The sequence below is a fragment of the Mobula birostris genome, chromosome 7 (genome assembly GCF_030028105.1).
Source record: "Mobula birostris isolate sMobBir1 chromosome 7, sMobBir1.hap1, whole genome shotgun sequence".
Classification (NCBI taxonomy): Eukaryota; Metazoa; Chordata; class Chondrichthyes; order Myliobatiformes; family Myliobatidae; genus Mobula; species Mobula birostris.
The window spans coordinates 8,610,014-8,754,192 of record NC_092376.1 but is presented as its reverse complement, the minus strand read 5'-3'; the positions used below and the strand labels follow the sequence as shown (position 1 = coordinate 8,754,192).

At 42.1% G+C, this 144,179-nt stretch overlaps 1 protein-coding gene across 4 annotated transcripts; it reads right to left on the bottom strand.

Moving 5' to 3' along the window:
• Positions 1 to 54,212: 54,212 nt before the first annotated feature.
• emsy (EMSY transcriptional repressor, BRCA2 interacting) lies at positions 54,213 to 143,284 on the bottom strand. 4 transcript variants are annotated; one of them, XM_072262590.1, is made up of 21 exons: positions 143,072 to 143,284; positions 135,208 to 135,318; positions 133,571 to 133,670; positions 130,017 to 130,091; positions 127,826 to 128,001; positions 122,164 to 122,316; positions 116,030 to 116,289; positions 111,986 to 112,232; positions 110,554 to 110,742; positions 106,767 to 106,910; positions 105,798 to 105,974; positions 104,327 to 104,472; positions 102,326 to 102,499; positions 98,929 to 99,142; positions 96,976 to 97,026; positions 87,002 to 87,163; positions 81,885 to 82,040; positions 74,438 to 74,604; positions 69,613 to 70,029; positions 64,309 to 64,782; positions 54,217 to 55,527 (listed from the first exon to the last, which is right to left on the bottom strand). In XM_072262590.1, exons 2-21 carry the CDS (start codon positions 135,275 to 135,277, stop codon positions 55,318 to 55,320), a joined length of 3,762 nt encoding a protein of 1,253 aa, XP_072118691.1. In that variant the 5' UTR covers positions 135,278 to 135,318; positions 143,072 to 143,284; the 3' UTR covers positions 54,217 to 55,317. The 4 variants fall into 4 exon arrangements, with proteins under 4 accessions (XP_072118693.1, XP_072118691.1, XP_072118692.1 ...); XM_072262592.1 differs by lacking the exon at positions 64,309 to 64,782 and having other exon boundaries at positions 54,213 to 55,527; XM_072262591.1 differs by lacking the exon at positions 96,976 to 97,026 and having other exon boundaries at positions 54,219 to 55,527.
• Positions 143,285 to 144,179: the final 895 nt, after the last annotated feature.

The following is a 144,179-nucleotide window of genomic DNA, read 5'->3' as shown; positions in this document are numbered from 1 at the left end:
GTGAGGCTTGTTGGGCCGGAAGGGCTTGTTCTGTTCTGCATCTCTAAGTAAATAAATCTCAAATCACTGCAATTTGCCTGCCACCAAAACACGTGCCTGGCCTTTCAAAGACTCCCTGTGGTCTTTTAAGAGGGAACAGGGACAGAGATTGCATTATGCATAACACGTTAAATCATCTGACTGTCTCAGAGAGAAAGCCATAAGATCAAAACGTTCTGGAGTATTTTATCGATAACTGATCTGGATTTCTACACCTTCAGGGGATCACATTAGCAGTAGGGAAGACGGGGTTGGTGGTGGGGGTTGCAGATAAGTGGGTGGGAGGGGGATGGTGGACAGAGGTGGCGGGGGCGGTGGGGGGAAGAATTGTTCAGCGATGATCGTCTGACCAAATGGTTCAGACAGCTCAATGATGCAGCTGTTTTCTCAGCTTGCCTGGCTGCGTGGTTGTCCGTGCACAGGGTGACTTGGTATCCCTCACACAAAGGCAGGAGCAGCTTCACAGTTTGGAAGCAGCTCCAAATTAGGGCAAAAACAGATACAGCAGGAGTAAGAAGGTGGGGGTGAAGGGAGGGGAAAGTGTACAAGCTAGACGTCGATAGGTGAAGCCAGGTAGGTAAGTGAGGGAGATTTAGTAAGAAGCTGAGAGGTGATAGGTGGAAAAGACAAAGGGCCAAAGAAGAAGTAATCTGATAGGAGAGGAGAGTGGACAATGACTGTTTATTCATTTCCATAGATGCTGCCTGACCTGCTGAGTTCCCCCAGCTTTTTGTGTCTGTTTCTCTGGATTTCCAGCATCTGCTGAATCTCTTGTGCTTATGACAGCAGGAATTGATGATTTAATGCTTTATCCTCATCACCCACTCTGATGGATTGGGGCTTCATTTCGGAATGCTGATGTGAAGGCGTTCAAATGAAGCTAGCAGCTTGGCCAGCCTCTGCATCAGTTCCAAGAACTGCGAGGCTTCTTTCTTTCCATAATTAATCATTTTGCAAACCCCCGCAGAGAGACACAGTCCAAGTTTAAGCTGAATTTCTTCTGGAGACTCAAATAACGTTTGGCCATCTCATTTGTTTCGAATATTTTGAATAAGAAATAAATTGGGAAAATGGACCATGATCTTGGCAAGCAGGATGAGAGAGAATCTAAAAATGTTTAACACAATCAGAGGCTACTTTATCAGGAAGTTCCTGCACCTAATAAAGTGGCCACTGAGTGAATATTTGTGATCATCTACTGCTGTAGCCCACCCAAGTCAACGTTTAACGTGTTGTGCTCTTCTGCAAACCACTATTGTAACGTATGGTTGTCACCTTTCTATCAGCTTAAACCAGTCTGATCATTCTCCTCTGACCTCTCTCATTAACAAGGCATTTTTGCCCACAGAAATGCTGCTCACTGGATGTTTCTTGTTTATTGCACCAGTCTCTGAAAACTCTGATGTGTGTGAAAATGCCAGGAGATCATCAGTTCCTGAGATACTCAAACCACCCCATCTGGCACCAACAATCATTCTACAGTTAACGTCACTTAGATCATATCTCTTCCCCCTTACAATGTTTGATCTGAAGAACAAATGAGCCCCTTGACAATGTCTGCATGCTTTTATGCATTGACTTCCTGTCACATGATTGGCTGTTCAGATATTTGCATTAACAAGCAGGTGTACTAGGTGTACCTAATAAAGCGGACACTGGATTTTAACTTGATAGGGACTGATTGGGAAGAGTCAGTCTGGTTTTATGCAGAGGAGAGGACGTCATAGAGTCATAGAGAACTCCAGCACAGAAACAAGCCCCTCAGCCCATCTAGTCCATTTTGAAGCTATTGTGCTGAATAATCCCAAGAACGTGCACTCAGACCACAGCCCCTCGTACCCCTCCCATCCGTGTACTTGACCAAATTTCTCTTAAATGTTGAAGTCGAACCCTCATCCACTACTTCCACTGGCAGCTTGTTCCACACACCCACCACCCTCTGAGTGAACTTCCCCTTCATGTTCCCCTTAAACATTCCACCTTTCACCCTAACCTACAACCTCGAGTCTCATGCAACCTCAGTGGAAAAAAGCTGCTTGCATTTATCCTACCTATGCCACTCATAATTTCGTATAGCTCTGTCAAATCTCCCTCATTCTCCTACATTCAATGGAATGAGGTCCTAACCTATTCAACCTTTCCCCATAGCTCAGGCCCTCAAGTCCCGGCAAAATGCTATTAAGTTTTCTCTACACTCTTTCAATCTTATTGATATCTTTCCTGTAGGTAGGTGACCAAAATGCACACAATACTCCAAATTAGGCCTCAACATCATCTTATACAACTTCAACATAACATCCCAACTTCAGTACTCAATACTTTGATTTATGAAGGCCAATGTGCCAAAAGCTTTCTTTATGAGGTGAAGTAATGTTACAGCTATGTAAGACCTTAGCTAGACCCCACTTGGAGTACTATGTTCAATTATGGTCACCTCACTACAGGAGGATGTGGATACTATAGAGAGAGTGCGGAGGAGATTTACAAGGATGTTGCCTGGATTAGAGAATGTGCCTTGTGAGAATAGGTTGAGTGAACTTGGCCTTTTCGCCTTGGGGTGACAGAGGATGAGAGGTGACCTGATAGAGGTTTACGAGATGATGAGAAGGATCAATCGTGTGGATAGCTAGGGGCCTTTTTCCCTGGGCTGAAATGGCTAACACGAGGGGGCATAGTTTTAAGGTGCTTGGAAGTAAGTACAGGGGGGATGTGAGAGTTAAGTTTTTCATACAGAGTGGCGGGTGCGTGGAATGCACTCCCAGTGACGATGGTAGAGACAGATACAATAGGGTCTTTTAAAAGACTCTTGGATAGGGACATGGAGCTTAGAAAAATAGAGGGCTATGTGGTAGGGAAATTCTAGGCTGTTTCTAGAGTAGGTTACATGGTCTGCACAACGGAAGGGCCTGTAACGTGCTGCAGATATCTACATTCTATGTTCCATGACCTTATTTCCCTATGACATCACTTTCAAGGAATTATGGATCTGTATTCCCAGATCCCTCCGTTCTACTGCACTGCTCAATGCCCTACCATTACCATGTGAGTCCCACCCTGGTTGGTCCTCCCAAAATCTCTCTTTACAACCCTATCTACCTTTCTCAGAAATCAACTGAGCTTTTTTTGAGAAGGTAGCTGAGGTCTCTCATGCTCCACCGTAGAGGAAGATTCAGAATAAATGTGCAAGGAGTAAGAGGGGGGACCATCTCTCTAAAGTTCGGCCAGGTTTGCCTAGTGATTTAGTCACTGAGTCTGAGATCGCTGCCCGCTGACCACTCACCTGGGCCAAGTGTAGTGAGGGGGTCATAATTCCACATTCTACAATACGGGAGACATTTGCCCCCACAAAACTACCTCAATTTAGACCGGCCATTCACCCTGCCAATCAGCACATCCAAGGACGTGCGAATTGACAGGTTAGATCGACCAATGTGTAATTGCTCCGAGTGTGTGGGTGAGGATTATAAGTAGCAGGGGGAAATAGGATTAATAAAGTCAAAGCGACATACAGCATAGAAATAGGCCCTTCAGTCCATCTAGTCCATGCTAACCAAAAACACAAGCGATTCTGCCAATGCTGGAAATTCAGAGTAAGACATATAAAACGTTGGAGAAACTCAGCAGGTCAGGCGGCATCTATGGAAATAAATAACCAGTCAACATTTTGGGCCGAGAACCTTCATCAGGACTTGTGGCTCAGTCCACCCGGTGGACTGAGAACACGTTGGGCCAGAGCGTGGTGCCTGTGTGTCAGGAGTGACCCGTGTCTCAGAGAACTAGAAATTCCTCATTTCCCTCTGATACAGCAATCTTGCCCTGATGAAGCACCTTTGGAGTATGGGGTTCTGTTCAGATTCAACTTGGCTGTGAAGGCCAAGGACAATCACCTCATTGTGGGAATGGGAAGGAAGATTAAAAAGGCTGTCCACCAGGATATCCAGATGGCCGGGACGGATAGAGCAGAGGGAAAGGGTATCACGTCAGACATATGGCGTGAAGGTACAGGTCTTCAGAATAGTGAAAGACATAATTGCAAAGGTCTGAAAGAATGTTAATTCCTCTCAAGATCCGAACACTTTTCAATTCTTCAAGGGAATATTAGTTTCCTACTTCTTAAATCTGGAATGTTCCACTCCTCAGCACCTGGAGACATCAGCTAAATATTTCCAGGACTCTGCCGGAAAATACAGAATGATATCATCGACACCTGGAGTGTGGTTGTTGGAATGGGAGTTGTTGTCTCCTTGACGTTGGTGGTCATGTGAAGCTTTGTGACCTTTCCAAGTTCTATGGCAACTGCAACCCTGGAGAAACTGTCAGTTGGACAACAGGGACAACTTTATTCACCATATGCATTTACATGTACTAGGCATTTGCTGTGGTGTGTTAGTCAGGTTGAGACATGCAACAAAAAAACATTCAACATTTATAAAGAAGAAAGGATTATATAAAAATAAAGTTAGAAGTTAAAGTATGGATATGCAATAAAATGTGCATAAAAACATGAATACCAGCATGTTTTACAATGTAAATAGCACGATAAAATGCTGCTTTATAAATGGAGGGCGTCAGCCCGAAACGTCAACTGTTTATTCAATTCCATGGATGTTGCCTGACCTGCTGAGTTCCTCCAGCATTTTGTGTGTGTTGCTCTGGATTTCTAGTATCTGTAGAGTCCCTTGTGCTTAGCATTATAAAAAATGGTTTAAAGTGTTTTCAGCGCAGTGCAGTGACGGGGATAATAGACAGAGAGGGTGGGGAGGCTAACTCGAATGGTTGATCAGATTAACTGTCTTAGGGAAAAATCTTTTAAGTTGGCATGGTTTTTGTTTAGTAGTCCTAGCGCTTTCCAGAGGAGAGCTTTTGGAAAAGGCAGTTTGCAAAGTGGATAGTGTCCACAATGATATTTTTTTTTAATCCGGTCTTTTTTCCTGGACGCATACAAGTCCAGCAGTATTGGTAGACTGTGGCCAATAACTATTTCTGATTACCTGACAGTTCACTGTAGTTGTCGTATATTGAAAGAGGATGTTGCACCAAACTGGACAGTAATGGCTGTTGTGAGGATACTCTCTATGATGGCAGCGTAGAATTGCACCAGGCTGTAAGGTTAACTACAAGGGGTGATTGATAAGTTCAAAGCCTAAGGTAGAAGGGGTCAATTTTAGAAGACCTAGCACATTTATTTTTCAACATAGTCCCCTCCTAAGGTAAAAGGAGATGAGTTATACAGCTCTCGTTACATGCACGTGCAATTCAACTCTTTGAGTGATTATGTAGAAAGTTTGAAGTTAATAACTCATCTACTTCTACCTTAGGCCACGAACTTATCAATCACCCCTGCTGTGGACCACTTCCTGGAGGTCCAAGACGCCGACTTCTACAAAGAAGGGATCCGTATGCTGCACGACTGCTGGACTAAGTGTGTAAATGTAGGAGGGGACTATGTTGAAAAATAAACGTGCTGGGTTTTCTAAAATTGACTCCTTCAAACTTATCAATCCCCCCCCACCCCCGTAAATAGCTGGCATTTTGAGTTGGTGTTTAAAAGTGTAAACTGAGTCTGTATCCCTTATAGTTTTAGGTTTTGACTTCCACAGTTTAGGAGCGTAGTTCAAAAAAGCTGACTTGCCAGTTATCGCGATTTTGTGATGTACTCTGGTCCCAGACCATCAGGAGCTTTAAAAGCAAGTTATGAGTTGAAGTTTATCAATAGATTGCTTTGGAAGGACTAACATCTTTTTGTCTTTTATTTTCATGTTTATTTTCTTATTTCATTTTCATGTTTGCACTTTATCCCATTGTAAAATACTTTGGACTACATTGCCTGTATAAAAAGTGTTCTATAAATAAGTTCATACTATGTTTTTATCTTTCCTCAACTCATGGTAGTAAAACCTGAGGTACAGGCATAGCCAAGCACATTCATTTCTCAATTGCTGGGAACTTTCCGACTATTCTAGTGGTGTTTGCTATTGCGGCTTTCTAAAGATTTACATAAATATTGCTGTGCAGCCCTGATTGTTTAATGATTTTATGTAGTGACTTTGAGATTACACCAATTGTAGGTATTACTATTGGGATGATGTTTACCCTGTTCGTGTTCCAAAGTCTTTCAATTTCCTCTTTCAATTCAGCATATTCCTGGTGTTTAACTCTTATTGATTTCTGTAAGTTATGTGTGTTTGGAATGGTTATATCTATTAAGTAACACATACAAAATGCTGGAGGAACTCGGCAGGCCGAATATCATCTATGGAAAAAAGAAGAATCGACGTTTCGGGCTGAAACCCTTCAGCAGGACCACAGATCTGCAGATTTTCTCTTGTTTGTGATATCTATTAAGTAAGTTGTTCTTGCTTGTTTATCCTGTATTAGTATACCTGGATGGATCGGCCTATCTGTAATGATAGATCAGTTGTAATATAATTTGTGGAATTCTGATTCTAAAACTGAATCAGGCTTGCATTTATCGTAAGGTACGGTTTCTTTTATGAGTTTGTATTTTAAAGCAAGATTTTGGTGAATGATATTTGCACTTGATTGTGCCTGTGTAAGTAATCAGATTGAGTTAAACTGCTGCAGGATCCTGTAAGGTGTTGGCTTGTTTCTGGTTTCTCTTGGCGTTTTCTGCATTTATCATCTTGAATTTGTTGGTCCTTTATTATGTATTTTTGGTAATTTTTTGTCTTAACCACTTGGTCCTATATTGCCTGAAGGAACCCCTCTGTTTCTGGGAAGAGGTCTTCAACTCTGAACCAGACGTTCAACGCTTCCTTGTCAACATCTAGTTTGTTCAGATCGTGGGGATGTCTTCCATGAGGGGTCATGTTCGTCCATTGGTTAACTTTTTCTTCTGTAGTGATAATTTCTCTATTTCTCTGGGTTCTGCTTTCGTTTCAGTTTAGTGGTGTGTGCTTCTTATCAGAATTGCATATTATTATTATGTTAGGCCACAAGACATAGGAGCAGAATTGGACCATTCAGCCCATCAAGTCTGTTCCGCCATTCCATCGTGGCTGATTTATTATCCCTCTCGACCCCATTCTTCTGTTTTCTCCCCATAACTTTTGACACCATGATTAATCAAAAGCCTATCAATCCCCACTTTAACTATGCCCAATGACTTGGCCTGCACAGCTGACCGTGGTAAAGACTTTTCGGGAAGATGGAACAACAATTGCCATTGGTTGGGATACCAGTCATTGCTTGGGCATGTAATAAACCTGAATGGCTCTATGTGTGTGGTAGGAAAACAAGCGTAATTCATTCATACCAATGGTCAACCTCAGCTCAAGCTGACCCCTGCTAGTCACACTGACTTAACATTTCCAAGTTTATGTTTCCAGTTTACTGGCATAGTCCTACAATTAGTCACCTCCTGCAAACAAATGTAACGAACTCCTTCGTATCCCAGAAAACAGGACCGGACAGGGCAGAAGAGAAGGTTTGAACACAAGGAATTCTGCAGATGCTGGAAACGTGGAGCAACGCGCGCAGGGGTACCCAATGCCCAAGAACGGAAAAACCTACAAAGGTAGTGGATGCGACCCAGTCCATCACTAGTAAAGCCCTCCCCACCATTGAGCACATCTACAAGGAGCACCACTACAAGAAAACAGCAACCATCATCAACGACCGCCCCCATCAACCCGGCCATGCTATCTTCCCGCTGCTGCCATGAAGGAGGAAGGTACAGGAGCCTCAAGTCCCATAGCACCAGGTTCAGGAGCAGTTATTAACCCTCAGCCATCAGGCTCGTGAACCAGCGTGGACAACTTCACTCATCTCAACTCTGAACTGAATCCACAACCTCACTTTCAAGGACTCGACAACTCACGTTCTGTTTTTTTTTTATTGTTTATTTGTTTGTTTGTTCGTTTCTATTTGCACAGTTTGGCTGCATCACAGCCTGGTTTGGAATCACCAATGCCCCTGAACGGGAAGTCCTACAAAGTAATGATGGATACGGCCCAGTCCATCACGGGTAAAGCCATCCCCACCGTTGAGCACATCGACATGGAGTGTTGTCGCAGGAAAGCAGCATCCATCATCAGGGACCCCCCACCACCCAGGACATGCCCTCTTCCCACTGCTGCCATCAGGAAGAAGGTACAGGAGCCTCAGGACTCACACCACCAGGTTCAGGAACAGTTATTACCCCTCAGCCATCAGGCTGTGCACCAGATTGTGGTAAGCTGCAGTGCATTTTAAAATTTAATCAGCTCCGTCATGGGCACTAGCCTCCATAGCATCGAGGACCAGTGCCTCAAAAAAAGCAGCATCCATCATTAAGGACCCCATCACCCAGGGCATGCCCTCTTCTCATTGCTACCATCAGGGAGGTACAGGAGCCTGAAAGCACCCAGTCAACAATTCAAGAACAGCTTCTTCCCCTCTGTCATCTGATCCGAATGGACATTGAACCCATGAGCACTACCTCACTACTTTTTTATTTCTATCTTTTTGCACTACTTAGTTAATTTAACTATTTTCTGCATTGCATTGTACTGCTGCCACAAAGTTAACAAATTTCACAATATATGCCGGTGATATTAAAACCGATTCTGATTCTGATTTTGTGCACCTTTCCTGCAACAGTGTGACCAAAACTGAACACAGCGTTCTAATGCTGAGACACCAACAGCTTGCACAATTGCTACATAACATCCCAAATTCTATAGTCGGTGCCCTGACTGACACAGGTCAGTGCGCCAGTTGGTGGAAAGAATAACCCATTAAGTCCCCCTTCCCTGTCCAATATCATATAATAATTCTCCTCTTGGCTTGGTATGGCAATTGATCTGCCCATGACCACAAGCAATTGCAGGGGGATGGGAACACGGCTCAGCCTGTCATGGAAACCAGCCTCTTCTCCGCACGCTCAGTCTACACATCCCACTGCTGCAGTACAGCAGCCAGAATAGTGCTCAGTCACAGACTCCATCCAACCAGAGCATTCTGTCTTTACCCCCATCCCGTCAGCCAGGAAATACAGAAGACCAAAAGCATGTCCCACCAGGCTCAAGGACAGCTTCTATGCCAATGTTACAAGGATTGAATGGACATCTTATCCAATAGGGTGGAAGCTTGACCTCAATCTACCCATTATGACCTTACACCAGAAGACAGAAGCAGATTTATGCCATTCGGCCCATTGAGTCTGCTACATCATTCCATCATGGCTGATTTATTATCCCTCTCAAACCCATTCTCCTGCCTTATCCCCATAACCTTTGACACCCTTACAAATCAAGAATGTATCAACCTCCACTGAAATATACCCAATGACTGGCCTCCACACCCATCTGTGGCAATGAAGTTCATAGTTTCACCACCCTCTACATAAAGGAATTCCTCCTCATTTCTGTTCTAAAGGGACACCCTTGTATTCTGAGGATGTGCCATCTGGTTCTAGACTCACCCACAATAAGAAACATCCTCTCCCATCCACTCTATCTAGGCCTTTCAGTACTCTGCTGTTTACTTTTCAATATTTGATAGGTTCCAATGAGATCACCCTCCATTCTTCTAAACTCCTGAGAACACAGGACCAGAGCCATCAAACACTTGTCATACGTTAATGCTTTCATTCCCGGAATCATTCTCATGAACCTTCTCTGAACCTTCTCCAATGCCAGCACATGTTTTCTTCGATAAGGGGCCCAAAACTGCTCACAATACTCCAAGTGCGGTCAGACCAATGCCTCATGAAGCCTACCTGTACTGCACTTTCTCTGTAACTGTGACGCTTTATTCTGTACCTTGTTACCTTTTCCCTTGTGCTTCCTCACGGCTCTGTTGGAATGAATTGATCTGTACGAGCGCTATACAAGACTAAGAGTTAGCCTTATTTGTCCCGTGTTCAGCGAAACATCAAAATATACCACGAAGTGCGTCATTTGCGTCAAATCAAATCAGTGAGGATTGTGGTGGGCAGCCCACAAGGGTTGCAATGACTTCCGCATCAGTACAACATTCCCACAGCTTGCTAGCTCACTAACCATAACTGTATGTCTTTGGAATGATTCCAGGAATGAGAGGGTTACCATATGAGGAACATCTGACAGCTCTTGGGCTGTATTCCCTGGAGTTCAGGAGAATGAGAGGGGATCTCGTAGAAACATTCTGAATGTTAAAAGGCCTGAACAGATTAGATATGGCAAGGTTATTTCCCATGTTAGGGGAATCTAGAACAAGAGGGCACGACTTCAGGATTGAAGGACATCCATTTAGAACAGAGAAATTACTTTAGTCAAAGGGTGGTAAATCTGTGGAATTTGTTAACACGAGCGGCTGTGGAGGCCAAGTCATTGGGTGCATTTAAGGCAGAGATAGATAGGTTTGATTAGCCAGGGAATCAAAGGGTGTGGGGAGAAGGCAGGAGAGTGGAGATGATTGGAAGAATTGGATCAGCCCATGATTGAATGCCGGGCAGACTCGATGGGCTGAATGGCCTACTTCTGCTCCTATATTTTATGGTCTTATAGAATGTGGGAATAAGTTGATATGGTCACTGGAAGAATCTACAAAGTCCTTACAAGCAGCGGTGGGAATTGAATCCCGATCGGTTATCAGGAGACCGTGAAGCACTGCACTAATTGCTACACTACTGTGCTGCCTCACCTCATCTAATTCTTCATCTTTTGAAGCTTGGTTTATTGTCCAAGTTTCCATTTTGTACAATAAAATGGACTCTTGACCTCACAATCTATCTCATTATGATCCCGCTCATTATTGTCTACCTGCTCTGCACTGTCTCCCTAACTGTGACACTATTCTGTATTCTGTAATTGGTTTACCTTGTTCTACCTCAATACACCGTATGCAAGATCTGATCTGTATGCAAGACAAGGATTTCACCATATCTCAGTACATGTGGCAATCACTGTCCCCGTGGGTGCACAGCCGCACAATAACTGAAATGCTCCCACACACATAGCCTTTGTTGCCACACAGCTGGAATAAAGACAGATGAGAATAAAATTTACAAAATATGAAAGATTTTCTTTGTTGTACTGTATTCCATTATACCTTCAATTAATAAATAAAACCAAAAGTAGGTGATTTTTCAATTTTCATTCTAAATGGGACGACACAGAGCATGGTGGTTATTTATTGCAATTTATTTATATTTGCATTTGCATAGTTTTGTGTCTTCTGCACTCTGATTGATCTTTCATTGATTATAGTTGCTATTCTATATTTTTGCCGAGTATGCCTGCTGGAAAATGAGTCTCAGGTTTGTATATGGTGGCTTATATACACTTCGAAAATAAAATTTGAACTTTGAACTTTAATTAGGCTAGGGTTAAATCGAGGCTTGAAGGGCCAGAAGGGCATATTCCGCACTGTGTCTCAATCAAACAATCAATAAATAATATTCATAGCATGCATATTACAAAAAAAAAATTTTAAGTGCCACGCAGTTTTCAGACCATGTAAAAATTTCCTGCTCAGTGCAATGGATGGTTGATGCAGCTGTATAAAGAATTAGAGGGAACATTGGCACTTCACCAATTTATTTGCTCACGATTACTTTACTCCCATCACTGAATCTTGTCGCAGTGCATTTCAGGATACAGAAACCCACTGCAGTCTTCTCACTAATACTGGAACGTGTTGAAGTTTGGCTTGTAGCCCAAATGTCCTGCAAAGAACTATAAATGGGGCTCTTTTGTGTGTCTCTCTCCTCACCTCCTTGGCAGTTCCAGAGTCACATCATGTCACCATGATAGATTTTGGTCAACTCTCGGCCAAATTTCCCTACACTTACTTTCCCAAGACAGAAAAAAAAACCCTCCCAGGCTTCCTTTTGGCTTTGTGTTAGAAATCAAATAAAACTTTGGACAAACTATACCATCCTCAGGGAAATGCCAGGAGATTAAATTCAAAGCAGTCCGCTTTTTAACTCTTTCTGCATTCTTAAAGAACGGGAGAAGGTAAAAGTCTAGTTGGCCACTTCTGTCCCACCCCCAAGCTCTTACAGAGCAGTTCAACTCTATTAAGCATTCATACCCATGGATGAATGAATGAATTTGCATTTATACTGAGCTTCTCGGGAGTTCATGATGTCCTGAATCCCCAATAAAGTGTCTTTTGAAACACAGGTCATGCTAGAAGCAAACTTAGGATCAATGGGCACAGAAAGTCGACTAAATCACAGCATGATAATGACCAAACTGTCAATTATTTTGTCATTTACTCATCGATTCAAAAATATTTTTTTCTTCGAGTTATTCAGCGTAGAAATAGGCCCTTTGGCTGTACTCATCTGTGCCAGCCTAGCTGTATAAGTTGTAAACTCAGTCAGCTCCATCATGGGCACTAGTCTCCCTGGCATCCAAGACATTTTGAAAAGGTGGCATCCAGCATTAAGGACCCCTACAACCCAGGACGTGCCCTCTTCTCATTGCTACCATCAGGGAGGAGGTACAGGAGCCTCAAGACACACACTCAACGATTCAGGAACAGCTTCTTCCCCTCCACCATCAGATTTCTGAATGGACATTGAACCTGTGAACACTACCTCACTACTTTTTTCATCTTTTTATTTTTGCACGACTTATTTAATTTAACTATTTTATATTCATGCTTACCGCAATTTACATTTTTCTCTATAATTATGTATTGCATTGTGCTGCTGCTGCAAAGACAACAAATTTCACGACATGTGCCTCCGATTGTGAAGCTGCAGAGAGCTGTAAACTCAGTCAGCTCCATCATGGGCAATAACCTCCAGAGTAACCAGGATATCTTCAAGGAATGGTGCCTCAAAAAGGCAGCATCCATCCTAAAGGACCCCCCCACCACCCAGGATGTGCCCCCCTCTCTGTCCTGGGCAGTCAATCCACGGGCTCCTCCCAAGGCAAACATGGAGATACGCTAGTAGACCAGTCGAAAACACGTAGTGCAAGGAGATGTCTGTGAATGAACACTGACAGCCAACACATTCTAAGCTGCAGGCGTAAGAGATTAAAGATTAGCTTTATGTCCACACGTATACCGAAATATACAGCGAATTGTATCACTGTTTGTGATGGGCTGGGGGTAGCCCACAAGTGTCAGTATGCTTCGGGTGCCTATGTAGCATATCCACAGCTTACTAACATTAACCTGTATGCCTTTTTTGGAATGTAGGAGGAAATCGTGCAGTCACGGGGAGAACGTATAAACTCCTTACAGACAGCAGAGGAGTAAGAGTAAGCCGACTGGGGACTCTTCGCTGCTGCTGTGACGTGTCATCATCTTCCACCAGCTGCATTGCCGAGGTCTTGGTTGGATCAGTCTTTGTCCGGAATCTCCCCCTTGACCTTTCCACCATGGGTGACCTTACCAGGCGCTAAGCGCCTCACATCATCACGCTCAGGGTCTCAGAAGTTCACAAGCTTCTCCACCACAACAAGTTGGAACGTAAATAAAGCCATAGACTGTTTGGTATTGTTGTACATATTTTATTTTAATCTGCAGAAGCCTGAAGTCCCACACCACCAGGTTCAAGAACAGCTACTTCCCTTCAACCCACAAACACAAGAAATTCCACAGATGCTGGAAATCCAGAGCAACACACACAAAATGCTGGAGGAATTCAGCATGTCAGGCAGCATCTATGGAAGAGAACGAACAGCCAAAGCACTTTGTGTGCGTTACTTCCCTTCAACCATTCAGTTCTTGAACCAACTGTGCAATAAAGGAACAGCAGTTATAATGGGTGACTTCAATCTACATGTAGATTGGGTGAACCAAATTGGTAAAAGTGCTGAGGAAGAGGATTTCTTGGAATGTATGCGGGATGGTTTTTTGAACCAACATGTCGAGGAACCGACTAGAGAGCAGGCTATTCTGGACTGGGTTTTGAGCAATGAGGAAGGGTTAATTAGCAATCTTGTCGTGAGAGGCCCCTTGGGTAAGAGTGACCATAATATGGTGGAATTCTTCATTAAGATGGAGAGTGACATAGTTAATTCAGAAACAAAGGTTCTGAACTTAAAGAGGGGTAACTTTGAAGGTATGAGACGTGAATTAGCTAAGATAGACTGGCAAATGACACTTAAAGGATTGACGGTGGATATGCAATGGCAAGCATTTAAAGGTTGCATGGATGAACTACAACAATTGTTCATCCCAGTTTGGCAAAAGAATAAATCAAGGAAGGTAGTGCACCCGTGGCTGACAAGAGAAATTAGGGATAGTATCAATTCCAAAGAAGCAGCATACAAATTAGCCAGAGAAAGTGGCTCACCTGAGGACTGGGAGAAATTCAGAGTTCAGCAGAGGAGGACAAAGGGCTTAATTAGGAAGGGAAAAAAAGATTATGAGAGAAAACTGGCAGGGAACATAAAAACTAACTGTAAAAGCTTTTATAGGTATGTAAAAAGGAAAAGACTGGTAAAGACAAATGTAGGTCCCCTACAGACAGAAACAGGTGAATTGATTATGGGGAGCAAGGACATGGCAGACCAATTGAATAATTACTATGGTTCTGTCTTCACTAAGGAGGACATAAATAATCTTCCAGAAATAGTAGGGGACAGAGGGTCCAGTGAGATGGAGGAACTGAGCGAAATACTTGTTAGTAGGGAAGTGGTGTTAGGTAAATTGAAGGGATTGAAGGCAGATAAATCCCCAGGGCCAGATGGTCTGCATCCTAGAGTGCTTAAGGAAGTAGCCCAAGAAATAGTGGATGCATTAGTGATAATTTTTCAAAACTCGTTAGATTCTGGACTAGTTCCTGAGGATTGGAGGGTGGCTAATATAACCCCACTTTTTAAAAAAGGAGGGAGAGAGAAACCGGGGAATTATAGACCGGTTAGCCTAACGTCGGTGGTGGGGAGACTGCTGGAGTCAGTTATCAAGGATGTGATAACAGCACATTTGGAAAGCGGTGAAATCATCGGACAAAGTCAGCATGGATTTGTGAAGGGAAAATCATGTCTGACGAATCTCATAGAATTTTTTGAGGATGTAACTAGTAGAGTGGATAGGGGAGAACCAGTGGATGTGGTATATTTGGATTTTCAAAAGGCTTTTGACAAGGTCCCACACAGGAGATTAGTGTGCAAACTTAAAGCACATGGTATTGGGGGTAAGGTATTGATGTGGATGGAGAATTGGTTAGCAGACAGGAAGCAAAGAGTGGGAATAAACGGGACCTTTTCAGAATGGCAGGCGGTGACTAGTGGGGTACCGCAAGGCTCAGTGCTGGGACTCCAGTTGTTTACAATATATATTAATGACTTGGATGAGGGAATTAAATGCAGCATCTCCAAGTTTGCGGATGACACGAAGCTGGGTGGCAGTGTTAGCTGTGAGGAGGATGCTAAGAGGATGCAGAGTGACTTGGATAGGTTGGGTGAGTGGGCAAATTCATGGCAGATGCAATTTAATGTGGATAAATGTGAAGTTATCCACTTTGGTAGCAAAAATAGAAAAACAGATTATTATCTGAATGGTGGCCGATTAGGAAAAGGGGAGGTGCAACGAGACCTGGGTGTCATTATACACCAGTCATTGAAAGTAGGCATGCAGGTACAGCAGGCAGTGAAAAAGGTGAATGGTATGCTGGCATTTATAGCGAGAGGATTTGAGTGCAGGAGCAGGGAGGTACTACTGCAGTTGTACAAGGCCTTGGTGAGACCACACCTGGAGTATTGTGTGCAGTTTTGGTCCCCTAATCTGAGGAAAGACATCCTTGCCATAGAAGGAGTACAAAGAAGGTTCACCAGATTGATTCCTGGGATGGCAGGACTTTCATATGAAGAGAGACTGGATGAACTGGGCTTGTACTCGTTGGAATTTAGAAGATTGAGGGGGGATCTGATTGAAACGTATAAAATCCTAAAGGGATTGGACAGGCTAGATGCAGGAAGATTGTTCCCGATGTTGGGGAAGTCCAGAACAAGGGGTCACAGTTTGAGGATAAAGGGGAAGCCTTTTAGGACCGAGATTAGGAAAAACTTCTTCACACAGAGAGTGGTGAATCTGTGGAATTCTCTGCCACAGGAAACAGTTGAGGCCAGTACATTGGCTATATTTAAGAGGGAGTTAGATATGGCCCTTGTGGCTACGGGGATCAGGGGGTATGGAGGGAAGGCTGGGGCGGTGTTCTGAGTTGGATGATCAGCCATGATCATAATAAATGTTGGTGCAGGCTCGAAGGGCCGAATGGCCTACTCCTGCACCTATTTTCTATGTTTCTATGTTTAACCCTAATCACAACCTCAGTATAACAATGTTGGCCATTTTGATAGTGTTTGCACTAAAACGGACTTCGTTCTTTTTTGTTTTCATTGTGTTCTTTCTTGTAAAAAAATGTGTATAATTTATATTTAGTTTTCAATTTGACTTCCCATTCCCATCCCAACATGTCGGTTCGCGGTCTCCTATACTGCCACAAAGAGGCCACACTCAGGTTGGAGGAGCAACATCTCACATTCTGCCTGAGAAGTATGAACACTAATTCCTCTGACCTCTGGTAATTTATCCCTTCTCCCTTTTCTCCCATTTACCATTCCCCCTTCTAGATCCCCTCTCACCCTTCCTCTATTCCTCATCTGCCCATCACCTCCTCCTCCCCTTTCTCCTTTGGTCCACTCTCCTGTCCTATCATGTTGCTTCTTCTTCAGCCCTTTACCTCTTCCACCTATCACCTGCCAGCTTCTTACTTCATCACCATCTCTCAGCCACGCGCCTTCCCCGCCACCTGGAGTTACTTCTCACGTCCTACCTGCCAGCTGGTGATCTTTCCCCACCTCCCACCATCTTATTCTGGCTCCTTCCCGCATCCTGATGAAGGGTTACAGCCTGAAGCATTGACTGCTTATTCTGCTCCGTAGACACTGCCTGACCTGCTGATTCTCCAGTATTTTATGTCTGTTGATCTGCAGAACCTCTTACCTTTATGCGTTGCGTTGAACTAAGATGGACTTTGTTCACTTTTTGTTAGAGCTGTGTCCTTTTTTGTAAAAATTGTGTAGGATGTATGTTCAGTTTATGTTTTACTTGTGAATTCTGCTTGCTTGGTAAGATGGCGGCTCACACAGACACAGCGGCTAAGCGGGGACCAATCAAAGGTGCATTTGTTTGTCATGTATATCTTTTTTATGATCATAAGTCACTGCTAGATACAAAGAACATCAGGTTCTGCAGATCTATCCCAGTAGCAAGTTGCTAGATAGCAATGGAACTGGACCTATTGTGTACCGCTGTTGTGTTGTCACCTGAACTTGCTGCGTATTGTTGTAGTGCTAGGAAGGTGCACACTGCAAGTGATCATCTTGCACGTTTTACTCACAAACACAAGACCCTGTTGGACGTTGGTAATGTAGAATATTGCAAGCTCGGTTCACTGGTTCATAGGCGAGACCAGCGGTAGGGGAACTGTGTTACCTCAGTTGTGGTCAGGACTAGGCCCTCACTGCTGGGGTGGCCTGTTGCAGTCACACGGGGGTGGAGATGCCGGAGACAGTGTGGACAGGGAGCAGGAGCCTCTGTGAGCACGCCAGAATCCGTACTGGATTGTGGGCTGTCTCCTCCCACTGGTGCTACCCTCTGGTGTTCACTCGGTGCTGCCCTTGGTGAAAGAAGAAGTTGGACCAAGACAATGTTCCATCAATCAACAGACAAGCCACTCAGGGACTTGGGCTATTTTACCTTTTTTTTTAATTTGTGACCATATGTTTTTCTGAAATTGTAATCGTATGTGCTATTTGTGCGATGCACTATGTGCAGTGTGCTATGGTAATGTGTTTTGCACCCTGGCCTCAGAGGAAAGCTGTTTTGCCTGGCTATACTCATGTATGGTTGAATGATAATTGAATTTGAACTCCATGATGCTGCTGCAAGTAAACTTTTCATTGCACCTGTGCTCATGTACCTCTACTGCCTTGCGTGTATAATACCTCTCATGGGGAAGGCTTTGGGAGTAAACCCTGAGGAAAATTCCAAAGCTGGAGTCCCTACATTGTGTGCAACGCTGACTGGCAAATCCTGTGACGCCAATGGTGCCAAACTGTGTCGGTTTCTGCCATTCTTTTGGATCCAGCTGTGTGGAGAGAAGGAGCCTGTTGCATGGGCAACGGCCTTTTCCCCATGTCGTACTGCCCTGACTTGCATACTGGCTCGCATATACGTAGACAGATAGGATGGATTATCCATGGCTGACCACAACCAACGGAGGGTCTCAGATGTGCGTATAACAATAAATTCTACTTTGACTTTATTTTTAAAGCTAAAAGAGTATTCTTGTGAATCATGAGGTTCAATATTACTCTGTAAGTGACATATTGCATAATAATCTCCATGGGCTATTGGTGAAGTAAGTTACCAACTGACGTCATCAGAATTGGAATAGAATTACCCGTCATTACCACATGCCTCAGAGTATCAGTGCAGTTTGGGTTTTGATTTAATACCTTGTGCGTTAAGAGGGTGAGGTCATTTTCAGCTCTGGAAAGGCTTAACGTTCCATGAGTCTTCAGGTTATGAAGATAAAGATCAGCTTTATTTGTCACATCGAAACACACAGTGAAATGTGTCACTGCATCAAATCAAATCAGTGAGGATTGTGCTGGGCAGCCCACAAGTATAACAGGCAAAAACGCTGCCCGATGCGCCACAAGGCGCGAAAAGAACCAATACGCTACTCTAAGAAATACTTCTTAAAATAAATAAATATTGCAAAAAAGAGAACGAAACATTCAGAGATCTGCTGGCAGTGGTGAAGAAGCAGTTCCTAAACACTGTCTTCAGGCTCCAATACCTCCTCCCTCACAGTAGTAATGAGAAGTTGGAGGTTCTAATGACTAAATACAAGAGATTCTGCATCTGCTAAAAATCCAGAAAAAAAACACACACACACACAAAATGCTGGAGGATCTCAGCAGATCAGGCAAAATCCATGGAGGGGAATAAAGAGTCGTTGTTCAAGGATGAGAGCCTTCTTCAGGACGAAAGGAAGGGCGAAGAAGCTAGAATAAAAAGGTGGGGAGAGCGGAAGGAGGACAGGCTGGAAAATGATAGTAGAGAGGGGAAGGAGGACAGGTTGGAAGGTTGGAAGGTGATAGTTGAAGCCAGGTGAGGGGGAAGGGTGGATGGGGTAGGGGGATGAAGTGAGAAGCTGGGAGGTGATAGGTAGAAAAGGTAAAGGGCTGGAGTAGAAGGAATTTGATAGCAGAGGAGAGTGGACCATGGGAGAAGGGGGAAGGAGGAGAGGAACCAAGGGGAGGTGACGGGCAGGTGAGGAGAAGAGAGAGTGTAAGAGGGAGGCCAGAATGGAGAATGAAAAAAGGAAGAAGTGAGGGGAGGTGAAAGAAATTATTGGAAGTTAAAGAGAAATTGGTATTCATGTCGTTGGGCTGGAGGCTACCCAGACAGAATATGAGGTGTATCTCCTTCGACCTGAGCGTGGCCTCATCTTGGAGGTATGAAGGCTGAAATGTCGGAACGGGAATGGTTAAAATGCACGCCCACCAGGAAATCCTCTCTGTTGTGGATGAAGGGAAGGTGTTCGACAAAGGTTATAGTGACGATTAAAGAAGGACAAAGAAGTTAAAAGCAGTGATTTGGGAAGAAATGCCAGAATTATTTCCTTGGCAACTGTAGACACAACAGTGGTTAACACAATACTTTACACTACGGTACCATCAACACAGGTTCAATTCTGCTGCTGTTTGTAAGGGAGTTTGCATTTTCTCCCCATGACTGTGTGAATTTCCTCCAGGTGCTCCAGTTTCCTCCCACAGTCCAAAGACGTTGGAAGGTTATTTGGTCATTGTAAATTGTCCCGTGATTAGGCCGTGATTGGGGCATGAAGGGCCAGAAAGGCCTATTCCACACAGTATCTCAATAGAAAAATAGTCAGACAGGCAGACAGATAGATAGGTAGATACATAGATACATACATAGATATGGGCACGTGGCCAAGTGGTTAAGGCATTCAACTAGCGATCTGAAGGTTGTGAGTTCGAGCCCCAGCCAAGGCAGCATGTTGTGTCCTTGTCCACACATTGCTCTGCAACGACACTGGTGCCAAGCTGTATTGGCCCTAGTGCCCTTCCCTTGGACAACATCGGTGTCGTGGAGAGGGGAGACTTGCAGCATGGGCAACTGCCGGTCTTCCATACAACCTTGCCCAGGCCTGCGCCCTGGAGAGTGAAGACTTTCCAGGCATGGATCCATGCTCTCACAAGACTAATGGATGCCTTAACATAGATAGGTAGGTAGATACAGTGATGCTAGAAAGTTTGTGAACGCTGTAGAATTTTCTCAATTTCTGCATAAATACGATCAGATCTTCACTTAAGTCCTAAAACTAAATAAAGAGAACCCAATTAAATAAATAACACAAAACAACATTATGCTTGTTCATTTATTTTTGGGAAAAATGATCCAGCATCACATGTAATTTCTGGAAAATGTATGTGAACCTCTGGGATAATGCCTTCAACAAAAGCTATTTGGAGTCAGGTTTTTCAATCAATGAGATGATATTGGAGGTGTGGATTGCAGAGGTGCCCTGCTTTACAAAAGAGCACGAAGTCAGGTTACTGACAGAGCCTGTTCTTCTCAAGAAATATCTATTTATGTGCACCATGCCTTCATCAAAACAACTTTCAGAGGATGTTAGAAGAAGAATTGTAGAGATGCCTGAAGCTGGAAAGGGCTACAAAAGCACTTCTAGAGATCTGAGTGTTCATCAGTCCATAGTAAGAGAAATTGTCTACAAACAGAGGAAACTCAGTACTGTTTCTACTCTCCCGAGGAGTGGGCATCCTGCAGAGATCACACCGAGAGCACAACATGCGATGCTGAAGCAGGTGAAAAAGAACCCAATGGTAACAGCAGAGGACCTGCAGAAATCTCTAGAACTTGCTAAAGTCTCTGCTCATGTGTCCACTATAAGAAAAACACTGAACAAGAATCATGTTCATGGAAGGACACCATAGAGGAAACCACAGCTCTCCAAAAAAAGTATTGCTACGCGTCTCAAGTTTGCAAAAGACCACCTGGATGTTCTACAGTGCTTCTGGGACAATGCTCTGTGGACTGGTGAAAGAAAAGTTGAACTTTTTGGTAGAAATGCACATTGCTACGTTGGAGGGAAAAGGGCACCACACACCAACACCAAAACTTCATCCCAACTGTGAAGCGTGGTGGAAGGATGGTTTGAAGCTGCTTTGCTGCCTCAGGGTCTGCAAGCATTGAGGAAACAATGAATTCAAAATTGCATCAAGACATTTTACAGGAGAATGTCAAGGTAACAGTCCATCACCTGAAGCTTAATAGAAGTTAGATAATGCAACAAGATAATGATCCAAATCAACAACAGAATGGTTTAAAAAGAAAAAAATTCATGTTTTGGAATGGCCGAGTCAAAGACCTGACCATAATTCTATAGAAATGTTGTGGAAGGACCTGAAGCAAGCAGTTCATAAGAGCATAAGAATTAGGGGCAAGAGTCAGCCATATAGCCCATCGAGCCTGCTCCATCATTCAACAAGATCCTGGCTGATCTGGCCATGGACTCATCTCCACCTACCTGCCTTTTCCCCATAACCCTTAATTCCCCCACTATGCAAAAATCTATCCAACTTTGTCTTAAATATACTTACTGCTCCATTCCACAGATTCACAACCCTCTGGGAAAAGCAGTTCCTCCTCATCTCCGTCCTAAATCTACACCCTGGAATCTTGAGGTTATGTCCCCTAGTTCTAGTCTGACCTACCAGTGGACACAACTTTCCTGCCTCTATCTTATCTATCCCTTTCATAATTTTATATTTTTATATGTCCTCCTCTCATTATATCTCCTCTCATTCTTCTGAATTCCAATGAGTACAGTTCCAGGCGACTCAATCCCTCCTCATAGACTAACCCCTTCAACTCCGGAATCAACCTGGTGAACCTCCTCTTGTATCTTACTTTTAGCTCTTGTCATCAAAATTCTTAGAAGTATCTTAGTGATATTACTCATTAAACTTATGTTCCTATATAATTCACATTCTATTGCTCCAGGTTTCTTAGGAAGAGTGATTAATACTGATTTTTTCATCTCTTCAGTTATTATTCCAGTCTCATAAATGTCATTGATTAAATCAGTAAGGTACAAGAAACATGATATTGATGTTAAGGATACTACCAGAACGAGCTATTCAAGTACAAAAAGGTTTGTTTGTTTTATCGACTACACAAAAGCATCTGATAAAGTGAAGCACAATAAGTTATTTGAAATATTACAGGAAACTCTAGATTCGAAAGACCGCCACCTAATCAGAAATCTGTACTGGGAACAAACTGCCGCTGTAAGAATAGATGGAGAAGTGAGTCAGTTTATGAAAATCAAGAGAGGCGTTAGACAAGGGTATGGTTTCTCCCCTGATTTATTTAATGTGTACAGTGAAACAATATCACAAAAATTAAGAGACATTTTGGGAATCAAAGTTGGCAGTGAAAACGTCAATAGTTTCAGATATGCAGATGACACTGTGTTAATTGCAAGTACGGAGGAAGAACTACAAAACTTAATTGATACAATTGTTGAAGAAAGTGCAAAAATGGGTCTATCTATCAATTGCAAAAAAACAGAATGTATCCAAAAAGGAGAGTCCTATCTGCAGGCTGAGAATAAATGGGGAAGACATAAAACAAATACAGGACCTTTGCTGTTTAGGAAGCTGGGTGACATCAGATGGCAGGTGCGACATGGACATCAAAAGAAGAATAGGGATGGCAAAGGACACCTTTACGAGAATGAAGAGTATACTGACCAACACTAAACTAGGCATGACAACCCGCCTCAGAGTACTGAAATGTTACGTTTATCCAGTTATGTTATATGGATCAGAATGTTGGAAAATACTTAGTAACATGAGGAAATGAATTGAAGCAGCAGAGATGTGGTTTTTGAGGAGGATGCAAAGAATATCATGGACAAAACGAATATCTAACGAAGATGTCTTGAACAGAGCAAGCACAGAAAGAGAAATAATGTATGAGATCATGAAGAGGCAACCTAACTTCATTGGACATGTGATTAGAAAATAGGAGTTAGAATGCATGGTGATTATGGGAAAGATTGAAAGGAAGAAAGCAAGAGGAAGACAAAGGCAAATGATGATGGAGACAGCAGCCAGAGAACTGGAAATGAATACCAATGAATTGATCCACTTGACCTGAAACAGGAGTGTGTGGGCCATGGCAGTCAAAGCTCAAACTGGGCGCGGCACCTGATGATGATGATGATGATGATGGTGAACTTCCTCTGTACCGCCTCCAAAGCCAGTATATCCTTCCTCGAGTAAGGAGACCAGAGCTGCATGCCTCACCAGTACCCTGTATAGCTGCAGCATAACCTTCCAGCTCTTAAGTTCAATCCCTCTAGCAATGAAGGCCAACATTACATTTGCCTTCTTGATAGCCTGCTGCACCTGCAAACCAACCTTTTGTGATTCATGCACAAGCACTCCTAAATCTCTCTGCCCAGCAGCATGCTGCAATTTTTTACCATTTAAATAACAATCTGTTTTAAATTTTTCCTTCCAAAGTGGATGTCTTCGCATTTACCAACATTGTGCTCCATCTGCCAGACCCTTGCCCATTCACATAACCTATCTATATCTCTCTGCAGACTCTCTGTATCTTGTGCACAACTTGCTTTTCCACTCAATTTAGTGTCATCGGCAAACTTAGATACACTACAGTCAGTCCCCTCTTCCAGATCGTCAATGTATATCGTGAACAGTTGTGGGCCCAGCATCGACCCCTGCGACACACTGCCCACCACTGATTGCCAACCAGAGCAACACCCACGTATCCCAACTCTCTGCTTTCTATTAGTTAACCAATCCTCAATCCATGCTAATACATCACCCCCAGCTCTATGCATCCTTACCTTATGGATAAGTCTTTTATGTTGCACTTTATCAAACACCTCCTGGAAATCCAAGTAAATAACATCCATCTGTTCCCCTCTATCCACAAAGAACTCCAGTAAGTTCATGTAAGAAAGCCCACCATCATCCCAGAGATGAAGCCATTTTGTAAGGTGGAATAGCCTAAAATTCCTCTAAGCCACTGTGCAGGACTAAATTGGAAATGTTTGGTTGAAGTTATGGCTGTACAGGGGCTGTGCAACTACTGTACACCAGTTACTGAAAGCAAAGGTTCACATACTTTTTCCCAACAAGTACATGTAATATTGGATCATTTTTCTCAATAAATAAATAAATGAACAAGTATAATGTTTTTGTTAACACGGAATAATCTGCAGATGCTGGGGTCAAAGCAACACTCACAACACACTGGAGGAACTCAGCAGGTCGGGCAGCATCCATGAAAACGATCAGTCGACGTTTCGGGCCGGAACCCTTTGTCAGGACTGTAGGGGTAAGGGGCAGAGGCCCTATAAAGAAGATGGGGGGAGGGTGGGAAGGAAGGTTCCAGGTGAAAAACCAATAAGGGGAAAGATAAAGGGGTAGGGGAGGGGAAGCAGGGAGGTGATAGGCAGGAAAGGTGAAGGAGGAATAGGGGAAAACACAATGGGTAGTAGAAGGAAGCGGAACCATGAGGGAGGTGATAGGCAGCTGGGGGAGGGGGCAGAGTGCCATAGGGATAGAGGAAGGGAGGGGGAGGGAATTACCGGAAGTTGGAGAATTCTATGTTCATACCAAGGGGCTGGAGACTACCTAGTCGGTATATGAGGTGTTGCTCCTCCAACCTGAGTTTAGCCTCATCGTGGCAGTAGAGGAGGCCGTATATGGACATATCTGAATGGGAGTGGGAAGCAGAGTTGAAGTGGGTGGCTACTGGGAGATCCTGCCTGTTGTGGCGGATGGAGCAGAGGTGCTAATGTTTTTGTGTTATTTATTTGATTGTACTCTCTTTATCTAGTTTTAGGACTTATGTGAAAATCAGATCACATTTTAGGTCATATTTGTGCAGAAACAGAGAAAATTCTATAGGGTTCACAAGCTCTCCAGCACTACTGTAGATAGGTAGATAGCATGTTATCCAATAACATAGTAATTACTTGTGTAAGCATAGGTTATTTTCCAAAATTACTGTTGATCAAAAATATATGTGGCAACGTATTTCCTTTGAATCAGTTTTGTAACTGTGACTGGCTCAGGCTAAGAGCCTCACTCACAAATTAGTCATCAGTTTCAGGGAATCTTGCTGCAATCAATCCTGCCTGACAAAGCTGGTTTTAATGAGTTTGGGATTGTCAACAGGAAATGCTGACGTCATGTGTAATGTGGAATTGTGGAACTGCAGCCCAGAAAGGAACTGAGTTATTAATAGAAAATACTGGCTCATTGATCTAGCGGTATGATTATCACGAAGGATGCAAGAGGTCCAGATTCAATTCCTTACACTCAGTGGACACTTTATCAGGTACATGTGTACACCTGGTCAATAATTATAATATCTAATCAGCCAATCACGTGGCAACAACTCAATGCATAAAAGCATGCAGATGTGGTCAAGAGGTTCAGTTCAAAGATTCAAGATTCAAAAAACTTTATTGTCATTCTAACTGTACATCAGCTCTGCAGGGCAGAATGAGACAGCGTTTCTCAGGGGCAGTGCAATCATAACATAACAAACGCAACACTAAATAATAAACATAACAATAAATAGTAAAACACCACAGCCACATGTCAGTTAAAATCAGTTATAAGTGTCCAGTGCAAGTTAAAAGTGTCCAAAGCAGAGTCAGGTAGAGCAGCTATTTAGCAGTCTGACTGCCTGTGGGAGGAAGCTGTTTAGTAGCCTTGTGGTTTTAGTTTTGATGCTCCTGTAACATTTGCCTGATGGCAGAAGAACAAACAGTTCATGGAGAGGGTGTGAGGGGTTTTTAATGATGTACCGTGTCTTCTGGAGGCATCAACCCTGAAAGAGGTCTTGGACAGAAGGTAGGGAGACCCCAATAACCTTCTCTGCTCCCCTAACCACCCTCTGCAAGGCTTTTTTGTCGACAGCACTGCAGCTGGAGTACCAGGTTGTGATGCTAAAGGTCAGCACACTCTCAACCACGCCTCTGTAGAATGTAGTTAAGATGTTAGTGGGGAGTGATGCTTGTTTAAGCTTCCTCAGAAAGTGCAATCTCTGCTGGGCCCGTTTCACAATCCCAGTGGTGTTCCTGGACCAGGTGAGATTGTCCGAGATCTGCACCCCAAGGAACTTGATGTTTTCCACTCTCTCCACTGTGGAGCCGCTGATGCTGAGAGGTGTGTTCAGACCAAGCATCAGAATGGGAAAGAAATGTGAGATCAGTGACTTTGACCGTGGAACAATTGTTGGTGCTGGACAAGGTGATTTGTGTATCTCAGGAACTGCTGATCTCCTGGGATTTTCACACACATAACAGTCTCTAGAGTTTACTGAGAATGGTGCAAAGAACAAAAGAACACCCAATCAGTGGCAGTTCTGTGGGTGAAAACGTCTTGTCAGAAGAGAATCTCCAGCTGATTCAAGCTGACAGGAAGGTGACAGTAACCCAAATAACCACGTGTTACAACAGTGGTGTGCAGAAGAGCATCTCTGAATTTCTGAAGTGGATGGGCTACAGCAGCAGAAGATCACAAACCTACACTCAGTGGCCACTTGATCAGGTAGAGGGTTGTGTTTAGGATGATACTGTGTGGCCTAATGGATAAGGCGACCTTCGAGTTTGATGTGAACTTATCAGAGGATTGCTGTTTTGAGTCCTGACATGGTCATTTGCAGAGCAGACTCGATGGCCCAAATGGACTAATTCTGCTCTATCTCTATGGTCCATGACAAACTCGGCAGGTCAGAAAGCATCAATGGAGAGATTATTTAATCAGAGTTCATGTTTCAGGCCAATAATTCACCTGTAGTGATCCCTCTCTGGCTTCAAGTCCAAATCTGAATCAGGTTTATTATCACTGACGTAATTACTCCTTCCCACATAGCCCTCCCCTCCAAGAGCACCTCAACCTTGTCGTGGCTTGGAGGCTTGCGTGCCTCAGTGACCTGGAGAGTTGTGTTGGCTGGAATCAGAGCTTTATGCTTTGGCTCTGGGTAGGGTCACCCATGCCAAGCAGGCCAAAGGATAGTCTAAGAGTGGTCCACTGGCCCTCCAGGTCAGGGCTAACAACCCTGACCGGCAAAACAAAATTTGTACATCTTGTACGCCTCTTTCAAGTCACTTCTCATCCTCACAGAAACAGCAATGAAGAATCTTTCTACATCTGAGTACAATGGTATTCCTGAGTTTCCACCCGGGACTTGCATGACTGACAGTAGTGAAAACGGAGAGGAAGCTACTGACACGATGAAGGAAGCCTTGAGGACTGATGAAGGTGGAACACAAGTGGTGTAACATGCAGTAAGTAAGTACATATCCCTCCATTGTTCTTTCATCCGCATGCCTATCTAATAATCTCTTAAGTGTCCCTAATGTATCTGCCTCTCCCACCAGCCCTGGCATGTGTTCCATGCACCCACCACTCTCTAAGTGAAACAAACTTACCTCTGGCATCCCTCCTCTACTTTCCTCCATTCTCCTTAAAATTTGACCCTTTGCACGAGCCATTTCTGCCATGGGGTAAAAGTCTCTGTCTGTCCACTCTATCCATGCCTCTTATTATCTTGTATGCCTCTATCATGTCACTTCTCATCCTCCATTGCTCCAAGAGAAAAAGCCTAGCTCGCTCAACCTCAAGACCGAAGCCTGGCAAACGTTGTCTGCACGTTTCGCTCTGACCTTGATACGGTACAAAGCAGACAAAGGGAAGTTAGACAGGGAACAAAAATAGCTTGGTGCAGAAATGACCTCATTATATAATATGAGTTTTGTTTCAAACAGATATGAAGAAAAAGGGCCAAGACTCACAGCCAGTTCTGTAAACTAGTCCAGCTGTGGTCTTAAGCCTTATAACATCATTGAAACTAGTTCAATTGAATTCACAACCCCTTTCAAAATTTCAATAGGCATTATCCCAGGGGACTGAACAGTAAATTCCATCTTTTAGCATCAAGTCCAACTTTAATATTGAAGGATTTGTTTTTTTTTTCACACATTTTCTTCAAGCCAGTCGAGATGAAGAAAGAGCCAAGTTGACTCCGTATCAGGGTCCTAGAAACAACTAGAAGAATGAAAAATAGTTCCAGGTACCATGATGGCCTCCATCAGTCAGGGTGAACCATGGATGGGTCATTTTAGCTACCTACGTACACTAGCCAGGGCAGTACGATATGGAGAGCGAGCTACTCCCCCTCTCCACGTATCTGATGAATCCAGAAGAATGGCAATGACCGATACAGTTTGGCACCAGCAGTGTCGCAGGAGTTGCCAGTCAGCATTGAATTCAACGTAGGACTGCCTCAGGGACTCCAGCTCTGGATTTTTCCCTCGGGATTGACCCCCAAAGCCTTCCCCATGAGTGGGTATAGCCGCAAGGCAGCGGAAGTTTGAGATCAGAGTTTTCCTTCTCCTTGATCAGCTGCCAACCACGGCTGACAAGCCCCGTCTGCCAGAAGCTACTGGTTTTAAGGCACCAGTAACCCAGCTTTGCCCCCCTCTCCTGTCTGTAGAAACAGTTGCACTGGGCTTAGTAGCTAAGCCACACGTGGCCAGGAGCTGGACTTGGTTGTCGGAGGCTACTAGAGGCATATGCCATTGGGTGCATTTAATGGGTATAGAGAGCTATTCCCAGTACCACCTCCCCTGCACCCCTCCATCTATAACAGCCTTAGGGGTCAGGTACCAAAGAAGACACTTTTTTTCATTAATTTAGTGATACAACATAGAACAGACCCTTCTGGCCCACTAAGCTGCACCAGCCTGTAACCCACCTATTTAACACTAGCCTAATCACAGGACAATTTACAGTGACCAATTAACCCATGACCGATGACCTTAACCAAAGACAATTAACTACATCTTTGGACTTCGGGGGGAAACCGGAACACCAGGAGGAAACCCACACAGTCACGAGGAGAACGTATAAGCTCCTTGCAGATGCTGCCAGAATGGAACTCAGACGCCCCGAGCTGTGATAGCATCGCGCTAGCTGCGACACCCTTGCACGTAAACATTTTATAAACACTTTGTGCTTAAACATTTTATTCTGGTTTGATTTATTGGCTGTCTAAAGGAAGTATGCGTTATCTAGAAGCTTGAGGGCAAATTTGAGAATCACACTGTGTAATCCGTTTTACTGCAACATTTTAAAAGCCATTGATCTCTTGTTTGGTACCCGGCAGAAAGAAAAAACAAGAGAACAAAGAAGTGTCCCTGTGATGACTCTCAAAGTTTTGCCTAACTCAAGCTAGGATTAATAATCAATAGATTAAAATTTGAAGACTAACGATTAGCTTTATTTGTCACGTGTACTCCGAAACATGCAGTGAAATGCGGCGTTTGCGTCAATGAGCAACACAGTCCGAGAATGTACTGGGGGCAGCCCACAAGTATCGCTACGCTTCTGGTGCCAACAAAGCATGCCCACAGCTCGCTAATACTGACCCATATATCCTTGGAAAATGGGAGGAAACCAGAACACCCAGAACAGGAAGAATGTGCAAAATCCTGATAGGCAGCAGCAGAACTGAACCCCCATCTGAGATCTCTGGCTCTGTAGTAATGCGCTGACCATGACGCCACCCAAACTTTCATCCATGGGCATTTCACACGCGGGTAGCAGAATCAGAATTAATATCACTGGCACTTGTCGTGAAATTTGTTGAGTGCATTTCTTCAGGCTTCTGTACCTCCTCCTTGATGGTAGTGATGAGAAGAGGGCATGTCCTTGTTGATGGGGGTCCTCAATGCTGGGCGCTGCCTTTCTGAGGCATTGCCTTTTGAAGACGTCCTGGATGCTGAGGAGGCTGGTGACCATATGGAGCTGATTGAGTTTACGACTTTCTGCAGCTTTGGCAAGGTCTAGCACCTTTAGCTCAGTTCTTGGGAGTGGTCATTCTTTATGAATTGCTGAAAGCGTGGTTTGAGAAGTTCATTTAAAACACATTTAGCCACATACGTGGCTAGGAAGGATTCCTAGGGCCAAGTTGCTGACAAATAGGACTATATCAGGAGGCATCTTAGACCATGTAAGGAGCAGAAATGGACCACTCAGACCATCAAGCCTACTCAACTATTTCATCATGGGTGATTTACTATCCCTCTCAACCCCATTCTCCTGCCTTCTCCTCGTGACCTTGGATGCCCTGACTAATCAAGAACCTATCAACCTCTGCTTTAAATAAACCCAATGACTTGGCCTCCATAGCCCTCTGAGGCAATGAATTGCACCGATTCACCATCCTTTGGCTAAAGAAATTCCTCCTCATCTTTGTTCTAAAGGGTCGCCTTGTATTCTGAGGCTGTGCCCTCTGGTCCTTGACTTCCCCACTATAGGAAACATTCCCTCTCTCAAAGCCTTTTAATATTCGATAGATTTAATGAGTTCCCCCACATTCTTCTAAACTCCAGCAAGTACAGCTCCAGAGCCAACGCTTCTTATATGTTAACTCTTTCATTCCCAGGATCTTTCTTGTGAACTTCCTCTGGACCCTCCCAATGTCATTCTACTCTTCGAGAAGGGAGGGGTGCTGAAGAAGGAAATTTATAGGTTAGTTAGCTTGACTTCAGTGCTTGGACAGATGATGGAGTCCATTTTTTAAGGATGAGGTTCCTTGGCTAGTATGGATAAGTTGCAGTGAATGGCCTGTATCCATGCTCCATCACTCTATGACTGAGCAAGGTCCATTGATAAAGGAACCATAATGACGTGGGACTGGTTAATGACAGTACATTTCATTTACTTTAAACCATTAGCCAACAACACGGAAATAAATGACAACTGATTCCTTTACTGGAATGGGCGTGGCACAGTAACCTGTGTGTTCGTCCATTGTCAACGTCGATGAGGGCCTCGACACCATAATGATGGTGTCGAGACTAGCGCGTGATTTGGATTTAAGTGAGGGAGAGTTGCGCAGCGTCAGCCTCGCTCTCTCTTCCCAATTCCCATCTGGATCCAACGGCAAGACAGAGTCTAGACGGCTGGAGATGGGACTAGGCGCAGTGGATGACCAGGACGTCTTCTGTGTCTTGTCCTGCTCTACACGTTCCACGACGCTTGCAGAGACCGCCTTCTTGACCGTTGGACCTTCCATAGGTCTCGTCTGCTCAATCCGCCGGAGTCTGTCTTCACATGCTGGGATAGACAACTCCCTATCTCACCGAGGGTTTGAGACCCGTCGGCTACTCTCACCTGGTTTAGCCGGCTTGTCGAAGCCGTTGTCCACTGGATCAGAGGTGGAGAGGGTGTGGCTGCTGTCGCATGCAAACAGCTACGGGGAGCCACAGGTGAGAGCTGAGTGCCAGGTGGGGACCAAAAGTGGACTAACTGCCTTGAAAAGGACACGACATGGTCCCCCACCAGAGATGCTACCCCTCCCTGACACCCCATACACAGTACCCTAACAGTTAGGGTAACACTGTTACAGTGCCAACCATCAGTGTCCAGGGTTCAGTTTCTGCTGCTGTCTGTAAGGGGTCTGTACGTTCTCCCTGTGACTGCGTGGGTTTCCTCCGGTTGTACTGGTTTCTTCCACAGTCCAAAGACCTACCAGTTGATTGGTTAATTGGTCATTGTAAACTGTCCCGTGACTAAGCTGGGGTTAAATCGGTGGATTGCTGGGAGGCTCAATTGGAAGGGCTGGTAGGGCCTATTCCATGCTGTATCCCAATAAATAAATATATAAACAAACAAACCGTAACCGGGGTTCAATTCCTGTTGCTGTCTGTGAGGAATTTGTACATCCTTCCCTTGACTGCATAGGATTCCTCTGGGAGCTCCTGTTTCCTCCCACACTCTAAAGACGTATGGGCTAGGGTTCGTAGGTTGTGGGCACAAATGCAAGAGATTCTGCAGGTCCTGGATGTCCACAGAAAAACACACAAAATGCTGGAGGAACTCAGCAGGTCAGGCAGCATCCATGGAAATGAATAAACAGTCAATGTTTTGGGCCAAGACCCTTTATCAGGACTGGAAACGAAAGGGGAAGAAGCCAAAAGTTGTGGGCATGCTGTGCTGGCACTAAGAGCATGGCAAGACCTTAGGCTGCCCCCAGCACAATGCACGGACTGCGATGGTTGCTGACGTAAATGATGTCATGATGTTCGAATGTCTTGATGTACTTGTAACAAATAAAGTGAATGTTTAAATCCTTAAATGTTACTAAACCTTTTGTCATATTTCCACATCAAAGCAGTACAAAGAGAAAAGCAATCAGAAAAAGTAGAATATAGTAACACTGAGAAGAAACAGTGCAGGTAGACAATAAAGTGCAAGGACCATGATGAGGTATTGTATAGAGAGATCAAGTGTCCACCTTTATCATACCAGGGTAAAACCTTCCCAACCGCTCAGCACATCGGCATGGAACGTTGTTACAAGAAAGCAGAACCTGAACACCCAGGACATACTCTCTTCTTGCTGCTACCATCAGGAAGAAGGCATAACAACCTCTTACTCAATGTCAACAAGACCAAGGAGCTGATTATTGACTTCAGAAGAAGGAAGTCAGAGGCCCATGTGCCAGTTCTCATTGGAGGATCAGAGATGCAGAGGATCAGCAACTTTAAATTCCTCAGTGCTATTATTTCAGGGGACCTGTGCTGGGCGCAGCGCACATGTGCAATTATAAAGAAAGCATGGCAGCACCTCTACTTTCTTAGGAGTTTGTGAGCGTTCAGCATGACACCTAAAACTTTTATAGATGTCGAGTGAATATATTGACTGGCTGCATCACAGCCTGATGTGGAAACACCAATGCCCTTTGTGGTAAAACATATATATATATATATATATATGTTGTAACTGGGCTACCTGCCTGGACACGCCCCTCTGCTGACTGCTCCTGTGGCTCCACCCACAGACCCCTGAATAAAGGCGATTGTGCCATTGCTCCTCCTCCTCAGACCAGGGGCAGATACTCAGCATGGTGGAGGTCACATTTTACTGCTAGTAAAAGCCTTTCAGTATTTACTCTACTTCCAGTCTTTTGGAGTTATTGATGGTGCATCACCCTTGAATGGAAAATTCTACAAAAAGTAGTGGATACAGCCCAGCCCATCACGGATAAAGCCCTCCAACTACTGAGCACATCTACATGAAACTCTGTCGCAGGAAAGCAGCATCCATCATCAGGGACCCCCACCACCAAGGTCATGCTCTCTCCTCACTTCTGCCATGAGGAGGAAGGTACTGAGACCTTGGGATTCACAGCATCAGGTTCAGGAACATTAGGCTCTCAAACCAAAGAGGACTAACTTCACTTAACTTCACTTGTGCCATCATTAAAATGTTCCCAAAACCAATAGACTCACTTTCAAGGACCCTTTATCTCATGTTCTTGATGTTTATTGATTATTACTATTTCTTCTCTTTTGTATTTTCCCAATGTGTTGTCTTCGACACTTTAGTTTAATGCCCTCGTTGGGGGTCTTTCATTAATTCTATTATGGTTATTATTCTATAGATTTATTGAGTATGCCCACAGGAAAATGAATCTCAGAGTTGTATATGGAAACATATATGTACTTTGAACTTTTAAGAGGTCTGACACCTATAATTCAATAAAAATATGATCAACAAACCAGCCCTATAAAATTCTAAAGATTCCACAGCATCCTCAGAATACTTGTGACGAGTACAGTACTTCCACTTTCCACTGTGAACGTTCCCGGAAGTTCTCCAAGCAAATTTAGCAACCATAGTTCTAGGTACACTCAGTGGTCACTTCATCACGTACACCTGTTCACCTGCTCGTTGATGCAAACATCTAATCAGTCAATCGCGTGGCTACTCAATGCAGACGTGGTCAAGAGGTTCAGTTGTTGTTCAGACCAAAGATCAGAACGGGGAAGGAATGTGACCTAATTGACTTTGACCATGGACTGATTGTTGGTGCCAGAGTATCTCAGAAACTGCTGATCTCCATAGTCATAGTCATACTTTATTGATCCTGGGGGAAATTGTTTTTTTGTTACAGTTGCACCATAAATAATTAAACAGTAATATGCAAATTATGCCAGGAAATAAGTCCAGGACCAGCCTATTGGCTCAGGGTGTCTGACTCTCCAAGGGAGGAGTTGTAAAGTTTGATGGCCACAGGCAGGAATGACTTCCTATGACGCTCTGTGTTGCATCTCGGTGGAATGAGTCTCTGGCTGAATGTACTCCTGTGCCCAACCAGTACATTATGTAGTGGATGGGAGACATTGTCCAAGATGGCATGCAACTTGGACAGCATCCTCTTTTCAGACACCACCGTCAGAGAGTCCAGTTCCATCCCCACAACATCACTGGCCTTACGAATGAGTTTGTTGATTCTGTTGGTGTCTGCTACCCTCAGCCTGCTGCCCCAGCACACAACAGCAAACATGATAGCACTGGCCACCACAGACTCGTAGGACATCCTCAGCATCGTCCGACTGATGTTAAAGGACCTCAGTCTCCTCAGGAAATAGAGACAGCTCTGACCCTTCTTGTAGACAGCCTCAGTGTTCTTTGACCAGGGACTGATTGTTGGTGCCAGAGTATCTCAGAAACTGCTGAACTCCTGGGATTTTGACACTCAACTGTGTCTAGAGTTTTACAGAGAATAGCGCAAGAAACAAAAAGCAACCAGTGAGCGGAAGTTCTATGGGTGAATAAGCCTTGTTAATGAGAGAGACCAGAGGAGAATGGCCAGACTGGTCCAAGCTGACAGGGAGGCAACAGTAACTCAAATAACCACGTGTTACAACAGCATCTCTGAATGCACAATATATCTAACCTTTAAGTGGAAGGTTACAACAGCAGCAGACCATGAACATATATTCAGTGGCCACTTTATTGGGCACATAATGAAGTGGCCACTGAATGTAGGTTTCTCCTGGTGACAGAGGCTCTGTGCAGTCTGGATCTGTTCAGATCATCAAACAATACCTCAGAACCAACTTTCACTGCACTTAAACAGTAACAGATGCACAATAATCAAGCCTTCACGAGTCGCAAAGGGAATATAAGATTCACTTATTCAAGATGACGACTGATTGTGAGTTACTGGTTTGATTTGTGACTGATTATTTGGACAGCATGGCAGTGTAACAGTTAGCGCAATGCTTTACAGCGCTGGCAATCCTAGAACGGGGTCCAGCTCCCGCTGTTTGTACGTTCTCTCATAACCACATGGGTTTCCTATGGGTGCAGCAGCTTCCTCCCATATTCCTTCCCCTCTCCTCACCTTACTTTGGCTTCAGATGCACTTCTTTTCCAGTCCTGTAGAAGGGTCTCGGCCTGAAATCTCGACGGTTTATTCTCCTCCCTAGATGCTGCCTGACCTGCAGAATTCCACCAGCATTTTTGCATGTGTTGCTCTGGATTTCCAGCATCTGCAGAATCTCATGTGTTTATGATAATCAAAGCCCCTACAAGGGATGGCTAACCTGAAGAAGTTGAAATATTCCGTTCAATGGGGGGGGGGGGGGGTTTAGTGCTCCTCTGTTGTGATCTCTGTTGCCCTCCAACTCTTCAATCATGTGCTCACCCAGACTCGCTACCACAGCCACATGTCCTTTAAATTCCAGGTAATTTCTCCCCTTTCCCCATTCCCTCTTCTTACATCATCCATTCTGGCTCTCCTTTTTCCCCTTCCCTTCTCATCATCTATCTATCACCTCCCTCTGGTACTCCTCCTCCTTCCCTTTCTCCTATGATCCACTCTCCTCTCCTATCAGATTCTTTTCCCTTCATCCCTTTACCTTTTCCACCTATCACCTCCCAGCTTCTCACCTCATCTTCCCTCCCTCACTCACCCGACTTCCTCCTCCCCCAGCTTCACCTATCACACGGTGGCTCGTACTCCTTTCCCTCCTCCCACCTTCCTTTAGCCCCTTACATCAACCGTTTATTCCCCTCCATAGATGCCGCCTGACCTGTTGAGTTCTTGTATTCATTAAATGTTCCAGCATTTTAGAGCATAGAACATAGAACAGTACAGCACAGTACAGGCCCTTCAGCCCACAATGTTGTGCCGACCCTCAAACCCTGCCTCCCATATAAGCCCCCACCTTAGATTCCTCCATATACCTGTCTAGTAGTCGCTTAAATTTCACTAGTGTATCTGCCTCCATCACTCTCAGGCAGTGCATTCCACGCACCAACCACTCTCTGAGTAAAAAAACCTTCCTCTAATATCCCCCTTGAACTTCCTACTCCTTACCTTAAAGCCATGTCCTCTTGTATTGAGCAGTGGTGCCCTGGGGAAGAGGCACTGGGTATCCACTCTATCTATTCCTCTTATTATCTTGTACACCTCTATCATGTCTCCTCTCATCCTCCTTCTCTCCAAAGAGTAAAGCCCTAGCTCCCTTAATCTCTGATCATAATGCATACTTTCTAAACCAGGCAGCATCCTGGTAAATCTCCTCTGTACCCTTTCTAATGCTTCCACATCCTTCCTATAGTGAGGTGACCAGAACTGGACACAGTACTCCAGGTGTGGCCTGACCAGAGTTTTATAGAGCTGCATCATTACATCGTGACTCTTAAACTCTATCCCTCGACTTGTGAAGGCTAACACCCCATAAGTTTTTTTAACTACCCTATCTACCTGTGAGGCAACTTTCAGGGATCTGTGGACATGTACCCCCAGATCCCTCTGCTCCTCCACACTACCAAGTATCCTGCCATTTACTTTGTACTCTGCCTTGGAGTTTGTCCTTCCAAAGTGTACCACCTCACACTTCTCCGGGTTGAACTCCATCTGCCACTTCTCAGCCCACTTCTGCATCCTATCAATGTCTCTCTGCAATCTTTGACAATCCTCTACACTATCTACAACACCACCAACCTTTGTGTCGTCTGCAAACTTGCCAACCCACCCTTCTACCCCCACATCCAGGTCGTTAATAAAAATCACGAAAAGTAGAGGTCCCAGAACAGATCCTTGTGGGACACCACTAGTCACAATCCTCCAATCTGAATGTACTCCCTCCACCACCACCCTCTGCCTTCTGCAGGCAAGCCAATTCTGGATCCACCTGGCCAAACTTCCCTGTATCCCATGCCTTCTGACTTTCTGAATAAGCCTACTATGTAGCTAGTTTTGTGTGTTGCTTAGGACTAGTCAGTTGTGGGCATGCTATGCTGGTGTTGGGAGTGTGGCACAACGTGTAGGCTGCCCCCTCGGACATCCTCGGACTGCGAACAGAGGAGAAGATGGTGGCGCAACGCAGCTCGGCGGCCACTCCGCTGGTGATGTCTGTTATTTGTCAAGTAGGGTGCCGTGCACAATCCTGATTTGATGGAGACAGACATGAGAGCACGGAGGAACATCTGGTGAAACTTCTGAAATGCCCACTTTGCTGCTGCTGCTACTGTGTGATCCAGAATCTCCAGAGGAGAAGGCCCCAAGTCCTCGGCTTTGCTTGTTGCTCGGCGGCCGGGGCGGAGTCAAAGCGCTCGGCAGAGGATGGTGCTCAGAGAGGCTGTGTCGGAGGGCTGGTCGGAGGCTCGAAGTTTTCAGACGGACTCAGAGTCCGCTGTGGTCGGGTGCTTCCAATGGTGCTGCATCGGCGAGTTGGCGACCCTTGGAGGTTCATGGCAGGGAGAGTTTCTCCCTTCTACCGTCTGCGTGAGATGATGGGGCTATCGGGACTTTGAGACTTTTTTTACCGGGCCCATGGTCTGCTCTTTATCAAATTATGGTATTGCTTTGCACTGCTGTAACTATATGTTATAATGATGTGGTTTTGTCAGTTTTAGTCTTGGCTTGTCCTGTGTTTTCTTGTGATATCATTCTGGAGGAACGTTGTATCATTTTTTAATACATGCATTTCTAAATGACAATAAACGAGGACTGAGTGTCCTCATAATCTAATCTAATCTAATATATGAACAGTCTTTGAAACAAGTTTTTCCACTGTAACTTGCTACATGTGACAATAATGAACCAACACGTTATTCACTGAATGCGGTGTGTGTTGGATCTTTGTTTATTTTCTGATCCTTAGGGTTCGTCCGGGAGTCAGGAATGGTGAGCAGTCTTAATTCTAATGACGGTATATTTTAAAGTCCAAACTAACGTACAAATACTAAGCAAACCAAATAAAGAGCTGAGAAACAAAGCAGAGAGCTGAATGAGCAACAAAGAACACAAGGATGAAAGAAAGATGGTGCCTCTGAAAAATCCAACACTTTTATAGTTAAGATGAGGAAAATTCCTTAGATAAACTACAGCAATCAATAGTTGTACAACTACATCACATGGGTAATGTGCTAATACTTAGCCAACGAAAACAAGAAAGGTGATAAACCGTTAGTTTAACTGCTAACCCACTTTCTGTCAGTCAGCGGGGATGAACAACCACACACTGTGAAAAATACATGAGTTTGTTAAAGTACAAATGATTAAACCGCAACTTTAGTATTACATTAATTCATCTTGCAAAAAGTATTAAAATAAACAGTGGTTTCCAACATGTGACAGGTGGACAGAGGGCAGAAGGCAGCTTTTGACATGGTGGCCTCTGTCAGTCAGGGCATGGGGTTAAGAGATGGGACATTATTAGACAAGACAGTGGTGAGGCCATATCTGAAATTTTGTGTACAATTTTTGATCCCCCCCCCCCTTATAGGAAAGACGTCATTAAGCTGAAAAGAGTGCATAGAAGATGTACGGGGGTGCTAGCGGAAGTTGAGTTATAGGCAGAGCTTGAGCAGGCTAGGACTTTATTCCTTGGAGTGCACGAAATTGAGTGGTAACCTTAGGTGTATAAAATCATGAGGGGCACAAGTAGGGTAAATACACACAGACTTTTCTCAGGAGCTCTGTCCTCTCTTGCTACTACTATTAGGAAGGAGGTTCAGGAGCCTTAGGACCCACACCACCAGGACCAGGAACAATTATTACTCTTCAAATATCAGGCTCCTGAACCGCCATGGATAACATCACTCAGCTCAATGTGGAACTGACTCCATAACCTATGGACTTACTTCCAAGGACTCATGTTCTCAGTATTAGTATCAGTATTCTTTCCACCGATGCTACCTGTGGTTATTCCAGATTTTTGAATTGTTATTTCAGATTTATAGCATGTAGTGGGTGGCCTTCTCCAACACATAGAGCAGTATGGCAGAGGGACAGACCCCTTAGCCCATGATGTTATGACAAGTCAATTAAATTAGTAATCAAATGGCCAATTAAACTTATCTCTGCTGCCTACACAATGCCCATATCATTCCATTTCTCTCAATTCCATGTGCCTATCTAAATGTCTCTTAAAAATCCCTAATGGGTCTGCCTCTACCACCACCCAGGCAGTGCATTCCAGGCACCCACCACTCTCTATGAAATTTTAAAAAACCTGCCACTCACATCTCCTTTGAAATTACCCCCTCTCACCATCAATGTACGCCCTCCAGTATTAAACATTTCAACCCTGGGAAAAAGATACTGTCTGTCTACTCTATCTCTGCCTCTCATAATCTTCTAAACCTCAATCAGGTCTTCCCCCAGCCTCCGACTCTCCAGAGAAAACAAGCCAAGTTTGTGCAACCTCTCATTATAGTACACGCCCTCTAATCCAGGCAGCATCCTGGTAGACCTCTTCTGCACCTTCTCAAAAACCTCAGCATCTTTTCTATAATGGGATGACCAGAACTGTATGCAATTGTACCCAGATGTGGCCTAACCAGAGTTTTATAAAGCTGCAACATAACTTCCTGACTTTTGAATTCAAGCATGGATATGTCTTCTTAATCACCTCAACCCGTGTAAGGGAGCTATGTACTTGGACCCCCAGATCCCTCTGCTCTTAAGAATTTTGTCCTTAACAATGAAGAATTTGCCCAACCACATGCCTACAGATTTATGCTTTAAATATTTCCACACAAGGTAATTTTTTTTTTAAAGGTACTGTATATTGCCAGGTTTACAAAGGGAATCTTGGCTAGTGTGGTGAAAGGAGACAGTGTAAATTAGCTGGAAGGATTATTTCACCCTGGCATTTCCTTCAGTGTGGAGTAGTTGTACTTTGCTAAGTGTTTCATTGACTGCCTATGCAGAACGTGAACCTGAAGGCACATTTTCCTTGTGGTATTTGGCTGCTGATTAGCCAAGACCTCAAATCTTTCCCCATCAACCTGTCTGCTTCGATTATGTTGCCATCTGCAAACCCACGGAGGCTGTCATAACTATTAATGCCTCAGTCTGGATGCCCCCCACCCCCTCACTGTTTATGATGAGTTGATCTCTGTGAATTGGCAGGATTTAAATTGTAGTAACTTGGCTCAGACACAAACATCTCACCACTGAAACTGAGTGGTGCTCTCAAGCTGCACTCTGAGAGGCGTAGGGTTTCCCCAGGCCGTTCAGCCCAATTGGACCATACTGACCAAGGCTGCCACACGAGCTAGTCCCATTTGCCTGCTCTTAGCCTATACCCCCTTAATCCTTTCCTATCCATGTACTTATCCAATGTTTTTTTAACGTTATTGTACCTACCTCTACCATTTCCTCTGGCAGCTCGTTCTACATACCCACCTCCCTCTATGTGAAGCAGTTGCCTACCCCACCCCCAATCCCAGGACCCAGGACCTTCTTAAATCTTTTCCCTCACACCTTAAACCTGTATCTCTATTTACTGGTTCCCTTTCAAAGTTCAAAATAAATTTACCACCAAAATATTTATATATCACCATATACCACCTTGAGATCCATTTCCTTGCAGGCATATACAGGAAAATAAAGAAATACTATAGAATTAATGAAAAGCTATACATAAAAAGACTGACGAACAATCAAAGTGAAAAAGAAGACAACGTGCAAATAAAATAAATAACACTGGGGATCAGAGACTGAGACTCCAGCCTGACCTCCAAATCCCCCCACATCCCTGTCCCTAAACCTAATTTGACCTCTAACTCCCCCACACCCTGCCCCTAAACCTAATTTGACCTTTAACCCCCCACATCCCTGTCCCTAAACCCTAATCTGACCTCTAACTCCTCCACATCCCTGTCCCTAAACCCTAATCTGACCTCCACCTCCCCACATCCCTATCCCTGAACCCTAATCTGACTTCTAACTTCCTATATTCCGACATCACTCCTAACTCTCCTCTCTGTCCCCAAAACCATCCCTAGGAATTTAGAAAACAACTAAGTCTGATACACAGTCTCGATGGAGGCCACAGCTCAGTACCATCTTGACCGGAAGTATCACTGAATGTCACTTTAGTTCACCTTTCTTTCATTCTGTGCTCCTTTGGAAGCCTGTCTTCTGGCAGAAGTTGGCAACAGGTCCTTCAGTGATCACCCAAAATCCAATGGAGAGTCAAAGCAAAGATCCTACAAGTGTCGGTCCAGTCCATGTCCTGGGTCAGATCCACGACCTTCTCACTCAGACACAATTGCACTGCCTACCAAGACAACAGATGCTTCTCACAGTTTGGAATGCAAGAAGTTGAAGATGCTGGAAAACCAAAATAAAAAATCAGAAAACAGTAGAAATACTCTTAGTTCAGACAGAGTCCCTCTTTAGAACAGAGATGAGGAGAATTTCTTCAGCTAGAAGGTGGTGAATCTGTAGAATTTATTGTCACAGATGGTTGTGAAGGCCATTATTGGATATATTTAAAGAGATTGATGGATTCTAGATTACATCAAAGTTGCTGGTGAACGCAGCAGGCCAGGCAGCATCTCTAGGAAGAGGTACAGTCGACGCTTCGGGCCGAGACCCTTCGTCAGGACTAGAGATGCTGCCTGGCCTGCTGTGCTCACCAGCAACTTTGATGTGTGTTCCTTGAATTTCCAGCATCTACAGAATTCCTCGTGTTTGGATTCTAGATTAGTCAGGGTGTCAAAGGCTATGGGGAGAAGGCAGGAGAATGGAGTAGAGAGGGAAAATAAAGCAACCATGATGGAATGGCGGAGCAGATTCAATGGGCTGAATGGCCTAATTCTGCTCTGTGTCTTAAGGTCATCGATGGAGAGAGAGAAAGAGTAATTGCTTCATCTGGTGACGGAAAAGGTAGCAAGCAAACAGGTGGAAAGAATAAAGGGTGCACTAAGGAGGTGATTGAGAGAGACTGAAGTGACACGAGTAAGGGTGGTGCTGTCTGAGAGGGGGTGAGAAGGGTTGTTAGTTGAAGCTGGTTTGTCTGAAGGAGATGCAAGAATAAGATGAATGGGAGCAGAGGAGAGAGGGAAACACAAACAAAGCTGAAGTGAGAGAGGGATTCATAGTCAGACCAGGCAAAGGTGGAGGGTCCATGTTTACTGCCCAACCCTGAACATAGTTGATTATGAGACGAGAGTAGTGAATTAACTCCCCCAACCATTGTTCAAAGTTCAAACTAAACTTATTGTCAAAGTATGTATATGCCTTGGGTAGTGGGGTGGCGATACGTCTCTATCAAAGGAGGAGTAAGGCACTCCTTCCTTCCACTAGCCTGCAGGTCACCCTTGGGCAAGGTGTGGCACCTGTTTAGCTCTGCGATCAGGGTCATGTGAAGCCATGGGAGCAGGAGGTGGTGGATGGTCGTACGAGCAGCTGGTGCAGATCACAAGTCCTGGTTATGCATCAGGCAGACAATCTCTGAAGAGTACTGATAATGGCTGGGATCACCCAACTTCTACAGACACTGTCCAGAAGAAGGAAAAGGCAAACCACTTCTGTAGAAAAATTTGCCAAGAACAGTCATGGTCATGGAAAGACCATGATCGCCCATGTCATACTACACGGCATATAACAAACAAACAATGAATATGTCATCATATACTACCCTGAGATTCATTTCTTGCAGATACTCACAGTACAACAAATAAATGCAATAGATTCAATGAAAAACAACACACAAAGGCCCACAAATAACTAATGTGCAAAAGACAAACTGTGCAAATACAATATATATATATATATATATATATAAATGATAGATAATTCAACAGATAGATTGATAGTACCGAGATGTGGAGTCCTTGAAAGTGAGTCCATTGGTAATGGAATGAGTTCAGAGTTGAGGTGACTGAAGTTATCCACCCTGGTTCAGGAGGCTGATGGTTGTAGGTCATCAATGTTCCTGAACCTGGTGGTGGTGTCTCTACCTCCTGCCTGATAGAAGCAGTGAGAAGAGAGCATGTCCTGGACAGTGGAAAGCCTTGATGATGGATGCTGCTTTCTTGTGGCAGTGCTTGCTGTGTGGGTCCTCCAGGGTGTTGTCCCCACAGTGCTGTTGGTTCCTTTTCTCCTTTACTGTCGCCAATGTGTTACAATGGAGTGGCCATTTTGGAGAGTGTGCAAGGATCACCACATTCCTGCTGCTCTGGCCCATGTTACCTTCTCTGCCCATTGTTGTTTCAAAGTGGAATTCGATTATTACCGTCACACGTATCGAACTGAGATATGGTGAAAAGCTTGTTTTGCATGCTGCTCATACAGGTCAATGCACAGTGCATTTTAGATTAGATTATGAGGACACTCAGTCCTCGTTTATTGTCATTTAGTAATGCAATTAAAAAATGATACAATGTTCCTCCAGTATGATATCACAGAAACACAGGACAAACCAAGACTAAAACTGACAAAAACCACATAATTATAACATATAGTTTCAACAGTGCAAAGCAATACCATAATTTGATAAAGAGCAGACCATGGGCATGGTGAAAAAAAAGTCTCAAAGTCCCGATAGCCCATCATCTCACACAGACGGTAAAAGGAAGAAAACTCTCCCTGCCATGAGCTTCCAGCACCACAAACTTGCCAGTGCAGCATTCTGGAAGCACCCGACCACAGTCCGACTCTGAGTCCGTCCGAAAAACTTCGAGCCTCCAACCAGCCCTCCGACACCGAGCACCGAGCACCATCTCTGCCCAGCGCTTCTACCCCGGTCCCGGCTGCCAAGCAACAGGCAAAGCCGGGGATTCGGGGCCTTCCGCTCCAGAGATTTTGGATCACACAGTAGCAACGGCAGCAAAACAGGCATTTCAGAAGTTTCACCAGATGCTCCTCCGTGCTTCTCACATCTGCCTCCATCAAATCAGAATTGTGCATGGCATCCTACTTGACAGTTAACAGATATTCATCACCGGAGAGGCCACGCGCGCTGCATCGCTCCGCCATCTTCTCCTCCTCCCATTGAGGTAGAATAAGGTAAAATAATAACAAAGCTGAATAAAGAGTAACAGCTACAGAGACAAAAGATATCTGCAGATGCTGGAAATCCAGGAGCAGGAGTAGGTCATCTGGTCCATCGAGCCTGCTCTTCCATTCAATAAGATCATGGCTGATCTGGCCATAGACTCATCTCCATCTACCTACCTATTCCCCATAACCTTTAGTTCCCCAACTATGCAAATATCTATCCAACCTTGTCTTAAATATATTTATTGAGGTAGCCGCCACTGTTTCATTGGGCAGAGAATTCCACAGATTCACCACTCTCTGAGAAAAGCAGTTCCTCTTCAACATCCTAAATCTACTCCCCCGAATCTTGAGGCTATGTCCCCTATGTCCCCTAGTTCTAGTCTCACATACCGGTGGAAACAACTTTCCTGCCTCTATCTTATCTATTCCTTTTCATAATTTTATATATTTCTATAAGATCTCCTCTCATTCTTCTGAATTCCAGCGAGTACAGTCCCAGGCGACTCAATCTCTCCTCATAGTCTAACCCCCTCACCTCTGGAATCAACCTGGTGAACCTCCTCTGCATCACCTCTAAAGCTTGTATACCTTTCCTCAAGTAAGGAGACCAGAACTGCACGCAGTACTCCAGGTGCAGCCTCACCAGTACCTCGTACAATTGCAGCCTTTCCTCCCTGCTCTTAAATTCAATTCCCGTAGCAATGAAGGCCAACATCCCATTTATCCTCTTGGTATCCTGCTGCACCTGCAAACCAACCTTTTGTGATTCATGTACACGCACTCCCAAGTCCCTCTGCACAGCAGCATGCTGCAGTTTTTATCATTTATTAATAATCTGCTCTTTCATTTTTCCTTCCAAGGTGGATGACCTCACATTTACCAACATTGTACTCCATCTGCCAGACCCTTGCCCACTTGCTTAACCTATCTATATCTCTCTGCAGACTCTCCGTATCTTCTGCAATATTTGCTTTTCCACTCAATTTAGTATCATCAGCAAACTTAGATACATTACGTTCGGTCCCCTCTTCCAGATCATTAATGTACATCATGAGCAGTTGCAGGCCCAGTACCAACCCCTGTGGCACACCACTCACCCCTGATTGCCAACCAGAGTAGTGCCCATGTACCCCAACTCTCTGCTTTCTATTCGTTAACCAACCCTCTATCCATGCTAATACATCACACCCAACTCTATACATCCTTATCTTATGGATAAGTCTTTTATGAGACACCTTATCGAACGCCTTCTGGAAGCCCAGCAGATTCATTTCTACTGGCAGCAGAAGGGGCAAAGGTGGGTTACCGGCACCTTAAAATCAGTCGCTTTGGGCAGATGGGGCTTGTCAGCCATGGCTGGCAGCACATTGAGGAGAAGGAAGACTCTTATCTCAAACCTCTGCTGCCTTGTGTCTGCACCCACTCATGGGGGAGGCTTCAGGAGTAAACCCGGAGGGAAAAACCTGGAGCTGGAGTCCCTAAGGCAGTCCTACATTGAGTTCAACGCTGCCTGGTAAGTCCTGTGACACTGCTGGTGCCAAACTGTAACGGTCTCTGCCGTTCCTTTGGATTCATCAGCTGTGTGGGCAGGGGGAGTCTGCTGCATGGGTAACAGCTTGCTCTCCATATCGTACTGCCCTGGCTTGTTTATCACGTACACAGCTGGGGCACAACATCCATGGTCAATCCCAACCAATGGAAGGCCTGCTTTTGCATTCAGTTATTTCACAGATAATGAAATAAACCAAATATTGTAAACACAGGAGATTCTGCAGATGCAGGAAATCCAGAGTAATACATATAAGATGCTGGAGGAACTCAGCAGGTGAGGCAGCATCTACAGAGGGGAATAAAGAGTCGACCCTTCTTCAGGACTGACTATCAAATCCTGAGCAAAAGAGCATTATCCTCCCATACTTCATGTCAAGTATCCCAAATGAACCCCACATCCATCAATCTTAAGTATAATATTAACTGGCCCAACATCAACTACTATTTCTGGAGAAGTTCCAAACTTCAATCACTTCCAATACACAAGTGTAAAGGCAAATGAAATAATTGTTACTCTGGATCTGATGCAACACAAAAATACACAATAAGATAAGGGAGGGAGGGAACGTCGACCCAGACCATGAGAGGCCTGCGTCGGGCATTTCCATGCCTTACAAGGCGCAGATTGGAAGTCTACGTGGGGCGCCTCTCCTCGCACAGACACCAGAGCAATGTGTGGTTAAGTGCCTGGCTCAAGGGCACAGACATGCTGCCACAGCTGAGGCTCCAACTAGCAACCTTGACGTAACTAGACGAACGCCTTAACCACTTGGCCATGTGCCCAATAAGCTAAAGAACACTATAATAATAAAGAATCACAATAAACATAAATACATCAGACAGCTTATATACATAGATATGTCCATAAAGTGGTTAGGTGATTGACAGGAAATGATAAAGTAGTGGTGATTGGGGGTGTGGAGGGGTGAGTTAGAGGGTGGAGGTATTGATCAGCCTTAATACTTGGGGAAAGTAACTGTTTTTGCTTTTGGTGGTCCTGGCATGGATGCTACATAGCTACAAGCCCTGATGGAAGTTGGACAAAAGCCCATAAGTAGAGTGGGTGGGATCCTTTATGATGTTACTGGCCCTTTGCCTTGCACATTTCTGTATATACGTCCTTGATGGCAGGTAGACTGATGCCAGTGATATGTTGCGGCTTCTACTGCCCTTTGAACGCAGATGTGTTTCTGAACTTCACCCTGAAAGATTTTAATTCTGCACCTTGGTCTCAGACTTACAAACCAGCAGAACTAATTTCTAAACACAAAAGAACCCTCTTCTGATTACTATCATCAGGGTTACAGGAGATTGAAGCCACACACTCAATGTTTTAGGAACAGCTTCTTCCCCTCTACTATCAGATTTCTGAATGGCCCATGAACACGATGTCACCATTCGCTCGCTTTATGCATTACTCACTTATACATGTTTGCACTGTACTGCTGCTGCATACTGTGTGTCATTGATAACAAACCTGACTCAGAGAATACGTAGATGCTGGAAATCTTCAGCAACACAGCCAAAACACTGAAGGAACTCAGCAGGTCAGGCAGCATCTATGGAAATGAATAAACAGTCAACGTTTCAGGCCGAGACTCTTCATCATGACCAGAAAGCAAGGCGTAGGGAGCGCAAGCTGGTGGGTGATAGGTTAAACCAGGTGAAGGGGAAGGTGGGGTGACAGAGGGAGGATGAAGTAAGAAGCTGGGAGGTAATAGGAGGGACAGGTCAAGGACCGAAAAAGAAGGAATCTGATAGGAGAGGACAGTGAACCACAGAAGAAAGGGAAGGAGGATGGTCATCAGATGGAGATGATGCGCAAGTGAGGTGAAGGGATGAGAGGGAAGCCAGTATGGAGGGTGACAAAGAGAAGAGGAGGGGAGAGAAATTATTGGAATTTAAGAGAAATTGATATTCATGCCATTAGGTTGGAGGCTACCCAGATAGAATATGAGGTCTTGCTCCTCCAAATTGAGTGTGGCCTCTTCATGGCTGCAGAGGAGGACATGGACAGACATGCTGGAATGGAAATCAGAAATTGAATTCAAATGGGTGACCACTGAAATTGAAATGGCTTCTATTTGCTCAACCTTTATTCTCATAGGATTGAAAAGGTCAGTTAAATCAGTCCTCTATATTCCGGGGAGTACAAAGCTACTCGTGAAGTATCAGAACATGTTCCAAGCCTTCAATAGCTTTTGCGTTCACAATATAAAAGATACACATAATCTTTTTGATAGTATTTTAAAAATAGTAGTCGTAGTGCAATCACTCGAGTTGAGTATGATGTTCTACTAAGGGGTTGTCTATTGGTGGGTCCTTAGGTGGCTGTAGAGGCTAATCTCGGAAGGAAACCAGGGTTTTAGGGTCGAGGAAAAGGAAAATAGAAATAAGTTAAAGATACTGTGCAACAAAGATGGCAAGAAGGACAGGCAGGTGAATAGACAGGATAATTTCTGTGTGATAGAAACAGCAAAATCGGTAACAGATACTGATCTAAATGTACTGTACTTAAATGCACGCAGCATTAGAAATAAAGTGGATGACCTTGTTGTACAGCTGCAGGTTAAAAGATATGACATTGTGGCCATCATTGAGTCATGGCTAAATGATGGACGTGATTGGGAGCTGATTGTCCAAGGATACACAGTGTATAGGAAAGATAGGAAGGTAGACAAGGGGGGTGGCATGGCCCTGATGGTAAGCAACTATATCAAATCACTAGAAAGAAGGGACATAGGATCAGAAGAGGTAGAATCCTTGTGGGTTGAGTTAAGAAATGGCAAGGGTAAAAAGACACTAATAGCAGTTATATACAGGCCTCCAAACAGCAGCCGGGATGTGGATTATAAGTTACAGCTGGAAATAGAAAAAGCGTGTCAGAAGGAAAATGTCAAGATAATTATGGGGGATTTTAATATGAAAGTGGATTGGGAAAGTCAGGAAGGTACTGGATCTCAGGAGGGGGAGTTTGTAGAATGCCTACGGGATGGCTTTTTGGAGCAGCTTGTCCATAAGCCCACCAGGGGATCGGCTGCTTTGGATTGGGTGCTGTGTTAGTGGGAAAACTGAGGACTGGACGACTTTTAAAAACTCACAGAAGGAAACTAAGAAAGTCACTAGGAAAGAAAAGAAGAATTATGAAAGGAAGTTGGCAATTAACATAAAAAAAGGATACTAAAAGCTTTTTTAAATATATGAAGAGTAAAAGAGTGACATGGGTAGATATAGGACCGATTGAAAATGATGCTGGAGAAATTATAATGGGTAACAAAGAGATGGCAGAGGAACTAAATGAGTATTTTGCATCAGTCTTCACAGTGGAAGACATTAGCAACATACCCGATAGCCAGAGGTCTCAGGGAATAGAATTAGGTACAGTCAAGATTACTAGAGAGAAAGTGCTTGGGAAGCTAAATGGACTAAGAATAGATAAGTCTCCTGGACCCGATGAGGTGCACCCACGGGTTCTGAAGGAGGTGGCTTTGGAGGTTGTGGAGGCATTGGAAATGATCTTCCAGGAATCAATAGACTCTGGCATGGTTCTGGAGGACTGGAAGGTCGCAAATGTAGTTCCGCTGTTTAAGAAAGGAGGGAGGCAGCAAAAAGAAAATTACAGATCTATTAGTCTGACATTGGTAGTTGGGAAGTTATTGGAGTCGATCTTCAAGGACGAGGTTATGAAATACTTCGAGGTGCATGACAAGATAGGCCCAAGCCAGCATGGTTTCATGAAGGGGAGATCCTGCCTCACCAACCTATTGGAATTTTTTGAGGTAACCTCAAATACGATTGACAAGGGAGAGCCTGTGGATGCTATGTATTTGGATTTTCAAAAGGACTTCGATAAGGTGCTGCATAAGAGGCTGCTTAATAAGATGAGAACCCATGGAATTACAGGAAAGATATTGGAATGTGTTGAGCATTAGCTGATAGGCAGAAAGCAAAGGGTGGGAATAAAGGGATCCTATTCTGTTTGGTTGCTGGTGTTCCGCAGGGGTCGGTGTTGGGGCCGTTTCTTTTTACAATGTATATCGATGATTTAGATTATGGATTAAATGGTTTTGTGGCTAAATTTGCTGATGACACCAAGATAGGTGGAGGAGCAGGAAATGTTGAAGAAATGGAAAGGTTGTAAAGAGACTTGGTCAGTTTAGGAGAGTGGGCAAAGAAATGGCAGATGAGATACAATGTTGAAAAATGTACGGTTGTACATTTTGGAAAAAATAAATAATTGGGCAGATTATTATTTAGATGGGAAGAAAATTCAAAAATTGGAAGTGCAAAGGGACTTGGGGGTCCTCGTGCAGGATACCCTAAAGGTTAACCACCAGGTTGGATCAGCAGTAAGGAAAGCGAATGCTATGATGGCATTCATTTCAAGAGGAATAGTGTATAAGAGCAAGGAGGTGTTGATGAGGCTCTATAGGGCACTGGTGAGACCTCATTTGGAATACTGTGTGCAGTTTTGGACCCCCTATCTTAGAAGGGATGTACCGATGTTGAAGAGAGTTCAGAGAAGATTTACCAGGATGATTCCTGGAATGCAGGGGCTAACATATGAGGAGTGTTTGTCGGCTCTTGGACTGTATCATTAGAGTATAGAAGAATGAGAGGGGATCTCATAGAAACATTTCGAATGTTGAAAGGGTTGGACTGCGTAGATGTGGAAAGGCTGTTTCCTTTGGTGGGTGAGTCCAGGACAAGAGGCCACAGTGTTAGAACTAGAGGGTACCCATTTAAAACAGAGATGAGGAGAAATTATTTTAGCCAGAGGATCATGGATTTATAGAATTCGTTGCCACATACAGCTATGGAGGCCCGATCATTGAGGGTGTTTAAGGAGGAGAGTGATAGGTATCTAATTAGTCAGGGTATCAAGAGAAAAGGGGAAAAAGCCGGAAATTGGAACTAGATGGGATAATAGTTTAACTCATGGTGGAGTGGCAGAGCAGACTCAATGGGCCGAATGGCCTACTTCTGCTGTATTGTCTTGTGATCTACATACAGTATTCTGGTGCAGTGTGGGCAAGAGTGGTGGTTAGGTCTATTGGTTGTTCAGTCTCTCCTATCACTGCTGCCATTTGTTCTTTGAGATATAGTGGAAGTTGTTCTCATGTATGACAGCTCCTTTGTAAACAGATTTCCTCCAGGTGTATCTATTGCAAGCACTGTCTTCCCAATTTTTAGATGTAATGTGGAATTTCTTCAAGCTGGTTTTGATGTTAGCGTTAAAATACCTGTAACACCCTGGGAAAGGTTTCACTGCTAACGTAATGGTCTTTCTGTAGAAGCAGTGTTTCGGTTATGGTTAGAGATAACGGGTGCTTTGGAATATCAGCCACCCAATCCAGGGAGCAGGTTTTTTTTATGTGCTTGACGCCAGTGTGAGCTGGGGTCTTTGTTCGGCGGAAAATAAAGAGAGGAGACACTGGAGATAACCGGTCGTAGGATTCCACACAGTGGGGGGGGGGGCATAATTCAATGGAGCAAGGTGCAGAGGTCTACTGAGGATCAGTGAATATGACTTTTGGAAGAGCTGAGCTCCAACTTGTGCACATTTGACTGTTGAATTATACTGGGCTCTTTTTGCTACTCTCTTTCTTTTCTTTACCAACTCCTTAGTTAACATTCACAAACATAATTCATTTAATCATATGCAGATGGCCGTGTTATTTCTTGGCACCGAGTTGTAACAGGGTAGCAGGTTACACAGCATCCACACAAACCGGGGTTTGGGGTAGGAGAGCCGTCTCAATCTCACGGATTTGGTGGGACCAGAGTGTGTCTTCCCTAGATGTACACAACCCAAGGAAACCGGGGGTTCTATACCCGTAAAAGCAATCAGCTAAAATAAAGGTCTAAGCTACTTACAAAGTGATCTGTAAGTCAAACTTAAATAAATGAAGGGATAAAAGAAAGATGGGTCAATATTTGCCATCATTAAAAGACAAAAGATATATCCGGAACTTGGCAATCACCTGTATTTGATAAATCTATTGAAAACTGAGGCTTCAATAAGCATAGGTTGTAGAGCTGCTTCACACCTGCTGCAACCTGGATTCAACCCCAACCTTCAGAACTGGGTGGAGTTTACACATCCTCCCCATGGCCACATACATTTGCCCTGGGTGCTCCAGTTTCCTCCCACATGCCAAAAGACAAATGAGCTGGGCAATGCCATTATTGTGTAGGCTAGGAGGAGAACCTGGGAAGAGCTGATGGGAATGTAGAAAGGAAAAACAGAATTAGTGTAAATGGTGCTCACTGATCAGCACGGATTCAGTGAGCATATTGGCCCATTTTCATACTATGACTTTAGAACAAATCAACTGATTTGAACTTGCAAAAAGACCTTCAGTGATGTACCAGAAGGGAAATCATTAAACAAAATTACAACACTCTGTATGTAATTAAAAGTCATTCAGTACATAAATAGGCTCTACGACCAAGCTTGTCGATGCCAACCAAGGTGCCTATCTCAAGTAGGCCTACTTGGCCCATATCCCACTAAACATTTCCTATCTGTGTGCCTTTTAAGTATTACAAATGCCCCTGCCTCAACCACCTTCTCAGTCACACACACAGAATGCTGGGGGAGCTCAGCAGGCCTGGCAGCATCTATGGAAAAGAGCAAACAGTCAATGCTTCGGGCCTAAACCTTTCATCAGAATGAGAGGTCCTGAAGAAGGGTCGCGGCCCGAAGTGTTGACTGCTTACTCTTTTCCATAGATGCTGTCTGGCCTGCTGAGTTACTCCATCATTTTGTGTGTTAGTCTGGATTTTCAGCATCTACAGATTTTCTCATATTTGTAATACCACTTTCTTAGTCAGCTCATCCAATATCCCCACCACCCTCTGTGTGAAAATCTTACTCCTTGGGATCCCCTTTAAATCTTTCCCCTCTCCTCCTTAAGTCCATGCCCTCCACAGTTAGACTTCCCTACCCTGGGAAAAAGATCATGACTATTCACTGCTGTAAAGTTTCCACAGCCACCTGCTCCCCAATGAGAACAATCCCAGTCTATGCAGTTCCACCTTAAAAATCAAACCCAGCAACCACCCCGTGAATATACTGGCATAGCCTGAAGGTAGAATGGTTGAGCAAAATAGGGAGCAAAATAGTCTTTGGAGCAATAGAGAATGAGAGGAGACTTGATAGGGATATATAAAATCATATTAGGCATGGAGTGAACAGCCAGCAGCCTTTTCCCCAGGGCTGCAACGTCCAACCAGAGGACATCCATTTTAGGGTGAGTGGCCGAAAGTTTAGGGACCATGTCAACAGGTTTTTTTTAAATAAAGTGGTGGTTGCCTGGAACACACTGCTGGAGGTGGTGGCACAGGTTGATACGATAGGGTCATTTACGAGATTCTTAAGATAGGCACATGGATGACAGAAAAATGGAGGGTTATATGCTATGTAGGAGGGAAGGTTAGATTGATCAGGGTTTGAGGGTCAGCACAACAATGTGGGCCGAAGGGCCTGTACTGTGCTGTACTATTCTATTAGTTCTATTAGATCATGGAGAAGGTTTGTATTGTTTGAATAACGCAGTGAGCTGAAGAACTTGTACTGTACCGTACTATATTCTATTAGTCAATAGATAGTAAATAGTATCAATTAACGTTATTGTTTGGGTAGGAAACATGCTAGGACTAAGATAGACACAATCTATTTCAATGATCTACATGAGACAATCAAGTAGAATATATCCATGTTAGCTGGTAATACCCAGCTGAGCTACAGAAAATAACAAATCCTTTACTAAAGGGCCACAGAGGCTTAGTTGCTGAATTGTCAGAGCACAACAGCACAGAAACAGGCCTCTCAGCCCACTCAGTCTGTGCCAACTTGTTTTCTAGTCACACCTACCCACACCCATAGCCCTCCATACCTCCCTCATCCATGGATTTCCCTTATATGTTGCAATTGAACCCCTATCCAGCAACTCCACTGGCAGCTCATTCCACACTCACACCACTCTCTGAGTGAAGAGGCTTCCCCTCGGGTGCCTCTTAAATATTTCACCTTAAACCTATGACCTCTATCTCTAGTCTCATCCATCCTCAGGGGATAAGCCCTACATGTATTTAGCCTATCTATAGCCCTCATAAGAGATAAACAGATTTTTAAGACATTAAGAGACCCAATATAAGCGCCAGGAAATTATACTGAGGTATTGAACTGCAAAAGGATCCAAGAACCTGAACATTTGTAAAAAACAGAAGGAAGCAAGCCAGAAATAATGCATTATGCTCCCCCTCCGGTCCTTCTCTACTCTTCAATAAGAACACCACATCCTATCCCCCATTTATAAATCAATCCTCATTTTAATCTGGTACATTGCAACTCTAAAAAATATTAAGAGAGCTGTTAAATATGGGAACTGAAGAAGGTAGCATGACATTGCATTTAGGTCTTTTCCATGAAGGCAATATTAACCCATTTTGTTTCAATAACCAGAGCTGTAGTTGATGGTTGCATTCCACTTCTTAAAAAAGTCTAGCCAGAAATATTAACCTGACTATATCATTTTAATGCCTAAAAGACCCATACAATCAAACAGCCTTTATTTAGAAAAAAATGCTCCAATTTCCTTTATTTTTCCACACTTGATTGATCAACAACAAGCCTGTGTTTTTGTAGAGCTTTTCATGACTTCAAGATGTCTCAAAGTTTCCTACAGATGAGGCAGTTCTACTACTTAGTTAAGGCTTCCATCTGTGAACTTAATGATTTATCAGTTAGCTGAAAAACCACAACATCTTTAAACATGAGCATCTAATGCTGTTTGTTGTGTATTTTTTTGTTATTTAAGATTTTACTTCAAATCCTTAAAGGATCAGCAGTGAAACCTTGAAAAGAAAAAGCACTTTGTAATGCCTTCCTGCAAGACATTTTTTAATTGACTATGAAGGAATAATGATTGGAGGTAAAGTACTCACCAAATGATATCTCCCATCTTTTCAACTTCCAATAAATCCACATAATTAGCATACAAAATTATCACTACAGACTTAAACAAGGCAACTTAATCTAGAACGTAACATTTTCTTGGCAAAGGCAGCCATGCGGAAACAGGCCAATTGGTCATTAATTTTACATGTTTCAGTATTAGGTGGGTTCTTGCTTCAGTGAGATGAACTATCGATTGTTTTTCCTTTGTTATTAATGATGTACAAAGACATCCATTCCTCTGAGGAATACCCATCTCCAGTCTGCTATCATCATAATGATGCATCATCTCTGACTGCTGTCCACAGGGCTACAGTGATGTACCCAAAAGAACTCTTGGAGCTGTGCTTCATTTTCGGATAAAAATGGAAATGATTGGACCTTCTTTAATTATTTTTTTAAAAAATGGACTTTTCACAAGATTCACTTTAAAAGTCTAAATGTATGTATACAGAATCTTCTTTACATGTTTTAGCTTCCAAAAAAAGTTTCTATGTACATATTCTTTAAAAACTCGAACACTTGTCCTTTCCTGGAAAGATTTCTGAAGACTCAGCAGCACATCTTAGTCAGTTAAAAACTGCCATTCCCTTTCACGGTGGCTGCCCAGCCGTAATGTCTGTTGAACTGAGCTCAGGGCCATCTTCGTTACTACTGTCCATATCTTGTTCCATGGCTGAATAGTGTACAGACTCTTCATCGGCAATCCGTTGGCTGGTAAAGTTTGTGATGTCCAAAAGACCACTGGGTTCGACCACTACATTTGAGCTGGACTGACTGGGTATGGAATACTGTGGTATAGACTAGGACAAAGAAAGAAATGGATCATAGAATCATAGCAATTACAGCACGTGTTCAGCATCTATGCAAGTACTAAATCTTTAAGCGCCTATTTATCTGCATCCAATATATTACCAAGATGTTTCAATGGCCACATTATCTAACTGGTCTTGTGTAGAAACCTATTCTGGTAACATTTTTGTTCATTCCTCCACAGTTGGGTAGTAAATAACCAGTACTCAGGACGTATAGCCATCTCAATGCATTCTACAGCTTAAGCAGTAATTCTGAAGCAGTACAAGAAGCAAAAGTCCTACCATTGAGTCACAGCTGTCTCCTGTAATCTTGCCAACTAGATGAAAGACTGTTTCACTTCAACAACTTAACTCATTTTGAAAGCCCCAATTAGATTACTTGCTTAATTTTCAAGAAGCTTCAAAATTTTCATGCGATTCTCCATTCTCTCTGGGTTGTATAACGTAACATATAGCATGTTTATTTGCTTTGAAGCTTTTCACTTTTGGTATATTTAATGTTTGTAATCTCTCCAATGTTTCATTTATAACAAGTTAAATGTACATGCTTTAAACTCACCACAGTCTAACCAGTGGTGACAAATACTCATCATCACCAGGATTTTTCTATCAATAATCAAATAAATATTTGGAATATTAATTATTAATTGAAGAAATTTCAATTAATCAATAATTCATTAATTGAAGTATTAATTCCCCAACAAGATAGTTGTTAAAATGTTTTTTAAACAGAATCTACACTGAACATTTGTGCGAGAATACACCTCAAAAATACCATGGTTGTAGTGTAGTTATTTACAAAGAACAAATTACTTTAACATAATTAGTGTAAAAACCATAATCTTATTAGCAAAATTCAGTTCTGTGCAACTACTTTTCCCACATTTTGGTAATTACCACATAATACCAGCTGATGAGGAAAATATATTGCATCTTTGCAATCACGGAATGAAATTAAAAGTCATGGCCTAAATTATAAGAAATTAGTTGCACAAGAATAGAACAAAAAAGTGTAAGTTTGTTGAAGAATCAAATGAGAAAGAAAATGGGGAGGAGTCCTCTAAAAGGGTAGTTAAAAGGCAATTTAATTAATCTTTATTTCAATACCATTCTGATGGAATATCAAATTACTTGTTCCCTTCATAGCTCAACCATCATCCTGATGATCATTCATTTGCTTATTAATTTGTTTTCTAAAACACCCAGATGATTATGCTCCATTTTGTGGTAAACATCGTGGGCGGAAAGGGCCTGTACTATGCTGTCACGTTCTACGTTCCATATTAAAATGTATTAACACCAAACCTTAACAGGCCAGTCTTGGTGCTGTTTTTTGTAGAAGGTTAACTTCCAAATACAGCTATTGAAAATAATCCCACTAATATTACAGTATTTTTATTTGATTTTACTTAGAGATATAATACGGAGCAGGCTGTATCAGCCCAACGAGCCATGCCACCCAGCACATACCTACCGCACCTTAGCCTAATCACAGAACAGTTTACAATGACCAATTAACATTTTATACCAATTCATTTTTGGAATGTGTGAAGAAACGCACACAGGGTCTCCCTCTCTCTCTCTCTCTCTCTCTCTCTGCTCCCGACGGAAGGCCCCTACATTTGAATGATCTCTCTCTCTCTCCTTGAAGCTGTCGGAGGATGTTACCAAAGTTCTGGGTCTGTGGTTTATGGATTGGACTGTAGTTCAATTAGGCTCTTACGATTTTGCGTTCTTACATTCTATGTTTTTGCTCACTCTTTCTTGTTGCAATTAGCGCAATTTGTTTTTTGCATGTGAGGGGTTGGTTTGATGCTCTTGTTGCCCTTTGCGCGATTTGTTTTTTTGCGTGTGAGGGGTTTGATGTTTTTTGTTGCTGTTTGCGCAATTTCCTTATTGCAAGTGGAGGGGTTGATGGTTTTCTCTGAATAGGTTCCACGTTTTCTTTGTTTTGTGGATATCTATGGGAAGACAAATCTCAGGGTTGTATATTGCATACGTACCTTGATAATAAATGTACTTTGGTTCGTGAGGTGAACATATGAACTCCTTACAGACGGCACCAGAATTGCACTCTGACACCCTGAGCTGCAATAGCATCGTGCTAATTGCTACGCTACCATGATGCCCCATTATAGATAAGCTCCCCTGATATATTAATTCTCTAACAAGAAGGTTGTTAGAATGCTTTTGGTACAGAATCCCCACTGAGAACTTGTGGGAGAGTTGTAGTGCAGTTATTCACAAAGAGCAAATTACATTCATGTAATCGAAAATATAACCACTCTATTTTAGAAGGGAGGGAGAAAGCAAGAAAACTACACATCAATTAGCTTTACATCAGTAGCAGGGAAAATGCTAGGAATTGTCATTAAGTGGCAAAAGGACACTAGACCAATAGCACTGGGCAGCGTTAGCATGGACTTACACAAGGGATAGCTTGACTGACAAACTTGCTGGAATTTCACTTGGAGGTTGAAACTATCTGAGTATATAAGGAGAAACTGATTGATACAGTGCATTTAGATGTTCAGAGCACTGTCAAATGGAGAAGCAACAAAGGTAATTTTTTAAAAGTGCATGGCATTCAAAATAACTCAAAGACATAGAACAGGAATAAAACAAAATGTCTATTTTCAGGCTCAGAAGTTGGTGTAAGCAGCAGAGATTGGTGTCCAGATTTTCACAACCTATATTAATGATTTGGAAAAGAGGATCATATCCACATTTGAACACTACACAAAGCTAGGTGGCAACATGAAGGACTTCAAGGGAAATACAGTGAATAAGTAAACGGGCAAGCACATGATAGACAGAATACAATGTGGAAAAATGTGAGGCCATTCAAGTTAATAACTGGGTGTCTGCATACATAAATCACTGAAAGGTAATTTCCAGGCATAGCAAGCAATTAGTTGGCCTTTAACATAAAAGAAGTTGAATACAAAAGTCATGATGCCATGCTCCAAATGCACAGGATCCTGGCCAAACTACATCTGGAATAACATGTATAGGTCTGCTTTTGCCGAAGGAATGGTTCAAAGATTCACAGTATATTTATTATCAAAATATGTGCACAGAATATAACTCTGAGATTTGTCCTCCCGCAGGCAGCTACAAATGTGCATACAATTGAAACCGTGCAGCAAAGATGCACCAACTGATTCCTGCAATGAAAAGTTTGGTATACGCCATGAGATTACCAGACCAGGCAGAGATATCTAAGTTCAAGTCAATGGGTGACGTCACTGAAACATAAAATCTTTTACGGGATGAGGGGATATTGCCCCAGCTCGAGGAACATGCTTTATGTTTTACTCACAGTAGCTGGAAGAATACAAAAGCAGAATATCATTTTTATGAAGAGGCTTCAGAATATAAAACACAAAACTCCAGTCGGGTACACCAAATAATTAGGAAGGCACAGCCATTAGCGTAACAGTAACATAAGATGTCAGTGTCAGAGACACCTTGGATCAGGTCCACAACATTCTAAAAGGGGAAGGTGAACAGCTGGAAGTCATGGTGCTTATTGGCACCAATGACATAGGTAGGAAAAGTGAGGAGGTCCTGAAGAGAGGATTTAGTAAGGTTAAGTAGAAAGCTGAAAAGCAGGACCTCCAGGGTAGTGATCTCTAGATTGATGCCTGTGCCACGTGCCAGTGAGTATACGAATAGGATGATTTGGTAGATGAATGCATGGTTGAGAAACTGATGATAGGGGCAGGGTTTGAGATTTCTGGATCATTGGGATCTGTTCTGGGTTAAGGCACAACTGGCATGACCTATACAAAAGGGACATGTTACACCTGAACTAAGATATTGAGATGTAGAATCCTTGTGGGTGAAGCTTAGAAATTGCAAGGATAAAAAGACCCTGATGGGAGTTACATACAGACCTTGGAACAGTAGCCAAGATGTGGGCTACAAATTACAATGGGAATAGAAAAGGCACGTCAATGTTACGATAGTCTTGAGGGGTTTCAATAGGCAGGTAGATTAGGAAAATCAGGTTGGTGCTGGATCCCACCAGAGAGAATTTGTAGAATGCCTACCAGATGTCTTTTTAGAGCAGCTTGTGAATGAACCTACGAGGGGATCAGCTATTCTGGATTGAATGTTGTGTAATGAACTGGATTTGATTAGGGAGCTTAAGGTAGAGGAACCCTTAGAAAGCAGTGATCATCATATGATAGAATTCACCCTACAATTTGAGAGGGAGAAGCTAAAGTCAGCTGTATCAGTGTTACAATGGAGTAAAGGGAATTACAGAGACATGAGAGGATAGCTGGTCAAAGTTGATTGGAAGGGAACACTAGCAGGAATGACAGCAGAGCAGCAATGGCTGGAGTTTCTGGGAACAATTTCGAAGGCCTAGGATAGGTACACCCCAAAGAAGAAGTACTATTCTAAAGACAGGATGACGTAACTGCTGTTGATAAGGGAAGTCAAAGCCAACATAAAAGCAAAAGAGAGGCATGTAACAGAGCAATCATTAGTGGGAAGTAAGAGGATTGGGAAATGTTTAGAAACAGAAAGCAACTAAAAAAGCCATGGGGGGGAAAAAGATGAAATATGAAGGTAAGCTAGCCAACAATATCAAAGAGGGTACCAAATGTTTTTTTCAGATATATACCGTAAAAGACAGGCAAGAGTAGATCTTGGACTGCTAGAAAATGATGCTGGAGAGGTAGTAATGGGGGACAAGGAAACGATGGACAAAATGAATAAGTATTTTGCTATGGAAGACACTAGAAGTATGCCGGAGGTTTGAGAGTGTCAGGGGGCAGAAGTAAGTGCAGTTGCTATTACTACGGAGGAGGTGATTGGGAAACTGAGAGGACTGAAGATAGATAAGTCATGTGAACCAGGTGGTCTACATCCCAGGATTGTCAAAGAGGTAGCTGAAGAGATTGAGGAGGTATTAGAAATGATCTTTCAAGAATCAATAGATTCTGGTATGGCTCCGGAGGACTAGAAAATTGCAAATATCACTCCACTCTTTAAGAAGGATGGAAGGCAAAATAAAGGAAGTTATTGGCAGTTGGCTTGACCTTAGTGGTTGGGAAGATGTTGGAGTCGATTGTTAAGGATGCGGTTTCGGGGTACTTGGAGGTACATGATAAGATAGGACAAAGTCAGCATGGTTTCCTCAAGGGAAAATCTTGCCTGACAAACCTGCTGGAATTAGTTGAGAAAATAACAAGTTGGATAGACAAAGGAGAATTTGTGTATGCTGTGTACTTGGAGTTCAGGCCTTTGACAAGTTACTGCACATGAGGGTGCTTAACAAGATAAGAACCCATGGTATTACAGGAAAGATACTAGCATGGATAGAGCATTGGCTGATTGGCAGGAGGCAAAGAAAGGGAATAAGAGGAGCCTTTTCTGACTGGTTGCCGGTGACAAGTGGTGTTTCACAGGGGCCGGTGTTGGGACTGCTTATTTTTATGTAGTATGTCAATGATTTGGATGACAGAATTGATGGCTTTGTGGCCAAGTTTGAGGACGATGTAAGACAGGTGGAGGGGCAGGTAGTATTGGGGAAGCAGGGAAGCTGCAGAAGGACAGAGACATATTAGGAGAATGGGAAATGAGTGGCAAATAGAATACAGTGTTGGGAAGTGTATGGTCATGCACTTTGGTAGAAGGAATAAAAGGGTAGACTATTTCTAAATGGAGAGAAAATTAAAAAATCAGAGCTGCAAAGGGACTTGGGAGTCCTTGTGCAGGATTCCCTAAAGGTTAATTTGCAGATTGAGTCAGTGGTGAGGAAGGCAAATGCAATGTTAGCAATCATTTCACGAGTAGACTATAAAATCAAGGATGTAATGCTGAGGCTTTATAAGGCATTTGTTAGACCACATTTGGAATACTGCGAGCAGTTTGGGCCCCTTATTTAAAAAAGGAAGTGCTGACATCGGAGAAGGTTCAGAGGAGGTTCACAAGAAAGAACCAGGAATTAAAGGCTTATCATTTGACATTGGAGAGGGTTGAGAGGAGATTCACAAGAATGATTCCAGGAATGAAAGGCTTATCATATGAGGATTGATTGATGGCTCTGGCCTAGATAGAGTGAACGTGAAGAAAATGTTTCCTATGGTGGGGGAATCTGAAGGTACAGCCTCAGAATAGAGGAATGTCACTTTAGAACGGAAATGAGGATGAATTTACTTAGCCAGAGGGTGGTGAATCTGTGGAATTCTTTACCAGTCAGCTGTGGAGGCCAGGTCATTGGGTGCACTTAAGGCAGAGGTTGATAGGTTCTTGATTAGTCAGGGTGTGTAAGGTTACAGGGAGAAGGCGGGAGAATGGGGTTAAAAGGGAACTGGATCAGCCATGACGAAATGGCAGAGCAGACTCAATGGGGCGAATGGCCTAATTCTGCTTCTAATGTTAACACTATTACAGTGCCAGCAACCTACATACAATTGTTCTCCGCATGACTGTGTGTGTAATTGGGCAACGTAGGCTCATTGGGCTGGAAGGGCTTGTTACTGTGCTTGTCTTCTCAATAAAATAAATAAATCTAGAAACAGATGCCAATGTTCAAATTAAGGGGCAACCATTCAAGACTGAGAAATTTCGTCATCCAGGATACAAACCTATTTTTTTTCCATTAAGTAAATCAATGAATGTGTGGCTGGGTGCTGCAGTGTCACCAAGGCAAGAGATTAGATGGCAGAGTGGACACAAGGGGCTACTGCTTACATGTTTAAACCTTATCTTCTTATCTTGAGATTTTTATTTTTAGTTTTTATATTCATCTAAGAATATCAAATATTGTTTGGTGAACAAATATGATTTTGGTTGGATGAACTGATCAATTACCCCTTGCTGGTTTTCTCTCCAGTAATTTGATCATGGCTAGTCGCAGTTGTGTGTCCTCTGACATTAAGTTCATGTAACCCAGCCTCATCAGCAAATATCTGCAGTTTGCATTACACAATCAAGCTCAGATCCGTCACACAGTCCGATCTACACAGCACAGAAATAGGCCTTTTGTTCTAACGCATCAATACCAACAAAATTGACTAACTGAACTAGTCCCATTTGCCTGTGTTAGGCTGGTATCTGTGTCACCAGCTAACATCCATGCATATGCCTTCCCAGTAGCTGTTATTGGATAGTCATCTGCAACAGAAAGACCAAATTTTCCAAAAGCTATATCTATTCCAGGTAAACTAACTCAAACTCATGAACACCAGGCATTGAATGTAGGACCTACTTGAACTGTATGGGTCAGCCACACACTACGTGGGAACGTTTCAACTCAGCTGAACAAATGAGATTAAAGTGAAAGTCATAATCAAAACTCTCTCTCCAATACTTGTCTTCTCCTGGTCTCTTCTGCCCTTCATGAAGACAGGAACAAGTTTTCATATATCCTGACTTAAAACAAAAAAAATTACTGCAACGTTTATTTCTTCGGCCAGATGTTGAAAGACATGGTAGTCCAAATTAGGTCACACTCTAACTGCTAAAACAAGAAGGGGAATGGAAGTCTAGCTGATCAAACAGTAGTCTCCTATAGCTGGATTACATCCAGAAGTAAAAAGTCAAATCTACAGCATTAAGGATTTTTGTTTCCAGCTACTCCTTACCAAGATTATGCTGTTAGATATTTTTGTATGCAGTAATGCATTTTCAGCACAGTCAGCCACTTTAAAGGACTAACTTTATTTGCAATATACATTTACATGTATTAGGGATTTGCTATGATGTGTTGATCAGGGCGCTGCATGCAACAAAAACAACATTCAACAATTATATAGCATAAAGAATTATAAAAATATTAGAAGTACAGATATAGAATAATAGATACCAGCATGTATTTGCAATGTAAACAGCATTATAAAAAGTGGTTTAAAGTTTTTACAGTAGTGACTGAGGTGGGGGGGGGGGGGGGGCGGGGAGAGAAGCTAACCGGAATGGTTAATCAGATTAACTGCCTGGAGGAAGAAACTTTTAAGATAGCGTGAAGTTTTTCTTTTACTAGCCTGATAGCGCCTTCGAGAAGGGATCTTTTGGAAAAGGCAGTGTTCAAAGCATGCAAAACATGAGCTAAAGCTTTTATTTAATATTGAGTGTGTTTGTGTCAGGCACAACAGGGGGAAACACAAGTGGACAAGTAACTGAAGTGCAAAAGCCACCTTGAACCACCTACAACTGCACTCGGAATAGAACTTCAGGAATCATCATCAAGGACCCACGCCATCCAGGCCATGCCCTCTTCTCACTGCTGCCACTAGGAAAGAGGTACAGAAGCCATAGGACCCACACCACCAAGTTCAAATACAGTTATTACCCTTCAACCATTAGTCTCCTGAACCACCATGGATAATCTCACTCACCTCAGCTCTGAACTGATCATTCAGCACAACCTCTGGACTCACTTTCAAGAACTCCACAACTCATGTTCTCAGTTTTATTACTTACTTATTTATTATTACTATTACTTGTTTAGTTTTGTATTTGCGCAATTTGACAGTCTTGGTTTGTATGCAGTTTTTCACTGATTCTATTGTACTTTGTTCTACTGTGAATACCTGCAGGAAACTGAATCTCAGGGTAGTATTTGGTGATAAACATGTACTTTGATAATAAATTTTCTTTGAATTTTGAAAACTTGTCCCTGCAAAGTGCTGTTAACCTGCCTTAGGTTCTTTTCTGTCCTGGTGTCGCTGACATGTGATAGGACACAGCATCTGTGCATTATGTGCACATTAAGACTGTGTCAAGATTTTAAACAGATATACATATGCTTACCTGAATAAGAATATCTGCGGATATTTCATCAAACTTCTCCTGTGTTACATTCTGAATTTGAAGAAAATGGCTTTGAGTAGGTTTTCCAGATCCCTCTGCTGCCCTGGGTGGGAAGGTGTTCTCAGGGTTCTGTTTGCTCTCCTGTTCCTTGGCCGCGGATGCCGCAGCCGCTTTTTGAAACTGACTTGAAGGAGCTGACTGCAGTGTGCTTACTTTCTGCACGGTAGGTTTCTTTTCTTTTCTAGCGTCTACATTGGAGGCTTCCTCATTCATTTCGATCTGGGCCTCCATCATTGACATCTTTAAAATATCTGTGTCCATTGACTTTTTGGAAGACTGCACCGTGTAATGGTTTGTTGCCAATACTGAACCCTCTGAGCTGCCACCGGCCGTTTTCATGATGGTAGTGGCTTGGTAATTTCCAAAACATATTTTGGTGACTGCTGCTCCTTGGGTTATGATGGGCGGATGTGCCTGAAAATGTCAACAGAAGCCCTACAATAATCATTAAATGGCAATGGGAGAACAGAGCACAACAGTCTGGAATTTTTTTTTTTAAATTAGTGTGTCAAACCACTTCCGATGAAGGGTTGCAACCGAAACGCTTATCCATTTTCCCCTTGACTATGCTGCTGCAAATCTGTAGGCAGAAGGGATTAGTTTAGTTGGCCACTGAATTACTAATTTAGTTGGTTCGGTATAACACTGTGGACCGAGGAGCCTGCTCCTATGCTGTACTGTTCTATGCTCTAGCATTTTCTGTTTTCATTTCAGTTTCCAGCATTTGAAGTTTTATTTAGTGCTCTGTATCCCAAAGAGGAACGGAGCTTTATTGACCAGTCAATTGTCACGTTTGACCCTGGTCTGTACTCAAAAGTTTTAAGTAGGACTTTTAAACATGACCAAAATTGGACACAGCTCTTTTCCTTAATGCTATTCAGCAAGAGCTCCTGAAACTTGCTTGTGCACCAGTGTCCAGGATTAGGCTTGGCTATGAAGCTGCCCACATATATTCAGATAGCCTCCCTACACTTTCACCAATTTTACACAGTTGAGCTGTCACTATACAAAGAATACAAGGATCCATGGTATTACATCTCAACAAGGGAGGGGAGAATTTAAAAAAAACTTTAACTGCATAAAGAAATTAAAGTATAGGCTGGTTTTAAAAAATAAATTTCCAATACAACTTAGCTAAGCTAAAAATCCTGAAATATTACTTCAGACATCCCTCTGGAGATTACTTTTTAATATTTCTTAAATCTAATCAGTCTTGGTTTTATTGGCTAAAATACTACAAGTTGATTTCTGTACAAGGCAAATTAAGTGTGAGTGAATACAAATAGAAAATGGAAGTCTTACCAATGTGGTGGTATCAAAGTAATTTCGATTTTAATTCAGAACCAGGTGAGTCTTATCCACTGCACCAAACTGCATCTGTTCTGTCTCTACATTGCTAATTTCAGTCACCAGAATGGCTGATCCAGATAAACAGGAACGTATCACACTGGTGTAGTAAAGGACAATGAGTCTTTTGCTGAGAAAGAATAGAATCCAGAGGCACCTAATCTTCAGATCAACTCCCAAAGCAATTTTCCTAACCAAGGGTCAAAACAACCAATACTACATGAAAGTTAAAGGTCAGGCGCAAATGATGTAGAGCCGCTATTTGCATATTACACACAACCCTCTTCCCAATAAGCTAACATGAGCTGTATAGTCCTTTGTTCTTTCAACCTTGCACACCAACTTTCCCTTCTAAATCCATTTATGCTACTTACTCAGCTACAATTTGAGAGTTCAATATTCAACTCACTTTCAAGAACTCTACAAGAGTGTTTGTTTACTTGTTTGTTGTTTATATTTGCAGTTTGTCTTTTACACATTGTTTGTCAGTCTTTGTGTAGTTTTTTTCATTGATTCTATCGTACTTCTTTGTTCCATGAATGCCCACAAGAAAATGAATCTCAGAGTAGTGTATGGTGACATGTACATTGATAATACATTCACTTTGAACTTTGAAATCACTTAGGTTAGTCGTTCACTAGCTATAAACTGGCTCTATTGGTGGTTATCTTTCTTACAGCTTGAGTTTTGGACCCCTTATACGGAAGCATCTATGTATGTTCTACCTACTACTTCCCTTGTTACCTCTTCAATCTTCCTTGGTAATTACAACCATATAGACATCTTCCTATATTTTTGATGTTAATCCTTTGTATACAGTTGCTGAAAGAATAATTTGAAGAAAGCATGCTTCTAATTCTCCTAATCATACATGTGGACTATTGACTATTTAATGACTTCCTAAGTAGCACACTAAGTCTGGGAATAAACAATGAGGAATAGCAGTACAAAGCCTCTAGCCCATTAAAGATCTGTAGGAGTGTTAAAGCACTTTGCTGCCTTTTTACTTAAACATTATATTTTGGCTTTGAAATCCAAGTACACATCTTGGAAAGATAATACAATTCCAAGTGAGTAGGCTTACTTCATCTACTGTTGACACTATAGTCTTGGCAAAGCGGCTGCTACCATTCTCAGGCTGAACTGAAACTAATAAACAGTCCAGGGAGTTTTAAACTGGAATGAGTAAAGAAACCTTGAGCCAATTAGTAGAACAAGTAGAGAGCTAAAGACAAGATTTTCCGTTCCAGAACAGAAGGAAGAAATCTTAGAATTAAAAATTAATTTGGTTAAAAACAAAGGGTTGTGAATACAGAATAAAATATCCCCAAAGACAGTTACAAATAAGGGCACGTATTAAGTAAATGGGGTAAAAATATAGAGATGGACATGAATAACAAAAGAGCAGTAAAGTGAAACTGGGCCACCTGAAAGTTCCAAGAATGCAGTAATATCATACATTAGTAGATGGCAATGGTTGTAAACTATAGCAACATCTAGTTTAAAGCTTACTTTATTTAGAGACGCAATGCGGAATCCGCCTTACGAACCAGTCTGCCCAGCAAACCCTAACAATCCCAATTTAACCCTAAGCCAATCATGGGACAATTTATAATGAGCAATAAACGTAGCCGGTTAGTCTTTGGACAGTGGAAGGAAACTGGAGCACCCGGGGAAAACCTACACATTTCACAGGAAGGACATATAGACTGCTTTCAGAGGGCACCGGGATTGAACTCTAAACTCTGTTGCCATGAGCTGTAACAGTGTCATTAACCACTAAGCTACCGAGGCACATTGAGGTCCAGAGATCTCGAGTGTAATTCCTTATCATCTGAACTCTTTCTAGTTTTTACATTCACTTCCTCAAGTTCTTACTTAATTACCACTAGATAAACATGATCATTTTAATTGTGCTGAAGTTTAAATAATAATTAAACCTCTTCAAACTCCTTTGTTCAAGAATAAGTGAACTGAATTTAGTCAGAACAACAGCAGGTTTAACCTCATTTCTCATTCGAGTTAAAAATAAGATAAGCAAAGCTTTGGCTATTTATTGTGAAAGGTGGAATTTAGTCAGAGAGTGTTACTTGAATACTTTTAAGATTTTATTTTAAAGTATATCCTGAACTCTTATGGTCTGGTAGCATCAGAGTTCAGAGATCAATTCTGTCATTCTCCATAAGAAAGTCTGTACTGTACTTTTTTTCCATGAGCATGTGCGGATGCTCCGGTTTCCTCTTACAGTCCAAAGACTTATCGGTTAGCAGGTTCATTCATCACTGTAAATAGTCCTGTGATTAGGCTAGGGTTTGATAGGGTTTGCTGGGCAGTATGGCTTGTTGGATCATAAACACCTGCTACCACCTGTATCTCTAAATAAATAATTAACTAGCCCAGTCCCCTTCCTTTGCTGGAGTCACTGAGGCAGTTATCATTAATTTAATTTTTATAGTTTAGAAATATAGCACGGTAACAGGCCCTTCTGGCCCAAACAGCCTACACCGCCCAATAACACCCATGTGACCAATTAACCTATTAACCCGTACAACTTTGGAATGTGGGAGGAAACCGGAGCAACAGGAGGGAACCAGCACCGTCATGGGGAAAATGTACAAACATACAGAAAACGTATGAAAATGAACCCAAGTCGCTGGTGCTATAAAACATTATGCCAACTGCTGCACTACCGAGAGGTCCCTTGTTGACAGAAGTTTTGTTTAGGATTAAGAATGGAATAATGCAATCTTATTGTCTAACTTCTGTCTCCACTGAATAATGCTCCCTAATGGTAATGTAGGGTTTATGGACTGAACCATATACTCAAAACTATATTTGTTTTCTTTATTGAACAGGGTTTAAGACATGGGTCTGCGTATCACATCCAACAGAAATGTTCTCTTTTGTCAATTTTCTGTGATTTTCAGCAAATATTTTATAACTGCTCTGTGATCTAGATCCAAGTTCTCCATGACCAAGTCCTAGCCCTAGTTATTTTCCACAAGAGCTCGAATAATTTTCCTGCCAGGGTGAGTTTGAAATGTATGCAAATACAAACCAAACATTTACAGCAATTTCCACTGATACTGGGCCTTCAAAAAGCTCCCCAACTCATGGTTTACAGCATGATAAAGACTTGAGAGGGTGTACATGATGATAAGGAGTATAGATTGAGTGGATAGGCAGACGCACACTCAAAATGCTAGAAGAACTCAGCTGGTCAAGGTAATAAACAGTTGACATTTTAAGCCAAGACACTTAATCACAACATTCATGAGTCCTGGTGAAGGGTCTTGGCCCAAAATGTTGACCACTTATTCCCCTACATAGATGGCTATCTGACCTGCTGAGTTCCTCCAGCATTTTGGGTGTGTTGTTCTGGATTTGCAACATTTGCAGAAGCTCTTTGTGTTTACGACAGCCAATCTTTTTCAGAAATGCCTAATACAAGGGAGTATAATTTTAAGGTGATTGGAGGACAAATATGAGGGAGGGAATTTCAAAGGTAAATTTTTACAGAGAGTGGTGGGAATGCAGAACGCCCGCCAGGGGTGATGTTAAAGCCAGATACATTGGGAACATTTAAAGGATTCTTAGATGATAGAAAAATGTAGCACTATTTAGGAGAGAAGAGTTAGATTGATCTCAGAGTAGTAGATAAGGTCAGCACAATATCATGGGCTGAAGGCCCTGAACTGTGCTAGGGTGTTTGATGTTCTGAAACATTCATAGCAATTAATGAGGATACATCACCTTCAGCATGAGTGCAAATGAGCAATTTCAAACAAGATGCTATCATTCACTCCGACCCCTGGCTTTCCTTAGACCACAGCAATGAGGAAAAGCTCCTTAAGTGTTAAACACTATATTCACCCCCTTATCATGGTATGGTGTTACCTGGCCAGGAAGATGCTGCTCCGTTGAGACAGACTGTTTTACGGCTAGCTGCGATTTATCCGGCTGATGCTGTGGATGCGGGGACTGCGACCGTGGTTTCTGTTGTGCTTGATGCAGCAGCTTTGGAAGTTGCTGTTGCGCTTTGACTGCTATCACCTGCACCATGGCTTGTGGTGCCTGGGTCATTGCTGTAGATACTTGCTGCAGTGTCGGGGGTTTGGTCTGTGCCATCTCTTGGGGTTGGTGCACTTGCTTCTCTTGAGGCTGTGCCGGTTGTATTGAGGTGTTTGACCTGTAGAAGAGACCCGTTTGTGGGTCCAATGTGTCACCCTCTTCTACTTCACTTTGTTCAGCCTCAGAGTCCTCCTGTTTGGCTGCAGAACTTTGCTCTGTAACTGTTTGTAACTTTATCGGGATCTGCATGGATAAGAATCAGATTTATTATCATTAGTATATGCAATGAAATTTGTTGTCTTTGTTGCAGCAGTACATACATTGCATTAAAATTACTCTAAGTTACAACAATAATAAACTGTATTTAAAAAATAAATAGTGCCAATAAACAGCAAAATAGTGAGGTAGTGTTCGTGGACCACTCAGAAATCTAATAGCAGTGGGGAAGAAGATGTTCCTAAAACAATGAGTGTGTGCCTTCAGAGTCCTGTACCTGCTCAACAGTGGTCATCATCATCATCATCATCACCACTGAGTGTCGTGTTGTATGCTCTGAACGATCATGGTCTTTCCATGACCATGATTGTTCTTGGCAAATATTTCTACAGAAGTGTCTTTCCAAGACGGGTGACCCCAGCCATTATCAATACTCTGCAGAGACTGTCTACCTGGCGCCTGTGTTTGCATAGCCAGGACTTGTGATATGCATCAGCTGCTCATATGACCATCCACCACCTGCTCCCATGGCTTCACATGACCCTGATCGGAGGTGGGAGGGGGTGTAAGCAGGTGCTACACCTTGCCCAAAGATGATCTACAGGCTAACGGAGGGAAGGAGCGCCTTACATCTCCTTTGGTAGAGACGTTTCGCTACAGGTAGTAATGAAAGGGCAGTACCGATGGTGAAGGTACTTCAGAATGGATGTCACCATCTTGAGACATCGCCACATGGTCACTTTGGGAACAATCAACAGAAAAATGATGCGCATTAGTAGTCAAACTAAAAGAGTTAGGTTTTCCATATTTATAATCCATATAAACCACTTTATAATGGAACGAACAGACCTTTGCAGAGAACTGTCAGCACACAACGTAAATGACTGAAGCACCCAGCAGCATCAGTGAGGAGAGAAATAGGTGATGGTTCAGTTCAAGTGTCCTTCATTAGAAATGGGAAAGTGAGAAACAAGGGTGTTTGGCTGGGGCGTGGGGAATATCAGAAAGAAGATAGGAAATTGTTGTAATATGGTGCAGACTGAAGTTGTTAGGGTATAAAGTGTTTTAAAGCCTGTATTTGCTGGAGTTCAGAAAAATGAGGGGGGGGTTCTCATTGAAACCTATCAAATATTGAAAGGCCTTCAAAAAGTGGACGTGGAGAGGATGTTTTCTATAGTGGGGGTGTCTAGGAACACAGGACACAGCCGCAGAATACAAGGATATCCCTTTAGAACAGAGAGGAGGAGAAATTTCTTCAGCCAGAGGGTAGTAAATATGTGAAATTCATTGCCACAGACAGCTGGGGAGGCTAAATCAATAAGTATACTTAAAGCGGGGGCAAGTAGTTTCTTGATTAGTCTGGGCATCAAAGGACACAGGGAGAAGAACGGGATTGAGAGGAGGGATAACAAATCAGCCATGATGGAATATGCCAAATGGCCCAATTTTGCTCCTATGACTTACAGTCTTAAAGGCAGGCGCTAAAAGCCAAACAAAAAGCAGATACCAAAGGCTAGACTGGACTAGTAGATATGGCAGAATTCCTACATCAAATGATATTAGATATTTAACTTCCATGATCCTTTCATCTGGTGCAAATAAACAAATTTAATTTCAGAAATAGCCATGACTATTTGAAATCTGTAAACAGAATGGCCAGAGAAATTGGGCATTCACTTGTAATTTTTGCTTCAATTACTATCTAGTCTGCACCGGGTTGGAAGGTAGACTTTGTTCTGTTGGAGCCACAAAGCTGGAAGATTTGCCACGTGAACAGCCTTTCGTGTCTTTAAGTGGTCACTAAATGATGTTGCTTGAGACCTGGTTATCAAAGTTTACATATAAAAACATGTGAAATGGAGCAAATCAGAGAGCAATTCTGCTAACAGGTTCACTGGTCATTCTTGTCCTCCAGAAGATACTAGTGCCATTCTACACTGCCAACATAGAGAGCATCCTCACATCAGCCATTACTATCTGGTCTGGTATAGTATCCTCTTATAATATACAAAAACTACAGTGTACTATCAAGTCAGCTGAAAAGGTCACTGGCTGCAGGCTACCATCAGTGCAGGACTTCTGTGTGTTCGGGACAAAAGCAAACTGCCTTTTCCAAACGCTACGCACACAAAAATGCTGAAAGAACTCAGCAGGTCAGGCAACACCTATGGAGAGGAATAAACAGTTGACGTTTCCGGCTGAGCCCCTTCATCAGGACTCCACACAGAAAATGCTGAAGGAACTCAGCAGGTCAGACATCTATGGAAATGAATAAACAGGTGACATTACAGGTCGAAACCCTTTAAAAGGATTGAAGGGTCTTGGCCTTCCAAATGCTCCCTTATGTATTTGCGCACATTTTATTCCATATTTGCATTTTAACCTGAAACATTATTTTTTTTAAATAATTCTTTATTCTGATAATTGTTCAATGTTGTTGCATCCTGTGCTAACATACCACAGTAAATTCCTAATACTTGTAAACATATATGGTGAATAAAGTTGATCCTATATCCTTGTTGTTTTGAACACCTTACTATTTTCACAATGGCTGCATTTGGTTTATATCCGAAACCAACATCTGGTACAATATAAATCAAGTTTCTTCTTATTCCAGTCCATTACACTTTGACCGAGAAATGAATGAAGGTACCAGAGGGGTTGGGTTGAGTATCTCAGAAACTGATAAACTTGCGGGATTTTCACACGTTTACAGAGAATGTAGTGAAAAACAAAAAAAGCATCTAGTGTGCTTCAATTTCTTCCCCCATTCTGATGTTTGGTCTTAAGAACAACTGAACCTCTTGACCATGTCTACATGCTTTATGCATTGAATAGCTGCCACATGATTGACTGATCAGATATTTGCATGAACAAGGTGTACAGGTGTATCTAATAAAATGGCCACTGAGTGTGTAATGACCCTACATGTCTGGCAAAATCCCTGCTTTATGCATTGCATAAACATTCAGTGAGTTGGGTATTGAAAATGATACACAGGCATACCTGTCGCCCAGCATACCACAGTGACAATTCAAAGATTCACGAAGTCAACAAGAAACAGGCTCTTCAGCCCAACTGTCCATGTCTATCAAGATATCCACCTAAACTAGTCCCATTTGTTCTAAATCTTTCCCACCCATTGCATATCATTTTCCAGTGGTCTGATATCCACTCTCACCTGTCTTTTACACTTTAGGTATCTGAAGAAACTTTTGGTATCCGCTTTAATATTATTGGCTATTATTGGTATTGCATCTTTACCTTCTTAATGATCGTATTGCTCACATGCCTGACACCAGACTCCCAAAATACACACGTCATTTAAAAACACAAGAGATCCTACAGCTGCTGGAAATCCAGAGGAACAAACACAAAATGCTGGAAAAACTCAGTAGATCAGGCGGCATTTATGGAGAGGAATAAATAGTCAGCATTTCGGGCCAAGATCCTTCATCAGACACACAATTGCAAGTTGTATCATGAGAGATTACAAGGCAGATAGATCAAAACTTCCAAGGAACAGTAAAACATCACTAATGACTCCTGGCAATGTCTATCCCATGACCACTCAAATATGCGTGCAGGATTCAGGGTGGCATTATGAATGATAAGGCTGTGAATTGGGGAGGGCATCTGGATCTAAGTAAACAGCAGTAGGAATAATACTACCCACCCACCTGCTCCCATCACACCCCTTGTGATCTATCAGTGGAAGAATCTGCAGTTCTCATATTAGCCTCACTAGCCATCTCAGAACCAGAGTGGAATAAAAACTCCGCCAATGATCCAGCTGACCAGCAGTTTACTGACAGCTCTGCTCCTCCTGTGAGAGCAATAAGTAATTCCAGTGGTAACTTGATGCAAGGAATGGGAAAAGTGAGCACTTCCAAAATTCACAGCAGCAAGTTCCAGTATATCACAGGAACCCAGGTTATCAGCTTATCAGAAACCATGACATATGGGCAGAATTAGGCCATTCGGCCTATTGATTCAGCTCAGCTCCACCACTCCACTTTCAACCTCATTCTTCTGTCTTCTCCCTGTAGCCTTTGTCAATTAAGAACCTATCATCCTTCACTTTAAATATACCCAATAACTTGGCCTTCACAGCTGTCCGTGGCAATGAATTCCACAGATTCACCACCCTCTGGCTAATGAAATTCTTCCTCATCTGTTCTAAAGGAACATCCCTCTATCCTGAGGCTGTTCCTCTGGTCTTAGCCTCCACCATGATTAGAAATATCCTCTCTATATCCATTCTAACTAGGCCTTTCTATATTTCATAGGTTTCAGTGAGATCCCCCCTCATTCTTCTAAATTCCAGCAAGTATAGGCCCAGGGCCATCAAAACACTGCATAGGTAATTTAAAAAACACCACCAGCAGCACAATTTGCTGACAGGTTGGACACAGCATCTGCGACGAGTAATTACCTGCTGAAGAATGTGTGTGACAGCAATCGCAGAGGATACTGGGACTGATTTCACCCCTGTGGAATGCTGCGCTGTCTGTTGCTGTTGACCACTTGATATTAGTGATGTTAGTCCCACTTCACCAGAACCAGCGCCTGAACTGGAGACTACAGGCTTGATGCATTTACCTATGATGTAAAGAATGGAAAGTCAATAACAGAACCAGTAATAAAAAGAAGCCAACAATATGATTCTGAAAACTGCACCAATGTACAGACAAACAGGAAGTGGGGGAAAAAAGTTCAAGAATTTCAAAGAAAATTTATCTAAGTACGTATGTCACCATATACTACTTAGTGAGTCATTCGTCTTTAGTTTTTCACTGACTCCATTGTATTTTTGTGCTACTATGAATGCAAGAAAATTAATCTTAAGATAGTATATAGTGACATATATGTACTTTGATAATAAATTTATTTTGAACTCTAAACAAAGACTGACAAATAACCAATGTGCAAAAGAAGATGAACTGTGCAAATACAAAAATAAAGTGAAAGTAGTAAAACTGAAATGTCTAGTTATTAATCCAAGTGTAAACTTTTTGCTTCATGCAATCCTCCTCACACTTAGTGCTAGCAGGAACATTCTCCCAGGAAACCACATCTGGTACATTTTCTAACTGGGTGATCTTGCTATTAAAGTTGTGAAGCTGTGACATGGTATTTGTCTCTACAATTTTTGCCAAGTGCTAACGTAGAATATACAAAGGGCTATCAATATGGCTCTCCTTCATTATTCAAAAAAAGCATCACTGCACACTGACATGATTTGAGATGTATAGATCTAGTTTAGCTTTATTTGTCACAAGTATATTGAAAAATCAAAACATATAGTGAAAATGTATAGTTTGTATCAATGACCAACACAACCTGAATATGTGCTGGGAGCAGCCTCCAAGTGTCACCATGCTTCCAGTGCTAACGTAACTTTCTTACAGTTTACTAACTCTAATCCATCAGTGTGGGCTCTTGAGAACATCGTTGAAACTTGGAACAAGTTAGCACTCTGTCCAACAGTGGGAGAGTCTAAGACCAGAGGGCTCAGCCTCAGGATAGAGGGGAACATTTCTTTAAAACAGCGATGAGAAGGAATTTCATTACCAAGAGGGTGGTGAATCTGTGGAATTCATTGCTACAGACAGCAATGGAGACCAAGTCATTGAGTATATTTAAAGAAGAGTGTGATACGTTCTTGATTAGTAAGAGCATCAAAGGTTATGAGAAGCCAGAAGAATGAGGTTGAGGGGGAAAATATATCAGGCACGATCAAATGGTGGAGCAGACTTGATGAGCTGAATGGTTTAATTCTGCTCCTATGTCTTACGGTTTTATGGTACATGGGAGGCAACTGAAGCACCCAAAGGAAACTCATATGGTAATGATGACATCTAATTAAAAAACCAAACACCCATTAAAATTTCCAAAAGGACTAAGAAAACAATTCTGGAAAATCTCAGCAGGTATATAACATATGGAAGAAGGGAAAAGAAATTAATATTTCAGAGAGAACACCTTTCATCTAACCCTTTATCTGAAAGAGTTACAAAGGAACCAAAGACCTAGATCTACATGGACTGATCTAATGGAGGGTGGAAATAATGCAGCAGCTCACTGACCATGTATGGATTCTTCATTCAAAAATGTTTAATGTCATTTCATGTACACATTTGCCCGACGCCGGCCCCCTAGGCCTGAGTCGACGTAGTAGTAGTAGTAGTAGTAATAGTAATAACTGGTCTATAATTTCCTTTCTGCTGCCTTCCTCCTTTCTTAAGGAGTGGAGTAGTCATGTACACAAGTGTAAAGGAGAACTGAAATAATTGTTATTCAGGATCCAGTGCAGCACAAGTAAAGCACGAAAGATAAAGAACACAATAATAATTACAAAAGCAATAAATATCAATTCTTAATATAGCTTATATAAACAGATTGACTCTATGTCCATAAGGTGATGCTAGGCTGTATATAATTTGAATGACAGGAAATAATGAAGTAATGGTGGAGTTCTTGGATACAGGACCACTAGAAAATGAGGCAGGAGAAATAATAACAGGGAACAAGGAGTTGGTTGATGAACTAAATAAGTATTTTGCATCAGCCTTCACTGTGGAAGACACCAGCAGTACCCCTGACGTTGTAGTGTGTGAAGGAAGAGAAGTGGGTGTAGTTACTATTACAAGAGAGAAGGTGCTCAAAAAGCTGAAAGACCTAAAGGTACACAAGTTACCCAGACCAGGCGAACTGCGCCCTAGGATTCTGAAAGAGGTAGTGTTACAGATTGTGGTGGCATTAGAAATGATCTCTCAAAAATCACTGGACTCTGGCACGGTGTCAGAGGACTGGAAAATTGCAAATGTCACTCCACTCTTTAAGAAAGGAGGAAGGCAGCAGAAAGGAAGTTATAGACCAGTTAGCCTGACCTCAGTGGCTGGGAAGATGTCCGAGTCAATTGTTAAGGATGAGGTGATGGAGTACTTGGTGACACAGGACAAGATAGTATAAAGTCAGAATGGTTCCATTCAGTGAAAATCCTGCCTGAGGAACCTATTGGAATTCTTTGAGGAGATTACAAGTAGGATAGATAAAGAGGATGCAGTGGATGCTGTATATTTGGACTTTCAGAAGGCCTCTGACAAGGTGCTACACATAAGACTGCTTACCAAGGTAACAGCCCATGGTATTACAGGAAAGTTACTAACATGGTTAGAGCATTGGCTGATTGGTAGGAAGCAGCAAGTGGGAATAAAAGGATCCTTTTCTGGTTGGCTGCCAGTGACTAGTGGTGTTCCACAGGGGTTGGTGTTGGGACTGCTTCTTTTTATGCTATATATAAATGATTTAAATAATGGAATAGATGGCTTTGTTGCCAAGTTTACAGATAATACAATGATTCGTGGAGGGGCAGGAAGTGTTGAGGAAACAGGTCGGATGCAAAAGGACTTAGCTGGATTAAGAGAATGGGCAAGAAAGTGGCAATGAAACGCTATTTTGGAAAATGCATAGTCATGCACTATGTTAGTAGAAATAAATGTGCAGACAATTTTCTAAATGGGAAGAAAATCTAATAATCTGGGATGCAAAGGGACTTAGGAGTCCTTGTGCAAACCAGCCTAAAGGTTAACTTCCAGGTTGAGTTGGTGGTGAGGAAGGCAAATGTAATGCTAGCATTTATTTCAAGAGGTCTAGAGTACAAGAGCAGGGATGTGATGCTGATGCTTTATAAGGCACTGGTGTGGCCTCACCTTGAGTACTGTGAACAGTTTTGAGCTCATCCAATAAAAGATGTGTTGGCATTGTAAAGGATTCAGAGGAGATTCACAAGGATGATTCCAGGAATAAAATCATATGAGAGACGTTTGATGGCCCTGGGTCTGTACTCACTGGAACGCAGAAGGATGAAGAAGGATCTCACTGAAACCTTTCAAATGTTGAAAGGCCTAGACAAATTAGATGTGGAAAGGATGTTTCCCATGATGGGGAAGTCTAAGACAAAGGGCACAGCCTGAGAATGGGGAGGTGGGGGGGCGTCCAGTTTAAAAAGAGATATGGAGAAATTTCTTTAGCCAGAGGGTGGTGAATTTGTGAAATTTGTTAACGCAGGCAGCTGTGGAAGCCAGGTCATTGGGTATATTTAAGGCAGAGTTTGATAGGTTTTTCATTGGACATGGCGTCAAAGGTTACAGGGAGAAGGGCTGAGGAGGGGAAGAAAGGATCAGCCATGATTGAATGGTGGAGCAGACTCGATGGGCCAAACGGCCTATTTCTGCTCCTATGTCTTATGGTCTAAAGCCCTCCCCAACACCCAGGTCATACTCTCATCTTGCTGCTGTCCTCAGGAAGGTTCAGGTGCTTCAGGACCCACAACACCAGGTTCAAGAACATTTATCACCCCTCAACCATCAGGCTCTTGAACCAGAGAGGATCACTTCACTTAACTTCACCTGCCTCACCACTGAACCATTCCCATAACCTGTGGACGTACTTTCAAGGGCTCTTCATTTCATATTCTTGATACTTCTTGCTTATTTATAATTATTATTACTTTTTTTTCTTTTTGTATTTGCACAGTTTGACGTCTTTTATATAGTGATTGTTTGTCCGTCTTGTTTGGACAGTCTGTCCTTGATTCTACTGTGTTCTTGTATTGACTGTGAATGTCTGTAAGGGTTGTGTACTGTGATATATATGCACTTTGATAATATATTTACTTTGAACTTTGAAGAAACCACCCCTTAATTAAATTGTTTTTCCATTTCTTTCTTATTAATTTTTCTTTAGTCTATAAGTGAATAAATCAGTGCAGGCACAAAGTTCACTTTCAAAGTGTTTCTACTGGTGAGATCTAAATTGTCTTGGATCCCAATCCCAATTACAAAAAGATTAGATATGATCCTTCAAGTTCTTATTTTCTGTATATTGGGAGGCACTTTTACGTCGAAAGCAATGTATTTCACTGATTGTTTTGATGTACCTGTGACAAATAAAACTAATATTTTAACGTTGCAGAGTTTGATTTTTGATCTTAAATAGTTTGCTAGTTTCTTGGTTTAATGAAAACAGGCAGCGCCAAAAGGACTGTGCAACAAAAATTATAACCATCCGTTGATAGCGAGTGAAAGTTCAACATGAAGTGTGTTGAATGGTGTGCCAATTTTCTTCTGCCTACCAACTTAAAATTCTAGTCAATGCACAAAAGGAATTACACTAATAATCCCAACGCATTAGAATTTCTGCATTTGCTGGAGGAGCAATTTTCCTGTCCCATACAGAAAATTTCCTGATTTCATCTTTGACAACTAGATCAGAAACATTTAATGTTGCTATTTGGTAACTTCTCAAAGTGACTGGAAAAATGATATACTATAGCTTGATTCATACCAAATTATGCCTGAGGTTATATGCTAAAAAAAATCATCCCATCATAAAAACTATCCTTCCTTGTTTGCTTCCTACATTTTTATGCATTTGGCATTCATCTGCTTCAGACTTTTACCTGAACTGATTCCACAATCCAGGGGTTCACTCTCAAGGATTCTACAAATCATGAGTTTTCATTATTTACCCATTTATTACTATTAGGTTTTTTTTGCTGTTGTGTGCGTGCGTGTTTCTCTAACACTGGTCCCTTTTTCCTACACTCAGTGCTTCTCCTAAACCATTTTGAAATAATGGCCTGTCCATTTCAAGTCCTGGCCAATGTGAATTAAGATTTAGTTAATTGAAGTATTAAAAAATATGGTAAGCAATTTGTCCAAGTTTACTCACCAAAGACCATTTTCCCAAGAGAAGGTACATACAGACAGATACAAAAATAAAAGTTGCTGGTGAACGCAGCAGGCCAGGCGGCATCTCTAGGAAGAGGTGCAGTCGACGTTTCAGGCCGAGACCCTTCGTCAGGACTAACTGAAGGAAGAGTGAGTCCTGACGAAGGGTCTCGGCCTGAAACGTCGACTGCACCTCTTCCTAGAGATGCCGCCTGGCCTGCTGCGTTCACCAGCAACTTTTATGTGTGTTGCTTGTATTTCCAGCATCTGCAGAATTCCTGTTGTTTACAGACAGATACAGAAGTTTGGAGGCAGTAGGATAAACAAAAATGGGATTAATTGAAAGATACTGAATTTGCTTTTATTTTTATTGGACAATAGGGTGTCAATAGGGTAAACACAAGCAGGCTTTGTCCGCTGAGGTTGGGTGAGACTACAACTAGAGGTTATGGGCAAAAGGTGAAATGTTTAAGGGGAACATGAAGGGGAACTTCTTCACTCAGAGGGTGGTGAGTGCGTGGAATGAGCTGCCAGTGGAAGTAGTGGACATGGGTTTGATTTCAACATTTAAGAGAAATTTGGACAGGTATATGGTTGGGAGGGGTATGGAGGACTATGGTCTGGGCGCAGGTTGACTGGAGTAAGCAAATTAACAGTTTGGCATGGACTAGATGGGCCGCGTGACCAGATTCTATGTACTGTTCTATGACTCTGTGATGATGAAACAAACAAGCTGTTTGGGATTTTTTTTTTACCTTGGGATGGTGTAGAATGTACTTTTGCATAGAACTTAAGGCTAATGATCATTGCCGAGAATAAAAATATTTTGAATCGGTGTGCCACCAGTAGATAAAGGGTTAAGAATTCAGTCTGATTATTGCTCATAAAGAATGCTCCTTTGGTAAAAATCTAGAGGATGCAGTGCTGTAATATTTCAGGACAGACAAGGGAGGTGAGTTGACAATAACATCACAGACTATGGTGCCAAATCAATGAAATTAGAGTCATTTTTCAACAAATGCCAACTTAATCTTTTTTCCACTCACGTTCCATCCAACAGTAGTTCTCATGACATCGGACCACAAGACCCTACAGAGGATAGTAAAAACTGTCTAGGGCAGGGGTTCTCAACCAGGGGTCCACAGACCCCTCGGTTAATATTACAGGTCCATGGCATAAAAAAGGTTAGGAACCCCTGGCCTAGAGGATCACCAGGATGTCCCTTCTGCCCTATTTATGACATTTACTGGGAGCATTGCAGACGAAAGGTCCAAAGCATTGTTGAGGATCCCTACCACCCATCCCACAATCTCTTTGACCCACTACTGTCAGAAAGGAGGTACAGAAGCATCAGGCCTAGGTCTGCCAGACTGGGTAACAGCTTCTTCCCTCAGGTTGTGAGACCATTGAATACCTTGCTACCACCGAGGTCTCGTCAGTAGGACAGAGATCCGTTTATCAGTGCTGCACTCTACATCCATTATGAATTGTATTGCATTAACTTATTTATGGTACTATTTTGTTTTATGTGCTGTGTGTGATACATATTTTGTGGTCTGGAAGAATGTTGTTTGTTTGATTGTATATATATGTAGTTAAATGACAATGAACTTGAACTTGATGAAATCATTGGTACAAGCTGATATACAAGGTCTCAGCTTACCTTGAAGCATTTATTAGTAATTTTAAGAATTTAGTGTTGTTGAAGATTTCACACCTGAATCCAATTCGATTACAGAGTGTAGGATGTACGGCCCCAAACTTCTTGGCAGATGACAAGTAAAGGAAATCCCTGGCTGGCTTCTTCTTAACAAAAGGGTTTTATGTTTCATCAAAGCTTTATTAGACACACTCCCTCAAAAGGAACCAAAAGGAAGCATAAGTGGGTTAACACTAGATCAGCAAGAGCTTTCTGAATCTCTACTGCGGCTGCATTATAAACTGGCACTGCATCATCTTACAAAGTTTCTAAGCTACTCAAGTTGTGACCTTCTGGTGAGAAGCTACAAAAGTGACTGAAAGAGAGTACTTCTGTTTGGTCTGTGGTCCCTCTATAAAAGCCAGACAAATAAATAATGATATCTTGAACTCTTAGCTTAAATTCCACGACAGTTTTTTCAAACTCGAGTTTCAGTAAACACTTGCCAGAGCTGAAGTACTCAGAAGCCAGCTCCGAGTCCAAAGCAGTGATGGCTGGGCTTTCTGGAGACTGCCTCTTCTCCTGTGTCATCTGTATTGGGACTGCCATCTGACTGAGGTCAATAGTTGGTTGTCGTGGTTTAGACTCCAGCTTTTCTTTTCCTAAAGCAAATAACAAAACAAAAATTCTGTCACCCAACTCCATTTCTCATCAAGCCCAATTCAAACAAACAGCATGGAAGCAACATGCCTAATTGTCTAATCTCTTCAGTTGGAGTCACTTGGGTAACAATCACCAGCAGGAATTCTTGCCGATTCTTTGAACCTTACAAGATAACCTTAATCACCATAGACCAATGATTGGTAGGGATTACTAGATACTGTTAACACCAATTCCTGCTGGGCTGTACATGTATGAGAGTTCATATGTTCACAATGTTCTGCAAGTGGAGAGAGTGAGCAGCTTCAAGTTCCTAGGTTTCAAGCTCTCTGACGATCTAACCTGGTCCCAACATATTGATGTAGTTATAAGGAACCGGCAGAGGTTATAGTAGACACGTTGGTAATCATTTATCAAAACTCTCTAGACTCTAGGCAGGTCCCGGCTGACTGGAAGATAGCAAATGTCATGTCACTTTTTTAAAAAAGGATGTAGGCAAAAGACAGGCAACTATAGGCCAGTTAGCTTAACGTCTGTGGTGGGGAAAATGCTTGAAGCTGTCATTAAAGAACAAATAGCGAAACATTTAGAAAGGAGTGGTTCCGTTAGACAGATGCAGCGTGGATTCAGAAATGGCAGGTCCTGTTTGACAAACTTACTGGAGTTCTTTGAGGACATAATGAGTGCAGTGGATAGAGGGGAATAGGTGGATGTTGTATACTTGGATTTCCAGAAGGCCTTCGATAAGGATAAGCACAAGAGACTTATAAATAAGATACGGATACATGGAGTTGGAGGAAGTGTATTGGCGTGGATAGTGGATTGGTTAATCGATAGAAGGCAGAGAGTTGGTATAAATGGGCGTTTTTCCAGTTGGCAGTCAGTGGTGAGTGGGGTGCCGAGGGGTTGGTGCTGGGCCCACAGCTGTTTACCATTTACATTGATGATTTGGAAGAGGGGACTGTGTGTAGCGTAGCAAAATTTGCTGATGATACTAAACTGAGTGGAAAAGTAAATTGTACAGAGGATGTGGAGAGTCTGCAGAGGGATATAGATAGGTTAAGTGAGTGGGCCAAGGTCTGGCAGATGGAATACAAGGTTGGTAAATGCAAGATCATCCACTTTGGAAGGAATAAAAGAAGAGCAGATTATTATTTAAATGGTGAAAGATTGCAGCATGCTGTTGTGCAGAGGGACTTGGGAGTGCTTGTGCATGAATCGCAAAAAGTTGGCTTGCAGGTACAACAGGCTATTAAGAAGGCAAACGGAATTTTGGCCTTCATTGCTAGAGGGATTGAATTCAAGAGCAGGGAGGTCATGCTGCAACTATACAGGGTACTGGTGAGGCCGCACCTACAGTACTGTGTGCATTTCTGGTCTCTATACTTGAGGAAGGATATAATGGCTTTGGAGGCAGTGCAGAGGAGGTTCACTAGGTTGATTCCAGGGATGAAGGGGTTAACCTACGAGGAGAGATTGAGTCACCAGGGACTATACTCTCTGGAGTTCAGAAGAATGAGAGGGGATCTTATAGAAACATACAAAATTTTGAAAGGGATAGATAAGATAGTAGGAAAGTTGTTTCCATTGGTAGGTGAGACTAGAACTAGGGGACATTGCCTCAAGATTTAGGGGAGCAGATTTAGGACGGAAATGAGGAAAAATTGTTTTTCCCAGAGTGGTGAATCTGTGGAATTCTCTGCCCAGGGAAGCAGTTGAGGCTTCCCCACTAAATATATTTAAGAAACAGTTAGATAGGTTTTTACATAGTAAGGGAATTAAGGGTTATGGGGAAAAGGCAGGTAAATGGAGCTGAGTTTAGGGACAGATCAGCCATGATCTTATTGAATGGCGGGGCAGGCTCGATGGACCGGATGCCCTACTCCTGCTCCTATTTCTTATGTTCTTATGTTCTAAAACAGGCAAGACAGCAGCTATACTTTATTAGTTTGAAGAGATTTGGCATGTCAACAAATATACTCAAAAACTTCTTTAGTTGTACCATGGACAGCATTCTGACAGGCTGCATCACTGTCTGGTATGGAGCGGCTACCGTACAAGACCGAAAGAAGCTGCAGAAGGTTGTAAATCTAGTCAGCTCCATCTTGGGTACTAGCCTACAAAGTACCCAGGATATCTTTAGGGAGCGGTGTCTCAGAAAGGCAGCATCCGTTATTAAGGACCTCCAGCACCCAAGGCATGCCCTTTTCTCACCGTTACCATCAGGTAGGAGGTACAGAAGCTTGAAGGCACACACTCAGTGATTCAGGAACAGCTTCTTCCCCTCAGCCAACAATTCCTAAATGAACATTGAATCTTCGGACACTACCTCACTTTTTGTAAAATATACATTATTTCTGTTTTTGTACTTTTTTTAAAAACCTATTCAATATACCCAATTGATTTACTTGTTTATTATTATTATATATTTTTTTTAATTATTTTTTTCTCTGCTAGATTATGTATTGCATTGAATTGCTGCTGCAAAGTTAACAAATTTCACGTCACATGCCGGTGATAATAAACCTGATTCTGATTCTGAAGTATAAGAGTGATCAATATGACCAAGCGGCAGCAATGTATATTATATTGCATGTACACTGGACAGCTCAGAATAACACACACAAAATGGTGGATGAACTCAGCATATTAGGGACGTTTATAGAGAGAGGCATAAACAGTCAACTTTGAGGGCCCAAACCCTTCTGGGAAAAAAGGGTGAGAAGGTGGGGTGAGGGAAAAGAGTACAAGCTGGCAGGTGATAGGTGAGACCAATTGAGGGGAAAGGAACGTGGATGGATGGGGAGGGGGATGAAGTAAGAAGCTGGAAAGTGAAAGGTGGAAGAGGTAAAGGGCTGAAGAGGAGGAATCTGATAGGAGAGACAGTGAACCATGGGAGAAAGGGAAAGAGGTGGGGCACCAGAGGGAGGTGATGGGCAGGTGACAGGGGAACCAGAATGGGGAATGGAAAGGCGGGGGGGGAGGGTGCAGAAATTACTAGAAGTTAGAGAAATTGATGTTCGTACCTTCAGATTGACAGCTACCCAAATGGAATATGAGGTGTTGCTCCTCCAACCCCAGCGTGGCCTCATCATGGCAGTAGAGGAAGCCATGGTCAGACATGTCAGAATGGGCATGGAAAGTTGCATTGAGAAGGGCAGCCACTGGGAAATCCTGCCTTTTTTGGTGGGCAGAATGAAGGTGCAGTTCAGGGTAATGTGTAGATGTTATGGAAGGGACATACAAGCCATTGAAATTTTAGAGCAGAGATTTGGCACAAAGACACCAAGTATAGGAAACTTTAAACAACTGAGGTAACATATAAATTAGGAGTAGATCATTCAGCCCCTCAAAAAATGCTTTACCATTTATTAAGATAATGTCTGATCTGACGATCATTTCATTTTCCGTTCATTGCCAGTAACCTTTTACCATGTTTCTCATCAAGACCATCTAAATCTGCTTTAAAATATTCAAAGATATTGTTTCAACCATCCCTCAAGAATAAGAGCTCCAACAACTGAGAACTTTGGAAGAAACTCTACCTGGTCCCCTTATTTCCTAACAATGTCTCTTGTCACTGGAACATCGTTCACTGAATTAGAGAAAGTTAATAGAAGATATGATAAAAGGCTTCACATTAGAATTATTTAAGGTGAATTGTGAGAATATTGTTTACTCTGTCAAAGGAATCTGTGACAAGCTTTAATTTTCATGCATCAGCATTTGTATTTGCCAACTATTTTTCCCTATAATCTATTCTGCACCCCCCCCCACCCCCACATTCCTGCCTAGGCTCCTTACACTTTACCACTCACTTACATACCAATATACAGTAGCCAGCTGACCTAGCAAACAGCACATCTTTGGGATGTGGAGAGAAACCAGAACATCTAGAAGAATCCCATGTAGTCAAAGGGAGACATACAAATTCCAGAGGCCAGGATCAAATCTGGGTCACTGGGGTCATGAGACAAGAGTTCTGCTAGCTTTGCCACAGTGCCACACATTTTTCATTATAAATGAGTCACAAATGCCTATTTCCCACACCTCCCCTATAAGATTAGCCACAGCCTACTTCACCTCCCCAGCTGTAGCCATTATTATTTTGCTACCTTCTCCTATTATTGCTTAATAGTCTACCATTGCTCCTAGTTTATATGATGTTCAAGCAAAACAATATGTGGAGTGAAGAAATTCTGGTGCATCACACTGAACAGAGATGCATTTTTTTTAGTTTACAATTGTACCTGACTGCAGTTAACTGTCAATATAGTGACATTTATGGACAACTCTGTCCAGACTCAGAGAAATAATCAATTTCTCTCAATCATTAACATGTGCACCAAGGGGAAATCGAATGCAACCAAGATCTGATAACAAAGTACAGCATGCCACACCTTCAGAATGGAAGTGGAAGAACACCAAGAAAATATTGCTTAACCTGCAATTTTCCTTGGGAATTTACACAGTAATGGGCAAAGGAAAGAAGTAACAAGATACAACAATCCACAGATTTATATTCTTTTGTCAAGTGTCAAACAGGGCTGAAAAGATAAACATAAGTTCAACCCTCATGATCAGAGAAGTATGGACCAGTACAGCTCTTTAAGATACAATCCATGATTTTAAAATTAGATGACAAAAACAAATGGGAAGTTTCAATAATGGGGAGTGGCGATAATGGAGACCTGGGAACTATGAACTGTTGAGTAATATAGAGTCAAGCTGGACAGGATAACTACTGCAGCAGTCCAAGATCAACAGCAGGAAATCTGAAGTAGTTTGTCACAGTGATAGAATGATGCTGTGTACTTCATTCTCCAGGTGCAGAAGCTAAAACCTGGACTGTTGCAGGGAGAGTCAGCAAAACTGCCAGCCGTCTTCAATCATTGTGCCAATTCCTTCAGCTTTACAGATCAATAGAAACAACAGTAAAAATATTTAATATCAAGATGCAAACCTGTCTGTTGGAGCTCTAGCAGTGCTTTAATAGTGGAAGTGGCTGACTGCGATTCCCCAGAGACATCCTGGTAAATGATGGTGGGGCTGGTGTCCATGGAAACTTCATGTTCTGTCCAGTCCTGATTTCTTGATGAAATGACATGAACCACTTGCTGAGAGTCTGTAAAGGAACTCAAAGTTTATTAAAGTGGCAGAAACTCAATTTAAATTTTTGCTTTGCGAGGCAATCAACAATCCATGTGGTTAATTCTACAGCTGATTGTCAAATGTTTTCTCCCTCATTTCAAACCTTTAAAGCCCACTTGATAACAGGTGCACATTTCACTCATATAGACCAGAAGATTGCAGGCTATGGTTAGTTAACTGATCTCATTTGAGGTATGTTCAGCACTCTACAGCTTAGTGAATTCATAATTCCCCTCCATTGATACAGATGGAAAGTGTCAGTGAGTGGATGCTGACCCAACGGGATGATTAAACATTGCCCAAATCGCTCACCATTTTAGCGCAACAAGAGATTGTTTGAGGCACCTAGCATCTTTGTTAGCAATATTCTTTCCATGAATCAACACTCTTAAGTGAAGTAAAAATCTCTGTATTTACCCACTGTGTTGAAGTAACTTTGCAAAAGTTGCTAGACCTGCACAGAGCTGTCCAATAAATTGATCCAGAGAGACAAGGTGGAACTGCAGTAATCTAAATGGTAGAACATCATTAAGAACCCCCCATCACCCAAAAAAAAATGCTCTCTTCTTATTACTGCCATCATGGAGGAGCCTGAAAACACACTCAACATTTTAGAAACAGCTTCTTCCCCTCTACCGTGAGATTTCTGAACGAACAATGAACCAACCTATGAATACTACCTCACCGTTTTTGCACTACTTATTCAATTTAAATATATATTTTCTATTGTAATTTATATTTTTTATGTATTGCACTGTACTATTGCCACAAAACCACATATTTCAGGACGTAAGTCAGTGATATTAAACCTAATTCTGATTGAGGTAAAAGCAGATTCTAAGAAGAGTACACAAGAGACTGAAGATGCTGGAAATCTCGAGCAACTCACAAAGCACTGGAGGAACTCAGTAGGTCAGGCATCATCTATAGAGGGAGATCAAAATTCAATGAAGAATGTTGATTTAAATGGACATTTCCCTCTATAGATGCTGTCTGACCCACTGAGGTACTCCAGTGGTTCGTGTGTTGGCTCAAGGGCAACATTTTAACCAACACTAACTGCATAGAACAAGACAGGTGAAACATTAAAATTACCAATTGTTTATTTTACAGTATAACTTTAACAAAAGAAAATATAGCATTCCTACCGCCATTCTAAGTCTCCACACCCACCAACATAGTTGACATCTAATGGCTTTCCTTCCTCCACCACTCCAAAAAAGTTACAGTAAGACAGTCAGTTCTGGGATTAATCTTGCCGATAAACATCAACATCCCACAAAGCAAAATGCGACAATAATGGATCACTGCACAGAAACTGGAGAATGCCAACTCGTCCCTTCTGTACATCCACCATTCATACAAACAGCCCGACTCCACTTAACACAATTAACAAATGGTCCCTCATTTTACTCCCAAAGGGCCCCACTCCAGTTTTAAGATCACAAATACTTCTTCCTGCCAAAAAAGTTCCTTAATATTTCAAGCAATTATAACATTTTAAACACACCAGATAGATTATGATTCCATCTTTCAACCTGAAGACTACAAATGGCAAGTTTATGGAATGTGCCCCTAAATATCCTTTGAATGCTGTTGTATTATATTGATGAACACATATTATATTTGATTCCAGAGCAATGCACCTTTGCTCATTCAAGTTGCTAAAGTGATGCAGTAGTCCACATGGAGTCTAACAAAGGCTTTCCGCAATTGTACTAAACACAAGAGATTCGGCAGATGCCGGAAATCTAGAGCAGCACATGCAAAATGCTGGAGAAACTCCTGACGAAGGGTCTCGACCCGAAACATTGTGTGTTTATTCCTTTCCATAGATGCCGCCTGGTTTGCTGAGCTCCCCCATGACTGAACTACCTTGTATTCCAGTCTCATGGTGACAGATGAGGATAAAAATTGTCCTTTCCTTACACTAGGTACAGCCGCACCCTATTCTCTGCTTCCAAATATCAACTTCAATGAAACTAAATTTTGAAACAGATCTGATACCCCTGATATAATGTTGTATGTTAACCGTAAATGATTAAGTATTTTCACCCCCTTGTATTTACCCGGTTCCTGATTACTCTTTGACATCTAACAAGGTTAATGTAGTTTTTATGCTCTCCTATAAGGATCAAGGATCAACTTTATTCACCATATACAGTACTGCGCAGAAGTCTTATGTATAGCAAGTGTGCCTAAGACTTTTACACAATACTTTAGTAATTTCATGTATTGCACTGTACTGCTGCCAAAAAAAAACATGACAGATGTGAGTGACGATAAACCTAATTCTGTTATGGGTCCTTATTGTGTATTAGTGTGGGAAGCAGCAGGGAGAGGGGAATCATGGATGGGAAAAGGGATTGCGGAGGGAGCGGGAAGCACTAGAGAGATATTCTGTAATAATCAATAGACCAATTGCTTGGAATCAAATTACCTTGCCTGGTGTCTTGGAGCTGGATGGCTCAGCACCCATGCCACCCCCACCCCCACTGGTACTTCTTCTCTGCCACCTACACACACCCATCCTGCAGTGCTGCACCCTCGCCATTCCCAATATCCTTAGCTCCCTTCAGATTTACAAATTTCCTCTCCATTCCACGTTGACAATACAGTATTCTGTAAAAGTCCAAGGCACCCAAACAATATACATGTGCCCAAGAATTTTGCACAGTACTGTACTTGTATTAGGAATTTGCTGAGGTATGTTCGCATGAACAAAAAAAGCATTCTCACTCATAAAGAATTATATAAAGTTGGAGTTTAAAGTACAGATTAAATGTGCATAAATACCAGCATTTATTTACAATGAAACTAGCATTATAAAAAATTGTTTAAAGTGTTTACAATGCAGTGACTAGAGCAATAGATAGAGGAGGGTTGGGTTGGGGAGCGGGGAGAGGCTAACTAGAATGGTTATAAGATGGTTAATATACCAACATTAAAGCTACAATTTAGGGAACTATCAAAGCACTTTGTTCCAGTATCCATTTTCTATAGTTTCCAAAATAGGCTTAATTTTGTTTGCTGCTCAAATATGCAGCATTTCTTCTAACACATTAACTGTCTGGTACAATTAATCCAGCTTTTACTGTAGAAAGGACCTGAAAGGCATTTGTATTTGTACATGTAAACAGTGACTAATATTTACACAGCAAGGGGACAAAAACTGCAAATTTATCTGTCATTCTCTATTTGTGATAGAGAATGGATTAGTAAATACATCTGTGCAGAAGGCAGGAGTACCAGGCTCCCCAGGATGCCTTGAACATTCTAGTATGATATGGCATACCAACCAGGAGTCAAAAAGGTTGAGAAGAAATCTGGCTGTAGTTTGGCTTGATCTGGCAAATGCATATGGTTCTGTTCCCCATGTCCTGATTGAGTTTGCGATGGAATTCCTATGGATTCCTGCTAAGGTGAGGAACTTTGTTATGCAGTACTACAACGATTTCCGGATGAGGTTTTCCACTCAGCAGTTTACAACTAGGTGGCAGAGCTTGGACGTTGGAATCCCAATGGGATGTGCGATTTCACCCATCCTTTTTGTGTTAGCCATGGAGGTCATTGTGAGGGCTGCAGAATCAGTGGGACCAGGTGTTGCACTTGATAACGGAAGGGAGTTACCACCAATACGAGCGTTCATGAACGATCTCACCCTTTTGGATCCCAGCACAGAGGCAGTGGAAAATGTACTATCTAGACTCAAGGAGCTAATGGATTGGGGAAGAATGAAGTTCAAGACCAAGAAGTCAAGGAGCCTTGTTCTTAGGAGAGGAAAGCTGGTTGACTTTCATTTCACCCTTTGTGGAGAGGAGATTCCATCCATTCAGGACCAACCAGTTAAGAGCCTCGGGTGATGGTATACAGAGGAGCTGAGAGACACCAAGAGGATACAAGAGACAGGAGCACAGTTCAGCAGAAGTCTGATGTCTGTTGACAAGTGTGGCTTGCCTGGCAAGTTGAAGTTGTGGTGCTTGCAGTACGGACTGATGCCACGGATAATGTGGCCACTAACCGTCTATGAAGTGGCAATGTCCCATGTTGAGGCAATGGAACGGAAGATCAACAAGTATGTGAAGAAGTGGCTTGGAGTACCAAGCAGCCTCACCAATGTTACAATCCACAGTAGCCAGACAAAGCTTACCATCCCAGTGCAATCCCTTGTTGAGGAGGTCAAGGTAGCCAAGGTAAGATCATTCTTGATGCTTCGAGACTCAAAAGACCCTGTCATCAAGAACACCCAGCCAAATGTGAGATCAGGCAGGAAGTGGTCAGCCTGTGTAGCAGTTGATGAGGCAGAGTCTAGACTGAAGCACAAGGAGACGGTTGGGGCTATCCAGCTAGGTCGCCAGGGACTTGGATGGACAACCCACAAGTGGTGGTCATCTTCTACAGGCAAGGAGCACCATGAGCTTGTAACACAAGAAATACGAGAGGTAGAAGAGGAGAAGAGGTTAGCTAAAACAGCTGGCCTGGCCAAACAAGGGGCTTGGACCCGATGGGAAAGTGTTGAACAACGACATCTATCTTGGAATGTTCTGTGGCAGATGGAACCGCTCCGCATTTCTTTTCTATGCAGAGCAGCGTACGATCTGCTCCCAACACTTGCCAACCTCAGCACCTGGTATGAAGATACGACAGACAGGTGTGCTGCTTGTGGTAAGAAGGGAACACTTCAACATATTTTGAGTGCATGCAGAGTCAATCTTTCCAGCGGCATGTACACTTGGAGACATAACAACGTTCTCAAAGTTGTAACAGAAGCGGTTGAGCAGAAAGTACTGCAGCACAACTTACCTCATGCCCCATGTTGCACAGAACATCACATATCATTTGTGAAAGAAGGCTCCAAGTCAAGGGTGTACAGCACAGGCTCACGATCAAGCATACTTTCTTCAGCCAATGATTGGTGTGTCAAGGCTGACCTGGATGGGAAAGGCAGTTTCCTGGAGCAAATAGCTTTCACAACATTGCATCCAGATATAATCATATGGTCTGACACCACCAGAGAGATTGGGGAACTCACAGTCCCCTGGGAAGACAACATCAATGAAGCCCATGAGCGCAAGTTAACCAAGTATGCAGAGTTAAGATCAGAGTGCAGAGACAGAGGGTGGAAGGCCTCATGCTATCCACCCGAAGTAGGCTGCCACGGGTATGTTGTGTTCACTCTCCAGAAGCGGCTGCGTGACCTTGGCTTCACTAGAAGAGAGATCAAGTCAACCAGCAGGGCTGTAGCTGAGGCAGCAGAGAAAGGATCGGCATGGGTGTGGACCAAGTATGTCCAGAGGGGCAGACAGTCAGACAGTGTATACATATCTTGCAAACCCTTCAGTAGTTGCATAGACACCTGAAGAGCAGACTACCTGTTGGATGGAAGTGACTGATAGAGGCAGATGCCAAGTTTTTAAGCTCACCAGTGGGAGGTGGTGCTTTAGCACTGCTGGCCCACCACCTCGAGGGAGTCTTGATCATAAGCGGGCCGAAACTCCTGAAGACAGGTGGCAGATCAACCGATGATCCCACTGGTGATAGCACAGGACAGTTAACATCTTAGTCCACGTGTATCTTGTAACTCTTGTCACATGTACCTCAAAACATACAGTGAAATGCATCATTTGCATCAAATTAAATCAGTGAAGATTGCACTGGGCAGGTTGCACATGTTGCCACACTTCTGCCGCCAACATAACGTGCTCACAACTCATTAACCCTATGCCCTTAGAACGTAGGAGGAAAACGAAAACCTGGTGAAACCCATACAGTCACAGGGAGGATGTACAAACTCTTTACAATGGTGAGAATTGAACCCCGATTGGTAATTGCTCGCACAACGATTAGGTTATGGGCTTTAGGGATGCTGGTTGAGGAATACGCATTGTTCCTTTGCAAAGTATAATGGAATCATTCACTTATACCTGAAACATTACATCACTCTCAATACTGGATTGGCCCATCCACATTGATTATATGCTCAGCTCACACTGACAGGGGCTGAACCCATAAATTTTGCATGGGCATTAAAAATGCTGACCACATTCCACATGAAAGATTAATACAAATTCTGACAAGGTTGGAAGAATGATGACTGATAGGTACTTTCAATGAGAAATCCATTGCAATGGAACCCCTTTATGCCAGGCATCTCCAGAGATGTGGCTCGTTAGCCCCCTGCTAACAGCCACTGCACTCAGTGATGAGAAAACCACCTTTCTCAGACTCTGCATGTCTAGGGTCAATATGACTTTAGTCCCGCCAAACCCATGAGACTGGGATGTCTTGCCCACCTAAACCCTGGTCTGTGTAACTTACTGCTCCCACGCAATCACCCATCGGCAAGAAATAACAGAGCATATACTATGTTCAGTTATAAAGAAAGTACATTTGTAAATGTTAGCTTAACCGAAGAGTTACTAAAGAAAAAAAAACAAAAGGGCCAATTATACTTAAACAGTCAAATGTGCATAGGCTGGAGCTCAAATCTTCCAAAAGCCGTTGTGTCTAATGTAATCATGGCACCAACTCCTATTCACTGATCCCTGGTAGAAATAGCCCTCTTGGGGACATTCCCACTGGATCAAATCCTACAGCCGGTTCTCTCAAGCTTCTTCTCTCTCTATCTCCCACTGAAAAAGACCTCAACCCACTCAGTATCCGTCATAAAAACCTCTCCCAAAGCATTCTCTAGAACCTTCTCCCAGTTCCACCTTCCTGACTAGATGACACAACATTCCTAAGCATCCTTTATCTTTAACAGTAACCCAAACACATTGCTTCTACGAAGACCATTACATGAAATACCCTACAACATTAGCAGTAAAATCTTTACCAGGGCATTACAACAAAATAAAGAAACTACTGCTTTTCACTTTGTACCAACCCTGACTAGTTGTTGTAGCCACCCACCAATACACAATCCCAACTTTCAAATATCCACCATACAACCTCACCACTACCCTGCATCTCTCAAAACTGCCTTCTATTCAGATATTTAAGTTGTGGAAGCTTCAGAGAGTGCTGAGTTTTACCAGGATGCTGTCTGGATTAGGCAGCATGTCTTATGAGGATATGTTGAACGAGCTAGAGCTTTTCTCTTTGGAGAGATTAGGAAGATGAGAGGTAATTTGATAGATGAGTATATGATAAGCAACATAAACAGAATACACAGTAAGAGATCTTCTCCACAAGGAAGTCAGAGATCTTTTCCACAGGTCAAAATTACAATATGTTTGGAGGAAAGTATGGCGGGGTGGGGGGGTGGGCAATGTCAGAGGTAGTTTGTTTTTTTATTATACAGAGTGTAATATTATACAGATTACTATACAGATTGTTACCAGAGGTGGTGGTAGGGGCAGGTACATTAGGAACATTGAAAAGACCTCTTAGATCCCTATATGAATGAAAGAAAAAGTGGAGAACTATGTGGGAGGGAAGAATTATATTGACCTTAGGTTGAAAAGGGTTGGCACATCATGGGCTGTACTGTTCTATCTTCTATATCATTTACAATTATAGTTGAAGATAAATAGAAAACAATCAGCTTTGCTTTGGAGCATGGTTTCTGTTACAGCAGTATATAACTTTGGATGCTTAGATTTAAAATAACTAGTGGTTCTGTAGATTAAATAAATCAACTTCATGCATGGTGCATGCCTAGTCCAAAGAAAATAACTACTAATAAGTTTCTGCTACCTTTGACAACATAGTACAATATAGAAGGTAGCACCTTTGAAACCATCTATCAAGGAATTTTAAGGCAATGAGATGGTGACAAGAGATAGAGTAAGAATAAAAAAGTGCCAATAGAAGTATTTTCATCAACAGAAACCTCACTCAGAACAATAACTTATGTGCAACAGGAACACTTCCAAATTGTATCAAGAAGGGGAAATTCTACTTAAGAAATCCTGCAATTAAATCTTTTCAGACTTGGTCTGGAGGTAAATTGGGCCTGGAACAGAACCAAAGCATTAAAAAGACTGAGTTATCAAGCACCCACTATCCATCAATTCCAACTAAATAAGTTGGAGTATATAAAAACCTAGCAACTTACATGTAGGTGGGCAAGATAGTAAAATCCATATTGTTACAAACAAACACTGAGAACTATGTGAAACACAGTCCAAGGGCGTACATGACTTTCACTCTAAGAGATGTCAGACAGCCTGCCTCAGTAATCTCACATTATTACACTCTAGAACAGGAGTTCCCAACCTGGGGATCACAGACCTCTCAAGTAATGTTAAAGCTGCATGGCATAAAAAAAAATTGGAAACTCCTGCTCTAGATCAAGATGTGGTCTCCACGGTCTTTAGTGTTTATCAAAGATTGAAGACATCTTGCAGGTAACTCAATGTGACCAATCCTTTAAATATACAAAACACACTACTTGAAGATGACATTTTGCACACTCAAATAACATATAACCAGTTATACAAGAGAACTACCAGACTCAAAAACAATTGCTTTCCGCAAGCAGCAAGGCTGATCCATCAACTAACCTACCCATTCACCACCACTACTTCATCCTTTCCTGTCAGTCACCTCACGTACAGACACTCTTGTGTCCTGATGAAGGGTCTCGGCCTGAAACGTCGACTGCACCTCTTCCTAGAGATGCTGCCTGGCCTGCTGCGTTCACCAGCAACTTTGATGTGTGTTGCCTGTACCTAGCGTCACTTTATGGACAATCAATCTATGTAGATGAAACTGGCTTATTTATCTATCTTATGCATTTATATTTACTGCATTTTTTTATGCTGCATTGGATCCAGAGTAACAATTATTTTGTTCCCCTTGACACATGGGTACTGGAAATGAAACTTGGAAAACTGCGAGACCTATGGCAGGGGAGCTGTGTGGCCTCAGCTGTTGCATGATCTACCCTCAAGACATAGGGTCACCTGTTGCAACTCGCAGTGTGGTGCAAAGGGTGTCCATGCTGGGTTGGGGGCTGGCCCCTCTCATCAATGCTGCTCTCCAATGTTTACTTGGTGGAAGACAAGCTGGATCGTGCTAATCTGTGGCTGCACTAGCGTGTGATGATCAGACTGCTGACAACATCCCATGCACCATCAATCTACAGAGCATGACAATCAGAGACTTGGGCTATATTATTTTTTTTCTTTGTGACTGTATGTTTACTGCTATCTTAATTATGTGTGCTATATGTGCCTTGTGCGCTGTGTGACTGTTGGTACTGTGGTTTGCATCTTGGCCGCAGAGGAATACTGCTTTGTTTAGCTGTATTCATAGGTATTCATATATGGTTAAATGGCAATTAAACTTGAACTTGAAACTTCACATCTGAAGAATCAGATTAAAACTGATTGCCTGCATCAAGTAGATAAAAGTACGCAAGAGAATTACGTTTCTGTTCACCCTGAAAGATGTGCTGATTTCTATTCCCATCAGAACCCATCCTATTGGAATAGTTTTACAGATTCAACAAGTGTACATGTACAAAATCGTATCATCTCCAGCATGACTGGAAAGTTAAGAGTGTCAGTTTAAACAGAATAACTTAGTTGGAAAGGGGAGTACGGAACAAAATCATGAAAAGCAAGGCAATGTACAAAAACATTCAGTGAAAGTTTAATGATTTGTATCAAAAGAATCTATTCTGTATGAGCTGAAATGAATTATACTGTATAAACAAAAAGGATAAAAACAAAAACAGGAAGACAACCATATTACATGTTGTGAATCACATCCCATGTAGACTTACAAGGGGTGGGCAGATTTAAAAAATAAAAGGGACGGCACAATATCTGGACTTACTCAAATAATTATTTCGGGTTTTCTGTACCTCGATGTACGATCGGCTTTTGCCTAGTGCGACAATTAAGACAAAACAACAAGCAGGGGTTAAGGAAGACAAAGTTTTGCATTCAGAACTGCCTCAACAAAGCAAATTCCGCATTTATGAGGCACTCTATCTCCCTTTTCTTCAAAGAGGGCTCTTAAATTCCCCATTTATCAGTATTGAATACTATTCAATATCATTAAACAGAAGTTTGCTGCAGACTCCAGAGTCAATGGAGCCAAAATTGATGCTAGATTCACGTTAACTTTTCTACAAGATCACATTAAAATTTTAAACCATTGTCTTGCAACATTCTGAAATGAGAGGGAAAACTTCACCATTCTCTTCTGCCATCAACTACCAGGAGGTTTGAAGTAACATTTCTAATTGCATAATCCCTTGGGAGCCTTTAATGAGGGAGACTATTATGAAACTCCAAAAATGTAATGATAGAATCTTTCTAAATTGAAACAAAATGTCATTTCTTCAATCCCAAAACAAAACACTTTGTGAAATATTCCCAAAACAAAGCAAAAAAAGCTAGAAAAGAGGACGTCAATATACAAACACTAGGAACCAATGACATTAAGCATTACTAGAGATGATGGATTCATTAAACAATGCCTAATAGTTACCCAACGTAAGACGAAATTAAAGTTTAAAATTTTAAGCTGCAATTAAAATTAAGTGTTTAAACAATTTCCTAAAAATCTACAGATTGAGTACTTTTGAAATTCCATTGTTCACAACCTGTTGTGCATTCTATCCCATCTGAATTAAACTGCCCTGATAAATTGAATTCTGCAAATGTGACTAAAATCCAATTAGGTCTTCAGTTGCACTTATTTAAACAAACATGTTTTGTTGTTAGAACAACATAAATGAAAACAAATATAGTTTTTCCCCCAAAAAAACAATTCCAAGTACTCAACTCACACCAAACACTTGAGAGAAATATGAGGAGATGTGGAAAGTGCGATATGTAGGCAAGTGGAGAAATGGTTGCATGCTACTTCTCGATTGAAGAAGAGGTCAGAGAGGAGAAAGGTTAAAAAACTTTATTCCAAGTCAAAGTGTGCAAACTAAAAAACCTCATCCAGTAATGAGAAATGAACTGCTGAAATTCCTTCAACAGACTAAGACTTTTACTGAGCTGCAAGAGATTCTGCAAATGTTGAAAATCTTAAGCAACACACACACACACACACACACACACACACACACAATGGTGGAGGAACTCAGCTGGTCAGGTAGCACTCATGAAAGGAAATGAACAGTTGATGTTTTTGGCTGAGATCCTTCACCATGATTTATTGAGTATGTCAGTGAGAAAACAAATCTCAGGGTTGTCTATGGTGACATATATGTACCTTGATAATAAATTTACTTTGAACTTTTTTGAAATTTGAAATGTCAATAGTTCATTTCCCTCCATGGATGCAGCCTGACCTGCTGAGATCCTCCAGCATTTTTTTTGTGTTGCCCATGTGTTTTACCACTGTTTTCTTGGAAGTCTCCATACACCCCACCACCACTGCTTTCCATGCCACGAAAAGGGCAGGCAACAGTCAGGTTCTATACTCCAATCAAGGGTGCATTTTAAACCAAAATGCAATTCCTACCATAGGTCAATAGGAAACACATTACTCACCCTCATATATCATAGTAATGGTCTATGTGGCATCCTTGCGATTTCCAATGTTAAATATAGGCAGTGGGACATGGAAGATGGAATGGAGACACACAGACAAGGGAAGTTTTGCAACCACCTGAATAATATTTTTAAAATAATTGCATTCAGCTATTAAATCTGTTATTCACACTTCAGCCTTGCTTCTTCTGAACCCTCAACCTGCCATGCTTGCAATACTTGTTAAATACATGCACAAACCTAACCAATTCCCATTTTTAGAGTAGTGAGTTTGTACCTTGCGAGCTTTGTACAGAGTCACTGGAGGTAAGATTCCCACTGCTGCCCTCTGCAAAGGATTGTGCTTCTTCTTTCAGGCTACTTTCTTGACCAGGCGTGTTGCTCCCCTCTGTCACTCTTGAGACCTGCTGTAAAGTTTCACTCACTAGTTGGCGGGTCTGTTCACTTACCATTGTGGCCTGAAAAGCCACAGGCTTTGGCTTAATTAGAACCTGCAAGGTATACGGAGAAACAGTTTTTGTTACCACAGATGCAGCAGCATTTGGGCACTCATCACCGATATATGAAGTTATTGGTTTTCATGGTAATGCAGCAGTTAGTGTAACACTATTAAGGTGCCAGCAATCCAGGTTCAATTCCACTGGTGTCTGTAAGGAGTTAGTACATCCTCCCCGTGACTGTGCTGGTTTCCTCCCCCATTCCAAAAATGTACAGGTTAGTAGGTTAATTGGTCACATGGGTGCAAATGGGTGGCACGGTTCATTGGGCCAGAAGCTCATGTTTCCGTGCTGTATCTATATACAGGTGTCCCCCGCTTTTCGAACATTCGCTTTACGACACCTCACTGTTACGAAAGACCTACATTGGTTACCTGTTTTCACTAACAGAAATGTGTTTTCACTGTTACGAAAAAAGGCAGCGCGTGCCTCGAGCACCCAAGCTCCTCCCCCGGAACTGCATTCTAGCCAGCATTGCTTAAACACGTGTGCTTTATGTCGATTTATTTTGAGCATCCGTTAGCAAGATGGTTTCTAAGGTATCGGAAAAGCCTAAAAGAGCTCGTAAGGGTGTTACACTTAGTGTAAAACGAGACATAATTAAGCATTTCGATTGTGGTGAACGAAGTAAGGACAAAGTGAGTTTGGCTTGTGGAAGCCTTCCACATCAGCCACAGCAGATGACAAACCTCGACCTTCGACATCGAGGCAGGCAGACACAGAAGATGACCTGCCTGCCCTGATGGAAACAGATGATGATGAGATGACACCTCAGTATCCCACTACTCCAACCCCTGACGACTCAGCCTAACACACCATCACCAGTGTGCTCGCTGTCTTCCCGATTCCAGTAAGTGATACTACACTGTACATACATTATTTCTACTTTATATAGGCTGTGTATTTTTGTGTGTTATTTGGTATGATTTGGCAGCTTTATAGCTTAAAGGATACTGGAGAGAGTGTTTCTGCCGAGAGCGCTTGCGCAGAGTGTTTCTGCCGAGAGCGCTTGCTTGAGATTTTCACTACGGTGGACAGTGTAATGATTGCAGAAAATAATTTCTACTTTATATAGGCTGTGTATTTATCATATCATTCCTGCTTTTACTATATGTTACTGTTATTTTAGGTTTTATGTGTTATTTGGCATGTTTTGGTAGGTTATTTTTTGGGTCTGCGAACGCTCACAAATTTTTCCCAAGTAAATAAATGGTAATTGCTTCTTCACCTTACGACATTCCGGTTTATGAACTGTTTCATAGGAACGCTCTACCTTCGGATGGCGGGAGAAACCTGTACTACTAAAACTCTCATGTTTGTTTGTCTGTTTGTGACCTCCAATTAGCGCAAACGGTGCATTACAGCGGCATTATTTTTAGCTAAATCGACTTAAAATGCGCGAACTTACAGAATGTAGGCAAGGTTCAGGGTTATATATTTGTTAAAAATTGCTCACTTGCCAAAATCAACAGCCCTTTCACCCAAGAGCCGATGTCAGCGATGATAGAAACTGTGACGCGACACCACGACGCATGCGCACGGCCAGCCTCAGAAGCAACTCACGATGCTCACAGTAGTGACACCAACCGGAGCAAAAGGGCAGGGCAGCTCTATTTTGAGCAGTCACATTCTGCTAATCACCATCAGCATGTGCAGGATTGGGACAGATCAAACTGAGACCCATCAATAAGAGATAATTAAATCTTATTGTAATGACATACTTCGAGACACCCATCAAACCCTTTGCTGCAGTCAAAGGACAGCAGTGACTATATCATGTCCATTTAGGAGAGCGCCAACCACATCATCAAGAGAAATCAGCATCCTGGAGGCTTTGGTGTTACTGCTTCGTATCTTCTATCCAGCATTAGGGTAAAAAAACATGGTCAGCCTAATTATGCCGTGTGGAAAGAGAAGGGGGACAATATGGTCAAGAGATGACGCCAAGCATCGTCGGGAAGCGGCAAGGAGAGGGAGAGAACAAGAATCAGATGAGGCCAGGGCCACATGACTCCAGGATCAAAGAGTCAGGCCAAAAAAGATGAGAGAAGAAGACAGAGGAGGAGAGGCATGCACGTCTCCAAAATGACAACAATTGGCATAGGAGGAGGAGAGACGAAGAGACAAAGGAGCTGAGAAATACACCTCTCCAGGATCAGAGACAAACAACAAACAGCCAAGGAGATGAAGAGACGGGGGATGAAAGGACCGCACGTCTCAGAATAACAAAAACAGGCACAGGAGGAGGAGAGAGGAAGAGACAAAGGAGCAGGGAAATGCACTTCTCCAAGATCAGAGACAAAGAATAAACAGCAGAAGAGATGAAGAGACGGCGGATGAAAGGACTGCACATCTCCAGAATGACAACAAGAGGCACAAGGATGGTAGATCAACCAGAAATGATGCCATCAAAAGTGTCCTTCGTTAAATGAGGAGGAGCTATATTTGCCTTGCTAGGCGCATTCTTCTTTAATAAACTGAGCTTTTCTTATTCAATTTCCAAAGCAAAGCAATACCAATAGCATTCAGGAAAATGTAATGTTCATTCTGGTCACATCAGACTGCACTACCCTTCTCTCAAAGGGTGCTCCAACCGGTCACCCTGTTGTCTAGTCTCTAAATAAAAATAAGTCACAAGATGTCAGGAGTGATCAAAGGAATGGTGCTTAACTTTATGTGGATAATCTAACAGATGTGGATAATCTAACAGTAAAAGGAGAAGTGTCCATCTAATATACAAACCATTTACCAAAAGTACACAAGACCATAAAGCAACATTTTACAGTAGTCCAATTGGGGTTAAATTTGCTTGCATGCCCTTTAGCCTGCTGGCCTCAGCATACATAGCTGACACTTTGTCTCCCAATAGGTGCCTGCAACCAGCCTTTTGTCCAGACATAGTTACATGGTCAACCTGAGAAGAGCTGCCCACCAATCTCTGACAACCTCCTACAAAGATGGTGGCAAAGCAAGGCATAGGTTTCACTCAGTCCCCCTCCCCATACGTTAGCTAACACTTAATCCCCACTCATTTTTTATGACAATTAAATGATGTAAAATAAGTATTGCCTGAAACAGAGCACAAGAATATATATCTAAAACCTAAATGAAAATATTAAATATTTCTGAAGGCACTTTTCATCAGCAGGTAATTTTTGCGTTTTGCTTCCCACTCACCTGCGTTTTCCCTTGCTGTCCATAGAGAATCTTCGTGGGGATGATTTTTGTAGTGGGCTGCACTGACGAACCCACCCCTTTTGGCTGAGCCACAATCATTTTAGTGATGGGCCTTGTTGCTGTGATAATTGCTGGCTTTGTCCCTGCAGGTACTGCCTGTATAGTCTTCTCACCCTGCCGGAAACAAAAGGTGGAGAGGAAAGTAATAGAGAAAAAAAAGTAAATGCTTTGAAAACTGAAGTACACAGTTAAACTTAACACCATTAGGAGTTTGAGATTTGATACGTCACTAAAAGACTCCAGCAAATTTCTACAGATGTACCTTAGAAAGTATTCTAACTGGCTACATCACCATCTGGTATGGAGGGGCCACTGCACAGGATCAAAAAAGGCTGCAGAGGATTGCAAACTCAGCCAGCTCCATCATGGGCACTAGCTTCCTCAGCATCCAGGACATCTTCAAAATGAAGCCTCAAAAAGGCATCATCCATCATTAAGGATCCTCGTCACTCAAGACATGCTCTCTTATTACTACAAGAAGGAAGGTACAGGAGCCTGAAGACACACACTCAGCATTTTAGGAATAGCTTCTACCCCTCCACCATTAGATTTCTGAATGGACAATGAACATTAGAGCATTTTGACAGGCTGCATCACTGTCTGGTAAACAGTGGGGGAAGGGGAGGTGCTACTGCACAGGATCGAAAGAAGCTTCAGAAGGTTGTAAAATCAGTCAGCTCTGTAGTATCCAAGACAACTTCAAGGAGTGATGTCTCAGAAAAGCAGCGTCTATCATTAAGAACCCCCATCACCCAGGACATTCCCTCTTCTCATTGTTACCGTCAGGAAGGAGATACAGAAGCCTTAAGGCACACACTCAGCGATTCAGGTACAGCTTCTTCCCCTCTGCCATCTGATTCCTAAATGGACATTGAACCCTTAAACACTACCTCACTCTTATTATTTCTGTTTTCGCACTACTTTCAATTTAACTATTTAATACGCATACATATATACTTACTGAAATTGATTTACTTTTTTTTCCTATATTATCGCATATTGCATTGTACTGCTGCAGCCAAGTTAACAAATATTTCGACATATGACCATGATATTAAACCTAATTCTGATTATTGGAACTTATAGTAATTTTTATGTAATGCACTGTACTATTGCCACAAAACAATAAATTTCATTACTTCAGAATAGAAGAACGTCTATTTAGAACAGAGATGACAAAGAATTTCTTTGGCCAGAGGGTCATGAATCTATGCCATTCATTACCACAAGGCTGTGGAGCCAAGTCATTGGGTATATTTAAAGCAGAGGCTGATAGGTTCTTGATTAATCAGAGTGTCAAAGGATACAGGGAGAAGGCAGGAGAATGGGGTTGAGAGGGAAAACAAATCAGCCATGATGGGATGGTGGAGCAGACTCGATGCTCTGAGTAGCCCAATTCCGCTGTACTCTATGTTCTTAAATTTTAGTGATTATGATTTTGAACAGACCTGTATGTATACTTATTGCATGTAAAGTGTCAGAATAATTTGCATTTCAACTATGGCTTAGTCAGAAAGATATACTGCAGTCTCTGACTAGGTCATAAACAATAAGTACAGTTTCCAACATACCATGAAAACCAAATCATTTCCTCCTGTACTCAGCCTTTTTGACACAAACCATCTACTAATCAAACCTGCCACAGGAGATGAGCATCAATAGCCAGGATGGCTAAGTTTATCTTCCCTTTATTTGCCCATAAACTGCAAAAACTCTCCTTAAAAAAAGAACAGACAAACACTAATGCTGATGAATTGTCAATGCACAAACCCAGCCATTACCTTCCCTAACAAAATGAACACACTTGCATTGCACCAGCTGCTCATTTCCTAGTTTTGTGGAACTTTAAAAGTTTTCTGTGACCTTCTCCAGAGTGGAGCGTGAGATTACTGTGGAGAAGCAGCATGATACTAAATGTCTGAGAGTTCAGTATGTACTTACCCCTGCATTTAACAACGTTGTGACTACATTTTTTCCTGGAATACCCTGGATCGTTGTTCCCTTCCCTGCAGTCTTCTGCACAACAATAACATTTGGCTTTGATGTCATAGAAGTCATTGGGATGGTTGTTATTTTTGTTGTTGTTCCTAATGGCAACACATTAATAAGGAATGTTACTGAAAGTAATTAGTCTAGCAAAAGAACATATTCAGTTGAATATTTATCACATTCTTCAAAGGAGGCAGGAAATTAAACACAGTTCAAAAACAAAAAAATTATAATGCAAACTACAAACACACATAAATCAAACATTATCACACTTGCACCTTAAGACATAAGAAGTACAACACAATAGGAGTAATTTCATTTTGAAAGTACATTATCAAAGTTAACAGAGTTCCAATTATTTTTTCTGGGAGCATTTTAGCCACGTGGATATTTTGTTGGAGTTATTATGTAAATGGTAGATCCAAGTCAACTAATCACTTGCAAAAAAACAAATGTGCAGGAAGACCTCAGTGGATTGAGAAGCATCTTTTTTTTGGGGGGAGGGGATGTGTTAGGAGAATGGTGATGTTTGGGGATGAAACCCTGTGTCAATCCACCAACACACACACACACACACACCCACCCTGAGGCATGTAAACTGATTATAGCCCTCTTACTGAAACTTCTACAATACAGCAGGATTCCACACTTGAACTGGGTTAAGCTCTTACAAGAGTTACAAGGTACTGATACTAGGGAAGGCAATTTTCACTCAAGACATGTCAGCAACTCTCCACCCATTCTTTCCCCCAGATGTTAACAATTTACTACGGAGATATGATGTGCAGAAACCAGAGGATTAAGACTGATACAAATAAAAATTAGATGCCAGCTTGATTGCACAGCAAAACTTCCAACAGCATTACAAAGGACAAGTTTGACTGAGGATTTGTAAGTGTATCTAGGGCAACCCAAAGTATGTTTGCTTTTTTTTAAAACTAGCCTACACTTCCACCAATTCATTCAAGTATGAGGCTAGGGTCCAGAAGAAACAGCTCCTTAATTTTAAATACAGTGCTTAGCACTGTGGAGCTGTGGACTTGGAAAAGGCTAGATGCTGCAGTTACATGATCAGCAATGAAGAAGTCCTTATGCAATCTATTAGTGCCATCCTCAATACATACAGAAGCAGAGGTGGGGTAAGGGAGAGAAATGATTATTAATTAACATTTAAATATTGTTTTGGCCAAATCCTTGCAGGATGGAGGAAATGGTGAAATATTTAACTCTGGCAGTACTACATTGTATATTTGACAATGCGACATCTTCTCTGCTAAGGCAATAACTTCAAAATAGATTCTAGTGCGAGAAAGATTACTTACTATTAGAATTCCAGACCCCAACCAAATTTCCCTGCCCTGCTGGGTCATAGTCGAATCTTCAGAAATTTTCCTAGTTAATAGCTGTACAGGTGTAAACTAACCAGACACAATGCTGCTGCTGATAATCTTTCCGCCAAGAGATGTAGCGAGTGATTTTGGTACTACAGTGATGATGCTCCCACTTGTAGTTTTCATGTAGGTGGCAGATCCTGGAGATGCGGCCATACGGGCACTGATGGTGGGATTCAATGTAGGACGTGTATAAGTAGTTTGGGTACCTGTTATACAAGAGGACACATAAATATATATAATCACACGAAGAATGTAGAACATTACAGCAGAGCACAGGGCCTTTGGGCCCACAATAGCACACCAACCTTTTAACCTACTCAAAGATCAATCTAACCCTTCCCTCCCACATAGTCCTCCATTCTTCTATCATCAATGTCTTTCTAAGAGTTTCTTAAATGCTCCTACTGTATCTGCCTTGATCACTATCCCTGACAGCACACACTGGTAGTTTTATGCTATCACTATGCATAAAACTATTTTTGGCATCCCCCTATAATTTTCTCCAATCACCTTATAGTTATGCCCTTCATGTTAGCCATTTTCACCCTAGGAAAAAGACTGGCTCTCAACTCATCTCTGCATCATACCATCGTGTATTAACCATTTCTGCCCAAGGCAAAGGCGCTAGCTAGCCACTGGATCTATGCCTTTTAGACCTCTATCGCATTAGCTCTCATCCTCCTTCACTTCAAATAGAAGTCTGAGCTCGCTGAACCATTCCTCATAAGACATGCTCTCCAATCCAAGCAGCATCCGGGTTAAATCACCTCTGTACCATCTCTAAAGCTTCCACATCCTTTCTATAATGAGGTGACCAGAACTGAACACAATACTGCAAGTGTGGTCTAACTGGAGTTTTATAGAGTTGCAGCATTACCACAAGCTCCAACAAAATTTAAAGCACAAACCAACAACATCAATCATTTTCAAATCAAAAGATCACAAACAGGATTTGGACAGTCTGTTTAATGCTGTTTTAAACCTTCTGCAACAATTACCTGTTGGTGTAGTAACCAGTTTAGTTGTCATGATAGCACCATTGCTGCTAACTACCATGATAGGTGAAGTGCTCGTACTAGACATTGTGACCGGCTTAGGCAGAATTTTACTGGGCTGCATCTGCTGCGTTATTATCTTCACACCTGCCAAAAGCACAAGCAACAACTCAGGTTGTGTGTCAGTGGTTTAGGAGCATAACACAAAATCCTTCACTATTCAATAGATTTAACAGCAACAGTTAGTATTGTATTACAACAAAGCATGGAGTACAGATACAACCAAGCTGTCTTGAAAATAATTTCACTACGTAAGACAGTAACAACTTCACCCGGCAAAGATCTGTCAGAAAAGGAAGAAATAGGATTGCTATTTCCCAAATCCATTATAGTTTAATTTAATTATTTAGAGAGACCAGACAGTACAGGCCCTTCTGGCCCAATGAGCCACACTGCACAGCAACCCATCATTTTAACCCTAGCCTAATCACAGGACAATTTACAATGACAAATTAACCTACTAATCGGTACATCTTTGAACTGTGGGCGGAAACCGGAGCACCGAGAAGAAACCCACTTGCTCATGGGGAGGATGTACAAATTATTTACAGAGGACGCTGGAACTGAACTCTGAACTCCAAGGCTCCTAAGCGGTAATAGTATCACTCTAACCACTATGCCATTGTAGTCAAATGGAAAATATAACAGGATGTGGACATTCATAAGACAAATTCCTTTTCATTTAAAAGAAATAAAGAAATATTTACATTAAAAAGGGATGATTTGCAAATACAGATTTCCCCCGTTGACTGGCAGTTTGGACTATTTTACCTTAATACTGGAATTCTGCCAGACTCAGTATACCCACAATTAAAACTTTTCAACTTCATTTGGTTCAAATGCAGCCAAGACAAAAATGAGTGTGAAGTAAAACCTCACTTTATAGGAAACTGTTAACGGCACTGATTCAAAAATAAGCTTCAAAAACTATTTCATTAAAATTCACATCGTCAGCAAAATAATGTTATGCAGTGAAGATACAAGTGTAAGGACTCGGCTTTGCTGTTGGACTTGTCGTGCTAATAACGAGTTAACCTACTGCACAAACCGATTGTGCTTTCCTCCCTTTACACCATCTTTTCTACTTGGTAATTATGTCATAAATGGAAGATGTGATGGACTCCATGGCAGCTGGAGGAAACATGAGCATGCAGGAACGATAGAACCGGATAGTTTTGTAGAACTAGCTGATCTGTTCCATATCTCCCTCTATAGGGGATTCAAAAAAATATTCCCTTGCAATGTAAAGTGTTGGGAAACTCCCCACCATTCTCTTGCCCTCTATGTAAGTGGCAGTGAGGGAAGTAAGAGAACTAAAGCAAGTGGATGAGTCTGGACCAGGGACCAGAGGTTCGAGGCCCAATGTCTGTAAGTTTAGAGAGTCCGGGGCCGAGGACTGGAGGCTCAGAGGAAGCCTGTCCTGAGGTTGGAGCCTGTTTGTGAGGGGATGGGAGGGTAGGAAAAGGACTAGTTTTGTTGCTGTCTTGTTTTGTTCTGGTGTTCTTCTTGTCACTTGTGTTGAACATTGTGGGTATGCTATGTTGGCGCCGGAACCTGAAATAGCAACACCCTCCAAGCATCATCTTGGGACCAGGGCCACGGCATGAGTGCAAAAGTATGCCCTTAATACTGAGTAAATTAGGAAAGAATAAAAGGAGCTTTACTTTCAGTTTTGCTCCTTCCCACCCCAGGTTTTCTCTTCTCCTTTTAAAGGCATGTTCTTGTACAAGGTAGTTTCATTTCAAGTATTCATCCTTTATGGAGATATCATGAAAACCTGATGATCACACACATGCACTTTCAACAAATATCTGGACAGTAATCAGAAAATGCTTATTGATGATTCTATCTTGCATATTAATCAGAGGACAATAATACAATTGTTCTGGCTTTTAGAGGTGCAGTTCATTTTGTATGAACATCACTTCCTGTACATAAACTGTATTCTGTATCATTTCCTGCGCGGGTTGATTTTGATTTGTTTTGAAGCGTACAGTGGAAACACATACATCTCCATCAACTCCTTATTTGCCTGTAAAATAGCACTATCCATGAGTCTTTGTTAATATTGGTAAACATTTGGTGGATATATTTTGAAGGAAGTATTTATGTTTAAGTTTATCCTTGCACCACAAGTTTACTCTGCGTAGTTTTGAAATGTGTGTGTGTGTATATTATCTTGGTTAACACCGGCTGTGAGAATAATTGACAGTATTAGTATATTCAGTACGATTTTATATTGAATTCAATACCTGTTTTACTTGACTTCCTACAGTTTCACAAGTAAAGAGATCTCATTAAAAAGGCTGAAGAAAGCTTCTCTCTCAGATGATTTTTGAGAAAATGTTTAACTCATTGCATAGCTGTGTACATACATATACAGAGAGGGCAGTAGAGCCATTCTGCTGCTGTAAGAATACAAAACAGTGACCAACAACTCTTGGTCTACATGAGCAGGTATCAAAAAGGACTGTGCACTTTAACTACCTAGACCATGCTCTCAGGCTGTATACCATTTACAAGCCTCAAATCCCAAGCACCTACATACAGCTTGGTCATAGTTTTGTATGATCTGAAATTGAGGGTCTAAAGATATGCAGGATGTTAATACTGTTGGGTCATTAGGAAGTACATTCAAAATCACAAAACAGGATCTATTACTTGAGCTTTAAATTATTAGCAGCATGGAGTTGTAAATGTAGACCCATGAAACTCTTGACTACAGCACCTAAACAGCTCTCAGAGTTTAAAAGACTTTAAGCAACACATTATTGTTTGTGGGAGTTAGAGGAACTCAGGTCAGGCAGGAGGAAAATGGACAGTCAATATTCAGGTCCACTGTCCATTTCTGACCATAGATGCTGCCCAACCCGCTGAGTTTCTCCAACTCCTTAGTGTTGCTGAAGATTTCTAGTATCTGCTGTTTCTTGAGTCTCCATTAAAAACCTTTAATATCTTTCTTCAGTTCATTTAGCTTTCTTCAGTTTTCCATTTGTAATTATGGGATAATTTTTGCGCCAAGTGGAAATACTTAATGAAGTCTCTGAAGGGGCAACACACTTAAAAATTTGGCACTTCATTAATAAAACTAAACTTTTCATCATTCTGAGATTGCTCATTCTAATGGGGGTGTTGAAGAACATCTAGCATTGATCTCAGCGTGATGAACTTATTGAAAACTTCAATCTTCAGAGTACAATTAAATGCCAAATTCTTCCAGAAAGTTCATATCAGGCATTCACACTATTAATTTTTAAATATAAAGAAGTGACATGATTGAAGAAAAACCTTTTCTCCAATGAATGTGACTAATGTGATAACTCTGCTAATCCACGATCTGATTGTTTAAAAACCCAGCTGATGTCACTTCTGGCTCACAGGATGAAGTTTTCATTGCTCTTTAAAAACTCACTGAAGCCCTACTTCCAGCACCACTTACAATCTCACTGGGCCCCATAAAATCGCCAGTTACCTCAAAAAAAACTAACTTAACACTACTGTGAAATAGCTAAAATAAAAAAACAAATCAATAGTATGTTGTGATTATTAATAGGAATAACATCAAAAATCCCAACAATCCACAAATCCTACACCAAAAGGCAGACAGTGCCAGATTATCAGGGTTTTATTAGTTGAATTTATAAAACAGACAAAAAAAAAGCATCCATATTATGGTTACTAATCAGCTACATCAGGCTTAGATGAAATCTTTACCACATTTTCAACCTACCCGACTCTTGCTTGATTTGAATGGTGGGTTTAACACCAGGCGAGGTCTGCGACTGCTGGGATTGCTGTTGTGGGGACTGGGAAACCTGTTGTGGCTGCTGCTGTTTGGGAAACTGGGTCAAGATCTGGGTTGGTGTTTTAGGAGACTGAAGCCTAGCTGCAGTGACTTTTACTGCAGTGCCAGATGCAGCTGTCAAAGGAGAAAAGGAGCAGTAGTTCAAAATTCAAACTAATTTACTATCAAAGTACATACGTTCAGTTTATTGCAGGTATTCACGGTTGAACAAAAGATAAAATAGATTCAATGAAAAATTACACACAAAGACGGCAAACAATGTGCAAATGACAAACTGTGCAAACACAGACAGTAATAAATAAAGAATGAATGAATGGGAGATACTGAGAACACGAGTTGTGGAGTACGACTCCACAGATTGTTCATAATTTTGTTATTAAGTCCATAATTCTGTTATATGAAGTTGTTTAATTAAAGCAGCCCTGTAGCTCATATATTGATTATTTAAAAATACTGTAACAGACACTTATCCCAAAAAAAGACATAGTCAAAGACATACTGTAGCAAGTGCAACTTTAACTTTCCAGTGAAGCATTATCACAAGAGCTAGGTTGACAAAATAACAACCCACAGCATTGTTTAAAAAGTGCTGGAAGGTTTCAGCTCAAGTGTCCTGGACGACAGGTATCAATCAGGTAACAACCCATAAATAGAGGGAGTTTATTTCTCCCAATAGAACAATCCTGTTTTCCCATATTTCAGGCTCTCATCACTGATTAAAAGTAAAGTGCTTCAGACATTCAGGAGTTATAAACGATACCACATTTTAATACCTTAAATCAAAAAGCACTATGCACAGTGCATTGTAGCTCACTTCACTAGATGCAATAGCCATCATATGGACAGGTCAATGAATGCCTACATTTCATTTCCCACCATGATAACACTAATGGGGAAAGCTAATAAAAAGCACAGGTTGAAATGCTTGTCATAACGAATGCCTAGAGACAAACATCCGGAACTGGACGCAAAGCCACGCAGTTCAATCAATAAACTATGCATCTGCTCAATAAACGACTTTCCTGTGCTGTATTGTTCTAGGTCCAAACTTCATTTTTGCTGTTTGTGGTGTCATCCCAGTACTAATAGAATCAGAATCAGGTTTAATATCACTGACACATCATGAAATTTATGTTTTGTGCCAGCAATGCAGCAAAATACGTAAAAAAACACTATAACTTAAAATAAGAAATGTACATAAAAACTAAGTTCAATTATTAGTGCAAGTAGTGAGGTAGTGCTCACTTTTGCTTACTTTTATTTGTGTATGTGAAATGACTCAAAATGAAAATTTGGAGGATATTTTTTAAATGATATATAACATGACTGCTTAAAACTAATGCAATATTTCTATTACCTTGAGCTATCGTTGACATTACAACAGAAGATGTTGACGAAATCATAGACATAGCAGTGGCAGAGGATGAAGGAGTGCTGCCGACAGTAAAGGGCGGCTGCGTGGCAGTGATGACCATTGGCTGTCGTTGTGTGGTGGTGGTAATGACAGACGTTGGCACAAGTTTGGTGACAGCTGCATAATTGTGAGACTTGGACAGAATATTGGGTACAAACGTTGAACTCGGCGATGTGGTTACAATTATCACCTGTTTTTTAAACAAATACAAAGAAAAATTATAAATCATTGAGTCATTATCCCACCTTTCATAACCTTAGGTGGTTCCAAAAATGTCTAAATAAAATTAAGTACATTTTAGAAATATAATCTCTGATTAAGCATCTATTAGAGTGATGCCTTGTATAAAGGTCTATTCTAATGAAGTTCATTATTGATTTTTATTTAGCTTATTAATAACAGCTCCAAGTGGTTAAACATTTAAAAAATATTAACAGTACTGAATCATGGGGAGGCACGGTAGCAGAGCAATTAGTGGAATGCTATAACAGCACCAGTGATCAGGGTTCAATTTCTGCTGCTGTCTATAAGGAGTTACTATGTTCTCATAACTGCATGAGTTTCCTCTGAGAGCTCTGGTTTCCTATCATATTCCATAGAAGTAAGTAAGTTGGGGGCATGCTATGTCAGAGCTGGAAGTGTGGCAACTGAGGACAGGCCCCAGCACATCCTCGGACCGTGCCTGTCGTTGACACATTTCCCTATTTCCATGAACTAGTGACAAATAAAGCTAATCTTTATTCTTATTATGAAATTCTCCAACAATCAGTTAAAAAATGAGCATTCAGTACTTAACAGGACCAAAATAAGGAAGCTTACAGGAGAGAAATAGGTGACGGTAGCTGACACTCATGCCACATTTGAATATGTTCCTGAATTGCCAGGCACAGAAGCCTCTTCACCAAGCTCTCAGAAATAGAATTGGTATAGATGAGTACATAGTGGTCAACCTGGACTTGCTGAGCTGAAGAACTTGCTTCTTGTGATATGACTATGAAACATGATTCATGTTATAAATGTCAAAGCCATTAAAAGTGTTCTACTTTTATCTGTTCATCAACAAAATGGAGATACATTCATTATACTTCCCTAATTACCTGTGATAATCAACCACAAGTCAAAAGATGGTTCAGTTAGAGAAAGGATGGCAAATTTCCATCCTTGAAGGACCAAACTTTACTTGATGCTTCTTATCCAAAAAAGACAACCTAGTAACGTCAAAGCCACTAGTTTTCTTAAATTCAAGATTTGATTTTTAATTTATTGAACTTACCTCCAAGAGGACCACAACCTTGTCGTACTGTTTGGAGGCTTGTGTGCCTCAATGACCTAGAGAGCTCTGTTGGCTGGAGACAGGGCCTTATGCTTTGGCTGTTGGTTGGGTCACCCATACCAAACAGGTTAAAGGGTAGAAGCAAGACTAAGAGTAGTTCACCATTTCTCCAGGTTCGGATGTTCAGCTCGGGGCTAACAACCTTGACTGGTCAAAAAACAATTGTTACGGAAACAGCAATGAAGAATCCTTCTATATATATAAACAGAGATGGAGGACCTTCATTGCTGCACTAAACAACAGCAGCGTAATGTGCAGTAGGATATTGAACTTAAATGCCCCATGTATTGTATTTCCAAGTGCATGATCCAGAACCTTTCAGTTTAGTTTTTTATTGATTTAGAAATACAGCAGGGAATAGGCCCTTCCAGCCTACCACTCTGCGCCACCCAGCAACCCATTGATCTAACCCTAGTTTAATGAATTTACAATGACCAATTAACCTACTAACTGTATGTCTTTGGACTATAGAAGGAAACTAGAGCACCCAGAGGAAACCCATGGGAAGAACATACAAACTTTCTTACAGAGGACCCCAGAAATGAACTTCAAACTCTGCCTCCCCAATCTGTAACAGCATCATGCTAAACACTATGATACCATGTCACCCTCACTTTGATTTTCAGGTAAGCTGCTGGACTAGTAGACAGATGCTAGAAATCAGAGATGAAAACTAAAAACTGCTGGGAAAATATCATCAGGTTAGATCACACCTGTGGAAAAAGAAAACACAACATTTCAGTACATGATCTTTCATCAGAACACAAACATTCTTGGTAGCTGACAAAGTAGGGAAGGACCAAATATCATCAACCTCTCCACCTTCTATGCTGCCAAAATTAACATGTCCTGTTAACATCAGGATTAACAGAACTTTCTCAGTTCTGAAGAAAGACACAGACCTGAAATGCTGGTTCTTTTTCTACAGATGCTGTCTGAACTGAGGAGTTTTCCAGCAGTTGATTTAATTCCATTAACTATTGTATATTACATATCCTTAGTTGGAGCATCTACAATTTAATTTGAGAATCCCTTTGAAGTTTTGTTCCCAATTCTTTTACCACTTCTCTTAAAAATATTTATTTCGAGATACAGCACAGATTAGGCCATTCCAACCCTTCAAGCTGTGCCGCCCAGCAACCCCTGACTTAACCCCAGCCTAATCACAGGACAATTTACAATGACCAATTAACCTTCTAACTGGTACATCTTTGGACTGTGGGAGGAAACTGGAGCACCCAGAGAAAATCCACGTGTTCCACAGGAAGTATGTACAAACTCCTTACAGAGGAATCTGGGACTGAACTCTGAACTTCAATGCCTCAAACTGTAATAGTGTCACACTAACAACTACGCCAATGTGACATCCATTTAGCCACGCTGAAGAAGGTTCTAAGGGAACCAGCTACACATTATTTTAAGTCAATAAGATTGAATGAGTACAGAGAAAATTTACAACTATATTGCTGTGGCTTGAGGACTTAAGTTATAGTGAAAGGTCAAATAGATCAGGACTTCATTCTCTGGAGCATAGGAGAATGAGGGTAGATTTGACACAGGTATAAAGAGTTATGAGGGGTACAGACAGGGCAAATGCAAGTAGGCTTTTTCCACCGAGGTTGGGTGAGACTAGAACTAGAGGTCATAGATTAAGGGCGAAGGGTGAAATATTTAAGGGGAACCCAAGAGGGAACTTTTTCACTAAGAGGATAGTGCAAGTATAGAACAAGTGAAGTAGTGGATGTAGATTCGATTGCAAGATATATGAGAAGTTCATATAGGTACATGTATGGAAGGGGCATGGAGAGCTATGGTCCAGCTGCAGGTTAACGGGACTGGGCAGAATAACCGTTTAGCATGGACTGAATAGGCCAAAGGGTTTGTTTCTGTGCTGTAGTGCTCTATGACTCTATGGTTTTAATCATCTATCTGGCTCATCTGTTCCACAGGACAAAGCAACATTGCACGAACCTTACCAATTATTTGCAGTACTAAAGGTAAGCAAATCCGAATTAGTTTATTATTCTCACATGTACCGAGACACGGTGAAAAGCCTGCCTTTTGAAGTTTCTGGGAGGGACTATTGAAATCTTTTGCTATAATAAAGATACTGCACAAGTGATCATTGGGTACTTGCTGTGCATAGACTTCAGAATTATTTATTAATCACGCGTGCATCCAAACACACAGTGAAATGCATCACTTGTGCTAACAACCAACACGACCTACAGATGTACTAGGGACAGCCCGCAAGTGTCTCCACACATTCTGACGCTGACACACCATGATCAGCAGAATGACACAAGCATGAACAGTAACAGCAAACCACACACACACACACCCCCACCCACCCCTCCAAACCCAGGACAGCCTGCCTCTGGGACTCCAACCTCTAATACCTAGCCTGAACTCACAGACAACAGCCCTCCAACTTTGGGACATGCCAACCTATGTAATCTTGTTAACAAGAAATAAAACATGATAAAGCTTGTCTTGCACACTATTCATAAAGAGCGAATCATTACATGGAGGTAGAACAAAGTAAAACAATAAAAACAAGTTCTACTTAAAATGGAATTCCATTGCAGTTCCATTGTTCTCTCTCATTCTTTTGAAAAAAGTTACAACCCAAGACAACTGCAAAACAGACATACCTTCTGAGTAGTTGTGTTTGTTGTTTGGGTTGTGGGCTTTGTGAAAGTTATCTTCACTGGCGACATGTGCGAGGGGATGGAGTTTGCAATGCTCTGCATGATGTTGCTCACTTTTGGGCTACTTCCAACAGGAACTGCAATGGACTTGGCAACCGGTGTGGCTGACTTGGGAACCTCTTTCAGTACCACAGGGGAAGAACTTGATGAATTTGTACGCCTGCGTTTACGAGGTTTATCATCTTCATCAGCACAGCTAACACCTGCACATTAAAGAAAGGTAAGCCCCAAAATTAATGAGCTGCAGAAGAAATCCACTGAAATTGATATATTAAGAGCTTAATTTTCCCCCAGCATGCTGAAACTGCCAGTCTATACTCAGTGGCCACTTTATTAGGAACCTCCTGTAATTTTCATGGCCTTCTGCTGCTGTAGCCCATCCATTCCAAGGTTCGATGTGTGGTCTGTTCAGAGATGCTCTTCTGCACACCACTGTTGTAATGCATGGTTATTTGAGCTATTGTCACCTTCCTGTCAGTTTGAACCAGTCTGGCCTCTCCCATTAACAAGGCACTCTTGCCCAAAGAACTGCCACCCACTGGATGTTTTCGTTTGTTCTATAAACTCTAAAGCAGAGATTCCTAACCTGGGGTCCACGACTCTTGCTTCCTGGTATTGGTCCATGGCATAAAACCCCTGGTTTAGGCTGTTGTGTGTGAAAACCCCAGGAGATCAGCAGTTTCTGAGATACTCAAAGCACACCATCTGGCACCAACAATCACTCCATGGTCAAAGTCACTTAGATCGCATGTCTTCTGCATTCTGATGGTTGGTCTGAACAACAACGGAACCTCTTGACATGACTGCATACTTTTAAGCACTGAATTGCTGCCACATGATTGGCCGATAGGATACTTATGAGCAGACGTACAGGTGTACCTAATAAAAGGGCCACTGGGTGTAGTAATATATTTTCAGTTATTCTTTGGACTGAATGTGCATTTTTCACCAACACAGGAATGCCAAATAACCTAACCATGAAGGCATCAGTATCAAATTCAACCTTCCTGCTTATACACTTCCCAAAGCAAAAGCTCAATGAATTGCAAACAGGTTTGATGACTGGCCAAAGGGTAGCAATGGTAAATTATGCTGCTACTGGCTTTTCCTGCTGCACTTAGCTAATTCTGCAGATAACAGATCAAAAACCAGGATTGCTTAGCCTGCATTGCGAATATCACAACAGACATTTGACATTTTTAATAAATCATTAGGATTGCTTTATGATTACATTATCATTTCCTTGCATTTAAGTTGCATAATCTGTGCCAAATTAAGATTCCTCTGCAGTCTTAAGCACAAAAGTCTAGACAAACACTAACACAGTACAAGTATTACATCATTGGAGAAAACACCTTTCAACTGAGACATTAAACTGAGCAACTCCTAAAAAGATCTCATGACACCCTTTCAAGGCAGAGCAGTTTACAGCCTAGAGTCAGTAGTTATCCCTCAATCAACATCTCTAAACGTGATTGCCTTGTCTTATCAGACAGTATATATGTGATTAGCAAGTCCCAAGTTCTGGAATTCAGTAAGATTCTGCATTTCGCTTTCTTCTATTAAGATGTTTTTAAAACATAGCCCTTTGATAAGCTTTCTGGTCATCTCTCTTAATTTACTCTTCCATGCTAAAACATCCATAACAGTTTACAACAATGACAGGCAGCCATTCAGCCCATCGTACTAAAGCTGGCTGTGGAGGAGCTAATGAACCGAATCTGACTGCCCAGCTCTGGCTGGCCTGATGAGTTATCATACAGAATCCCCTGAACCTATTACTGTAGCTTTGAGAATGGTGCTAATTATTTACAAACAGCACAAACTGTTGCTTTTCTATTTGTTACTTTTCTACAAGTCAGAATAAACCTACATCCTCAGTCACTCATGGTTCCTCAGGAAACTAGTCCAACCTATTGAGACCTCACAAATTACAACGTTTACCTCCAGTGTTCCCAAGAAAATCACCATAGCCAATCCTTCCTCATATAATATTTTCTGCTTTGCGACTCCTTTCAGAATCTTGTCTGGCACTATTATCTGGCTATAACGAGGACTTGGACAAACTTGAGTTATTATCTCTGGAGCAGCAGAGGCTGAAGGGTGATCTGATAGAGGTTTATAAGATTATGAGAGACATAGATACAGTAGACAGACAGTATCTCGCGAAGTTCACGAGGATGATTCTGAGGAGCGTTTGGCAGCTTTGGGCCTATAATCACTGGAATTTAGAAGAATGCAGGGAAAATCTCATTGAAACCTACTGAATGTTAAAAGAACTAGGTACGGTAGATGTGGAGAGGATGTTTCTTATGTTGGGGGTATCCAGAACTAGAGGGCACAGCCTCAAAATTGAGCGGCGACCTTTTAGAATAGTGGTCGCCAACCTTTTTAAGCCCAAGATCCCCTACCTCGGCTTTAGTGAAAGGCAAGATCTACCCACTAAATCATTTAGAGAAAAAACAACTCAGATTGTACTTCCAACTTGAGGCCTTTTATTTGGGCTAATTGTATTTGAATTACATAAAATGCTTTTGTCAAACTTTCAAATTAATTCAACCAAGAAAACATTGTAACTAGCATATCAAACAGGCCATAACGGTCTTTCTTTAAGAATATTACAATACTTCATACCTTTTGTAGTAACTTCCACTTTGAAAAAGGACCACTCGACAACTTCATGTCCAAAGGAACAACATTATCTGGGACAGCAAAACCAATGTGGCGGAGGGGCTTATACAGACATGCACAGAGAAGACCGGAAGTAAAACCCCGCAACCCCAGAAACAACCTCTGTTTACAAACAGCTTTCCATTGCGGAAGTATTGCTATATTACCATTACCCTAATTGGTATTAACTTATCTTTATAATGATCACATTACAACACTTCTCCCCCTTTAAATTCCAACATTCCTCAAATGTAAAAGAACTGGGAAACAAAAAACAGTGGTGTCATTATCTTGCGTACCTCTGAAACTTATACTAGTGTCTAGGGTTGTCAACTTTCTCACTCCCAAATAAGGGACAAAAGTAACAGTCAAATACGGGACACTTGTGTTTACCCCGAGAAAGACTACCATGACCACGAAGCCTTGCGCGGGCACCTGTGTGTGCATATGTGACGTGCGCATACGTGCGTACGCATGCATGTACGTGCCGATTTTTTTCTACAAATCCATTTTGGCTTAATCTTCCGTATTCTGATAAGTGAAACTACACTGTACACACATTATTTCTACTTCATATAGGCTGTGTATTTATCATACCATTCCTGCTTTTACTATATGTTAGTGTTATTTTAGGTTTTGTGTGTTATTTGGTATGATTTGGTAGGTTATTTTTTGGGTCTGGGAATGCTCAAAAATTTTTCCCATATAAATTAACGGTAATTGCTTCTTCGCTTTACGCCATTTCAGCTTACAAACGGTTTCATAGGAACGCTCTACCTTAGCGGGGGAAATACAGGACAAGGGCGGTCCTGTAAGGGACAAATCAATTTAGCCAATATACGGGATGTCCCGCTAATACGGGACAGTTGGCAACCCCACTAGTGTCTCAGTAACAGTTTATCAATACAAAACACCTGAAAAACGTGGCAGATTCAACATTCAGTCTAACAAAGGAAATTGTCCATTCAAATATTCAGTCTGTCAGGAGGTTTGCGAGGGCACTGTGCTGCAACAGATGAAAATTATGACATCTAAGTACAGGAGCCGTCTTACTGACAAGACACCTTATAGACTGTCTCAAACTGGCTGTCTGTAGTTATGAGCCAAATTTCAGGGAACTAGCAGAAAGTATTCAGCCCCAGTCATCGCACTGAGTGCAACAGTCAATTTTTATTCATTTATTTTTCGTGTTGAAATAGAATTAAATAATGAAACATAGAATTAAAGGTGTTGTAATGTGAGCATTATAAGAATAAGTAATACTAATTATGATAGTATGTCCAGGTTGCGGGGTTTTACTTCCGGTCTTTTCTACCGCGGTGCATGGCGGGGGAGCTACACACATGCGTACTGGGCAGAAAGAATGGAACTAAAACCCCGCAACCCGGAAACATTCTCTCTTTACAAACAGCTTTCAGCAGCGGAAGTATTGTTATATTACCACTATCCTAATTAGCATTACTTATTTTTATAATGCTCACATTACAATAGTATTTGTGTATTTATTTTTCATTTTTATCGGGATCTACTCGGAAAGTCTCAAAGATCGACCGGTTGGCGACCATTATTTTAGAACAAAGGAGGAATTTTGTTAGCCAGAAAGTAGTGAATCTGTGAATGCTCTGCCACAGACTAGGTGGAGGCCAAGTCCATGGGTATTTTTAAGGCAGAAGTTGATTGTATCCTGATCGGCCAGGCATCAAAGGACAAGGCGAGAAGGCAGGTGTATGGGATTGAGTGGGATCTAGGATTAGCCATGATGGAATGGCGGAGCAGACTCGATAGGCTGAATGGCCTAATTCTGCACCTATGTCTTATGGTCTATCCTTTTCCCAAGATTGAAATGTCTAATACCATTTAAGGTGAGAGGAGGTAGGTTCAAAGGAAGGGTATGGGGCAAGTTTTTTTTTTATTATTATTATTAAACACAGAGAGTGGCAGGTGCCTGGAATGTGCTGCCTGGGGTGGTGGTAAAGGCAGAAGCATTACAGACTTCTAACAGACATTTAGATATACCCATGAATGTGTGAAAAATGGAATGATATGGACATTGTGTAGGCAGAAAAAACTAGTTAGCCATTTGATTACTAATTTAATTGGTTTGGCACAACATTATGGGCTGAAAGGCCAGGTCCTGTGCTGTACTGGTCTATGTTCTATACTCCATTATATCCAGTAAGGTGGCAACATGAATTGTAGACAGAAGTTTATTCATTTATTGAGATACATTATGCAATTGGCTCTTCCAGCCATTCAAACCATAAGGTGTGAGAAAAAAAAGGGAATGGAGAATGATGAGGAGGAGGGAGGTGAGGATCATTTCCAGAAATTTGAGAAATTGATATTCATGCCATCAGGTTAGAGGCTACCCAGAAGGAATACAAGGTGCTGTTCCTCCAAGCTGAGTGTGGCCTCATCGCAACAGTAGAGGAGGCCATGGATAGACATATCAGAATAGGAATAGGAAGTGGAATTAAAATGGGTGGCCACTGGGAGATTCCGCTTTTTCTGGCAGACACAGCATAGGTGCTAGGCAAAGTGGTCTCCCAATCTACCTCGGGTCTCACCGATATACAGGAGGCTACACTGGGAGCAGCAGACACAGTATATGACCCAGCATCAATTTCTCGAACTTCTTGTAATGACCCCCCCCCCCCACCATTCCCTTTTCCGTCTCTCATCTTATCCCCTTGCCTGCCTTTCACCTCCCTCTGGTGCTCCTCCTCCCCCCCCCCCCCCACTTTACTTTCTTCCATGGTCTTCTGTCCTCTCCCATTAGATTCCCCCTTCTCCAGCCCTGTATCTCTTTCACCATCAACTTCCCAGCTCTTCACTCATCTCCATCCCGGTTTTACCTATCACCTTATGTCTCTCCCTCCCCTTCTCCCACCTTTTAACTCTGCTCCTCATTTTTTTTCTCCAGTCCTGCTGAAGGGTCTCGGCCCAAAATGTCAACTGTACTCTTTTCCATAGATGCTGCCTAGCCTGCTGAGATCCTCCAGCAATTTGTGCATGTTGCCTGGATTTTCGGCAACTGTAGATTTTCTCATGTTTGTGATTGAAATGCATCATTTGTGTTAACAACCAACACATCCTACAGATGTGCTGGGGCAGCTCACAAGTGTCTCCACACATTTTGGCGCTAACACAGCCTACCCACCATATTCGGCAGAACGACACAAGAACAACTAAACAATAACAACAAAAAAAAAGCCCCTATCCCACTATCCCATTCACACACACAAGTCAGGCCACCTCTGGGACTCCAACCTCTAGTACCTAGCCTGGACTCGCAGACATTGGACATGCCAACCCATGCAATCTTGTGTTTACAGCAGCTGATTTCTGTGCTCTACATTGGGCCCAAGGACAAGGCTCACATACAAAATGAGACAAAGAGCACTCACTTTTCACATACACCGTGCTTCCACTTGGCAGTACAACAACATTGGAAGCAGGACTGGCGGGTCTGGGAGATTTGACCGTTGCTACACTTCCACTGGGTATAGTTGTTGAAGCTGGTGTGGGAGTAGTACTTGTGTATGAATAACACACAATCACTAGAAAGAAAAGCAAACCACATGATTTATTTTAAACAAAAGCTCAGACATATCAAAAAAATTAAGAATGTTATTTCCACATCCTACACAACCATAAAAGCTCAGCAATGCCTCTAATTTCTGAGGAGGCTGAAGAGGACAGGACTCTGCACATGTATGCTCACGTCATTCTACAGATGCACAGTAGAGAGCATCTTAACTTGCTGTATCACTGCATGGTACAGAAACTGCACTATAAGGCAAAATCCCCCAAACGCATCACCGCCAACAGTCTACTTGCCATTAAGGACATATCTACAGAAAAGTGCCAGTAACATCATGAAGGAATCTACCCATTCTACTTATGGACGTGTGGGCACGTGGCCAAGTGGTTAAGGCATTGGACTAACGACCTGAAGGTCATGAGTTCGAGCCCCAGCCGAGGCAACGTGTTGTGTCCTTGAGCAAGGCACTTAATCACACATTGCTCTCTGACGATACTGGTGCCAAGCTGTACGGGTCATAATGCCCTTCCCTTGGACAACATTGGTGCCGTGGAGAGGGGAGGCTTACAGCATGGGCAAGAGTTGAGTGAAGACTTTCCAGGCGCAGATCCATGGTCTCGCAAGACTAACGGATGCCTTTATTACTCATGGACTCTTTGTCCCACTCACATAAGAGAGAAGGTTTCGTAGCATCCATGCCAGGACCACCAGACTCAAAAAGTTACTTTCCCCATGTAGTAAAGCCGATTAACACCTCCACCTATCAACCCACCAACTCACCTTAGAGGCAGCCATTGATCACAGGCGATCATGGGTTTGTGCCTCTGGTGGACTATGCCCCCTCCAGGGTGCAAGCCTGGGTGGAAAGATTTGAAGAATCAGCTGTTGCCCATGCAGCAGATTCCCCCTCTCCGCATCACTGATGTAGTCCAAGGGAAGGGCAAGCACTAATACAGCTTGGCACCAGAGTCGTTGCAGAGGTTGCCACAGTGAAGTTGTAAACAACATCAAGCTGTCTTAAGGATTTCAGATTTCTTCCTTGGGGTTTACCCCTAAAGCCTTTCCCATGGGTGGGTATGGCCACAAGGCAGTAGAGTTAGAAAATCAGAACTTTCCTTCTCCTAGGCAAGTTGCCACCCAAGGCTGATAAGCCCCACCTGCCCAAAGCAACTGGTTTTGAGGCGCCAGTGGTCCGCCTTTGCCAGTTCTTGTCAGTAGAAACAGTTCTGCTGGGCCTAGTAGCTAAGCCACACGTGAAGGCCAAGAGTTAGACATGGTTGTCAGAGGCTAATATGGACGCACATCATTTGGAGCCCTGGAAGTTTATCCCCACTATCACAACCCAGCTATGACAACCTTAGGAACCAACCCACCCTACTGCACCTCATACTACCGCTGTTATATCAATTCCTGTCAGTCACCTAACGTCACTTTATGGACATATAACCAAATTGTGCATACAAGCTACATTACATATTTATAATTATTGTGATTTTTTTAATAATTTATTCATCATCTTGTGTTTTTTTTGTACTGGATTGAATCCGGAGTAACAATTATTTCGTTCTCCTTTACACTTGTGTACTGGAAATAACATTAAGCAAACTCGAATCTTGAAGTCTGCCATGGTTAAAGTGTTCATTTGGTGCCACCATATGACCAAAGTCTGCATTGCAATCAGCACAGTTTTGTACATCACCCAAAAGTACAATTCACCAAGTGCAATGTCCAATCACTCAGTTTGACTGCATTGCAAGTTTTTTAAAATCAATAGAAATTTGCACCTTACTGTCTGCACTGTACTTCCTTTAAACTGTAACACTTTATTCTACATTTTGCTATTGCTTTACCCTTGTATTATCTTAATGTACCGATGTGAGGAAATTATTAAATTTAATATAGACATACAGAACGGTAGCAGGCCCTTCTGGTCCCAGTGTATGTGACAATAATAAACCAATCAATGATAAACCAATTTAATGTGTCATATCTTCAACTGCTTCCAAATCACCTCCAATCTGCAAATTAAATTTGCTGACGACACTACATTGATTGGCCTTATCTCAAACAATAATGAGGTGGCCTACAGGGAAGAAGTAATCTCTCTGACACAGTGGTGTCAGAAAAACAACCTCTCCCTCAATGTCACAAAAACAAAGGAGCTGGTTGTGGGTTACAATAGAAATGGAGACAGACTAACCCCTATTGACATCAATGGATCTAAGGTTGAGAGGGTAAACAGATTTAAGTTCCCCGGCATCCACATCACCGAGGACTTCGTGGTCTGTACACACTAGTGTGTAGTGAAAAAGGCACAACAGCGCTCTTTCACCTCAGACATTTGAGGAAGTTTGGTATGGGCCCCCAGATCCTAAGAACTTTCTACAGGGGCACAATTGAGAGCATCCTGATTGGCTGCATCACTGCCTGGTATGGAAACTGTACCTCCCTTAATCGCAGGACTCTGCAGAGAGTGGTGCGGACAGCCCAGCACATCTGTAGTTGTGAACTTCCCATGATTCAGGACATTTCAAGGACAGATGTGTAAAAAGGACCTGTAGGATCACTGGGGACCCAAGTCATCCTAACCACAATCTATTCCATCTGCTACCATCCAGGAAGCAGTAACGCAGCATAAAAGCCAGGACCACCAGGCTCTGGGACAGCTTCTTTCACCAGGCCATCAAACTGATGAACTCACACTGATCTGCGTGTACTTTATATTACATTGACTGTTCTATTTACTATAAATTACTATGATTGCACATCGCACATTTAGATGAAGGCGTAACAAAAAGACTTTTACTCCTCATGTATGTGAAAGATGTAAAAAATAAAGTCAATTCAAATGTCCAAATTCCACTGTGTTTTGTCAGTACTTTCTCCATCATTGGAATTTTTGATATTCTTGCTTGAGTGAGATAGGAAAGGGGTATGCCAATCTGAAAGGTCATGAGGACCAAGTGCAGTACGTTGAAGGAACCCACCCACTCCTTCCCCGTCCCTGCCTAGCAGACATACTGGAGAATGTTTCAGACCCCAACATCGTCAAAAATAAGAGATAATGCTCTGGTCAGTCTTGAGCACGTTTCGATCCATCTTTTGCACATTGTCACAACATCCTTAATCTACAGAGCTACACAGTGGCACTGCTAGTAATCTGCTGCCTTGCAGCATGTTGAACAGGTCAGTATTTTCAGAGTACAGGACAGGTATGTTCCAGTCAGAAGGAAAGACAAAGATGGCAAGGGAGGAGAACCTTGGGTGTCGAGAGAGGTGATGAAATTAGTTAAGAAAAAAACGGAAAAGTATGTAAAGCTAAGAAGCTAGAATTAAACAGAGACCTAGAGTATTATAAATAAGCCAGAAAAGAATTCAAGAAAATAATTAGAAAAGCCAGGAGAGGTCATGAAAAGTCCTTAGCAAGTAGGATAAAAGAGATTCCCAAGGTATTCTATAGATACATCAAGAGCAAGTGGATAACTAGGGTGAGGGTAGGATCACTCATGGATAAAGGAGGGAGCATTTGCTTGGATGCAGAGGACGTGGGTGAGGTCCTTAATGAGTACTTTACATCAGTGTTTACCAAGGAGAAGGACATGGAAGATATGGAAATCATTGTCAAGCATATTAATACACTGGGGCATTTAGAGGTAAAGGAGAAGGTAGTGCTGGGTATTAAGGTGGATAAGTCCACAGGGCCTGGTGGGATATAACCCAGGTTATTGACAGAAGAGATTGCTGGTCCTTGACCAATATCTTCATGATCTCTCTAGCCACAAGCGAGGTCCCGGAGGACTGGCGAATAGCTAATGTCATTCCATTTTCAAAAAGGGAACCAGTGATAATCCTGGAAACTACAGACCGTTAAGTCTCACATCAGTGCTGGGGAAGTTACTGGAGAAAATTCTTAGAGATATAATTTATGAGCATTTGGAAAACCGTGGCCCAATTTGGAAAGCAGTATGGCTTTGTGTGGGCTAAGTCGTGTCCTACTAACTTGATTAAGTTTCTGAAGAGGTGACGATGGTGATTGTTGAAGATAGAGCTGTGGATGCTGTCTATATGGATTTTAGTAAGGCGTTTGACAAAGTCCCTCGTGGAAGGCTCATGCAGAAGACTAAGATGCATGAGATGCATGGTGAATTGGCTGTTTGAATTCAGAACTTGCTTGACCATAGAAGACAGAAGGTAGTGGACAAAGGGACTTATTCTAGCTGGAGCTCTGTCATTTGTGGTATTTGCAGAGATCTGTACTGGGACCTCTGCTGTTTGTGATGTATATAAATGACCTGGATGAAAACATAGATGGGTGGGTTAGTAAGTTTGCAGATGATACGAAAATTGGTGGTGGTATGAATAGCTTAGAAGATTGGCAATACAGTGAGGAAAAAGATGAGTTGCAGATATGGACAGAGAAATTGCAGATGGAGTTTAACCCAGCCAAATGTGAAGTGTTGCACCTTGGTAGGTCACCTCGGTAAAGAGACAGTACTCTGTGAAGGGCAAGAACCTTTAAAGTGTTGATGAGCAGAGGGAACTTGGAGTCCAAGTTCATAGCTCCCAGAAAGTGGCTACATGGGTTGATAGGATAGTTAAGAAGGCAATGGCATGCTTGCCTTTATTAGTTGAGGCACTGAGTTCAAAAGCCAGGAAGTTATGTTGCAGCTTTATAAAGCTCTAGGAGTCTGCATCTGGAACATTGCATATAGTTCTAGTTGCTCGATTATAGTAAGGATGTTGAAGCTTTAGAGAGGATGCTGCCTGGATTAGAGGGCATGTACCATTACAAGAGGCTGGACAAACTTGGATTGTTTTCTCTGGAGCGGTGAAGGCTGAGGGGAGATCTAATGGAGGCTTCTAAGATTATGAGAGGCATAGATAGAGTAGATGACAATATCCTTTTCCCAGGGTTGAAATTTCTAATACTAGAGGGCATGCATTTTAGGAAAGAGGGAGTAGTTTTAAAAGGAGATGTGATGGGCAAGTTTTTTTTTAATACACAGAATCAGAGAATGGAAGGTGCCTAGACTGCACTGCCTGGGATGGTGGTGGTGGCAGAAACATTAGGGACTTCAGAGACGTTTAGATAGGCACATTATTGTGAGGGAATTGGAAGGATCTGGACATTGTAGAGGCAGAGGGGACTAGTTACGTTGCCCATTTGATTACTAATTTATTTAGATCGCAGAATGTTGTGCGCTGAAGTGCCTGTTCCTGTGCTGCACTGTTCTATGTTCTAAGCAAGTCTAAAGTTGAAAGAATTTATGAGAATGCTACCTGAACAATAAATCATATAGTTTGACATGAGCTAGAAGCAAAATAGAAAGACATTTATCAACAAGAGAAATGATATTGTCATTGCATTGGCCTAGGCTTGATTAGAATTCCTCCAAACTTGTCAGTATGGCAATCCACTATACCACCTAGGATACTTTCCTCTTTCTAAAAGGTAGGCCATTTCTTCCATTTAATAATTAAACGGCATTGAAAAAGCCAGTTACAATGTAGCAGAAAAAGCTCACCTTCTTTGTTACCAGTTTCAGCTGGTGATGGAAGAGTGGCATTATGGAGAGCTGCCACATTTGCTACTGCATTTGCGGTCACTGTGAATGCTGTCTGAGGAACCAGCCTGGGCATGAGGGGGACAAGTCGACGGCCTTCAATGGACCATTCAGCTGAGCTGTTAGGCCCAGACATGCTGCAGGTACAGATGAATACACAATGTTTTTGTCCAAATTACACTATTATTTTCATCTTTTACAGATCATGTACGTCAGAGGTACCAACTTCAAATTAACACCTTATTGTTGAGAAACTTCAATATGTAATGACAGACCATTGTGAACAGAACCTTAAGCTCAAAAAAAATTTTTCATTTGTTCAATGCTTTTCTTTTCCTCCTTTTAACCGAAGTTTTTTTTTGCTTTTATTTATTTCTCTTCATGGTGCTCAAATATTTTTCTTCCAAACTGCATTCCAAATAAATTTATTATCGAAGAACAATATATCCCCGAGTTAAATAAGAAAAATAACTTTTCAAGATTCAGTCACATGATTCCTTTCCAACATAAATCTTATCTCAAAACTATTTAAAAAGTGAAAACATAACCTGTAACGCCACCTTGTCAAACTTCATATTCTCTTCAGTAAAATTCATAACTCCCCATTCAGATATTTACCAGCCTGCTGATACTCTACCTGAAATGTCCACAATTCCTTCTGAGCTGCATCCTGCATCATACACTGTCCCCCCCCGCCTCCATCCCCAAGCGCATACAACACACACAGATGCTACTCAATCTGCTGAGCTCCTGCAGCTGTTTTTTTGTTGCTCCAGATTCCAGCCATCTGGAGTCTCCTGCCTCCTCGACTGATATCCTAGCTTGGCAGCCTCCAGAACACCCATACAGGCATAGGCTGATTTGTCATGGAAAATTCTGGTCAGAAACATATGAGATTCTACAGATACTGGAGGAACTCTTTCCTCTCCATAGATGCTGCCTGACTTGCCAAGTTTCTCAAGCATTCTGTGTGTGAGATTCCGATCAGTCTTTTCCCTAGTAAAAAGTTCAATGTACATTTATTATCAAAGTATGTATACATTATACAACCTTGAGATTCGTCTCCTTACAGGTAGCCACAAAACAAAGAAACCACCAAAAAGAACATTAAAGGAAGACTGTCAAACACCCAGTGGACAGAGAGAGGGAAAAAAATCATGCAAACAATAAAAGTAAGCAAACAGCATTCAGAACTGAAGTTTTATGAAAGAGAAGTAGCCAAGCATCACTGCAGCTGGAACAGGCCACAGCCTTAGTTCATCCACAAAGCCGCGTAAACGTCATGGGTACTCAAGCACCACATTCCATGCTGCCAGTTTAGCAATCCTAACAGCAGCTTTGTAAAATCTGGAAAACTTTTGCTGGTTCGTACTACCATAGAGAGGTGCATTTCACGGATATTACCCACAAATACTGAGAAAAAATTTGCATCTCTGAAGCTGAACTGCCCATGCTGCAGTGAAACCACACATTCAAGAGCAAATTGTTGACTTTCATTAAGAAAGAAAGCCAAGATCTGCATGTTTAGAATTCTCTGGAAGGCAGGGTTTGCTAAGCCTACATGTACATTCAAGACAAGGACAGTTTCCAAGGCACTGAGTAAATTAAGAAATGTTGAGACACAAATTAAAGCAGAAAATACTGGGATCACTCTGCATATAAGGCAACACCTGAACAGAGTTTAAGATTTTTCAACATTGCCCCATGTCTAATGAAAGGTCTTCAACCCAAAACAAAACAGATGGTAGTGGAATCACAATTTATCTCTGTACACAAGACAATTCACAGTCCTTTTCTGGATAATAGAAAGTGCAAAAATAATAAATATACTCCCCCTAGGACCCTCTCAAGTCCCAGTGATGTTACTGTTTAGACTTAAGATATAAAGGACTGCAAATTTCTGTAAAACCGCTCATTCATTCAAGCCAACTCCACATTTGCAAAACTTTCAGTCTCAACTAGACAGCTACTGTTGCAGTAACTGCAGGGTTCAATACAGAAAACATATTAATTTGCAGTTCTCATTGTAAACAAAATGATGATGCTATACACTGAATCGTGTAAATTTACTTTCCTCATAGAGAAACTGAGGTACTGAACAAGCAAACAGTACAAGTAAATTCTTGAATAAGTAATCACTCTGTAAACTTACTGATGTGCAATAGTCATCAGCCTTTCATCATTAACTGCCCTTCGAACTTCAGCACGGTGACGCTCTGTTGAAATGCTATTATAGAGGAAAGAAAAATCATCAGCATTCCCTGAAATTAAGGTTGTTTTGACTACTCCAGTGTTCTGGGAATGTTCTAATCTTTGTAAAGTATTATATCCAAAATTATCGTTTTTCTATTAATTCAGACAATGATTCCGGATTTCATCCTGTTCTGATTGAGAATATTGGCATTTGGTCTAGCAGTGCCCCAATTTTCCAATTTTCATTGTTCTCATCAGCCTTGGCCATTCCCAATTCTGAACGTACAAGACTGGATTATATACAATTACACACAGAAGTACACAAGTTCTATTTCCCCACCTCTGATAAACCATTCCTCTATCAATTCTTCCACCAGCTTGTCAAATTTTGATGAATCATTCTCATGAAGCAATTTAGAAAGTTCATGATGGACAATAAATGTTCTCACTCATCTCGATTTCTTTCAGATACCATCTAGATCCCTTTTCAACAGGACAACAAAACCTGCCTCCATGACTTCCCACCAAAAGTACATTCCAGATTCTAAACTTACGCTGCACGAAAAGGCTTTCGCTCACAAAACTTCAGATTGTTTTGCCAATCACTTTCATTTTATGTCTCCTGCTCTTGAACCCACTTTAGAAATAGATCACGTTACACTTAGACAGAGGGTCCCCAAACTTTTTTGCACTGCGGACTGGTTTAATATTGACAATATTCTTGCGGACTGGCCGAGGGGGGGGGGGGGGGTTGGGTGTAGGGTTACCAATGGGGTAGCAGTCAAATACGTCATGTTTACCCCGAGAAAGACTACAATGACCATGAAGCCTTGCGCGAGCACCAGTGCGCACGCATGTATATGCCAATTTTTTCCACAAATCGTTTTTGGCGATTCTGTTTTTGGGGGGGGGGGGGGGTAATCACGACCGGAATATAGGTGATAAGTGGCTAATACACTCAATTTTGTTTCTAAAAGGGGTTATCTAACGGATTTAATATTAAACACACAGCGCATACTTTCCTCGCATGAATATAGTGATAAGTCAATTATCAGCGGAGGCCAGGGGAGCTTGAAATAAGTGTTGAAGGAACTTCCAGTAGAAGTGGTAGAGGCGACTTCAATATTATCATTTAAAGAAAAATTGGATAGGTATATGGACAGGAAAGGAATGGATGGTTATGGACTGAGTGCAGGTTGGTGGGACTAGGTGAGGGTAGCGTTCAGCACAGACTAGAAGGGCAGAGATAGCCCGTTTCCGTGCTGTAATTGTTATATGGTTATATAAGTCAATAGCATCATAACAGTTTAAGTAACATTTGGATATTAAACACACAGCACATATTTTCCCCGTATGAACATATAAAATCATTGCAACACACTAATATCGCTGAATCAGTGGGAGCCCTGGGCTTGTTTCCCTGCAACAAGACGGTCCTATCGAGGGGTGATGGGAGACAGCGATACTCGAAGGGGGTTCCTTATGTCCTGTCGATTCCGCAATTTAGTTTTCATGGCATTCATTGCAGAGATATGTTGGAAATGGAAGCAACGTTTTCAGTGCTTTCGTGGCTATCTCAGGATATTCAGCCTTGACTTTGATCCAGAATGCCGGCAGAGACGTTATGTCAAACATACTTTTCAGCCTGCTGTCATTTGCAAGCTCGAGGAGTTGATCTTCTTCCCGTGCTGACATGGATGATGCGCGGGTAATGAGCTCGCGGGCGTTCAAGCTCAACAATGGGTGTGACAGGGAATGAGGAAAGGTGCAGCTGACTCATATTGTTTCATATCGCCAAATCATATCGTTTCCTCGCGGCCCGGTAGCACATGCTTTGCCGCCCGGTGGTTGGGGACCGCTAGTCTAAGGGACTTATTCCAGCCCGAAATCTGTGATTAGCGGTATTCTGCAGGGATCTGGAATGGGGCTTCTCCCGTTGAGTATGTACATAAACGACCGAGGTGAAAATGTACATGGGTGTATAAGTTTGCAGATGATGTAGAAGACTGGCGAAGAATACAGTGGGGTATAGATCAGTTGCAAGTATGGGCAGAGAAATAGCAGATGGAGTTTAATCCAACCAAATGTGAGGTGTTGCACTTTGGTAGGTCAAATGCAAAGAGACAAGACTTAACAGTGTTGATGAGCAGAGGGATCTTGGGATCTAAGTTCATAGCTCCCTGAAAGTGGCGGCACAGGTTGATTGGGTGGGTGGTTAAGAAGGTATCTGGCATGCTTGCCTTTATAACAATAATAACAACAACAACAACAACAACAACAGTAAATACTTTATTGATTCTGAGCAAGAAACTGCAAAAGATGTGCGTAGACAAATCCACTATCTCCAGAAACACACACAAAATGCTGGAACTCAGCAGGCCAGGCAGCATCTATGGAAAAGAGTACAGTTGACATTTCAGGCCAAGACCCTTCAGCAGGACTCAGCCCGAAACATCAACTGTACTCTTTTCCATAGTGTTGCCTGGCCTGCTGAGTTCCTCCAGCATTTTGGGTGTGTTGCTCGAAATCCCAGCATCTGTAGATTCTCTTGTTTGTAATTCGATCCTCTATCTCTTGGATTACTGACTACCTGACAGACAGATCCCAGTTTGCACTGCTGTCTGAGAAGGTGGTGAGTAGTACTGTCGTGATGAGGCCACAGTTAGAGTGGAGGAATAACAATTTATATTCCATTTGGGTAACCTCCAACCTGATGGCATGAACATCAATTTCTCAAACTTCTGGTAATGACCCCCACCCCTCCTCTTTCACCATTCCCTATCCCCTTTTCCCTCTCTCACCTCATCTCCTTGCCCGCCCATTACTTCCCTCTGGTGCTCTCCTCCCCTTTTCTTTCTTCCATGGCTTTCTGTCTCTTTCACCAATCAATTTACCAGCTCTTTACATCATCCCTCCTCCTCCAGGTTTCACCTAACACCTTGTGTTTCTCTCTCCACTCCCCTCCCCCCCAGTTTTTTAATCTTTCCTTAAGCTTTTTTCCTCCAGTCCTGCCGAAGGGTTTTGGCCCAAAACATCGACTGTACTCTTTTTCACAGATGCTGCCTGGCCTGCTAAGATCCACCAGCATTTTGTGTGTGTTGCTTGGACAAACTTGGGTTGTTTTTTCCGGAGTGGCAGAGGCTGAGGAGAGATCTAGTGGAGATTTTTTTTCCACAGTGGTGGCTTATAGAATGCACTGCCTAGGGTAGTGGCACAGGTAGAAGCATTAGGAACTTTTAAAGAGATGTTAGATAGGCAAATCAATGTGAGGAAAATTGAAAGATATAGGCATTGTGTGGGCAAAAGAGATTAGTTTAGTTAGCATTTGATTACTAATTTTGGTTCAGTGTAACACTGTGGGCTGAAAGGTCTGTTCCTGTGCTGTTCTATGTTGTTTAAAACAAAAGAAGCACATGGGAGATGAGAGTGAAGACCAGGGATGTCATCAATAAAAAAGAAATACACATATTAGGAAAACAGAATTTTAGGAAATGTTACAAAAAGATCATTTACCTAAGAACTTTGGCCAATTCTCCAAGAAGATCCTTTTTTTCCTTAGTAAGGTCACCTTGTGCACGGAGTGCACTGATAGCACCAGCATAAGCTTCAAGTTCTAGAAGAGAAAAAAGAGAAATCGTAAGACTGTAAAATATAGGAGCAGGATTAGACCATTTTGGCCCATCAAGCCTACTCCACCATTCCATCATGGCTATTTTATTATCTCTCTCAAACCCATTCTCCTGCCTTGTCCCTATAAACTTTGATGGCTTTACTAATCTAGAACGGATCAATCTCCGCTTTAAATATATCCAATAACTTGGGCTCCACACCATCTGTGGCAATGAATTCTACAGATTCACCATCCTCTGGTTATAGAAATTTCTCATTTCTACTCTAAAGATACAACTTTGTATTCTGAGGCTGTGCCCTCTGACCCTATATTTTCCCACTATTGGACACGTCCTCTCCATACTCACTCTATCAAGGCCCTCTCCAATGTCCGCACACCTTCCTTAGATAAAGGACCCAAAATTACTCACAATACTCTAAGAGCACTCTGACCAATACCTTATAAAGCCTCAGCATTACATTTTTGCATTTATATTCTAGTCCTCTTGAAATGAATGAATCATATTTGTAATCTACACATTTGCAGTCCAAAGAAAATTTGTTTTGTTACATCATGTTTACCAATCATCTTTCAGCCATACTTCAGATTTTTTATTCTGAAAAAAAAAACATAACTAGTCTGAATTTTTTCAAAATACAATTTATCCATGCATACATTTGAAAATGAAGGATGCTGACTGGGTATCAAATGCTTTAAAATCTCAGACCCATTTTTTTCATAGCACATGTCACAGAATACATTACAAAAACCTAAGCTTATCATTAAATACTCAGATAATTTACCATTCTGACTAAATTAAAAATCTACCAGGATTCTCATCTCCCAGCTGTTTAAGAGCTGAACATAGCAAAACATTAATTGGTCTATGTCAAATAATTACAGCATTAGTTTGATTTCAAAATAGAGTAAAACTTTGAAAAAGGATTTATTAGACACATTATCCAATTACATTTAATAAACAATTAAAATCAATCCCAATCTGCAGCTTTGGTTGGAACTATAATCTGCTTTTGAAGTTGTAAATTCCAAACAATCCAATTTGGTCTAGCAGCAGAGCAACATACCTAATGAAACAAAATTACTCACTTTGATTCAGAATATGCAAGAAATATGAAGTTGACGATGCTATTTTACAAAGTAAATGTATTCACTGCTCCAATTAATTTCCATCATTCCTTTCCTTGTCTATCCTTCCCCTGCATCTACCTTGGTCTTTATTCATGCTCCATCCACAACAGAAAATGTCAGACTGTTTAACATAAAGCATGCATTAAAGCCAAAGGCGATTATTTAATATCCAGACAAATTTACCATTGAGGATCAATGTGGGCCTAATCAGAAAAAAACTCACTATGCTTATTCTGCTTTTCTTCCCAACTTAAGGGCACTGAAGCTGACTGCAATTTGTAACAACTCACCCAATAAAGATCTATCAAGTCTGCAGATTACATGCAAATATGAAAAGGAAGGGAAAATGTGACTCCAACAAAAAAGAAGAAAATAATTCACAATGATCTACCAAGCTTTCGGAGTATTCTCTTGCATTCATCCCTGCTGAGATCCAGAAGAGTCGGCCAAACAGCAGGCATAGCGATATATGTCGTGCTACAGGGTCAGCCCAACTCTGCAACTAAATTGGAGAGTGAGATTTAATTATTCTGCAACGTAACTAGACGGCACCAACACTCAAAATGAAAATTGCCATATGATTCTGAAAATGAAATACTTAAAATTCTAAAGTACCGTACACATGAATCAGGAAGTGCCATTCATAGAAACATAGAAAACCTACAGCACAATACAGGTCCTTCAGCCCACAAAGCTGTGCCAAGCATGTTCTTACCTTAGAAATTACCTAGGGTTACCTAGAGCCCTCTATTTTTCTACGCTCCATGTATCTATCGCTTAAAACACCCTATCCTATCTGCCTCCACCACCGTCACCGGCAGCCCATTCCACGCATTCACCATTCTGGCTGACATCTCCTCTGTACCTCCCTCCAAGCACCTTAAAACTCTGCCCTCTTGTGCTAGCCATTTCAGACCTGGGAAAAAGCCTCTGACTATCCACACGATCAATGCCTCTCATCATCTTATACAACTCTATCAGGTCACCTTTCACCTTCCATTGCTCTAATGAGAAAAGGCTGAGCTCACTCAACCTATTCTCGTAAGGCATGCTCCCCAAACCGGGCAACATCCTTGTAAATCTCCTCTGCACCCTTTCTATGGTTTCCACATCTTTCCTGTAGTGAGGCGACCAGAACTGAGCACAGTACTCCATGTGGGGTCTGACCAGAGTCCTATATAGCTGCAACATTACCTCTCGGCTCCTAAACTCAATCCCATGATTGATGAAGGCCAATGCACCGTATGCCTTCTTAACCACAGAGTCAACCTGCACAGCAGCCTATGGATTCAGACCCCAAGATCCCTTTGCTCTGCCACACTGCCAAGAGCCTTACCATTAATGCTATATTCTGCCATCATATTTGACCTATCAAAATGAACCACCTCACATTTATCTGGGTTGAACTCCATCTGCCACTTCTCAGCCCACTTTTGCATCCTATCAATGTCCCACTATAACCTCTGACAGCCCTCCACACTATCCACAAAACCCCAACTTTTGTCATCAGCAAATTTACTAACCCATCTCTCCACTTCCTCATCCAGGTCATTTATAAAAACTACCAAGAGTAGGGGTCCCAGAATAGATCCCTGAGGCACACCACTGGTCACTGACCTCCATGCAGAATATGACCCATCTACAACCACTCTTTGCCTTCTGTGGGCAAGCCAGTTTTGGATCCACATAGCTATGTCTCCTTGGATCCCATGCCGCCTTACTTTCTCAATAAGCACAAAATGTAACAAAAATCCAGCCTTCAACAGTATGACAAATAACATATCAGTAAAAAGAATATGGCGTCTGTCAGTGATCTGCAATGGTGTCATAAGAAACATGAAATAGATACCAACAGCATTATTACACCTTGTCCAATGTAGGCTGAATCTTGAGAAAAACTGGAACCAAGACAGAATAAATGTGCTATTAGAAACAAAGAATGCTACTCAAAATCTGAGATAAATAGCTTGCTAAAAGGAATAACCTATAAAAACATGGGTGCCAGGCACCAGATTTGCAGCATTTGCACATTTCTTCACATTACATGCCTTCTTCAGTTAAACTGAAGACTTGGATTGTGGAGGAAAACCAGAGAAATGACAAACTGCCAATGCAACACATCTATTTGAAAGGGTGACAAAAAAGGCATGTAACCATATTAGCCCAACATCTATTATTGAAAATAACGTTAGTACATTAACAAGATAATAGTTAAGATATTTGAAAAATTGTAATCCAATCAAGAAGAGTCAGCATGGCTTCATGATAGCCAGTCAGATGTCTGACAAACCAAGAACTTTTTGATGAGAGGAATGAGTAGATGTACCATCACTGGACTTCTAGAAGGCATTCAATAAGGTGGTTCATAAAAGGACAAGTCACAAATAGTGCAAGTTGTTAGAGGCAATATATTAGAATATATTGCTTCCTGACTATTAGTCAATAGGAGGATCTTAGTCAATAGCGAACCTTAAGGATCAGTGCTGGAATTGCAACCATTTACAACATATCAATGATTTGGTGATTATCCTAACCTGGTTGCATCATGGCCTGGTACAAAAACACCAATGCCCATGAACGGAAAAGGAACAGAAAGTGGTAGATACACCCGGTCCATCACATGTAAAGCCGTTCCCACCATTAAGTGTCATGGTAGCCATGGCAGCTTAATGGTTAGTGCGATGCTATTACAGTTCGAAGCGTTCCGGAGTTCAGAGCTCAATTCCAAAGTCCGTGAGGAGCCTGTACTTCCTCCCCATAGAATGTGTGGGTTCTCCCTGGGTGCTCCAGTATTCTCCAAGAGTCCAAAGACATACTCGGTAGGTTAACTGGTCATTGTAAATTCTCCTGTGATTAGGTTAGGGTTAATCAGTGGTTGCTGGGGCTGCAGGATTTAAAGGGCCAGAATTGCACTGTATTGTTAAATTTACATGAAGTGCTGCCACAAGAAAACAGCATCCATCAAAAAACTCCACCTTTCAGGCCTGAATCGGAATCGGATTTAATACCACTAGCATGTGTCATTAAATTTCTTACACAATCTTCTCACTATGACCATCAGATAGGAGGTACAGAAGCCTTAGGTTCTACATCACCAGGTTCATGAACCATCAGGCTCCTGGACCAGCATGGATAACTTCATTCATCACTACTCTGTACTGATTCTACAATCTACAGACTAATTTTCAAGGACCCTACTAGATGCATTGTGCTGAAATCATCTCAAATCATCTACATTTCATCCAATCTAGTATTCTGTGCTCTGTATGCATCCAACATAGGACTTTAAGGTACAGGAGGATGACTAGTAAGAAGGTAGGATTGATCAGGGATAAAGAGGGAAATGTGCCTGGAGGCAGAGGAGGTGCAGTAGGTCCTTAACAAATAGTTTCAGTGTTCATCTGGGGAGGGACTTTGACAAATGCGAAGTCAGCATAAAACAGGCTAATGTTCTGGAGCTAAGTGTTGGAGCTTCTGAAAGACATTATGACAAGCAAGTCCCTGGGGCCAGATGGGATACACAGCAGGTCACTTTGTGAAGCAAGGTAAGAGACAGATGGGGCATGGACAATGATCTTTGCATCCACCCTGGCCACAGGAATAGTACCAGAAGATTGAAGGATGGTAAATCTTGTACTGTTGTTAAAAAAAATATAGACAATCCTAGGAATTACAGACCAGTGATTTTTAGATCAGTGGTAGGGAAACTATGGCAGAAAATTCTTAGAGATAGGATTTAATAGATCTCAATAGACAATAGGTGCAGGAGTAGGTCATTCAGCCCTTCGAGCCAGCACTGCCATTCACTGTGATCATGGCTGATCATCCACAATCAGTACCCTTTTCCTGCCTTCTCCCCATATCTCTTGACTCTGCTATCTTTAAGAGCTCTATGTAACTCTTTCTTGAAAGAATCCAGAGAATTAGCCTCCAATGTCTTCTGAGGCAGAGCATTCCACAGAACCACAACCCTCTGTGTGAAAAAGTTTTTCCTCAATTCCATTCTAAATGGTTTACCCCTTATTCTTAAACTGTGGCCTCTGGTTCTGGACTCCCCCAACATCGGGAACATGTCTCCTGCCTCTAGCGTGTCCAATCCCTTAATAATCTTATATGTTTCAATCAGATCCCCTCTCACCCTTCTAAACTCCAGTGTACACAACGCCAGTCGCTCCAATCTTTCAACACGAGACAGTCCCGCCATCCCGGGAATTAACCTTATGAATCTACGCTGCACTCCCTCAACAGCTAGAATGTCCTTCCACAAATTTGGAGATCAAAACTGTACACAATACTCCAGGTGTGGTCTCACCAGGGCCCTGTACAACTGCGGAAGGACCTCTTGGCTCCCATACTCAACTCCCCTTGTTATGAAGGCCAACATGCCATTAGCTTTCTCCACTGCCTGCTGTACCTGCATGCTTACTTTCAGTGACTGACGAACAAGGACACCTAGGTCTCATTGTACTATGAACATTTATGAACATTTGGAGAATCATAGTCTGATTAGGGGTAGTCAGCATAGCTTTGGGAGGGGTAGGTCATGCCTCAGGAGCCTAATTAACTTTTTTGCGAAAGTAACAAAATTTGATGAATGTAGAGTGGTGGATGTGGTGTATATTGATTTTAGTTGCCAAGGTTCCCCATGGTAGGCTCATGCAGAAGGGCATGAGGCATGGGATCAGTATTGGCTTGCCAACAGAAGACAGAGGGCAGTAGCAGATGAAGTGTCTATCTGTAGGTCATTGAAAAGTGGTGTTCCTCAGGGATCTGCTCTAGGTCACCAATATGACTTGGATGAAGAAGTACATTAGTAAGTTGGCAGATGACATGGAGGGCGGTGGTGTTGACAGAACAGAAGGTTGCTGAGGGTTACAAAGGGACATTGATAGAACACAGTTGTGCTGAGAGGTGGCAGATAGAATTCAATCCATAAAAATGTGAAGTATTTCACTTGAAGGTGGAGGTTATTTGCAGAATTCTGTGGAGCAATCTTGGCCTCCAAGACCATTGATTCCTCAAATTTACAACAGAGGTTAATAGCATTGTTAAGAAGGCATATGGTGTGTCAACCTTCTTTAGTCAGGGGACTGAGTTCAAGAGCCATGAGGTATTGCCGCAGCTCTATAAAACTCTGGTTAGACTATACTTGAGTATTGTGTTCAGGAAAGATGTAGAAGCTTTAGAGAGATTGCAGAGAGATAGAAACATAGAAAATAGGTGCAGGAGTAGGCCATTCGGCCCATCGAGCCTGCACCGCCATGTATTATGATCATGGCTGATCATCCAACTCAGAACCCTGCACCAGCCTTCCCTCCATACCCCCTGATCCCTGTAGCCACAAGGGCCATATCTAACTCCCTCTTAAATATAACCAATGAACTGGCCTCAACTGTTTCCTGTGGCAGAGAATTCCACAGATTCACCACTCTCTGTGTGAAGAAGTTTTTCCTAATCTCAGCCCTAAAAGGCTTCCCCTTTATCCTCAAACTGTGACCCCTCGTTCTGGACTTCCCCAACATCGGGAACAATCTTCCTGCATCTAGCCTGTCCAATCCCTTTAGGATTTTATACGTTTCAATCAGATCCCCCCTCAATCTTCTAAATTCCAACGAGTACAAGCCTAGTTCATCCAGTCTTTCTTCATATGAAAGTCCTGCCATCCCAGGAATCAATCTGGTGAACCTTCTTTGTACTCCCTCTATGGCAAGGATATCTTTCCTCAGATTAGGGGACCAAAACTGCACACAATACTCCAGGTGTGGTCTCAACAAGGCCTTGTACAACTGCAGTAGTACCTCCCTGCTCCTGTACTCGAATCCTCTCGCTATAAATGCCAGCATACCATTCGCCTTTTTCACCGCCTGCTGTACCTGCATGCCCACTTTCAATGACTGGTGTATAATGACACCCAGGTCTCGTTGCACCTCCCCTTTTCCTAATCGGCCACCATTCAGATAATAATCTGTTTTCCTATTTTTGCCACCAAAGTGGATAACTTCACATTTATCCACATTAAATTGCATCTGCCATGAATTTGCCCACTCACCCAACCTATCCAAGTCACCCTGCATCCTCTTAGCATCCCCCTCACAGCTAACACTGCCGCCCAGCTTCGTGTCATCCGCAAACTTGGAGATGCTGCATTTAATTCCCTCATCCAAGTCATTAATATATATTGTAAACAACTGGGATCCCAGCACTGAGCCTTGCGGTACCCCACTAGTCACTGCCTGCCATTCTGAAAAGGTCCCGTTTATTCCCACTCTTTGCTTCCTGTCTGCTAACCAATTCTCTATCCACATCAATAACTTACCCCAAATACCGTGTGCTTTAAGTTTGCACACTAATCTCCTGTGTGGGACCTTGTCAAAAGCCTTTTGAAAATCCAAATATACCACATCCACTGGTTCTCCCCTATCCACTCTACTAGTTACATCCTCTTATGAGGAAGCTACCTGGATCAGAGAACATGTCTTATAAAGAAAGGTTAAGCAACCTAGGACTTTACGCCTTGGATCACAGGATGAGAGGTGACTTGACAGAGCTGTATAAAATTATGAGAGACATGAAGTGGACAGTCAGTACCTTTTCCTCAGGGCTGCAATAGCCAAAACCGGAGGACTTCTGTTTAAGGTGAGTGGAGGAAAGTTTAAGGGAGATGTCAGTGGCCTATTTTTGTTTCTTTAACATAAAGAGTGGTGGGTGCTTGGAACACATGGCCAAGGGTTTCAAAAACTCTTCAATAGGCACATGGTTGTAAGAAAAATGGATTATGTTGGAGGAATGGGTTACACTGATCATGGACACAACAAATTCTACACATGCAAGAAACCTTGAGCAACGCATACAAAATGCTGGAGAAACTCAGCAAATCCTCAGCAAGATCAATCATGGAATGGGTTTATATTGGTCGGTACAACATTATTGACCAAGGGACTTGCAGTATACCATGGGGAAAAACCATCACAGATCAGAAGATTGCTTTATCTGATCAGGACACAAGGGCAAACTTTGAGACTCAGCTTGCTTATCACTTCAGTTCCCCACTCCCCTGTAACCTCTGTGTCTCTGACCTGTTACACTAATCAAAAGAAGACCAATGTAAACTCAGGGTAAAGCACCTCACCTTCCATCTGAGCATCTTATAGCTCTCTGGAATCAATACTGAATTCAACAATTTCAAATAAACAAGTTTCCTGCATGTGTCAAAATAGCGAGTTTTGATGTATGGTCATCCACCTTTAACATTAAATCAGATTTTCTGTCTCTACAGATGCCATCCAATCTAGAACACAGAACTCGATACACCAGTACAAGCCATGGGCCGAACACGATGCAAATCAAACTAAATTTCTTCTGCCTACCCTGGAGCCTTCCATTCCCTGCACATGTATGTGTTTACGTAAAAGCTTCTTAAACACTCCTTCAGCCATTGTAGCTACTACCACTGTATAAAAAAAAACCTTGCCTCGCACATCATGGGTCTATCACCCAGACATGGGTAAAGCCCACCAAACCATTGAGAACATCTACATAAACGCTATCACAGGAAAGCAGCATCAATCATCAAGGATCCCACCACCCAAGACTTGCTCTCTTTTGTTGTTGTCGTCAGGAAGAAAGTACAAGAGCCTTAGGGACCACACCACAGATGATATTTCAGGCTGAGACCCATCATTAGGGTCCTGATGAAGGGTCTTGGCCCGAAACATCGACTGTTTACTCTTTTCCATAGATGCTGCCTCTCCTGCCGAGTTCCACCAGCATCTTGTATGTTGCTTGAATTTCCAGCATCTGCAGACTTTTTCTTACAAGTTAAAATGAATTAAGTTTTCTCACCTTTCCAGGTTCTGATGATAGGTCAATGGCTTGAAACATTAACTGTTTTTTCCTCCACAGATTCTGTCTGACCTGAGTACGTCCAGCATTATCTGATTATACTCTAAGACGCTTTGCCTGCCAGAAAGGGTTTGGAGACCTCTTGACTACTGGTTCCGTTCATCCTCCAGCACAACAACGCGCATGCGTAATAACCAATGTTTACCTCCCGCTCGCTACGCGTCCATAGCGGCCTAGCTAAATGAACGGGGCGGAGACTTCGCTAGAGGAACCCCAGACAGCCGCCACCATCCGAACGGCGCCGCTCGTCCAGGTGAAGCCACGGCCGGTTCCAATACCCTGTCACAGAAAGGCCTTTGCCAACCTCTTGGAACATTCCAGAGGCCCGTAGCCGGAGACAGAAGCCACCTCACCTGGAGCAGTCGAGCTCGGCGCTTATCCTCCTGCAGGGCAGGGTCGTACAAACCCTCGGCATCCTTCGTTCTTTCTTCCCTCTCTCATAGGAAGGGGCTGAAGCGGTCCTCCGGTCTTTTTTCGCCGATAAAAACGGCCCGCTTCGACGCTCCCGTTGCGGCTAATGCCGCCAACAGACAGTCGGGACCTCCAGTATCCCACCGTGCACGGCTCCGGCCTCCGAAGGGGGCGGGCTCAGTGCCGAAATTCAGGCAATCAGCTGCTCGGTTCTCATTCCGTCCTCTGTGTCGGACTATGTTGTATGGGCGACTCAGCGGGTCGGGTAGCTTCTGTGGAGAGATAGCTCAGTCACAGAGCAATACACCATGAATCTAGGCCTTTCGACCCAACCTGTCCATGTAACCCCGTGGATTTCGTCAGGGTGTTCCGGTTCAGAATCAAATCAGGTTTAATATCAATGGCATATTGTGAAATGTTATTTTGTAGCAGCAGTACATAATTTTAAAACTATAATTTATATATATTTAGATATATACAGTATATATGTATGTATAGATATATATTCACATGACCTTGATACCGACAGACTAGCAGAGGGAAGAAGCGCCTTTCATCTCCTTCAGTAGGGACATATCTCCACCCTGCCACCCAATAAATATATATACATATCTGTGTGATTATAGAGAGAGACAGATAATTAAATAAAATAGTGCAAAAAGAGAGGAAAAAAAGGGGGGAAATGGTGAGATAAGGTACATGAGTTCACTGTCCATTCAGGAATCTGATGGAGGAGGGGAAGAAGCTGTTCCTGTAATGTTGAATGTGTATCTTCAGGTCCCTGTACCTCATCCTCAATGCTATCAATGAGAAGAGGGCATGTCCTGGGTGATGGGGGTCCTTAATGGTGGATGCTGCCTTTTTGAGGGATCACTTCTTCAAGATGTCCTTGGTGCTGGGGAGGCTAGTGCCCATGATGGAGCTAGTTGAGTTTGCAACTTTCTGCAGCTTTTTCTGATCCTGTGCAATGGCCCCTCCATACCAGATGATGATGAAAACAGCTCTTCATGGTACATCTGCTGAAATTTAGGACAGTCTTTGGTGACAAAC

Bases quoted from the DNA above. Each gene is read 5' to 3' on its own strand.
- emsy (XM_072262590.1), bottom strand. From the start codon at position 135,277: ATGCCTGCTGTTTGGCCGACTCTTCTGGATCTCAGCAGGGATGAATGC. The intron at 116,290-122,163 runs GTGAGTGCTCTT...TTTAATGTGCAG, and splicing joins AAGCACGGTGTATGTGAAAA to GTGTTAGCTGTGCTGATGAA. The intron at 82,041-87,001 runs GTTTGCATCTTG...TATTTGCTTTAG, and splicing joins GCTAGAGCTCCAACAGACAG to GAAAAGAAAAGCTGGAGTCT.